This window comes from Numida meleagris, chromosome Z (genome assembly GCF_002078875.1).
Source record: "Numida meleagris isolate 19003 breed g44 Domestic line chromosome Z, NumMel1.0, whole genome shotgun sequence".
NCBI classification, from domain to species: Eukaryota; Metazoa; Chordata; class Aves; order Galliformes; family Numididae; genus Numida; species Numida meleagris.
In genome coordinates, this window is record NC_034438.1 from 26,066,887 (window position 1) to 26,211,065 (window position 144,179).

The 144,179-nt window shown below is 40.0% G+C and overlaps 4 protein-coding genes across 7 annotated transcripts in view; 2 read left to right on the forward strand and 2 right to left on the reverse strand.

Annotated features, from left to right (window-relative positions):
* Positions 12,789–14,310, forward strand: TMEM252 (transmembrane protein 252). Its single transcript, XM_021380162.1, has 2 exons — positions 12,789–13,066; positions 14,055–14,310. Exons 1-2 carry the CDS (start codon positions 12,789–12,791, stop codon positions 14,308–14,310), a joined length of 534 nt encoding a protein of 177 aa, XP_021235837.1.
* PGM5 (phosphoglucomutase 5) lies at positions 18,554–84,216 on the reverse strand. The gene is made up of 11 exons (XM_021381111.1): positions 83,815–84,216; positions 77,266–77,428; positions 74,752–74,898; positions 73,136–73,261; positions 71,135–71,325; positions 70,269–70,423; positions 43,324–43,439; positions 34,814–34,949; positions 33,320–33,503; positions 28,015–28,149; positions 18,554–20,115 (listed from the first exon to the last, which is right to left on the reverse strand). Exons 1-11 carry the CDS (start codon positions 84,073–84,075, stop codon positions 20,026–20,028), a joined length of 1,704 nt encoding a protein of 567 aa, XP_021236786.1. The 5' UTR covers positions 84,076–84,216; the 3' UTR covers positions 18,554–20,025.
* On the reverse strand, positions 96,604–116,704 carry LOC110389938 (COBW domain-containing protein 1-like). Of its 2 annotated transcripts, none has more exons than XR_002433468.1 (15): positions 116,509–116,704; positions 115,939–116,025; positions 115,062–115,158; positions 113,873–113,964; positions 111,669–111,728; positions 110,602–110,639; positions 108,904–108,950; positions 107,563–107,649; positions 106,476–106,520; positions 105,921–105,977; positions 102,656–102,707; positions 99,842–99,910; positions 99,673–99,738; positions 97,749–97,859; positions 96,604–97,140 (listed from the first exon to the last, which is right to left on the reverse strand). XR_002433468.1 is itself a non-coding variant. In XM_021381050.1 (15 exons), the coding sequence occupies exons 1-15, from the start codon at positions 116,681–116,683 to the stop codon at positions 97,067–97,069; spliced, it is 1,176 nt and encodes a 391-aa protein (XP_021236725.1). In that variant the 5' UTR covers positions 116,684–116,701; the 3' UTR covers positions 96,604–97,066. The 2 variants fall into 2 exon arrangements, 1 of the variants encoding a protein (XP_021236725.1); XM_021381050.1 differs by having other exon boundaries at positions 97,749–97,878; positions 116,509–116,701.
* DOCK8 (dedicator of cytokinesis 8) overlaps positions 125,150–144,179 on the forward strand; it is an 85,604-nt gene continuing 66,574 nt past the window's right edge. The window contains exon 1 of one of the 3 annotated variants that reach the window (XM_021380250.1): positions 125,150–125,298. Coding sequence is in view for 1 of the 3 variants with exons in the window: in XM_021380249.1 (XP_021235924.1) it covers positions 125,716–125,768 (53 nt within the window). In the remaining 2 variants the exon portion in view is untranslated. Of the gene's footprint in view, positions 125,326–125,587; positions 125,769–144,179 lie in introns of those variants that run through there. The other 2 variants (XM_021380251.1, XM_021380249.1) reach the window with 2 other exon arrangements.

The window sequence follows — 144,179 nt, forward strand, 5'->3', positions numbered from 1 at the left end:
GAAGATGGTAAAGAGCATTGGTCCCAGTACTGATCCCTGAGGGACACCACTTGTCACTGATCTCCATCCAGACATTGAGCCACTAACCACCACTCTCTGGGTGCAATCTTGCAACGACCTTGTCCATCAAACAATCCACACATCAAATCCATATCTTTCCAATTTGGAGAGAAGGATGTTATGGGAAACCATTTTAAAGGCCTTACTGAAGTCCAGATAGACGACATCAATGGCTCTTCCCTTGTCCGCTGATGTAGCTACGCCATCATAAAAAGTGACAAAGTTAATCAGGCAGGACCTGCCCTTGGTGAAGCCATGCTGGTTATCCCATATTGACGCCCTCTCTTGTTCCTTAGCATAGCTTCCAGGAGGACCTCCTCCGTGATCTTCCCCAGCACAGAGTGAGGCTGACAGGTCAGTAGTTCCCTGGGTCATCCTTTCTACACTTCTTAAAAGTGGATGCCTGTCTGATATCCCTCAAGAGAGTGAACTCCACTGTTGCATGGTCACTACAGCCCAGGCAATCTGCTCCTGATATCACCAATCAGTTCAGTCACATTGGTGAGTAACAGATCCTTGCATTGCAACCCCTGGTGGGGCTGTCTATTACCTGGCTCAGAAAGTTATCCTTGATACATTTCAGGAGACTCCTGGATTGCATACAGCTCACTGTGGTACTTTTCCAGCAGATGTCAGGGTGGTTAAAGTTCCCCAGCAGGACAAGGGCCTGCAATCACAATGCCTCCTGTAGCTGGAGGAAGAAGGCTTTATCAACAGTCTCTGCTTGATCTGGTGGCCTGTAGTAGACACAAACCACAAGGCTCCCATTGTGGCCTCAGTCTCTAACTTACCAATAAGCTTTCAACTCACTCACAACCATCTTCAGGGACAGCTCTTCACACTGTATTCCTTACTTGATGTAGAGGGCAATGCCTCCTCCCTTTCTTTCTTACCAGAAAGTGTGACAAAGAACAGTGGAAAAAAGGGAAGTGAGCAAGAATGAGAGGTATGAGGATAGGACTTCTGTCTGAGATATACAGTTTTTTTTTAAAAAAGTTTATCCAGAGTGTAAGTGTGCACAGTTTGTCCTATGGGTTTATAATCAACAAATACCCAAAAGTCAAAAGGTCAAGTTCAGCCCTATTTTCTGCCTCATCTGCCCATTTTTAGCTGGTCCTTCACCCAAGACCAGGAGCTGAGCAGTGGAAATGTAAACAAAATCAGGAGAAAAAAGAGAAAAAACAGTTTCCTTCACACTGAGGTCCTTTGAACATGAGTGCTGCATCAAATGGAAGGAAGAAGGAGCTGAGAAAGACTCAGGGCAGTGACTGCGATCTGGGAGTTATGGACATAATCCCTTCTGTAGCTGCTTTTGCTGACTGAAGAGCTACATGATTGTCCTGGAAGCTAAATTATTTCTGCACAATATTAAATAGGAACTAGTGAGTAAATGTGCTGGATTTCAACTCTGCTTCTCATTCAGTGTTGTACCACTGATGGCTGTGAAGGATACCCAACAGTCTAAAATCCAGGGTCTGAGTGACAGAATCACGCAGACTGGCTGAGGCTGGCAAGACCTTCTGTGTTCCTCTGGCCCAAGCCCTGCCCAAGCCGGAACACCCACAGCAGTGTGTGCAGGCCCATGTCCAGGTGGCTTCTGAAGATCTCCAAGGAGGAGATTCCACAGCCCCCCCGCAGCCTGTGCTGGGGTTCAATCAACCACACAGCATAGAAGTGCTGCCCAGTATTCTGAGGGAACTTTCTGTGTTCCAGATTGTGCCCATTGCCTCTTGTCCTGTCACTGGGTGCCAGTGAACAGAGCCCGGCTCTGTCCTCTTTGTACCTTCCCCTCAGATATTTATGGGTATTGATGAGGGCTCCCCTAGCCTCCTCTTCTGTAATCTAAATGGTCCCAGGTCTTTCAGCCTCTCCTCACAGAAGAGATGCTCCAGTCCCTTCCTCATCTTGGTGGACCTCCAGTGGACTCTCTCCTCTATGTCCAACTCTCTCTTGTACTGGGGAGCTCAGAACTGAACATGAGGTCTGACCCCACCAATGCTGAGCAGAGAGAAGAATCCTTATCCACTGAAGATATGTTGCTTAATGCAGCCAAGAATAGTGTTAGCATTCTTAACAGCAAGGGCACACTGCTGACTCTTTTCAACTTGCTGTCCACCAGCAGTCCTAGGTCCTTTTCTGCAGAGCAGCTTTCCAGCTGGGTAGCCCCCAGCATGTCCTCAGTGTTTGGTATGTGGTAGTATATGATACTAGAAGCAAGGAAATCCTATTTGCAAGACCTAGAACAGGTCAGATGGATAAAAACAGTGATGGAAATGGGTGCTAGGCTGGATTGTTATCAGGGAAGAGAGATCTGGGAAGAGAGCTCCTGAGTTAGCTGGGAAAATGAAGCATTAGCTGGGAAGCTCATGTGAGGAGTCCTGCAGGTGCGTGGATGTATTTTTCACAATACAAGTGTATGAAATTGCAGACACAATGAATTGAGATCAGGCTTATCTTAAACTTTCCAGATAAGAGTCCTCTGATAAAGCTTTTCATATCTTCCTGCTTTGGAGGCAACTTGCTGTGAAGGAAAGATGGACTTATTTCTCTGAAAGGCCACACTCTTGTTTTAGTTAGAGTGCATTAAATGAGTTTACAAGGGAGTAAACCAATGAGTGAACTTCATAATTCCTACAGGGTTTATATCTTCTTGCAATAGTCTGATTACCTGTATTGCCCTGGAAATACAGGTTGAGTTTCTTCTTGGCTATCTTGTACACTATTTTATTTTCTTGTGCAATCATCACTAAAACTTTATCCTTTCTGCCCAGTCCTGATGCTGAGCTGATGATGATTATTAGACAACAACAGTATTGCCTCTCAGCCTTCATTTTGCCAAGTCCAATGTGTCCAGCACTTTCATTCGCTTCCTGTAGAATGGGTTCCTGGCTCACCCATTTATTTAAAATGTGTCTGTGGATGTGCTCCAGGTTCAAAGGGCCCTTGACTGGAATGACCTAAGATACTCACAGTACTAGAGATGAGGCCATCATTGCCTTTGAGTATTGGTATTAATGCAGGAGAGGTATTTCTTGATGCCTCCTAGAGTCTTAATTGACTATATTGTGGCTGCACCACCCTGCCATCCATGACTGTCATCACCAGTATTCCTTTTCCCTTTTTTTCTCCCCTTTTTTTCATGCTTTCTGAAAACAACATAAAGCAAACTCTTGCTCTGACTTTCGATAGTATTTGTGTGACTAATTGCAAATGCCAGGACACAGTTTATCCACTGTGAATTATATGTGAGTTCATAGATTATCCTGCGTATTTTCCACTAACCTGACATTAGTCCTTCCTGACAACAACCAGAGGAGGCAGGTTTGCTTTCAGCTGCACCTCCTCCCCGTTGACTCAGATCTGCAAGCTGAGCTTTACCATGCTGACAGAGGAATGCATATTTTGCCTCAGCTAGCTTTGTATGTTTTGGTGTTTTCCAGTAGCTTACCCATAACCCAAGGATGGAGATAAAGAGCTGTTTGCCACAGTACTACTTCTTCTTTTGTACATGTCCCTTGTCTTTCTGTTATGGCTTATATTCTCCACAGCCTCTTCAGCTCATCAAGACTTCCTCATCTCCAAGTTTGGGATCTGTAATTATTTTGTATTTCCTTGTGATTTTTCATATCCCTCATTTCCTTTGGCAAGCAGGTGATGTTGTAAGTGCTGAAAATCTACTTCTTTGTAAACCTGATTGCATGAATGATAAACCTTTGGAGCTTCCTCAAATGCCTGTTTGATTCAACATTGAGATGGGTAAACCATTTCAAACAAATTACACATCAAAGCATGCATTGTAGTTACAGAAGCAAATGTAGGTATTTGTCATTTCTAGCACCTGATTCACTCTTGAAAATTAGTGGTAAAAAAAGAATTGAAGACTTTGTTACTCTGGAAAACTTGTTGTTTTTCTATAACTGTTGCAGAGTATTCCGTTTACCTTAAGCAGGAATTTTTCATCTTTCTCAAGGCAAATTTTGATCACTTAACATTCTGAAAAGTTGCAGCTATAGCAATTAAACTCTATATATCTATTATTATCTGACATTTGATTGTAGAGTTAGCCAATCTATTTGAATGACATCAAAAGAGAAGGGTTTCAAAGTTTCACACTGATCACAGTGTAATATTTAACCTTATCTGAAAGCAATTGGGAACTCTTGCTTTAATATTAAACCATCCAGCACAGCCAAACAGCTGGTTGTAATCTTTCTGTGCTTTGTTAGAACAAGAGCTGTCAGCTGTTTCTCTAAAGTTCACTTTTAATTTGCTTTTGATGAAACTGATGAAGCCTTACAGCCAAGTCTGAAGATCTGACTTTATTCCTGCTGCCAATGGCTAATAGGCTAATAACGTATACATCTTGCTTTACGTCCTTGCATAAAAACATATTTTACCCTTAAAGCTCAGTTTAAGAAGCAAGGAAGGTTAACCTTAGAATAACTGGCTTCTGTGTGAATGAAGTTCATAAGAGGCGAGAGAGAAAAAATGGAAAGATTTTTGAGAAGTTGGCCTGTAAACTTTGAAATGAAAAATAATGCTTGTACTTCTTCTCCATCAGCACATTTTCTCCTGAGATTTTTTACAGACAGTACTTTATCACTTGATAGTAGTGCATATGCTGCTCACGACTTTTACCAGGCTCTTAGGTGTCGTGTAATATGTGGTAGCTTTGAGTATGAGACAAATACAACATGCATGAATTTCCTCTGGTGGATCCTTCTTTTCTAATTAGCTCCTTATAGAAGAACATAACCTACATACTATCTTTATATCTGTATATCTATCTATATGTATGGTTTTCAACTGAAATAGCTGGAAAAGGAAAGAATAATATCTCCTGAGTAAACCCTTGTTTTGTTTTCCTTCCTTTTTTTTTTCCATAGCAGATTCTGGTAGATCTATTGACAGTCTTATAAGGCAGAGATAATTTTATATTACATAGGAAACTGTCCCATCTCATGTCTGATTTTTCTGACCAAGCAGTATGTAACATCACTCTAACCTATTAAATGTTATCACAGCTGCTATATTTCTTGATTTTTTTTACACCACATGAGAGTAGTGGTAAGCAGGTAAGCAGATAAGTAGGTAAGTAGGTGAGCAATCCCAACTTTCATTTGTTTAGTAAGCAAACAAAACACAGTTTCTAACTTTAAAATTCAGGAAGAATACCGGAAAATACACATGCATAAGTTACAAGAAACCAAAATGCAAATTAAATCATTTGCTAAAACTCAAGATTTTCTTAGTGATTTTAAAACTTTATGTCTAACTTCTCCTTATTGTAAGTATTAGTATTTATTGCTCATTTGTTCTGCCACATTCAGTTGTATACTATCCTTAACAGTTTGGTGAAAAAGGTCAAAATCCTACGACTTAGTATTCTCAATCAAATCATTTCACGCCCCCTTTGAGCATTTCTAGAATACATTAAACTCAATTGCCTTTATGCAGTTCAATCATGTGTTCATGATCACAGCTGGACCTCATAATGTCACAAGGTCTTCAAAGACAAAAGATAGTACTGATGGAGTTCACCCTCCTAGGTTTGCATTTCTCAAACTGGGAACTGGCCTCTGAAATACACTTTTAATTTTCATATTGCTTCTACTCTTATTGATTCTTAAACTCTCATAATCTCTCTAAACCATTGTAAATAATGCAGGTATGGTATGGAGAGAAGTCTACATCTGCAGAGGTTGAAATCATTTCCCATGCCCTGAAATGCAATTCTTTAATGAAAACTATAACTGCAAAAAGAGGTCCGCTGCTGTACTGAATTACTGATAATGTTGTGCAATATCCTTTAAGCTATTTCTTACCAATAAATCATGTCTGTCAAGGGTGACATAAGGGGACAGAACAGAAGAACAAACCTTGTTTGAATTCTGAGTTTTCACTTCATTAAAGGTAACACATTTCAAACTAGAACAAAACACATAGTCTTCAAATTTCTGGTAAAACTTCACTTCTTAGTAGCGCCGATACCTGTGACTTGCAAAGTGATAGTATCTTATATATCACCATGTGATATCCGACTGCTTCTGTTACATTCCATGTATTTCCATTAAAGTTTCCTTTTAATTCTTTTAATTTTAAAATTTTGCCTTTAAAAGATACTAACAGAGATTGAGTTTGTATGTCACACTACTTTCATTGACATGTGTATAATTTCACAGCTTTCCTTTTGAGTAGCATAATTCTAGAAACGAGTTTGTGTGAAAAGTGCATTACAGGTTTCAACAGGATACAGGGTGAGCAATGACCTTTTCAAGTGAAATGCTGATTGCAAAATAGTCACAGTGGTCAAATCGTACAGTGGAACATCCATTAAACTCATCTGCAGTCAGACTTCCTACGAACTGCTTTTTGTGCGTCTGGATGGCTACCTTTTGACCTTGGTCTTCAGCCAGTTCTGCTCCACAACCTTTACACTGTGGTAGCTACTCCCTTTTCCCACCTGACCCTCATTAGCAGCAAGTTTCTTCCTGTTTTGTAAGAGAAAAAGGAAATCTGCTCATCCAGTCTCATGCAGCCTGAGGTACTCATTGCCAATAAAACAGTCCAGCTGACGTGCAACAGGGGAGTTGAAAAAGGCCAGGAACAAACACTGAAGAAAATAAAGCAACAGAAAATAAGAAAAATAACAGAACTCTGAAAATTATATTAGGGGGATATTCCAGCCTCTCATCCTTCATCTTTACATGCTGACTCTACAAGATGCAATGATTCAAAATCAAGTGCTGTGTTCAAGCTCATGAAACCAACAGCTTGTGGATGTTGACTTAACCTTGCAGAAACCAGCAGACTCCTACAGTTTGCAAAAATGGAAAGATCCACAAACGCAGAACAACTGTCAGGCCTGCAGATTCCCCAGGCCAAGAGCTCCCTTCCTCCTTCCTCACTGCACCACAAAGGACAAACCCCATGTTCCCCACTCACTGCCTGGCCCACAGGTCCCACAAGGCAGAGCAGCTCTGGGTGCTGCCAGTGCTCGAAGCAGCAGGAAGCATTGTCCTGCCAGTCTGCTGCCTCCACAGCTTTTGCCGTGCTGCCAGTGGCAGGTTTCATGGCTTGTTCTGAGTCTTTCAGAGTTGCAAGTGGAGTGTGCTGACAGGAGAGAAAATTAATTTCTTTTTCCAAGGCTGAATTTTATCAAGCAAACCAGTTCTTCCCCCCTCTCCATGTGATGTGCACAGATTAGTCCCTGCCTTTTTTGTTCTTTTGGCAGTTACAGAGACTGGTTTAATCTTTGTAACGTATTCATTAGAGACTTTTCAGAATATCTCTTTCTAAGTTTCTAATAGAGAAAGGGAATGTATCTGAACTCTTCAGCATGTTTCATATGTAGACGAAGTATCACTTCCTGCCCAGTTTTTCCTAGAGCAATTTACTTAGCCTATGTCTGCACAGATACGAAGCTGTCATGTTCAAGATAAAAAGTTAAAACATGCAGATCAGTAACTACGAAACAGCAGGTAAGAGTTGTTTTCATCAGCATAGTTATTTCAGTGAGTGCTATGTGGAAGCTGAAGCTGAAGTATCAGAGAAGATATGAATTGCAGCAATGATGTGAGCTTCATTAGCAGTCCTGAATAGTTCAGTGTTTCCATTTGTATATTCTGAAGATCTGAAGTGCCAAAAGCCCACAGAAGTAAGGAGAATGATTTTGTAAAGTGCAAAATATACGGGGAAAATGCCATTGTAGTTGAGCTGGATCTGCTAGCTTACAGGGCAAAATGAATTGCAGGAAGAGCATTCCTGACTATATGGAACAAGGAGGCACAGAGCAGAGGGGCACTCAGAGACAGCCCCACACCAGCAGGATGCCAGACCACGATCTGCACACCTGGCAGGGATGATGTGAGCCCACCCATCCTCACATTCCCATGTGTGCCTGCAGCCCACTGCCAGTTCCCCTGCGCACCCTTAGCTCCTCTCACCCTCACAGACACAGTCAACTTTCAGCCACCACTTGCTGCTTCTTCCCCAAAGGCAGCAGATGCAGTTCCCCCTCTTCTTTACAGGAGAAAAACCACACACACAAAAAAAAAAAAAGAAATTCAGAGCAAAATCTGCTTGGAGTCTGATCTCCTTAAAATCTCCACAAAGGTTTAAATCTCCCTAAAGATAAGAAGTAGGCAGTGAGATGAAACCTCCCAAACTTCGTATGACAAGAGTGACGGTATACCAAAAGCTCTTGCTCCACCCTGTCTGCCTGTGCCCCTTCTCCCAGGGAAGACTGCAAACCCTTTTGGGCTAGCTCCTGATTTTTACCAAGTGACTCAGAGGTTGGCATCTGCCAGGGCAGGGATCTGCTGTCATACAGCATTCTCTGCAAGAAGAATACAAATGAAGAACTGCAGTAATGCTGAGCCCTATTTCTGTCTCCGTTAGGAAGAAGCATTACCTCAGTAGTTTCACCAGTGGAGCACAGCAAAGCACAATGACCCATAGGTCATTTTCAAAGTGTTCAATTGCCTGCCTAAGATGTTTAATTAATTAAATAGAAGTGTTTAATTAAACAATTAGACTGCTTAACTAGCCCTGCAATGACAAATAGCTTAGTATCATTTTTGTAGCTGATAGGTGCTGGGATCCTAAGGTCTAATGTCATTGTCAATCAGGCCCCGAAGAGAGAAAATAACTTCAGCAGAGACAGAAAATATATAACATTTTAACTGTTCACCCTTTCAGGCACCCTTTCAACATAATGGCCAGACTTCTAGAAATTGCCATGAGATAGTTTATTTCCTGGGTCAAATAATGACACTGATTGTAAGAGCAATAGCTTCTATTTAGTTGCTCAGTGTAAGGTTCTGCATCCCAAAGATGATGGAGTTTGGTGATGTTTCTGCCTTCCTGCATTGGGACCTTCTCGCCCGTCGCCCATCTGTGAAGCAAGTTGCACTGCTATAGGGGAGCTCCTGTGTGGTAACTGTGACTGTGCACCATCTCAGGCAGAGGCTCTGAGCTGCAGTGGAGATACGGAAAGTTTGGGCACTCTGTTGGCTTCTCCATTCCTGTGGGGTGTCAGGTCAACAAGCTGCAAGTCTGACACTGTTCAGCATGGCCCTATCTTGACAGGACTGAGGAAACAAGTTTGCTGACAGCCTCTCTCAGAGAGCAGCTCAGCACACAGTGCAGCAGGTGTTACTTCTGAAAGAACATTTCTGGTGGTTGGTGACCCTGCACACAGCAGGGGGGTTGAAAGTAGATGATCTTTGAGGTCCTTTTCAACCCAGTCCATTCTATGATTCTATGATTCCCGCTTGTATTGATGTCTGTGTAGATACAGCAAGTATGTGTATATCTAGGTATGGATTTACCATCCACAGTCCAAAGTGTGTTGATAGGACAAGGCAGAATGGTTTTAAAATAAAGAGGGAAAAATTAGGTTAGACGTTGGGGGAAATTTTTCACTGAGAGAGTGGTGAGGCACTGGTACAGGCTGCTCAGAGAAGCTGTGGATGCCTGAACCCTGGTGTCGTGGCTTTATGACTTTTGTTATTGGTATTCCACATCATAACATCATGTAGTACACTGAGAGTTAAAGAGTTAATGCTCAAGTTCCATGGATCATCAATAGAAGAGAAGAAGGACTACATCTTCCAGAGGACTTTGCATTGTTCTGTTTCCATTTTCCGTTCAGAGGGAAAGATAAAACCGTTGGCAGATCACAAGACATTCTCTCTTTTCCCTTTCTGCTCATCCCAGCCCTGTATCACTGTCAGCATTAGAGCAAGGCTTTCCATTTTTGGACACCTGATCTCTCATTTTATTTGATTTATTAGCTTCAATTCCAATTATATTGTATTACATTGTGTTATGTTATCTTGCATTTTGATATCTTTTTTAGTAAATTAGCTGTCCTCCTCAGATCGTTGCCGCTGTTTTGTTTTTAGGCCCAGCTCTCTATTCTTTCCCTTTTTCCCCTTCCCCCTTTCCTGGGGCATGGATCTGTGGGTCCCCCTGCCCCATTAGTCATGGAACCAGGCCGAACCAGCCCGTAAATCGTTGACACCTGGAGGTGTTCAAGGCCAGGTTGGATGGGACCCTGGGTAGCATGAGCTGGAGGGTGGCAGTCCTGCCCATGGCAGAGGATTGGAACTGGATGATCTTTGAGGTCTCTTCCAACCCAAGCCGTTCTATGATTCTGTGACTCTGTGATTCTATGACTCTATGTCCATTCTGTCTTTGGGACAGTTTTAGGATCAGGCTTGTGAGCTCATCCTCCAGGACTGCTGGAACATAGCTTCCAGATGCTGTGCAAGCTTACAGCACAGGAGCTGAGGGCTCATGGGCATCACCATGGATGTGCAGTCAAACTTGCAAGCGCTTGCAAAACAGACTTCAGAGAATCAGAGAATTGTAGTGTTTTAAGGGATCTCTGGAGACCATTGAATCTCAACTCCCTGCTAAAGCAGGTTCCCTACAGCAGGTTGCACAGGAAAGTGTCCACACAGGTCTTGAATACATCAAGAGAAGGAGACTCCACTGCCTCTCTGGGCAGCATGTTCCAGTGCTGCATCACTCTGATAAGTACTTCCTTGTGTTTGTGTGGAATTTCCCATGTTTCAATTTCTGACCATTGCCCCTTGTTCTATTGCTGCTAGCCACCAAAAACAATTATCTGCCTCCATCAACTTGATTCCCACACCTAGATATTTATAAACAGTTATGAGATCCCATCTCAGCCTTCTCCAAACTGAACAGTCCCAGGTCTCTCAGCCTTTTCTCCTACAGGAGATGTTCCAGGCCATTAATCATCTTTGTCTCCCTCCACTGGACTCTTTCTAGGAGATTCCTGTCTTTTTGATCTGGGGAGGACAGATCTGGACACAGATTATCCACATTCCAGATGTGGATTTATTGCACTTCCAGCCACCGTTTGTATCTGCTTACGTATCACCCAAAGCCGTGCCTCTACCATGTCTGACAGGAACACAATGCACCTGCCCCTTGTGGGAACTAAAACCCATTAAACTAGTTGTGAGATTGTACCCAGAGCGTGGTGCTCAGTGGCTCAACATCTGGATGGAGATCAGTGATGAGTGATGTCCGTCATGAGACAGTACTGGGATCAGTCCTGAAGACTGGATATAAGGGAGACATTTTTCACAAGGGTGGTGAAGCACTGGAACAGGTTGCCCAGAGAGGTGGTGGATGCCCTATCCCTGAAGGGATTCAAGGTCAAACTGGATGAGGCTCTGAGCACCCGATCCAGCTGTGGTGTCCCTGTTCACTGCAGGGGAGTTGGACTAGATGGCCTTTAAGTGTTCCTTCCAACTCAAATGATCCTATGATTCTATGATAAAAGCACGACACTCCTCTCAGTTGTCTAAGATGGAAACTGGGTACAGGAGAGCTTGCATTGAGCAAGCTTGATTGTAAGCTACAGTACCACAAAGACAAAATATTACTGCTCATTACAAAATATATGCAATTCAGAGGCACATGTGGAGGAGTTTTATTATGAGGACTGGAAAATCAACTTGACATTGGGTTAAGGTGCATTCTTAATTCTAATTTCAGGGTAAACTTTACTATTATTATTATTATTATTCCGTAGGAAATAGCTTAGTGACTAGCACACAGTGCTGAACCCCTTAGATAAACACATATGGGATGTGTCCATGTATCCACATGCACTGAAATGCTGCCCCAGTGCAATGAGCAGCCTGGATGTGAGTCGTGGACATCTGTCCTTCTGGTGTCCGGAAGCAAAAATGGTGGCAAGCCCAGGAACACTTTGAACCAAGCTACCTCCTGCCCAGGTTGAGTATGCTGAGGGTCTTTGCCCACACGGTGGTACAGACCAGACCCACCTGGTGGAGCACCATAGAGATAAGCAGGTAGTTAACACCTGCTTCCCCAGCTGCATCACGTAATAATATATGGACAGATATCAGTGGCTCAAGGCACCTCAGCAGAACGTGTATGACATCTGAGGCATTCTGGAGATTCAGTGTACTCAAGTACTTCTGTGAATTGCTGCTGTGCACAATGATACTGAGATATTAATCTGTGACGCCCTCATACCAGAGACTGACAAGAGGGCAATCAATCAGTGGGAAGGTTATTTCCTTGTCAGAATAACTGAACGGAGAACATACAGTAAGGGAAACCACATGTGAGCATGAGTTTCAGGAAGCTATGTGTGAACATGAGTTCTGAATACCCATATCAGAAAAAATAACTAGGTGACAGGAAATATGACCTGAAGGAATTTTGAGAAGGCGCTGAAGAGTGGGAAGCACTTGACTTACTTCACTTGGTTTATTCTACCAGCCACAGGGTAGCTGGCACTCCCTCTGCCCTTATCTGCATCTGAGCAGTGTTTTATGTTCCTTTTTTTTTTTTTTTTTTTTTTTTTTTTTTTTTTTTAGGACAGATAGATGCAGAAATCGTCATTCAAAAACTAGCAAAACGTGTAAGCTGCTGTTCATTGTGAAGAATGCAGCAGTTCAGTAAGAACTCCAGATGTGCAGGAAGTTTGTTTGCTTTCTGTCAGTAGGTTTCAGATTACAAATTAATCTCAAAGGAAATTATGAGCATCTTGCAGAGTTAATGAGTATCTTAAAATTGTCTGTTTCTCTTAATTGTCCAAAGGCCAGTCAATCCTGAACTGTATAAAATACTTCTGCACGAAGATGAGAAGCACAGCTGAGACAGACAGCAAACAAACAACGGACAGGAGCTTAGTGCTGTGTCTGCTGGGAAAAATGAAAAAAGTTGTTTTATCCCTCATTCGCCTTTCTGTGCTCTTACTCAGTTTCTCCATTATTTGTCTGGGAGTCCTTTGCATCTACACAGGTTCCCCTGCATGCAGATGTGGGAATAACAAGTTCGTTGCTTATTGCCTGTTAACTCTGGGGCTCCTGCTCCTTGTGGCCGGCATTTTCTGGAGCACAGTCCATGAAGCCATGAAATACGGGGGCCTCAGCACCATCTTCATGCGAAACCGCAGCCTCACGGAGCTCCGTGTCAGCACCATAGACAGGTACGTGCTACAGTATTGCTGCCAATGAATGAGGGGGAAAGAGGTGCTGGGTTTTGAACATACTGTGAGAATGAAAGTGCAATACAAGAGCCAAAAGCAATACAAAACAGGATGTATGGTAAGGCATATTCCTGAAAACATGGCAGGTTGCACAGAAAGCTCCAAATCCATTCATAGAGGGAGCAGGTACAGTGCACTGACAGCAATGGAGATCCTGTCAGAGCATCACTAGTTTCACTGCAATGGACCATGCAGGTTGTGCTGTGCAGGCTGTATTCCCATATCGCTATTCTAGCCACTCTGCTCAAGGAGGTATGCAATGAGCTTCAGCTTCCTATATGGCCCTAGCTAACACATTCTTGCATAATTTCCCCCACTATTTCAGAGCAAAGTCTGATGCTCTGAGAGACAGTTTCTTACAATGATTGGTGCTGGGCCTGACAATGTTTTTTACAGTGTCACTGGATACAGATTACTTTTCACAGACTGTTGTGGAAACCATGCCAGAAACACTGGAATGGGTACTCTGAAAACACTCTGCGTACAACATTCAGCAAATTTTGGTTAGATAAGCAGGAATACACAATGTGTAATTTAAAACAGAGGAAAATAATGATTATTGTAACTCTAAATAAATAGCCTAATTCAGGCAATGATCCCTCTCTTTTTCCAAATCGAATTTTTCTCATGCATTTGCTGAAATACACCCATGTGTGTCTGCATTCCATACACGGGAACTCTCCCATGTCTCTGAATTTCATGTTTTAATAAAAAAATTTTGTGGAGAAAGACATAGGTAATGACCCCAGCTATACCAGTTCTTTTTCACTTATGTGTTGGACGGCTCTAACCTTGCCTGGCTTTCCACGTACAGCTTAAGCCTCAACTGAACTTTGGAAACACAGCAGACAGCAGTTCACCAAGCTCTCAGAGACAATCTGCATTTCACCATGACACACTTCATTATGGTTTGCCGGTTTTCTTTCAGACCTGATTTCTACCCTCCATCCTATGAAGACAGCACAGACCCTGAGAAGCAGACCTTCCCACTACCTGTGACCTCTGCACCAGAAGAGGAAGAAGTCATCAACATTCCACCGCCGCTGTACAGTGAGAGTAGCACAGAGTCCGTCAGTGAGACTAATGAGCCAGAGCAGCCCCCACCGTATGAACTACCTGGACAGGTCTCAAGCCCAGTGGAGGAGTCAGATGCTTGTGCACCCACACAGGACAATGTTTGCTAATAGCAGACAGGCAGGCAAGGGACCTCAGACAGAGCATGACACAACCGGGCAGGGATGCATGCCAGTGCTGCCTGGTACTGCACCACCCAGGGCAGAGCCACCCAGGAAAAGCACTGTTTCCATGTTTGAGTGGAGCTGGAGGGGCTATGCAGAAAGGTGCTCAGCATTTCCAAGAAAGAGAAGGGTCTCTGGTCTGCAGGGTTTGCTCAAGGAGATGCCACCCAGTGTGATCACAGTGCTTATTCACATGGGAATAGTCATCTCTGCCAAGGCAATTACAAGAGAGCAAACAAGCTGTCCACTGTGTTCGGGAGACCCTGCTGTTACTGTGCAGCCTGCAGGAGGCACTTGGTGGAGGCTGGAGCTTACCCAACGTGTCAGAGATGAGCCCTAACCCTCCCACAAGGTGTAAGCATTGCTGCTTTGACAGCCTGTCCCTTACAATGTTGGGTGTAACTGCAGATCCTTCTGAAAGAAATGTAAGAGTAAATAGCTCTGAAGAAACAGAGATCAATGAGAAATCACCTGCTACCTTCATTACATCTACAGCTTTAAAACTTGGTGCTAAAGCAATTCTACACAAAATGCACCATACGTTTTGCTACTTAATCACTGTTGTCTGAGATTTTCAGTCAGGTAAGGAAATATGCATGCAAGAAACTTACCCTTTAAAATCAGATGTGTTGCTCCATTAAGATTCATACTAAATAGAAAAAAATTCCCACTGCTTAAGATTCTGTTTTTTGAAATGGCCATAAATGAAAAAACTAACTAGCTGTTTTCATTTTCATAAAAAGTACTACTTTTTTTTCTGCCTCCCATACCACAGAGATACTCTTGATATGCAAACAAACGTATCTTAGAAAAGTCGAAGTCACTGACAATGGGAGTCATTTCTTATGCTGCAAGAAGGATGCTAATGATGGGAGAAGAACTCCTTGACAGTAGCCCTGCTGAGAAGGACTTGGGGGTTCTGGTAGATGAAAATCTTAACATGAGCCAGCAGTGTGCTCTTGCAGCCTGGAAGGCCAATGGTGTCTTGGGCTGCATCAGAGAGCAGTGGCCAGCAGTGAGAGGGAGGTGATTGTCCCCTTCTGCTCTGCCCTTGTGAGACCCCATCTGGAGTACTGCATACAGGCCTGGGGCCCCCAGTATAGGAAAGATGTGGAGCTGTTGGAGCGTCCAGAGGGCCACAGCGATGACCAGAGGGCTGGAGCACCTCTCCCATAAAGATGGGCTGGGAGAACTGCACTTGTTCAGTCGGGAGAAAAGGAGGCCATGGGGACACCTTGTTATGGCCTTTCAATATATAAAGGGAGATCATAAACAGGAGGGAAATCCTGTTTATAATCCTGTTTAACGTTTTACAATGATAGGACAAGGGAGAATGACTTTAAACTAAAGGAAGGAAGATTTAGAATAGATGTTGGGGAAGTTTTTCATTGAGAGGGTGGTGAGGTGGTGGCACAGGTTGCCCAGAGAGGTTGTGGATGCCCCATCCCTGGAGGTGTTCAAGGCCAGGTTGGATGGGGCCCTGGGCAGCCTGAGCTGCTACTTGATCTAGCAACTAGCAACCCTGCGTGCAGCAGGAGGCTTGGAACTTGATGATCCGTTAGGTCTCTTACAACCCAAACCACTCTATGATTTTAAGGAGATTCATGCTGTTACCAGTCTTCAATGTCTCATGCCTCTCAAGTTTTGGCTGAAAGTCCTTATTTGTGATTTTATAACCATAGCTGACTTGGGAAACCTACTAATTCACCGGCTTTTGTCTGGAATTTGTAACATTTATAGTAAATGAGTATTTTTGTAGCATACATCATTGAAGCTACTTGTTTTATTTTGAAGTACTAGTACTTGGTAATTTACTACTGAATTTGTGAATAAATTTTGTATTTAAAACCAATGCCATGTATTTGCTTATATGATACAAGGTGCCTGTGGCTATAGGAAAGTACACAGTACAAAACCTTAGTAGTTACTACACTTCCTAACTGCTAAACAGACAACCCTGGTTAGGCACACAGCTCCTCAGAGGGAACTAGCAATGGAGGAAAAACCTGTTCAAACCCCTCTCCAAGCTCTCTAAAAGCAGTTGCTTTTAGAGTTGCTCTTATTCAAGAGCTGTGAGAAATAAAAATGGGACCCGTAGTTAAAGTATTGGAAAGAGGACAAGCTTGGACTCATCCTTCCTCTGTTACATGCTTCCTTCCTTCCTTCCACAAAATCACAGAAGACAATTTGCATCCTGGACACTGTAGTCAATAATTTCAGACAACAAGAAATACGTCACAGAATCACAGAATTGGAGGGGAAGGGATTGGACGGAATCTCTGGAGATCACCTAATCCAGCCCCTTGCTAAAGCAGGTTCCCTACAATAGGTTGGACAGCAAACCATTCAAGTGGGTTTTGAGTATCTCCAGACAAACTTCACACCCTCCCTGGGCAGCCTGCCCCAGGGCTCTGTCACTATCAAAGAAAATTTCTTGTTTGTCTTCAGATGGAACTTCCTGAGCTCCAGCTTGTGCCCATTGCCCCTTGTCCTGTCACTGGGCACTGCTCAGAAGAGCTTGGCCTCATCCACTGGACATCCACCCTCTAGATATTTGTAAGCATTGATAAGATCCCCTCTAAGTCTTCCCTTCCCCAGGCTGAGCACTCCAAGCTCTCTCAGCTCATAAGGGAGATTTTCCAGGTCCCTAATCATGTCTGTAGACCTCAACTGGACTCTCTCCAGTAGTTATCAATCTTTCTTGAACTAGGGAGCCGAGAACCACAGTCAGCAATGTGCTCTTGCAGCCCAGAAAGACAGGTGCATCCTAGGCTGCATCAAAGAAGCGTGGCCAGCAGGTCAAGGGAGGTGATCCTGCCCCTCTACTCTGTGCTGGTGAGGCCTCACCTGGAGCACTGCGTCCAGATGTGGAGTCCTCAGTGCAGGTAAGACATGGACCTGTTGGAGAGTGTCCAGAGGAGGGACACAAAAAATGATCCCAGGGATGGAACACCTCCCCTGCAAGAATAGGCTGAGAGAGCTGGGGCTGTTCAGCCTGCAGAAGAGAAGGCTCCAGGGAGACCTGAGAATGGCCTTTCAGTATCTAAAGGGGAGCTACGAGAAAGAAGGGGACAGACTCTTTAGAAGAATCTGTTGTGACAGGACAAGGGGAAATGGTTTCAAACTAAAACAAGGGAGATTTAGACTGGATATAAGGAAAAAAGTTTTTCCAGTAAAGATGATGAGGCACTGGAAGAGGTTGCCCAGAGAGATGGTGGGTGCCCTGTCCCTGGAGACATTCAAGGTCAGACTGGACAGGACTCTGAGCACCTGATCTAGCTGTGGAAATCCCTGTTCATCAGAGGGGAGTTGGAGTAGATAACTTTAAATGGTCCCTTCCAACTTTAACAATTCCATGATTTTATGATTCTTTGACTGTTGTCCTGATGGACTAGACCATCCCTTTCAGCCCTAATAATATGTGATCCTGTAATTCTTGGGAGTACTGCTGCCATCCAAGCTGTCTATGAACACAGTGAGCATCTCATGCTACCACTCTCTTTTAGAAGGACACTGCTCCTAAGGGAAAATGTAGTAACCATTTGGCTGGGCTAGGATGTAATTTCCTTGTATTTTATGATTTAGCTCAAACCACATGATGCTGGAGAGCAGATACTAGAAGTCTGTATAGGAAAAATCATGCTCCCTCCTTGAGACTACTCAAAACAATTTGCTGCTTCTAGTCACAAGGGCATTATGCTCGCCATTGTTTTCAATAATTCAGTCTCAACACTGTGCTTTTGTAAACTGCTTAAGTGAGTTCTGTCAGTCGCCATTTAATATTGCTCCAAATTGGGCCTTACTGCCCTTCGTACAGGGTATTATTTACCTCAGATCATGAGTGCAGCCAGTTCAATATATTGTCAATAAGCAGATGAGATTATAAACGGTTTTCTTTAATACTGCACATAACTTCATCATTCTTACACTATGCTCTCTTGTACCTTTATTTCCTTTATCTCTCTCTTTCCATTTCTCAAACTTGTTTGATCATTGATGGATGCAGAAAAATATCATGTTTTGGGAGAGAAAACTACTGTTCAAATAAATGCTAGCACAGTCACAGCTGAACAACACAGGAACCTTATGATTTCCAGACTTGATAAAACTGTGAATCCAACAACAGCAGCGGAGAGGTCTCATCTATGAGTGCATCATCTGTTTACAGTCAATCAAGTAGATAGTGTAACTGTATTAAAAGCAGTTTTATTAGGATGCTTGAAAGTGCAGTGTGTCTTGCCAACAAGACAGAAATATAGCATTTCTCTTTATTGTGTACTCAGTGTCATAGAAATTTTTTAACAGAAGTGCTTAAAGAAATCAAAACAATTTCTTTTGCTGCAATGTTATATAAATTGCGTTAGATTTGACAACCACAATGAAATGAAACACACTGCGAAGAGGCAGGTGGTGCAAAGACCCCTTCACAAATCAGACAAGTGACCACACTGTTCCCAAGGAAGCAAAGCTTTCAAACAAGTCACATGCATAAAGTCTTCAAGTTCTTATGCAGAGCACAGTACTGTAACTAGAACTGCAGTATCATTTCACAAGCAGAAAAACGCTGATGTCTATATCCCCAGACGTCCTTCTCAGATTTATACCAGGTCATCTCTTCTCTCTTGGCACTCCCTAACTTTTTATTTCATGATCCACTGTAAGAAAAGAACTAACAAAAGCTGAGTCCAGCTGCTGAATGATACAAGTTATTTCTATGTAATTCATTAGTGTTTGTTTACATTTCTTCTTCACTACACACTCCACTTGCCACTTTGGGGTAAGTGGAACATGACTATTGCAAAGACTTTTAAAACTTCCATCACAACTTCTTTATGTAAAATTGCTGAACTTGAAGTGATTACCTTTCAAACATAATAAGCACCAGTACCATCTTCTGGCATGAGGAATACTGTCAAAGACAGCCAAGATTCTATACCCAACACATTGCTGCAGGGACACAATCAGCTTCTATAGCACAACTGCCTCAAGAGAATCAAAAATCAGGAAAACGCAAAGGCACAGGTCGGACTGATATGCTTTAAAAGCAAGGGTAAAAAAAAACATGGGATGACACTTTCTATGGGAGCATGTGCAAGTGTGTATACAACACTGCTGCCAGTGTGTATCTGTGAGCAACGGGAGAGACCGGAGAGGAAAAGCGATGTTAGAAGAGAAAATGCACACTTTGCAAAGCTTAGCATACAGCCCTTAGGCCCCAGACATGCTTTGTATATGTCTTTGTAAACCAACAATAAGGAGACAAGGATCCCAAACATGTCTTTGCTTTGCAGCCCCTCGCCCTCTCTCCATAACTGAAATTTCCCCAACTGTTATCATAGTATTCAAAAATAAGCAGTTTGCCTTTTCTGTCACATTGCTGGCAACTTTTAGGAGTTAAGGCAAGGCCTTTTTCTGTGGTTATATTGTTATCTGAAATAAAGATATTGCAGGTAAAACAAATAAGTCAATACACTACTGTCTTTGGAGATCAATGTAACTGAATATGCTTGATATGATATTGAATTTTTCATTCCACCTCCCTCTATCCCCAAGAAAAGTTTTTAAACCATATAAGGCACAAACAGCTAACGTGTTTCAGCAAAGTCCTGTCTCTTCCTTGCTGTTCCTCTTTTGGCCCTGGTTTAACAATCCTCCACAGCTTCAGGTGATGACAGTGGGTCCCTTTCTCCCTGTCCTCTCATGGATCTGAGATATTTTCAGTGCGATCGCTATAAGAGGACTCAGCACAGCCTGAAGAGGAAGAAATGAAATTAATTACATACAGCAGAAATATCGAGACACATTATTTAAATTCCCCTTCTACCATAGTATTATTTAAATAATAGTAGTAAATTATTAAATAATCATTAAAAACTTGATGCATTTACGCCATGTTGTGCACTTGATAGGAGCGTTGTGCCAAGAACATTTTGTGAAGTGTCATTCTGATTATACCTAGGCTATGCCTAAAAGAGAAACCAGTAAATATAGCACAATAATAATGTCTCCGTGTAACAGGAATAGAGCAGCTCTTTTGAAACTTGCTGTACAAAACAATCTAGAAATCACCCAGGTAGAATTATTTCTATTCTGATGAGTGCTGTACTAAGTAGGATAAAAGCAAGAAAACCAGCAAGAACTTTCTACTGACTGTGCTAAGTGGCTCTACATATGAAACTGCTCAGATTGGTGAGTGCAGATAACAGTTAAGATAGCACCATAAGAAAACCAAATAAAAGATGATTTTTCCAGTATTAACTGAATCTTCTTCCAGTTAATTATATTATATGGAAAGATGAACTGACAGAAGATGAGTTTTGTGCAAAATCTTTATTTTCCGAAAATTATATATTTCACTGCCAAACTAATTATTTTAATTTTCTGACTCTCAAAAGTTATTCTTTTATCTCAAGCTGTGTTCTGTCTTTAAAAATGTTAAGTTTAAAAATCAAAGTGACTCTAAAGAGCTTAACTTTACAAAAGCTTAATATAACCAGCTCTTTAAATCCATTTGTTACAGCAGTTTCTGAGAGTATGTGGTGTTTGCTTTATCTATATAAATGGCCAGATTGTTTAAAAAAAAAGTGTGAGGAGACAAACCAACTTCGCAAGCAGAGTCATGAAACAACACCTTGCATGTCATTGGCAACAAATGGGTTGATGATCAAACTAAGTTATGTACAAGTGTAAGCGGTCTGATACATCATTGTTCAAGAAGCTCCACATTTGCGGATACCTATCAACTGAATAATGACTGAAACTGAATTAAGCCCACTGAAGTCAAATGTGCTTAGAGAAAATAAATATATGGAGTATGAATTCAGGTTGTGAGCACATCTTGCTGAAGTAAATAGTAAAATGTGCTGGTCTATAAGGACCATATCATTCCTTCCATCCCACAACATGGATTAAGAAGAACTGAAAGAAGAGCAAAACATCCAAACTTCCATTGTCACTCCCCTGAGAACACTCTGACCTATTTATTCTAAAAAGTACAGGAAAATTTAACAAAAAACCCTACTGATCTTTGCTTGACCCTCATTTCTTAAACAAATGTACTTTGAGGAAAAAAACATCAAAACAAACAAAGCACTACTCAGTGCTTTGAACAAAAAAACTAAATCAAATCATGTGACACCCATTTACAAAAATATTTTATCTGCTGTTCTTCAGACGAATGGTTCCAATTACCATTAAAATATTCTGCTTCTTACAATCATACTTGTCAACAGATAAAAGCTTATTTTAGTTCTGTCCTCTCATTTACTTCAATGACACTTCCTCCATCTTGCAGATGTTAAAAATGTGCGTTATCTTCAAAATGGTAAGAGCAGAACAGAACAGCAAAGAAGAAGAGTTGAATATGCCAAACCAAATATAGGTGAGTTTTACATAATTTGGGCACGCTCATTTTCCATAGGTGTAAAATTCACACTTATCAGTCCACTCTAAGTCTGAAAAACACGTTGCCCCATCAGTTTTATCAGTGGAAAGAAACTTATCCAGGAAAGATAAATCAGAAAAAGCTCAGAGAATGGTAGTAACGTCAACAGGACACAAAGCGCTTTAGTGAACACAAGTAACTACAATTCTCTTTCACAGTTCTCACATTTTTGCTCTGTCTTCTCTTAGCATATTGATCTGCATTTTGCACACAGCAACACGTTCACCAGCATAATTTTGGTCTCTCTCATCTTTAAATGTACCCAAGTGAATGAACAAGGTGTAACACTCAAAACAGAGGGTCAGTTATTTGTGTACATACCATTATTTTAAAATACTAAGCACTAACCCATTTGCTCCTTGTATTCAGGGACCACAGGAAGCGGCAACAGAAACCCATCTGAATTAATCATTAAAAGAATGTACTGCTGGGACAGTATCCATCAGCTAAGCCTTTGTGTGACTTACGGTATATGGGCACATAGGCACCTGAATTACTAATAACAAAAATCACCCTTTGGACAATAATTATTTCAGAATAAATATTCTGAAATTATAATGCTACAGATTTCTAAGCAGAGCTGACACAGTACGTATTTCAACACAATTCACTTTCCTTGACCAATTGTTCATGTCTTCAGATTAAAGAGAGGTAAACAACTCAGCACAGCATGAAGTTGTCAAAGAAGGACTACAGTTTAATGTTTGGAACTCTGCCATGACAGGAGATATGCCAAATGTTTTCCATCTTTGCATTTTCCCTTTCTTAAAAGCTGCAGTCAAATCCAAAATTCTACCTCTTCAGCTGCTGGTCCTTCATATTTAGTGTCATTTAAAGTAGTTTTCCAGTTCCTCAAGGTAGTTTTGAGAAAAACATGCTTGTAGATTGAACTCACCAAAAGCTATACTTGCTAGGTGGTAGTATTATTGTTTTATAAATTATGATAAGCCTTGAAGATTCAGGCATGACTTTGCCATAATTAACAAGCAGACAGCACCATCATAGATCTTCTGCAGGGCTGATATACCAAGGGCTAAACACACAGCTCAGCTCAGAGTGCCTGCCCAGTGGACACAACTGTCATGTCCTGCATTCCAAAAAAGCAGAAGTCTTTGGAAAAGTTTAAGCTACAGTCATCAGTCCTAGAAGATCTTAAGTCATGTGGATAACCTGGTTAATTGTGGAACAATCTGTCCGAGTCTGTAACATTTACAGCACTGGTGGTGTTGACTTCATTACAATGATGCAACACATTTGCTGAGGGGAAAAGGGAATTGATATCTCTACCACCTAACTATCTACTTCTTACTACTAACTACTGCTAGCAAACTCAAATAAAATGATAGTAAGAGTCAGGAGGCCAGCTGTTCTGCCCCAGGAGTGGAAGATGACCTGTACAAGGGGTGGAAAATACAACAGGAAAATGAAAACTGAGTGGTGTTAGGAAACATCTGTTTTCAAAAGATTAATTCTTTTCTAGTACATCAAATAGTCCAGACTGAAACTTTTGTTTAATTAACTCATTTTCTTGACTCATAAAATATTTCATAGTTACTGCCATGTGTTATATTTTTCCAACATAAAAACAAACTACTCCTTCTAGTTCCAACTGACTTGAAAGCTGTTCACAGTAAGCCTTTTGGCAGATCTGGAAGCCGAGTTATCTGAGTAGCATGCATATATTGTCTATATCATACTGCAATCAAATAGATACAAATCTCCTTTACCCACATCCCTTCAAAGAAAAACTTATGAATTAAAGCAGTAAAGGCAAGACTTAATATGAATTCTTCAAACCATACATTAATATCCAGCAAGAGCCATGTTAAAAGATCCAATGTTCAAAAAAATAACAGAGAAGCTGTAACTCTAATAAACTGCACTGGTGGTTAGAGGTTGTTAACAGTATTTTGACAGAATCATATAGAAACTTTTAATTTTATCACTATTAAATGATACTGGGGAAAAGGACTTAAGTGTCATTGATTCCAGTTCCCTACTCTTGCACAAAGCCACGCTTGTAAGAGAGAAACAATCCCTTCATACAAACATTACATATATATAATCATATATCATCTTAATCCTTTTACGTACATTCCAAGGTCCACCCAAAAAAAACTTTTTCTCTGCTAACCGACATTCAAAAGTTGTTTCAGAAATTCAGTTTTGGGTAATGAAGACACTTTTGATCCCAATTACATTTTTAAATTCATTTGCTTTTTTGGACAAAAGTACAATGAAACAGCTCTGGTGTAGTTGCTGCTACTATAGTGATTCTTTAGCTAACAAACACCTAACGCTCTTCGGCAAAAGCCATTGCTTCATTTGTGATTCACTGTATCATACAGATTGAAGGGCCTATGACAACACCTATTTACCTCTACTGCAATTCAGGTAATGAATAATAAAATACTGTAAACAGAGCTAACTAGTTCATACACAGAATAATCCAGATTATGCACTACACCACTCCCAGAGTATTTAGCCTGCAAAAGCAGTAAAACCATGTGGCTGAAGGGAACAGCGTTTTCATCAATGAAACAATTCAAAACAACTCTGCATAATGAATCATTTCATTTTTCGTCTTTGCATATGAATCTTCATGCTTGAATCTTATCCAAGTTCAATCATGTGTCCAGGTGGCTAGAGAAAGGACAAGCAGATAGCAACCATCTGTTGGGATCCATAAATAGGGAATAAGTTGACCTATAAAATGGAGCTATAAGAGAATTTAAAGGTAAAAAAAATCTTATTTTACTTCTTTGGGCCCATTCCACTAATCATCTCTAGATTTTCAAACTGTGTTTTGATTTAGCACAGCTATTAATTCTATTAGATTTACACAAAGATCTACTCCTAAGCAAAAAGGTCTAAGACTTTACATAGAAGTTTACTGCTTGTTATAAAGCAATAAACTTCCTGAAATTGCTCGTCAGATGCCTGCTTGAATGGCAAAAGCCAAATAAATCATTTTTTAAGAATGTCATCCAAGCTATCCAGAAAGCAACTTTCTCAGTAATACACAGTGATGAAATGCCTCACCAACAATAAGCAGCAGCAACAGTTTCCTACTCCTTTTTTTTTAGGAGGAACATTCCAGTTTTAGGGAAGAGCTGGACATTGTTTTAAATACTTTGTTTAAGCCTGCATAGAAGCAGATAGCATCACCACTATGGACTGTGATTTTAAAATGTTTACAGCAGTAACGTACCTGGCATAGGACATAACAGTCATTTATCATTAATCACTCCTGATTAGGAAGAACTGAACTAGTCATGGAAAAAGAGTAAATATCCTTATACTCCCAGGTTATCATGAAGCTGCTTCTGCCCATGTCTTTCAACTGATTATAGAGCAGTTCGTAGCCACTGTTATTCACATTTATCTGTGGCCTTGGACTTGCAGTTATTAGTACATTTTACTACTTTCCCTTGGATTTTAATGTCATTGACCAAGCAGTTGGCTATATATTATTTGTTCTAGGTGGAAAGTATTAACCAACTAATTATATGAAGATTCTACTAAAATAAGATAATAACTACAATTTGAGCAACCCTTCTGTTCATTAATAGCTGTTTGGCCCTCGTACAAACTGGTAGAAAAATTCCTTATGAGTCTTTCTTCTGTCTACTTATAAGACTACTTTTACAGAAAGTCTAAGGATGGAAAATAAACAATTACAGACCTGCAAATCAGCTTTTCCCCCAAGATCCATGCAGATATACATAGAACTCAAGTACAGAGAGGTATGAAGAGAGCCTCACTCGAGCAACACTCACTTCAGTGGCCCGTGGTGACAAACTTAAGGGTACAAGTTTGAGGAACCCCTGTGGTATAGAAGAGGCTTCTTTCTTTTGGGAAGTTTTCCCAAACTCCCAATATTTTATTTGCAAAGTTATAAAGAAAAACAAATTCAATCAGGATGGTGCAGCTCTACTGAACATAGATGATTTCATCCCTATTGAGAGAACAACATATGCTCCATATGGGAATGGTTTCAGCCACACTTTGTGGACAGCCACTTTGCATCTGAAGGGTATCTGTGAAGATCAATTTACAAAAACAACAAGAAGACTGTGCTTGAGCTTGACAGACTATTGACTGATCATAAGGTCAGAGAACCAAAACAAATTAAGGCTCAAACATCAGAATCCACTGAGGGCAAAACACAAAAAATTCGCAGAGGTTTCAGTTTGAAAAACCCCATAACTCCACCATCATCCAATCAATACAGCTGGTTCTAAATACAGCAACTGTGGGTGGAGCCCAGAACATTAACACAAACCTGAAAATGACTGATGGAACACAAAGCTTGATTCCTACCCCTGTTCTTTCATTTTAAGAATTTCTTCATTCCTTAATGGATTTTTGAAGATTTTGATTAATTTGAATGTTTGTTGAAGTAAAATGAAAACTGAAAAGTTATCCACAGAAGTAAAATGAAATGGTATTGTCATCAGGCAGAAATGGGGCAATGCAAAAGCATTAATCTCCCAAATGTCTATGTAAACAATCAAAAGAAGGTACTTATGAAGGTGGTTCAGTAAGCAGAAGGAACTAAGTGTTGAGCATCTGAGCATCAAATAATTTTCTTCTGTTTTATGATATACTTTGTATATCATAAATATAGGATATCCACCCTCAAGTGGATCCCATCTGGCCCCATGGTCTTGTGACAGTCCACATGGAGTAGTAGGTCTCTGTTTCCACCTGAATGCTGGTGAGGGGTCTGGAGCACAAGTCAAATGAGGAGCGGCTGAGGAAACTGGGATTGTTCAGTCTGGAGAAGAGGAGGCTCGGGGTAGGCCTTATTGCTCTCCACAGCTACCTGAAAAGAGGTTGTGGTGAGATGGGGGTTGGCCTCTTCTCTCACGTAACTAGTTAAAGGACTAGAAGGAATGGCCTCAAGTTGCACCAGGGGAGGTTCAGGTTGGATATTAGGAAAAATTTATTCTCTAAAAGAGTGGTTAGGCGCTGGATGTTATCTGGATGCTTAGATGTTGTACTGAGGGACATTGTTTATTGAGGAAGTACTGGTGATAGCTGGATGGTTGGACTAGATGATCTTAGAGGTCTTTCCAACCTTAGTGATTCTACGATACTTTAAGAAAGAGCAAAGAAAATGAATAGACCATATCTGCAGGAAACTAGTTTGCAAAATTTCTGGAAAAACTGAAGCACTTTTACATGTCTGATAGACAATTGTTTAGTAGCATAAAAAGAAACTCAGTAAATTTATGGTAGAAATCTAATTAAAAAAAACAATGCATGGTTCAAAAGGATTTCACAATTGGAGAAATTTGTACTTGCACTGCAGTCATAAATACATGAGACTTCAAAAATAGGGTTATAAATTATTGCAAGATAAATGCTTATCCATTCTTCCATGAAACATACTTAGTCCTCTCTTGTTTATTTCACAACATGACAGTGTTTCAGTGGAAATAATCTGAGAGGTCGAACTACAATTTTTATTATAAATTGTTTTAGGTGTCTACTGGATTTCACTGAAACTTGCTCTCAAACGTTTATCTTCCTAGGAATGAGTCTGGTTATGATGTGAGATAATTTTCAGATAGCTGCAAGTCTTTCCCTTACAAGGAATCCCTACGCTGTTTAGACTCAGGCATCTGTAACTCCTAACTGCGCTTGCACTGCAGGGCAACCCAGAGATGCCTTAACTAAATGATCCCCAGAAAATCTGCCTGAAAATGTATTACATTTTTAAATATTGTTCTATAAAAAAGACTGAGTGAAAAAGATGAGAAATAAATCTCTTGACAGACTAAAATTTTCCCAGCACTCAAGCATCTCAGGCCTTGACATTCCTGTTTTGTGACATATTACACAAATATGTACTAAAACTGCTAGTCCTACCTCAAAAAGTCGACAGTCCCACAAAAAAAAAACATCCACAGTAAACAGAGGTCAAAGTGTTGGGTGGAGGAAACCATAAAACTAACCTTCAGCTTCTGCTGCAAAAGAAATTCCCCTACTGTCCCAAGGGTCTGGGATTCACACAGCTGCAGCTAAGGCAGAACTGAGCATTACATTAGTTACCCACACAGCAGAGCTGAAAGAAGTCTATGGAAGAGCCTGGCTGGCAGAAAGGGGAGCAGAAGGAAAGCATCACAGAATAATCAGAGACTGTCACGTGGCAGCAAGGGCTGGCTGGCTCTTCTCTCAGTGCCAGGCTATTACATTACCTGTGGTTCCTTATTGTGTTGGCTAGGATCCTTCTCATAACTCTCTGCATAGATCCGGAGAGTAGCTCTCACATGGCTAGAAGCGCTCATTCTAAAGATGAGCCTGGAAGCATCTGAAAAAACAATCCGTAGCCCCTATGGGAGAAGAAGGAGCGTCACACGTTAAGGTGGCAATACCTCTTAAACATCACAGTTTTCACTGCTCTAAAATAAGAAAGGAAGAACCATAAGGTTGCAATTTAAATTTAACTTCAAACAACTCATTTATTACTTTTTTCCCTCTCAAGACCAGAAACAACCTGCACTTTCACTCCCACTTCTCTAACCAAGGGCTTTTTACTGCTGTTTTTAGTTTCTTTCGCTGATTTGTTCTTGTTCTGTGTGACAGAGCAAAAAATCACTGGTCTGTGAAATATTTATAAGATCAACAAAGCATGGGAAACAGCTACAGAAGCAAAAGACAGCTGTCAGTACTGAATACAAAAGTCAGCATCAGTTCCCTCACAGACCATGCATCAAGACTTGCTTACAAGGATTTCAACAACAGTCTGTAGTAAGTCTAGGAACACAACCTGCGTTGTTAATTTCAAGTATATCACTTAATGTGCACTAATTGTGTGAACATTAAAAAAGATTTACTATTAATAAAGAAGGAATTTATTTTAGCTCCCATCTCTTTTTATTTACCCTTCCTGCTTTCATACCGTACATATGAACACATTCTTCCACAGGCCATGTATCTGGATCCATAGTCAACAGTCTTTCTATACAGGGATGCCATAAGGTAAGCAAGAAGGTCAGACAAGTAAATTTGTTCCCACTAAAACAAAGGACTAAACTGAACAGTTAAATACTTGCAGTGTTCTAATTCTCTACCAGCTTTGCACTAACATACGTTCTTGCTCCCTTTCTGTAAACGGTACCCCTAAGCTAAATGCTACCTCTGTTCTACGAATGAACTTTATTTTCCATTTTAGTCCAGCTACTGGCAAATGCGTGCATAAACTGAGATCCTTGCTAATTTTGTTAAAGTTGCAGCAAACCATTTAAAAATGAGAGAATGAAAGAGAGAAGTATTTTATTCTTTCATCTTTATCAGCAGCCTGAGAAGACAGTGATATTAGGAACATGGTGCTCCCCCATTCTAAAATATCAGCACAAAAAACGTTTGTTTGCTAAAGTATATGTCAAACTATCTTCAACAGTGTCTGGATGATATTGTCCATTAACACTAAGAAATATTTAACAGGAAAATATAACATATAGGTAAAAGGCTGAGACAAATGACCTAAGAGATATTATCCATCTATTGCTTTGGTTGGACATTGAAGTGTGTGTGAAGCAAATGTGTCTCACCGAATTCCTCCATTAGGAAAGAATGGCATCTACTGACATCCATCAATGCTTTCTGAACTTTTATGGAGACCAAACAGTGGATGTGAGCATAGTGAGGCAGTGGGTGGTGCATTTCAGCAATCGTGACTGTGATGTGAAAGACAGGCCACGTTTCAGATAGCCATGCAGATAATTCTAGGTATAGTTGGTTTTGAATAGTTGTCAAACCTACGACCAGCAGCTCAAAATATGTAACATTCATGTCCAGCAGCTTGAAGTGGGAAGGAAGGAAGCCTAACATCTTTGCACAAAATGAAACCATGAATATAGAGAGCATGTGAATGTCTTCCTATCCAACGGCTGCTGTCCCCTTGTCACAGACACAGATAGATCTAGAGATAACTCCGTGACAAAGAGTGATGACAGATGATACTTGTCTATAAGACTAGGATTTCTGCCATACAGCTAAAGATATTTTGCAAAAGGGAATTATAGAGACACAGTGACTGTATTCTTTAAAAACAGTAACCTCTGAAGTGCCAGGGAGAAATTATGTGCTAGGGAAATAGCAGCCTTCAGAGCTGGACTGTCAGAGCCAAGTTTCATATCATCCTTGTACCTGGAGATACACTGTAAGTCATTTTTGACACAGAGCTCAACAGCAAAAATCTCTTTTGACTCTCCACTGAAAACAGTGATTTCAAAACTAGCAAAACTTTTCACAGTGAACTGTTTTGTGACAACTATTACATATTTACATTTCTTAACATTTTCTGAAACTTATACCACAAAGCTGTAGGTTACACTTGTTAAAAACAAAGGAAAAACAGCCAAAAACACTGTTAACAAATAACTATGAAGAAGCATTCCCTGTCCAACAACTTACAGGTCTGAACTTACTTATATAAAGACAGTCAAAGAGTTTATCCCTGCTCACAGTTACACAATACACAGTTTAACATATCAAATATTCCTTTTAGGCATTTTTTAGCTTTTGTGATCACCGCTGTCAAAGCAAGTTGGTGAATCTGAAAGCAGCCTACTTACTGTTTGACATGATGGCATTTTGTCATCTGACATACACGCTACGAATTTAAAGCCACAAACTTGCTATTTATTACATAGAAAATGTCAGCTCCATGAAAGTGCACAGAACAGAATTTTGTATGCAGGATTAATAAACTGATTTAAGAGAAAAAGAAAGAAGAATAACAAACTGAAAAATCCACAGTAACGAAGAAGCTCCAATTTTAATAAGATGGGGCACACAATTCGTAACAAACGTTCTCTTTTGGGAACTGGGAATTTTTTTTTTTTCCAAAAGGAAGCAAATGAAAACCTTCAGTACAGCTCCCACAATGGATATCTGCAGATATTTATGTTAGGCAAATTAGGCCTGCTAATGGTTATTAATTAGCTGTGTGGAAATTCTAAAACAAAATTACCTTGCCACTGGTTAACCCACTGGCTTTGAAGCCAATATGACAAAGACAGAGCTTCACAAGGATTTCTCTCCTTTTGCACCATAATCCAGTTAAACAGTTTACTGATGTACTAAGATCTCTGAAGTGTCCAGAAGACTAAACCTAATACATGTTTGTATTGTGTAATTTCACTTCCAGTGGTTTCACGTTTTTTTCAGTTAGCAATTTCACAAGTGAGAATAAACTTACACAGTAAGTTAGGATGAACAAGACTACGTAGCAAATTTAAAGAAAAATGGTTTAAGATTTTGAAAAGCATTATTAAATGGTAGAGTATAACACCAGCAGAAAATCTGTCTTAGTAGCAGTATATCAGACATACATAAATTAGGAGCATGTAGAATAGCTATATATTTCTTCAAAATACTGTATTATCAAAATTTTTATTTGCTCATCTGTGGACCCTTGAACATCAGCAGGGCATAGCAGGCCACACTGGCTATTCTGACAAGAAATATGTTATTGCTGACACAGGGCTGGAATATCATTCCGAACAGAGAAGAATTTTTCCCTTATCTCTGGAGGGTCATATGAAATCACTTTCTTCCAGCTTTTCCAGCACCCGTTTCCTCATTCTTTTTCAAAGTAAAAGAAAAGCCCCCCCAAAAAAACATGAGACTACATGTACAGCATTTTACACCTTAAGTCTAACAGAGGAGCAAGACAACATCAAGAAGCTTTAAATGACAAACGTCAGGAGTTTTATTCTGTAAATCTCAGAATATGACAAACCTTCATGAAAGAGTCCATCCTTTTAATTGGTACCTTGTACAATACTGTTATGCACTAATATTTGCGCAAAGGCCAGCACAATTTTCAGGAACAGCAGAATGTTTCATTTAACTTTATACCTTATTACTGAACTGTGATGATAAACAATATTCACGTGCTTGTTTCAGAATGAATTAGAGCGTATGGTCTGCTTGTATTGCTATATATCTATTTTGTTGCTGTTGTTTGTTTTCTGCAGTTTATTAACACTGATTTAGTCGTAGTTCAGAAGAAGTAGTTCAGTTGCACTGAGCAGAAATTTCTCTCCACTGAGGAATAAAACTTTGAATACGTTCCTGAAAACCTAGCTGGAAAATCTACATGAAACTCATGACAGTCACAGAGGCATCTGCATTTGCACAAAGAGCATGCCACATGAGGAAAATGGCAGCAGTGAACTGTTACTTCATTTCCATGGATTAATGTCATTTCTTATTTTATTATGCTTGGAGAATTCTACCAAGGCTGCAGACACACAGGGCCAGGAATGTAAGCTTGTCAAAAGACAAACAGATTGAATTGTACTCTCATCAAATGTGTGCTTTTGCCTATGGTAAAACATGCTCTCCATTTCAAAGTCCATTTAAAAACAGGGCAAGTCATGCTTCTCTATTACACAGGGACATGATTAGCAGTTATACTCCAATTTAGGAAACAGCTTTGGATGAAAAAAAAGGGAAAGTACACTAAAAATGTACAAACTTTTTTTTTTAAAGGACAAGAGCCACAAGCCTGCTGTGCCTGTAATTTTTCAGTGGACTCAGATATGACAATATCCTTGCACCCTGTTTCAGCAGCAATATGTATAAAGACAGTAGTTAAATTGTAGGTGGGCTGCTTATATCATCTGGATGCAGTGATGAATGGAAACTACAAAGACCCTGAGCAGAACAGAATGACAACAGTTTTAATGGCTCGTAATATCATTTGATAGAGTCTGATCAGGTCAAGTAATTTACAAACCACAGAAACTAGGACAATAAAAATAAGCAGCATAAAATCAGAATACATTTAAATATGAGTCATAGCTCATATTCAAGATGTTTTGATATACATTTACACCAGGCAAAAGTATGTGCCTGATTTTGTGCATGTCATGGAACATCAAAGGATCAGTTTGAGTTGCAGAACTCGATAGCTAAGGGATCTTAATATTGACATAGCCTACAGTCAGCCCCAAAGCAGACACAGAGCAGTTATTTTAGCTAGAGAAGTCAAACATGCCCACAAATGGAGCAATCTGCTTAAGTGTTCCGCATGCTATTGGCAACAAGGGAATAACGTGCCTTAATTAAGCAAATACTGTAGATCACCAACAGCAAGAAAATTTGACATTTTTTGTAATTTATAGCAATTGTAGATTTCAGATAGAAAATAGAGAAAGCACTAGAAACTGCCTTTCGACATGACACCTTCCATTATGCAGGAAAGGAGACCCTCTCTATATTTGCATTGCTGGAAGCAGGAACCCATCTCTGCCTACATTCTCCATGACACTACAGTCTCCATTTATGCAAGGCAAGTGCAAACTAAACCAGAGGTGGATTATCTTATCCAGTTCGAGCTAATCTTAAGTACGAAATGTGGTATCTATCAGAGCAAATAAATAAAACATCCTATAAATAAATGGTAAGGCTTTCAGCTGAATGTCAGAAACATTTAAAGAGACATATTGAAAGCTGCAAAACTTTGCCACTCCACCACCACAGCCATACCTGTCTTTTGGTCACAGTGCCATCCACAGGATCTATGTACTCAAAGCTGTCTGTTCTTTCCACGCTGTAGATACTGCTGCCCACAGCAAACTGCTGATGGCTGAATGACTTGTCAGTGATCAAAGCTTCCAGGTCTCTCATTATGAAATAAGCTGTTCTGGGTTCCAATGCTTCATAATCAAACCTTGCATGTATATAAAAAAGTAGAAGCAAAAAGTAAGTCCACCACAGCTTAGAAGACAATTCTTTTTTCACAGATCTCAATATACACACAATTAGCATTCATTGCTTACTTCAAAAATTGAGGGTAGACTATTGAAGAACTGATTGCAAATTAAACCAGTGCATGCATGCAGTCCTGTGCAATCTGCCCATTTTGTGTATGCACAACAGTTCTAATCTGGCCACCTAACTCTTGAGGCAACAGAAACCATTTGGAAAACACACTGTATCTTAAGTAGCATAGCAAACTTCATAAAATCATAGAATCATAGAATTACTAAGGTTGGAAAAGACCTCCAAGATCATCTAGTCCAACCATTCACATACCACCAGTATTTCCCCACTAAACCATATCCTTTAGTGCAACATCTAAACGTTTCTTGAACACCTCCAGGGATGGTGACTCCGCTATCTCCATCAGCAGCCCATTCCAGAGCCTGACCACTCTTCTGGAAAAGTTATTCCTAATATCCAACCTGAACCTCCCCTGTTGCAACTTGAGGCCATTACCTCTAGTCCTATCACATTACCCTGGGGAGAAGAGCCTGTCTCCCACCACGCCACAACCTCCTTTCAGGTAACTGCAGAGGGCAATAAGGTCCCCCCTGAGCCTCCTCTTCTGCAGACTGAACCCAGAACAGACAGCATTCTGAAATCAAGGACACAATCAGTGCAGTGCTCTGAAGAACTGAAATAGAAGAAACTTCGCTACAAGTTTTGAGGAACAGCGGTGTTCCTCCATGAATATACTCACTCATCTGAATTAAATCTATTCTGAAAGAAAAAGAGAGAGAGATAGAGGCTAAGGTAAGATCTGTGTTATGTAAATGCAATTCAGAATTCACCCTTTTGAGATATTAATAAAAAATGAGTAAATGTATTGATCTTTGGAGGAGTTCGCTTGTGTTCAAAGTAAGCATAAATTCAGTTTTCACAAAAGCATTTTCATAAAGAAGCACAGAGAAACAAATGTATGAGTAAACTTGCTGAGATTTTGACTTTTTTCAACACCATGTACTCAGCTACTCCCAAGAATTCCACATATAATATAGTGGAAGTGACATATATGCACAGCTCCTACAGTGAGTAAAGTCTGCTTACTCAACTGAAAAGAACTGCCCACAGAACAGTGGCAATCTGTAGCAGACTCATTATGTGGACATATCAAACGCACATCTAAATGCAGCTGAGCACAGCTAATCAAGCCTTGTTTGTAGCAGAATTGACACACTGACTGCGTAAGCTCCTGTGCCTTTTCCTCATTCTTCTCACCTGCAGTAGTAGTGTCGACCAAACTTTGCCCAGTGATCTCTGACAATTTCTTCTACGCTCTGCTTTCGAGCTGCTAGGATTGAGAGCCAAACTAGCACAGCCCATAGTCCGTCTTTCTCTCGAAGGTGATCAGACCCTAAAGAGAGATATGTAAAGCATATTATTTGATATTACTGCGTATAAGAAAACAAGCTAAGGAGGCTGGGCAAATGCCTCATATAACTTGTACATCACATAACAGTAACCAGTAAGGTACCAACTTCCATAACTATGGTAGCTCCCAGAGTGACAACCAGAATTAATTTTTACATATGACAAAGTCTACACTCCAAAAGTTAAATAAAAAAGATACATGAGCACTTGGATAGATAGAAGTTGTAGCAGTAGTAACACATTTTTAATCATTATTCTAGCTCACTGACATACGGGGTATTTTCACACTTCTGGTATGGTTTCCCAGAACTGGGCAAGATATGCAGACTCCCAGCCAAGAATGTTCTGTGTAATATGAGTCAAGTTCAAGAGCATCTCCGTATCTGCACAGATGAATATCTGTGAAGCCATGAAAAAGAGTTTTCCCATTCCATGAAAAATGTAGATTTCAAGAATACTTATAACATTCCATCAGGACAAATATATAGATATAGATATAGATATAGATAATAAAAAAACATGATAAAAGGCTTCTGGAGAAAAAAAGCAGAAAATAGAACCCTTTCCCTTTCTGCCATTGTCCTTACCTGTCAGAGATAAAAATGTTTGAGTGCTCTGACCTGAATTCATTCCTAGTTTCATATTTATGAAGACACAAATTGATACAAAGGAAACTGAGAGTAATTTTTCAGTATCCCACAGGATTTAGCACATATTCTGAGATTCTGGAGGCACAAATTCAAGTCTGCTATTTGAATTCAAATGAACATGGATTTGAATTTGCAGTTTCCATGTACAAAACCAAAAGGACAACTTGAAGTAATGAGCTGCTTTGCAACAGACACGTAACTTATCTTGACCAGAAACATTTCTATGAAGCCAAACTCTGTTAAAACAGTAATGTATCAAACAGCAAAAAGTTTCAATAAAATTATCATTTGGAACCAAAGAGTATTCCATTGGAAAGGTCTTGGTCAACTCAGCAAGCACCCTCTCCTTTTGGATAATTTAGGGGAAGTTTTTTGTGGCAATCTGTACCTAATCTAGGTGAACACGTCTGAAAATCAATAGAAAATAAGATCCAGGATGCTTGACACTTAGTAGACACTGGAAGATGACTAACTAATAGACTCAAGAAACTTGACATGTCAAATCTGTGGCCATTACTCTGGCACATCATTAACACCAGATTTGGTTGAAGTTTCTCAGTTGCACTTAGTTATCATTTTCTAGTCACACAATATAGAAACCCTGGGTACAAGGCAAATGCATTGTCACAAGTTTTTCTTTCTTCATGAATTACTGACCAATAGTTTGACTATCTGTGGCCCTTACCTAGCAAAAATCCTCCAGAGAGAAATCTGAAAGGCTTTCATTTCCAAATCTGTTTCATGATATAGTCCCCTTCACTAAATACAAAAATTCTGCTGCATCAAGTCTGCTTTGCAGTTCTGTAATTTTATATAATACCCTGCAAGTTCTGTACATGCATTTGTCAAAATGGCTGTGTTTTCCTACTGGCAAAGGATCTGGTTTTCGTTTATATAAACTGATGCACTGAAGCTGTTAATCCTGTGAAAAATTGGAAAAAGGAAAACAGTAAGATTTGCCTGGAGCAACTGTGACTTCTGGGGTTAACTCCTGACATCCACCTTCCAGTTACTGCAGCTGCCTTTGACTTTCAGTCCATCTTTTTGAGAGAGAGCAGCAAGTCAAGGTAGCAGCTGCTATTCGCACACATTTGCTAAGTGCCCATCGTCCTGATTTTGCCACAGCTCTGCCTGTAACTTAGGCTCCTTGGCTTTTATTCAGCCCTAGAGGTGTAGACCCCTGTCCCCTTGAATCTAACATTAAAAAAAAAGAATAAATGACTACAGAGTTAACTATGTGTAAATTACTATTTCAGTACAATATCAGAACTGCATAAAAATGATAACTAAAAAGTTGTGAAGAGGAAAAATGTTTCCAGAAAGCACAAGAAAAAGGACACATGAACATCATGCTTGTGTCTGTGAGTTGGGCCTGCAGAAAACTAGGACACTGAATAGCTCAAATGGATTTAAGAACTGAGACAGACAGCCATGTTCCTTCACATTTGCAAAGTAGCTGTCATGATACTGAAAATACTTTCTTTCTGCCACTTTTGATCTGCCTTGACCTGTAGCCTGTGAGCTGTTTGCAACCAGGAGAGTCTGCTAATACAATGCCTAGAGCTACAGGCTGGTCCCGTAGCAGCTGCTACAAAAAGAGCAAGAGCTTACTTTGTTCCCTGGTTCAGAGCCTCCGGGTGCTATCAAAGCATGGAGTGCTGCCGAATCAGAATAAAAAGGGCAGGGTTATTTAAGATCTCTTGGAGTCTTGCAAATAGCTTCAGATAAAAAAAGAAAACAAATGTCCCCAAACAGGAAGTCAGCCCTTAAGATAATCAGATCCTCACCTTTTCTACTCCCTCTTCATAATAACACTAGATCAGCTGAAGGATGTCTTCCACAGAAATACCAATAATCAGGTCTACAGATAATAAAATCAGCTTTGTTCATATGGTCCTAATTTTTATTTCAGACAAGAGTTTGATCCTAGATAATGCTGCCAGTGCAGCTTTCTGCCACTGCCTCTAAAAGGGAGACCCAGAAGAGAGCTGTCACCTCCCACCAGCACTTGTCATTCCTCTGGTAACAGCCAGAAAAGTTGTTAGGCAGCACAGGTGCTGGGGGTTTTCTGAGCGTCAGAAGCAGCTTGGCTACTGCCGGTGGCTGGGCGCGACAAAAGAGTGGGGAGCTGCAGCCCAGCCCTGCTGAGTCGTTTTGGGAGCAGGAGCTGGTGTGGGGTCCTGGGCAGGGTGCAGGAGCCCTAGGATGCTACGGATGGTCCTGCTGTGAACTTGCCCCACCACTGCTGTTCCTTTTTTCTTAACCTTCCTGGTTCTTCTTTAAGCCACTCATTGTTAGCATTGGAAAAGTTACTTCTGCCTAAAAGGGCATCTCTATTGATGATATTACCCACAACTTAAATTGCTTAATCTGCTCAACGGATACTAGCAACAACTGGAGATGTGGTAGAGCTAAACACACAAGTGATTTGTTTCAAAGTAAGTGATCATTTACTCTCCCATTGTGTAACACCCGGCAGACTGCAAGCCATCAAACCACGCAGTGAAAGTCACGCTATTCAGTCAGCAAAATGGTCAACACATCTTGACATCTGTGCAAAGGTCTAAACTTAGCACCAAAGAAAATATGCATTTTGGTTTAACAAACAGTTTGAGTATGTTTCCTTGAACCAAAATGGTCCAGTGAAACATGGACATAAGAATTTTTGGAAAGGTCTCTGAGCCTTGTTTTGACATGGCTTAAGCTTATAAATCTCTGTGAAGAGGGATGAGTGTACACATGTATCATTCTTCTGATCCATTTAGCAGCTTTGGCGTGTGTTGTGTCCTTGTGTGTCCCTCATGATGACATACAGATTGTTGTTGCTCTGGAAAGAAAAAGCATAGGAAGAAAGCAATCCAGAAGCAAAAGTCTGGATGGAAAAACCTGTGAACAATCCAACTGTTTCAGAATAAAAAATCAGTGATTAAAAACCCTAGCCTAACAGTAATTCTGTGCTCCCGAGAAATGTCTTGATTCATTACTCTTATCAGAAGGAAAATTGACAAATGGAATTTTTCAGAACTTGTTTATTCCACCTTTTATTTTAACAGCTGATCAATTAGTTGGGCTATTATTTGCGCATCTGTGCAAATTTATGGCCTTCCTTTCTTTTAGTAAATTAAAATCCACTGCTGCAACTCTGTTAGTCAACACTGGTTTTCACTTGTTTTATCTTTGTTTGTAGGTATCTTTGCTTTCTCTCTCTCTTACTCTTACTGTCCAGTTCACACGCTACAAACACAAGGGAGGAAGCTAGTTCTGCCACCTCTGTTCAGCTAACAGTATCTTCCTTCAGTTCATATACCCAATATCTGTCGTTGTGAATCTGCAGAGGCAGAGTCAGCTTGCGCAAAGTGATCAAACAAAAGGTGCCTCACAAGTATATATTCCTGAGATTCTAATACTACCCGTCATTTTGCCTGCTGAGGGCACTTGGCAATCTCATGATAACTCTCATTGATACTTTTGATTGAAAAATACCTAGCCTTAATGAATTCCAGCCTCTGTGTAAGGAGATGAAACAGAAAGAACACTGGAGTAAACAAACATTTTTCTAACTATGTCATTGTATTTAATTTGCCATTGGTAAGGAAAATTACAATAACAGCAAGTACTTTGACAGCTTATTTTTAAGTTAATTTGCCATGTATTTCTCAGTATAATAATAACAAAAGTTATTTCTTACTACTGCAACAGTTAATTGCTATGGGCAGACTCAGAGTAAACAATGTGGGAAAAACTGTCAGAGCACGTTCCCATTCAGAAAAAAGTACACAGCCTAGACAGGCTTAAACTGAAGTAGTCTTGGGAGTCAGTAGCCTGAGAAAAAAAGTAAAATATGAAAAAATGTTCACATGATGATTTTTTTCTGATGCTGTCAAGCTTTTCGGCATGCAGGCTTTCTTTAATATGTCTCATTTATCCTTTATCTGAGAAGAGTTCCAATTTTGATAGACAGTGAGCCTTGAGAATCATATGTAAGAAGAAAACGTAATTGCTTTTCCCTAAATTAGCCAATCCTGTCTAGCATATTGCATTCTGTAAATGCGATTTTAAAATAAATATGAGACTGAAGCATGTACATAGACTCCCAGTAGAACATTTTGTCTGCACGCAGTTCAAGCCTTACAAATTTATCCTCTAGTGATTTGAATCTTGGTGATACTTTAGGCAAATGGAGTCCTGTGTTACTGTAACAGATTAGACCATACATCTCTTTAAAGGCTTTTATTATTTTCAGCACCAGACCATCTTTATATTCTCCCCTAGTTCTTCTTCCACATAATCTTGCAAGAGAAAACAGTTGGTGTTAATGGCACCTGGAAATTTGGAGATGGAGCATGCAAGTTTATGAAAGCTGCATCAATTACTGAAGTGACTTAAACTGCAGAAAGATAAATCAACCACACAGTTCTCTGAATCCTGATTAATACTTTGCTGATGAAATTTAGAAACTAATTGCTGCTGCAGATGCCCTTCTCTGAACTGTGTCCTGAGCATTAGTCATAGAATCAGAAAGCTACTAACCTCATTTGACAAGCTCCCCACACGTCTACAAAAATGGAAGAAGATTTTAAAGCACTGGTTGAGCTCCAAGATCAGCTGCCAGAAAACAAGTCTGGGAAACGCAGCACTAGGGATATTTTCAAAATCTTTTGTCCTTTTATAGCAGAAAATTTGCTTTTATTTATTTGCCAGTGCAAAATCCCTTATATTATAAAACTAAGGCTCTGTACTGTTTGGAAATTCCAGCTTGGCTGGATTACCTGGGTATACAACCAATCAGTCTCCAGTGCATGGTTAGTTTGACAGTAGAATGTGGATAACTAAATCTCTGTTTTCTTGCACAGAACAATAATTTTCCCACTCTGATCTGCTATATGGTATATTTCTTGAAAAATTCCACACTGAAAACTAGAATGTGTCACATTTCAGTTCCCTAAAAAGCTGTGAAGGAGAGGAAAGCTGTAAAATTTACCCATATGTCCAATACCGGCAGAAACTTTTGAAGGTCATGCAGCTCTTAGGACATTACCAAAAGGTTCACAATAAGGTAAATATTTATTGCTAAAAACAGCTCACATTGCTAAAGTATTGGTCATGTACAGACCAGCCTGTGTTTTACTAATAAACCTCCTGGCATATGCGGTTTTTCCAGGCAGCTGCACTGAACTGAAGGATGATAAGAAAATTGAGGCAAAGTGAAAAACAAACTTCAGATATCACTTTAATTGCCCTGTAGGCACTGCCACAATTAATTTACACAGAAACTAGCTATACACTGGCCCAATGCCCCAAGTTGTCTGTATGCCAATAGGCTTGAATCTCAGTAGTTTATACTACTGTTTAGACAGCACTGTCAAAAATGGGACTCCAGGAGGCTACCTGAACTGCCAATAAAGTTATCTAGGAAGCTGATCAGAGAGGACCAAGATGCACAGATCTAGTGTTCCTGTAGAACAGCTCTCCATATTGACCACCAATATGTTGTTCAAACACCATTACAACTCACAAGAGACAGAATTTATTAGAAATACAAAGAATTAATGATGGGATAGGAGAATCAGATTAAAGCAGGAATACAGAGAGTGCTTGGAATGCAGAGATGGCTGTGAGATCAGGAGATGGCAGCTGCAAAATCGAAATACAGTCTACAATAAAAAATACTATTGCTTTAGCACTTTACAGAAAGATGCAAGTAAAGGGAAAAAGTCAAGGGCAGGGAGAGAGAGGAATTACATTTACCTACTTTTAAGAACAGGTAAACTCCATAGGCCCTTTCTTTATCTCTCATAGACACCTGTCCCACTTTCCCCACTCCAACAAGCATCTGCTACTCTGGCTAATAAAGAAATAAGGTCAACACAAATCATAATGTCCTCAGTGTTTCAGCAGATCAAGCTCTGAAATCATTTCTCTTGATCTCTATATGGATGATCTGCAGGAAGATCAGTATAACTGATACTTAGGAAGACCTGCGCATGCTCATGGATACAGGTCGTGTCTTGTCAAGGTGCCAGGGAAATTTGATATTTGGTCTTTTTCATGCAGTAGGACATGCTTCCTACAGCAAGACAGTAAAAGCAGGGCTGTTCAATTTTCAAACAATTTGTGTGTAATGACGTCCTGTTGATGTCTCAAGAGCCACCTAACTTTTACGGAAATAACTATCCTCGGATATATATGCAAGAGGAACTTTAATATCCAGAGAGGAGTGAGGAACTGACCTGGTGAAAAAGCATCGAAAAACCAGCTGTCTGGTCCAGACCTCTCAAAGGTAAACAGTGATGCAGTCTAACAGCATATAACAGCAAATGACCGTATGTTCTGAAAGGTACAAGATCTTCTGAAATGCTCCCCTTCCCAAGCTAAAACTGTCATTCAATGACCTTGCAGAAAACCCTTGGAAAAAACCTATCTGATGCAGTACCAAACTGTGCCAGACACAGCAGTCAAGCCAAGGCAACCAGGGTGCTAGTAATGGGACTGTGGTTCATAATCAGAACAGAAAGCAAAACACACATTATTTATTCATTCTTACAGAGATCCAAAGAAACTAATGCATTCTTGGGTTTTCCATCACAGTCCAGATACTTAGAAGAAAGTTAATAAGAGGCTATTGCATAAAGTAGCATGTGTATGGCTTAAAGATATCCTCATTTTTAAACAAGTAACATTCTGGTCTCATTGTCCTCATCTGATAGTAACTTAGTTCCAGAGCTAACTAAATCAAAGCAACATGAAATTTCCAACCAAATTTCACTGCATGATAAATAATTTTCTATAAGAAACTATAGTCAAGGAATTACACGCACACACAAAAAAATCAAACTTCATAGAATTTGCATCAAAATATACAATATATTATTAGCCAGAAAATATGTTAAGTTATTATGATATGCAGTTATTCAAAAATACTCGTATTACAACCCCAGTAATAAAAAATATAAAGAATAAATAAGTTATATGTCAGAATCCAGTAAAGAAAAAAAAGAAACACTGTAAAATGTGTTCAGTTTTTCTCATACTACAAACCATGTTTGTTCAGTTTTGCAGAGTATAAACTACTGGTTTGCTCTGAATGAGGGCTGCTTAGATTTGTCTTTCTGCATTCTGTTGTTTGACTGGTTCTTGGGACAGATAAGGGAGAAACAGGGAGAACAGGTGCTGATATGCAGTTGAATTTATTCTAGAGATGACTTTATCACTATCTGGCTTTCCACTATTTGTAATGTTCTAAAAAAGGGATGTGTGTAACTGGTTTCATTAGATGTAATAATCCTCACTTTGTACACTGATTCATGTTAGGAAAAAGCAAAAACAGAAGTCTGCAAGAACCATGCAAATACAGGCAAAATCCCTCAAAATGCTGTTGCAGTCCAGGAAAAATAGTGGAACTAGTGAGATCCTTCCACATAACACTCAAGTCAGAATACAGTGACAGATGCCTCTGAAGGTTGTCAGAGCAGCAATGAGATTGCCTCTGGCCTTGCAATATCCATCTTTCACATTTTTCATACTTCAAGGTATATGGACATCAGTGACTACTAGACACCCCAAATATGAAAAACTGGCAATCCTTTGTTCAAGCACAATATAATTCGCTGTTTTTTTTTTGTTTTTTTTTTTGGCTTTGACTTGATGTCCCCAGGAAAACTACTGTCATTAGAAGTCTCTGGAAATGTCTGATTGCGTACTACTTACCAGTGCCAAAGCTTTCCTCCCCACAGAGCGAGCAACGTCCAGAATCCATGAGATTGGAAAAGTATCTCCATCCTGTTGGTGTTTCATACACAGGAACCTTCATTACTTTTGCCACTCTGCAGAAGACACAATAAAACACCACACATTTAAGACAGCGCTTTTTTTTTTTTAAACACACAGGTTGAAGTCAGTCAAGGAATATTCTAGGTTTTGCTATATCTCCTAACAGCTGGGCTATAAAGTAGAATAAAACAAAACGGATCAACAGCACCATTCAAAACTGACCCTTCTCTCAGAAGAAGAACCTAGATAAGTTTATACACTGTAATATTTTGGAAAAGATAGGAACCTCAGCTAACTAGGCTTTACCAGTATATTTCTCTTGTTACTGAGCCAGACTGAGTTATACGTAGATTTTTGTTATATTAAGGTTTTCTTTAAAGTTTGATCGCTATGCTGAAGTACTTTCCCTTACAAAACACAGTGGCCAGCAACTGTATGCTTCTGTTCATGTGTTCAAAGTCACACCAGTACAGGAGAGTTTCCATAGCACAACATCTACTCTAAAAAATCTTTCTTGGTTTCAGATGGATTCTGAATTTACGTTCTCTATCACCTATGGCATATCCACACAAAATACTCCCATGGACTAGCTGGTTGCTTTGCCATTATTTTCAAGAATCAAAATAAACTACCATTTAAGCTGGATATGCAATCCCCTTTAAGGAACCCTCTACAAAGCTAAAGATTTATGCAGACTGAGTTCCATTCTTCTTGATTCTTGTTTTCATTGCATTTTCAGTCAGCTATCAAACAGTCAAACAATCTGACTGACAAGGACCTTACTATAACCCTAGGATTGCTGCAATCGTCACACCTAACAAATGTTTCTTCAATTACACTTTCACGGAGGAATAATGAAGATGATTTATATAGGTTGATCCAAAAGTAATGCCTCCTATTTATTCTCATGGAAACTACAACAGATACAAAGAGCAGAATAACACTGTTTGATAAAGTGAATTTCCAGCCACAAAACACTGTTTTTCAACACAGTCACCACCATTAGCTATGCATTTTCACCAGTGATGAACAACAGCCTGCATGGCAAACTTGTAAAAATCTGCCCCACTTGTCACTGTCACCTCTGCTGAAACACACCACCCACCACCTCGCTGTGCTCACATCCAATGCCTGATCTCCAGAAATATTCAGCAAGCGTTGATGAGTATCAGCGGGTGCAATTTTCTTCTGCATGGAGGAATTCAGTTCCACACCTTTGCTTCATATGCACTTCCACATCAGACACCATTTTGTCAGGCTGGTCCTCTGCTGCTGTCTGTCACATGACATATATATAACGGAATACTGATGGGAAGGTTCAGCCTCCACTGTCATACTACCAATATCTGCCTCTGACATAATGGGCCAACATAATGATACCGGAGACATTACTTTCAGAGCAGCCCTCATACTTAGTTTTAACTACAGTCAAGCCCAGACAAAGCAGATCAGGTGGGATTCAATCTGCTCAACACAATCCACCTAGAACATATGAGTCAAGGCTAAAGCAGTCACCTCTATGATCAACACAGAGAGACCTGTTTTCAGACAGACTGCTGCTCTTTCTTAAAGCAGATGTATATTGAGGTAGACAGGATGACCCTTCCAAATGTGCAAACACTGACCTTTTTGAAACCTGAATGACAGTTCAGCCTTTCAGAATTTGTTAATCAGTGCTGTCTCCAGAGCCACATTTTTTTCCATGTAATAAAGATCCATTGCTATCTAAGTCTCCTATTCAACCTAGGCGTTCATTTTTGTATTATGTGTTATATCTAAAAAGGGTATTTTATAAATGAAATCAAATAAGAATTGCTGATACTTATTTGAAAAGAGTTAGAAAGAAGTACATAGAGTAAAAAGATATTATCAACATGTTTAATCTTAAATTTGTGTTTCATGTCTCTAGTGTGAGGTAGAGGCAAGTGTATACCTTTGTGTGTTCATACAGCACTAGCTGCATTTTTGGGCCTTAGGTATACCACTGCATAACTGATGTCATACAAGGCAGAGCTCAACAGGTTTATAGTTGGCTCTGCAAAAAATCAAAAACATAAAAGGATTTAATTTCTATTTGGAAGTAACTGTAGGCTGGGAATGGGACCATACTGCCAAAAAATAGGAAACAGTGCAAAAGAAAACAATGGTTAACATGCTGGAAGAGCAAACCCAATTCTCTTGAGGTAGCCTAACAATACACCATGAATATCTCTGTTTGCAGAAATGTTCCAGTATCCTGGTGCTGTTTTTGGAGAAGGAAATCCCTTCCCTTTCACTTTTCTGAATTTCTCTAGTTTGGGAGCAAATGAACTCAGGTGGACCTGTTTTGACCAGCACAAAAGATTTCCAGGATCTGTTAAGCTTGTTCAAAATTTTCTGCCTATTAGGCTAGCTCTCAAAATACACATGATGATCCTGTTGGTACTGGGTTTATTTTAGACTAAGCTTTTCCAGCAAACTAACATAATATACATATAAACACATAATGTTTATAGTGAAATACAAGATGATTTCTTGCAATATTTTTTTTGTTTTTGTTCTTGATTCTTAAGACTTTAACTGATTAAATGAGTAGAAGCAGCAAATTCAGGTCAACTTTAGCAACTACTTATCAGCAGTGCTGCAGAAAAGACAGTTACATTATGTTATGCAAGAAGGCACAATTTCAAGTTAATAAGGGACTTGACAGTACACCATATTCTAAGCCAAAACAGTTTCTGCTTTGAGTTGTGCCCAGAGAAGATTCACTTTCTTCTCTGTGCCTGTTTTCCCCCTTCAGACTGTCACTTCTTTGAGCAAGGAGTAGTTCTGTTTTCAAGGCTCTGAAAAACAGAAGGGTTCTATAACAGCTGAGTAGTGCGTGTCACTGTAACCTTCACATCAATTATGCTTCACCACAAAGCTACAGAAAGGCAATAAACTGTCTGTCTGAACTGACATTCAAATATTATCATATCTCACAGGGCTGGCTTATCACCTCATCCAAGTAGCATTCTAACTGGAGAATATACAGCTCCTCCCCCTCCCCCTTTGCCAACAGGTTTATCCCTGTCCTGTCCATATCTGTGCCTACAGTTTCAGTAATCTGAGGAGAATGTTCACTTTAAATATGACAGCTTTAAAGAAACACTATCTGCTAGTAACAATTACTGGCAGCAGAGAATAAATTTCAGTAAAGAAAGGCATAGTCTCAATGCATGGGATCAATTCAGTAAAGTCTTAAGCATTTACCTGTATCTCAGAAACACACAAACCCATCCTAGCAACCAACACATACTTTTAGAGACACTGTACTGGCTTCTTATCTGCACATCTGCATATTGTATAATTCTTCAATTTCCTATATTAAATGTGTGACATCACTAGACACTGAAGATGAAAGCTATTTTCCTCTAGTACACTGAAAAATGAGCATCCTCTTTCTAATTGTCATTTTGCTGAAAGTAAGAATCACCATCAGAAGTCCCAGTAAATACAACATGTACCTTTATGCAACCTATAGACCATTAAGGGAAATGACATGCTGGAGGTTCCTAAAATTTTCAAAGCTGCAGACTAAGAGCAAAAAATGTGCTGCATCAGATCAAACAAATAACAATCCAAGCTACAGGAAAACACTCTGAGAGGAAGGAACTGGGAAATTACTACATCTTAAAAGCCATGGATGGAAGGCACAAATTAAAGGTGGGGGAACAAGAGGGAGAGTGAATTTCATATTCTACTAGCCAAATAAAAGCTTACAATGAGGACTTCTGGAATATTTCATTCTGCAAGAAGAATTGCTGACAAGTCAGGGCAAATGTTTTTGTTATGGATCACAGATCCATAAATTAGAATCAGTGCTGTTTTTAGCAATGCAGCTTCACAGGATAGTTCAAACAAGCCTGCATATACACAGTTCTCTAATTTTCTCTTTAATTTCTCCATGTTAAAAGTGGGAGAGTGAGTTCTGTGATCCCTAAATGTTGAGGACTCAGAAATGGAAAGTCAAGTGGTTACCATAAAGTTTTTCTTGCCTATATGAGATATCTTGGCCAGGCAGGATATTATTTCTCTTAGAAAGCAAATTTTGGAACTGGTGCTGCAAAGAGATTATAACTTGAAGAGGTCATGGACACACTGGCTGCCTCAGCTGGGGGAATTTTTTATGTCCTTATATGTACAATGTCTCATCACCAAGATACTTGTCAAGATACTGATGCAGCAGTCCTCCTTTAGGGACAATACCTAAGCCTCTGAGTTCTCTGGGTGTAGATGTCAGCTGTCAAACAGCCTGGTCAGAATGTATTTCCAGAGCAACTCAAGAAGACAGGAAGAAAATATTATGTATGAGTAGATTCATTTTCCTGGTCTGTTTGAGCAGAGGCATTCTATTTATGTCTAACCACACAGTCGATATACCTGTGTTTATATGTTCTGTGAGTATGAACTATGCAGAAGGAATACAGCAATCCACGGGCATTCTGGTTCTTATCACCTCAGACATTAAATGATTAAATGGGACTAACTTCAAACAGTATTCCTTCTTGCATTATCTCAGTGTAAGTGCTCACTACATCAATGAGAATACATGGTAAAGTTTCCCGTGCCTTGTGCAGCACTGCATAACTCTCGCTAGGGAGGACACAGGATATTTACACTTGGACCTAAACTGCAGGGCATTCTTTTCAGTTATTCTGTCCACAGCACAGAGCTAGGGGCATCATGTTCCCAGTATGTAGAAAAAAGCTTCAAAGAATAGCAGACTGTGCTTTTTACAGTTACACATTATTTAAAACTATATTTTGTGAATTAAAAAAAAAGGCAGCAGCAGCTGCTCTTACGCTGGGAGATAACTGAGTTAAGATAACTGTATGGTTATATAGTCACACTTACCCTTCTACACTCATTTTTATTTTGAAGAGTTAGTTGCACTCTACTGATACTTGTCGTCCACTTTTTATTAAACCATTAGAACGCACACAATGCGACTATAAAAAGCAGCTTGAGCTGTTTCAACACCAGAAAATAGCATTATTAACTAGAATTGTTAAGTCAGTTCTCAGGCTCTGCAGTACGGCCCACCAAAGCATGAGCTGGCCAGCTCATAATGAAGTTAAAAATGAAAATAATAACAAAATTCATAATGAAGATCAGGACTTCGGAAAATTTCCTGTCAGAAAAAAAAAGAACTAACAGTTAATTCTGAAACTGTTTCTGAAAGCCTTATGAGACTGATGTGGAAAAAAAAACCCGTTCTGAACCAGACAACAGCACAACTTATCTTACATCTGCACAGCTGACAGCCGTACGCAGATCACCTAATTAGGAAAATTAGGAAAATCAATTCTGTTTCATCAAGGAAAACATTATCCTGCTTAAACTGTGTAAAAAAGTAATTTCCCACTGAAAAAATATATATGTTTAAAAGGGTTACAGGAATATTCTTGTGAAACTGTTCTTTCAGTTTTCCATCCACAGTAGACAACAGATTATTTTTCACAAATGGACTAATAAAGTGGTCCTCAATGGTATCTATCAGTCTCTGTACATCTGAAAGTCACTGTAGTTTTGTAATAACAAGAGACCACTGATTGCAGTGGAATAATCGTTACGTTCACAAAAGTCAGAGGAGGGTTTGCTCCAATCTGTTAACTACAATGCCACAAAAAGACGTGATGAATACCTCTCATTCAGATACGACAAATGGCAAGCTGACTTTCTCGTGCTCAGTGAAACTTTTATAACTTCTGAGAATAGATCAGTCAATCAAACAAAATTATCCTGCCAGAGTCATGACGCCCATTCACTGGAAAGATAAAGGTCACAACAATGAGGTGAAGGGCTTTCTTTCTCAGGTGTCATGAACAGTAAATGACTGGCTAGAGTTTTGTATTGTAGTTGAAATGCTGTCTAGGGTAGACTGCAGTATTACACTCATTCTGGAGTCTTAGCAAGAAGTGGCTATTGCACGTCTTCCTCTCGTCTTCCACCACCAGCAGGCATCATCTACATATATGAAACATGCTCACAGACACTTGAGTGAGCAGACCTCAAAATGAGGACTAGTACTTCATGGACACATTTTTTTCAACCCTACTCTTCTCTGCATAGCTGCTGCTGAGGTAGACAAGGTGCTTAATCTTAGGCAACAAAGAGTCAAATTCTGCAGGAGGAAAAGCACTCTAAGCACTAAGCCAACAGAAATCAAAGGAATCTGAGAGACAGAAATATGGGTCATAGAAGGAAAGTATGTGGTAATGCAGTTCCTCAGAAGGTCACTGTAACTGCTTCTTTCAGAGGAACTGGCTATTAAAGAAATAGGTTTCACACCAGGTCTTCTAAATCTAACCTTTAGCCACGGAAGTAAACTGTGTTAGGTAATCTCCAGCTAATTAAAAACCTCATCTAATTTAAGGCCCAAGATATATTTTATTTTAAAGTCTGTGGTTTAGCTGAAACTAAGAAAACAAATCTTTCATCCAACTTCTGTAGTCTTTCTTCGCAAAAAGAATGAAATTATTTGAAGTAAGGATCTGCACCCAATTTATCAATAAATTAATTTCTCTAGCTGAAAATAACAGTCTTCTCGGTATAGTCTAGCCTTGGCAGAAAAATGCAGTGTTTATTTGATACTTTATGAAATGAAATGATTCAAAATGTCTGTAACACTTCACAATTCTGAGATCAAAATAACTGGCTGTCATGGTTTTATGACACTGGCTTATGCTTTCCTACATCAGTTTTTCTTTCCTTCATTTAGAGATTCTGCTTCTTCTGTTCTCTAACAGTATTGTACTGCCTTTGTCTTAACAAACTTACTTAAGTGTACTTGCAGTCAGACCCAAAATTTGATTTTTTTGGAGTACTGAGATGACATACAGGACTGAATGCCTATCACATTGTCACACTTCCTCTTCCATCCAATATTTGCATTAATTACTTCATTCTCTCTTCAACATTCATAACTCCTTTGTTCAGGACTTTTTTTTAATCTTCCTTGAAAATACAGATAAAATATTCATTGCTTTATCAGCCACAAAGTCCCTGTTCCATTCTTGTTGCATTATGTTTCCACTTATTCTGTGTTCTCAACTCAACAATGTTGAAAATCTCCTTGCTACTTCATTTCTCATCTCTAGAAGCTTACTAATTGCTCACCTTTGGTGACTTCTCTCCTATTATGATTTCTCAAGGTGCAGAAGCTATGAACTAAACAGTTTTAACTTTCTTCACTCTGATCAGAAAGTCACCCATTTTTCTTTTTAACGGTGAAACTCCTAGCAGCCTGTGAGAAATTCACAGCAGTAGCAACGACAGCACAAGCACTGGCACCAGCTATAATGTGAAATAGATGTTCTGCTTCTGGATGTTTTCATCCTGTCTGCACCACCTTCCCATAAAAGGCTTCAACTGCATATTGTGCAAAGAGGAGAACTAAAACAACAGTCATCCCCCTTTTATGGTCAAGTATTAACAGTGTTACTCTCTCACAGTCTTTAATTTATTAAGCAAAAAGCAGAGGAATGCTAAGTGCTCGCACGTAACACAGATAACCAGGACATCTCACTAAGATATGGCTTAATCCACTATCGTTGGCAGAGGGGCTATCAGGAGAACAAGACAGAAAAAAAGAAAGATACTAAGAAGAGAACAAGTTGATTTTCTTTCTTGCAGAGAATTACAATAACAGAAAATGACAAATAAAAACCATGTGGAGACACCTTAGCTACAAAGGGCCTCCCCACCCCTGCAAAGTTTTTTCTGTAAGATGCTTCTGCAGGTGGACTGAAAGTACACTGAATAAAGGTCTGGTTCTGGAATAGCTTCTGTCTTGAAAACTGGCAATTTCATGTGGATTTTCTTGCCTGAAAAGAGTTCTGAGGATGGTTATAGATTGCTAATTAGTGCAGAAATCATATCCTTATTAAATTTAATTTAGGAAAATTTTAATTCCCTTTCTATCAATGGAGCCTCGTGGAACTCATTCAACATTAAGTGTAGTGCCAGCTCACTGTTCCAATATTCTTTCCTTAGACTCACATTGGCCTTTCCCTGTTTAAATGCTTTCAACAGCACAAACTAAAAATTACCCCAGCAGAAAGACAAACTCACATAAACACTACCTACCTATCTCATGCCTTGTAACACAGCAACCACACACACCAGAAACTTATTTGAGCTACATGGAACACATTCACTTTCAGCACAAACACCACTATACTCCATAGACATGATCTACTGCACGGAAAGTTAGCCCCTTGGCTTTAAATTCCTAAAAACCAACCAAATTAAAAATGTAATATCGCCCTTTGGGTCATTCAAGTTCACTGGTTTTTACTGACTCCTGTATAAGCAGACTTGAGAAGGCTTGTAAAATCTAAACAAGAGTTAAGAAACATTCATCAGGGAACTCAAGACTTCGAAATGCACAGTGGGACCCTGAAGTTATTTACATTCCTTGTTGCCACCTATAGGCCACGGTATGAACTCACAGTTTAATGTTTCCAGTGACAATACAATCTTCTTGAGCAGAGATTTTTTAACTTCAGACAAATATTACAAGACCCTAGTGCAATCAAACAAAACGAAGACAAAAATACAGCACTTTTCAAAGCATGAAACACTTTACAAAACAATGGTAAACTAATTTATGTCCCGAAACCAACAGACAATTTTGTAATTCAGTCACAGGTGGTAAAAGTTCACTCTTGTTTAACTATGCGCTGCTGAATTGAAATACATTTTCACACAGGCCAGCAGATGCAGTACAGCTCTGCTTCAAAATTCTGCGAAAGCACTGCAGAAAGCCTCTGCCCCTTCCCTGCTATTTGGGGAGCAAAAGGTCAAAGCAAACAGCCAGCACAGCTCATTGCTTTACCTTCAGAACTAATTTGATAATGCTGTCCGCTCTCAGCAGTACGTATAAGGACACTGTACTTCAGTCCTAATTTACTCTGGAGTGAAATACAGCTGATGCAGAATTAACTGATGACAAGGCACAGTAAGTGCACCTTCAATGTATAAAATAAGCAGAAGGAATGCAAAGCTCAATCTTTTCACCTCTCATTCACAAGTGCTGCAAGCAGGTTATTGTAGCAACGAAGACAAGAAATTATGGCCAATGTTAAAACTACCAATAGTGCCAGATTACATACATGTTGTCACAATTAGATTGTTGTCACTTCCAGTTTGTGGTTCAGGGGACTATGAGGAATTGAAATATCTTTTTCTGAGAAGTTAAATCAACATTAAGAAGTTGCACTGAAGGAGGCCTGATCAGCTTCGGTTTTAAAGTCCTTAGTTTAGCTTTGGTTCTAGTTTCCCTTGCAAAGTGTGGATGACAGCAAAGAGTCCTAATAATGAGATTCCAAAGGAGACAAAAGCTCTCTGAATAGCTATGTGCTTAATTCAATTTAATTGAAGTTTGTACATACACAAACTGCCTAAGTCTCCTTCTTTTCAAGGACATACAACATTAAAGAAATACTACCAAGAAACACTGTACTTTATCAGAAATCCCTCCTTCAGACAGGAAACTGGCCAATGAACCTATAACATCTGCTCCTGCTCAGCCCAGCTATCAAGGTACGGACAGTGCTTTCGACAGAAAATCACTGTAGTTCAGAGTACAAAAAACCAACACTCTCTGCAGGCTCCAGACACCCTCCAAAAATCCCCTCTGTCAGCTTCTAAAAAAAATCTCAGCCCCTGACAGATTTTAGTACAGAGCAAATGTTCAGAGCAGAATCAGAAATGGATAAAATTGCTTGATGCCAGACTTTCGTATGATCAGAGTAAAATGAGAAACAAATACTGACTTGGTGGTGCTTGCTATGAGCACAGTCACTTGAAATCACTTTCAAATGTAGAATCCTACAGTAATAAATGCAGGTCAAGAGAAAAAAAATCATGCCTGCCTTTTTCAAAAGAAAATTTAATCATAGCGAGAAACATTTCACTATAAAATAAGTATTGGTGCTGTTACTACAGGCCTTGGAATCAGGCCAAATGTGAATTCATATCTAACTGCTAGAAGCAATCCTCAGTTGCTCTTTAGTAAGAATTACTAAACTGAAAAAATCTGTTTTCAAGCTATTCATAATTTCACCTATTTTGAACTCCTTGCATCCCTTCTCCCCTACTGAATGTTAAAAGCCAGAATGAATGCACCGTGTTTAAAATTAAATCCAGAGTACCAGTCTGAATGTCTATATCTGGACTGAGTTTGCTAATAGCAAGATTTTATTCTTAGAATTTATACTAGTGTCCTTTTCAGTTATGTATGAGGGAAAACAGTCCTGACAGGACAAGAAACAAGAAAGAAGACCAGAGACAAGTCTGCAGTATTTCCCAGGTACAGCTCCACAAAATTTATAGTCCATGTTTCACTGGGTGGAGAGAACTAAAGTGATTTAAGTCCTGCTGGACCCCCACCAACCATAGGCAGTACTGAAGGCTCAAGTGATAGTAAAGCATACTGAGCACACAGCACTGTTCAGGGATCTCTAGCCTCACAGTGAAGAAGCTTATCTGTTATCCATTCTGCAGAAAGCAGCCTGGTCCCACCAGTGCTGCACTGCTTTCCTGTTCCTTGGTCTCCTTCACAGCAAAGGTTTGGTGCTTTGCTAGTACAAACACACATGGACCCTGACTCCAGATATAATACACAGCAGTGCAGATATTCTACGACGTAGGCATATTGGCTTACTCAAGCTTCCACAGAAAATGATGTGTGAAGTCTGCATGGTACAGGCTTTTCTGAATCTTCTCTGAGATGGAGCACTGTCCAGAAACTAAACAGGCCTGCCATGATTTCAAACTACAGTACTGTCTGTGGAAAAACAACCCAGTTTTCTGAGTTGTGTTTATCCTCCTCCTTCCAATTCCACATCTTCTCAGCCCTGCTCCAGCACACCACCCATGCTGAGATTTATGAAGAGAAGAAACCTGGGAGGCCTGTGCCAAGAGAATGCTGACCCGGTCACACTACAACTTAGTTTTCCTTTGCAGGACAACAAGTGTTTTATACAAAGGCTCAGAGCCAAAAAGTAATGAGGACAGCACATAATAAAATGGAGGAAAAGACAAAACACTGAAGTAATGGAAAAACTAGTACTTTCTGTGAAAGTTTTCTTTCTTCTACATTATGTATTATTTTAATATATATACTTTAATAGGCTTTCATGTTTCCATTTAAATCTCTGGGGTTTCATGCAAACCTGAAAGTTAAATGTGTACTCAAGTATTCTATTGAACTGATGCCAAAAGGCAAAGGTCAGCTATTTTCCTTTACTGAGTTTTGTGCACCCTTTTAAAAGCAAAACTAGTTACTTGTTCTGTAAGACCTGTTTCCAAATTTGCTAACAAATCCAGCACCTTGCAGACAGAAATACTGCTCCTTGCGAAGAGAAAAAAAAACTGATGCCAAGGTGGATAGGTCTGTGTAAATAAAGATAAGTTTAAAAGTTTATTATTTTAAGTACTTCCAATGCACAAAAATGGCTGTGTTCATCCTCTTGCTCCTCACTTCTCCTCATTGTGTACACTTGTAGAGAAAAACAGGATGCTGTGAACACACCCTATAAGGAACCCCAACAATTCTTTGGTTTAACTAAAAAATTGAGATATTTGTCTGCGCTGAAAGTAGATAATGCGTGTGTTCCTCCAACCTAGAGTCTGCAGGCCCTTCCATCTTCTTTAACCAGAAGTGCCAATTAGATGTGACCTTATTTAATCCTGTACTCAAGGTCCATCAGCTAGAATAGCTTCACCAGGTATCAGTAATCACTAACAAAAGAATCAGAGCTGAGACAGATTCCAAAGCTTGAGGAACGGCAGCTTTTCAGGTCCACATGGTGAAAGAAAACCTTTCAGAATGAACACTTAATGAATGTTAAGAGGTTATATTTGTCCTCTCAGTCTCTATCTGCACAAATTTGTCTCACTTATTGCAAAATGCCAGCAGTCTCCCAAGTCAAAGGGTGATGTTTAAAAGATCCTAAAGATAATCTTCAACCAAGTTCATTTCCTATCTGGAGAAACTTGTTATATGTATTTTATGGTTACTCTCCAGATTCTGCAGGCCACTCAAACCACCTGTACATTAAGCAAGGAAGTGATTGCACATGCTACAGGAGACACATAGCATGCTGTGAGTCTACCCACCTGAGAAACAAGATGAGTTACTGGAAAAAAAAACAATATGGAGTCATATCTTTAGCATGCCACCTTGCACCATGGAGTATATCCACAGTGTTCTGTCAGTTTCAGGGCGGAGTCAACAGGCAAGTTTTTCTAGCTACAGTCACAATGTTTGTAGTGGTGTTGATGGCAGAAAATAGCCAAAGCATGGGGTTGCCCTCTCGCTCTTCCCAGATGGAAAGTACACCGTAAAAATAGAAAGAAAATATGAAAAACTTGAAGAAAATGTAAACAAGGAGCAAACAATAATCCCTGAAAATCCCCTAAAGAATGTGAATTACAGTGGTTATGGATGTCCTTTAACCCATATAAGCTATGATGATTAGTAATGTTTAAGACATTTCAGTTAAAGGACATACTGGAGTAGAAGGAAGATAATGATGAGCTTTGTTAGTTGGAGATGGAAATAAATGCCAATTTGCAACAGATGCCTTCAAGAGCATAGACAGATCAGCAGGATCCCATAGTGCTGAAGTCCTACATCTTTGAGACCCACAATACCAAGGAAAAGAAACAGAACGGAGCAATCCTTAAAGGAAAGGTACAGGTTGTGACTTAGTTCACAGTGTAACATTTTGGCAACCTCGTGACATTGTTTTAGCAGTAATAAACACTGTTTGGATGCCAAAACCCTAATAAAAACACTTATGCTAGTGAAGGTTCAACAACAAAGTCCATACTTCTCAGAAACACAAATGAGTTATATTAATTGATGTAGTGATTAAAACATGAAAACACTTACTTGTCTCACTGGCAAATAGGGTAAAAATTGTTTATGTATTACAGCAGTAAGCTATATATATGGGAAAATAACTTTTCTATTTATATACACATATATGTGTATTACGTGCAAGTACATGAAAACGTCAAGACCCTCCCTTTGAAGTGTGCATTATTTCCAGGAATCCAAATTTCTGAATTTGAGAACTTCTGACAAAAAGTATCACAGTACCTAATGTTGCCTTTTTCTGTTTCTCTTGGTTACAAATGTATTGGAAAGCTCTGCACTCCATGCAATCCGCGCAACACTTTCTTAGTAAGGGTTTGTTTTCCTCAGTGTGTGGGATGCTAACAGGTGTATTCATCATAATGTTCCGTACCAAATGCTATTCTCATGTTGCTTCAGTCATCTGTTTGAGATTCAAATCCAAAACTTGTAACTTCACATCCTCTTTCATAAATGTTTTAAGAGTCGACTCTCAAAGAAAGTATGATCTTCAGGACAGAGAGCCTGTAACTCCTTGCTGTGTGAAAACTTCATTTTCTCCTTCATTCCAGATCTAACAGAATCACTAAAAACAGCTGTTGATATGTACAGTAGTAAATGTAGTACTACTGTACTTAGTACCATATCTAAATACAGCTGTGCTAAAAGTGAGGATAAAGCAAGAGGTAAAAGTTGCTTTGGTAAAGTCAACTAGCAAATGCAAGTACTGATATGAGTATACAACAAGAGATGTACTTTGGCAGCAGCATAAACTAACAGAATTATGTCTTTCACATAATAAAGCCAGTTGGCACAGTGCTCAGAGTCTCTGTGAGGTGAAATTGCTCACACATGTACTGCAGATCCACACAGAATCTGAGGTTTGGTTGCAGATAGTACAGAACACTGATAAAGAAAAGTCTAACCATCTGCTATGCATGCAGCCAGGGTTTCCAGATGCACCATAGTAATCCTTAAGGCTAATCATGCCCCTCCCAGCTGAGACACAAAAAAATATTTTCATTACTATTTCAGCACTCATAGGCAAATACATAGCTAACTCCTCCTTGTCAGCAAAGGAGGAAGGGAATAGATGGCAATCGGGAACAATGACTCCTAGCATTTTCAGTGAACCTATATATAACAAATATAAATCCTTTAAAGGTTACAAGCTTATTTTAGACTTCAAATTTTGTCATGGCTTAGGAAGAGAAAGACCATGCCTTGTTCTAGGACAGATACTGTCTCCGTGTTTATTTATTTGTTTGATTTTAATACCACAGCTGAGTATATGAGACTGAGTCTGTCCCATTCCCAGTAGCACGGCCTGTCCACCAGTAAAGACAGTGATTTTGCTGCAGATCCATAGGGATGGCTGTTACTGTTACACTGTAGTAGAGTGTAATAAGAGCCTGCTGTGTTACTGAATTCCTCAATAAGGGAGGTCAGAGGAGTCTTCTCAGTACATGAACAGAACCAAATTAAATAAAAAGACTTGGGTTTTATAAAGCAAGCTTTTCCCTGGATAAAAAGATTCACCTTTGAATATAAGACACAATAGAGCACAAAACAACACAAATGAATTTTAGTAGTAGACAATGTCCCATTAAGGATTTGGCAAGAATTTCCTATCAAGTGCAATGAAGAAACATCAGAAGGAGCCATAGGGCATGCATGCTGTGGGGAAACAAAACAAAGCTTGAATAAGGAACAAAGAGCGCTCAGAACTTCCACCCTCCCACCTTCAAAAAGGGATATTTCCTGTTCTAGCCTGGAGCCCCACATGGGCACTGCAACACAGAAAACCTGAGTTTCCAGCAATAGAAGTGATCTATGATGTCACAGAGCGAAGTAGAAAATAAACAGGAAAAAATAGAAGGAAATAAGTTCTCTTGCTCACCAGAAACGGTCAGGGAGATTTTATTTTAAATGAAAAGAGATGTAATAAACGAAGAAAAGATAGAGGTGATCTGGTGTTTGCCTCACATGCCTCCTTTTTACTGAAGGAAGTCTCAGTAAGGTGATCACTAACTAGGGGCAAGACCTGCGGCTTTTTACAAAAAATTCAAAAATCTTATGAACCAACCACAGTGAAAAGACTCTCCACTAATTCAGATTACACATGTGGCCAATTGTCATTAGCCTGTTTTTTAGCTCTTTTACAGTGAGGTCAGCTCATTCAAAAGGCACTGAGTGCCTGTGTTCATCAATAAAAAGTACAACACAGATGTGAATATAGCCACAACATCTGACACCAAACTCCGTTATGACAGCAATTCATACTGGAGTTTCTGTATTCTGGTTTGTCCAAATAATAAAGAAAACAATGGCATTAGGTACTTATCAGATGTTACTGGCTGGTTCCACAGTCTCTTCTTCACCTCATTAGTGCTGCAATACCGCACCCATCCTCTCACCTAGCATCGTCAGCAGGATAGCTCAGAAAACGATCAGGAAAAAAAAATAGTGTAGTTTCTCTAGATGGAAAATCTCTTGGATTTATAAGTGAAAGAAAAAAATGAAAGAATCAAAACTAATACCAAAGTTTTCTACACATCACTTTTTTGTTAATCACACTAACTACAGGACTGCAATAATACTGGCACGCTCTTGCAGTACTACGACAAGTCCTGGAAGACTAGGACTTTCCAGCAGTAGTCTCTTCATAGGGGTATAGCAGCACTACAAAAAAAAAAAAAATCAGATTGGAAGGCATCATGGAAGATCTCTAAACCAAACTCGTGACCAAAGCAAGGTCAGCCATGAGAAAAGACCACGTTGCTCATGGCACTTTCCAGATGAGTATTCTAAAATTCTCTTGTTCCAAACAATGTGCAGTCTCTTGCCCTCTCACCATACATATCTGCGAAGTGCCTGGTTCCATCTTCTCGACAACCTCTGTGGAGGTATAGGTGGCTTATATTAGGTCCTGACAAAAACATCCCTTCTCCATGCTAAACAAATCCAGTGCTCCCATCACTCCTCTTGGGGCTTGGGTTAAAACAATATTGAAAACATGGTGTTGAAAATCTTCTTAAAATGGAAGTAAATGGCATCTGAAGCCGTACTCTTATCAACAGATTTAATCATTTTATCACCTAGACAAGCAGGTTGGTTAGACTAGATTTATTTTACTTGTTTCCTAATCATGCCATCAGAATTTGGACTTTCTTACACTATCACTGCTTTTTCTCTTATGCAAACTGTTCTGTGTATTTTGGAGACTGAGAATTACTAATTGTTCTATGTGGTTTTCACAAAGAAGAAAGCAGTTTCACAGCTTCAAGACAGTGTTTATAGCTACTGAGTAAAAGAAAAATTAAAAGAAGAAGAAACTACAATATGCGATAGAAACAGACCTACCACAGCATGGCTAAGGTTGGCAGGGGCCACAGAATCCCAAGCAGGGACACACAAAGTAGGGTGCCCAGGACCACGTTCATGTGGCTTCTGAAGGTCTCCAAGGAGGATACTCCACAGCTTCTGTTGTGCCAGTCCGTGCCAGTGCTCTCTCAGCCACACAGAAAATAAATGGTTCTTGATGTTTGGATGGAACCTTCTGTGTTTCAGTCTGTGCCCGCTGTCCTGTCACTGGCATCTCTGGAAACAACCCAGTTCTGTCTTCTTTTAACCCAGAATACTAGATTTTGGATATTCTTTACAACTGGAATACTCTTATACTGGAAATTACCAGAACATTAAATACATATTTCAGTACTTTTCATATATTCTAGCTGTATAAATAATTTAAATAATTTAAATTGAAATTAAATAAATTTAATAATTTTTGAATTAAATAATTCAAATAGTGTACTATTTGAAAAGCAAAAGCAATTTCTCAGACTCACAGTAAACACAGAGCTTCAATGGTAAATTACAAGACTATTAATATTAAGAAAGGAAAACTCCATTCTCCTTTAATACTAGGTTCTCCTAAGAGCATTCTCTCTCTCTCACACACACACACATTCATAACACTTTTCAGAACTCTATTCTGATTTTGGAAATATCTCAGTCATCTTTCATTTCTGCACAGAAGAAAACAGAAGACGCTGTTTCTGCTCCTGCATAATTAAACTGACAATTCAGGTGACTTAAGTTCTGTTCTAACAAGATTCCCAAATTTCTTTAAAGCATGTTAAGTACCCTGGCTCAGTCACGGTCCTACAGAGACCTTGTTCAAAACCCCCAAAAGTAAAGAATAATTTCCTGTCTTCTTATTTCTAAACAGTCTAAGTAACTTAGCAGAAGAACACACTTTAAGAAACATACATAAGAAGTAGAATTTTAAACACAGCTTTAAAATTCTGATCCAGAAAGGTTTTCTTTGACATCAGCAGGAAATTTTCTCCATGAAGGTCACCCATTTACAGAAATCCTTTGATGGGAGAGGTCAGTTTTGGGCTGATACCAGCTGTGCCGTCTGGCACAGACGAAACATGTTCAGACACGCTAATCCATGTGGGAGCCTTTGGAGGCTGCAGCCCAAAATAAGCCCATGAAAAAAAAAAGGGGCATTTATTTTAAACACTCCTTTAGTAGTCACAGAGTCTTCCTCAGCTGACGTGCTGAAAAATTCCTCCAAATGTTTAAATTAAAATGCTTTTGACCTTTTTTTTTTTTTCTAATTCAGGATACTTGTAGAATTTCCTATTGCTTATTTATATTTGTATACATTTTGAGATATAAGACAGATGCAGCACTAAGAGAGCTATGGATCTTCCGTTACCCAACATCTGTCTATGGCACAGTGCAAGACCTACTCAGAAAGACTGGCAAAAAGTTTATTTTTCTTAGGTGGTTTTCACATGCTGCACATTAAGCCCAGACATAAGTTTGTTTGTTAAGACTGCAAATAAACTTACTTCTTAGTAAGTCAATGATGTCTGTAGTATATGTTTACACCATGCCAAACACAGAATCTTGTTCTAACTTTGGCAGACAAACTGTATAAGTAAAACTCACAGTCAAGCTGGAAACAAAGCACTGTACACCTTTCAACTCATCTTTTAATTTTAAAGGATGAGAGCTTTCAGTACAATGTTCTGCAATCAGTCCTGAAAACTGCTCACTGCACAACCAGTGAACCTGCTCACTCCAGGCTAGAGCATCTATACCTGCCTATCTTATGCACTGGCTGGAATGCAACAACTGCAAATGAGAGTAAGGCTGCACTGCAGCCTGTCTTTTTTAGTAGGCATCAGTTGCCCTCAGGATCACAACTGACCAGTGAATCCCTTTCAGGCCTAAAAACTAAGCTGCGTGCCAAGTAAAGATGTAAGCTACAGGACCATCCAGCCATAGAGGACAACACAGTTTCCTACTGATATTTCATAGTACATGGACACACCTTCTGTCCTTTTCTTCCCAAGGAATGAAACACAACCACTGAAAAATACAAGGACAAAATTCATTCTTACAGAAAGTTCAGAAAAACACAATACATTGAGGTTAACAGCAAGATTACAAGCACACTGTAGAAATGAAACTAAGGTACAGCTAATGAAAGGATGCCAATGGCCTGTAATGATATTTTTTTCCTCCACAAAGCTTTTGAAACATATAAGTATACACATGTTACATATGCGAGTACATACATTACATATATGAGTAAATAAAGCATCTATCTTTTAACATTTATTAATATTGCAATGCCATTTTAAAAGTTACCCTTCCAGAACAAATTTGCCATCACACAGCGCTAAACAACTTTGTATTACACTTCATGTAAATTCATGTTACACAAACATGTTAAATTACATTCATGAAAGTTTAATGCAGTTGTCTTCTACAGTGTTCTAGAACAGACCTTCCACTCGTTCTGTTTCATCTAATTTAAAAATGGCTTGTACTTGACATGGAGTTGGTTTGACAGAGGTGTCTTAAAAATCCACAACAAGCCTCTTACAGATAAGAGCAAGTGAGACTGACTTATCTGAGTAAGGAAGATAACGAGCAATGTCAGAACTGGCAGAGCTTGAACAAATCACAGCCACAGCAGTGAATGCTTTTACTTGGTAGTAAGCTGTATTTATAAATCAGAGAAGTCTTTATCTTGGAATATCCCTTGCAACAATAAAGGGCATCCATGTCAAGAAAGGAATGCACTGTGCATATTCAGCTTCTTGCATGAACTTTGTCATTAAAACAGGCGATTAAGAATACCGAAGAAAGTTGCAAGCCACTGAGTTACAAGAAGGACAATGAAATCCATACTGTATTTGTAAATGAAGAATTCAAGGAAATAATCACAAAGACACAAGCAGAATGTGATATGCTGTTCTCCACGGCAATTCGGAATTGAATGTTTCTTAATTGCTACTGTTTGTTAAGCAGCAATAAAAGGTTCCATTCATTAATTCATCCAAAAAAACTTTTTTTTCTTGGCAGTGTTTACAGTTGAAAGACTAAGCTTTAAGCTTTACCTTTGAAACCTTATGTTTCTGCTTCACTGTAGATTTCTGTCACTTTACATCCATCACTTAGACTTCATTTTCTAATACAGTGTAAAATTAACAAAGACTAACTGTCAATGATCATGGTAAAACTTTTCATAGGTGCACAGATTTCCACTGATGCAAAGGATGCCAAAAAGCAACTACAATTAATTTCCTGATCTACAAATATCTTACTCAGAACTAACTCTTTGGGAGCCATACTTCCTGCTTACATAAGTTGATGCAATTCCTATACTTGCTTTATTCCAAGACAGTATTTGTACCTATATTATTATTCAAGAAGTGCTGAATATGTCCAATGCCTTCGTGTACTCAAGATAGCACACAGAAGATGTGAATTGTAATATCAGACCTGACTGAGTTAAACCTAGCTGGTTATCAACAGAAAGATTTCACAATAACTCTTCGAAAAACAAACATACTGGAATAGATTCTCTACATTAGGTATTGCAGAAAATTTTCAATTAGAAAATAAAAGCTTGAAGTTAAACTTCATATTGTAAGAACATTGTAACAGAGTCAAGAAAATATGCTGTAATCATGTTTCATGAGTAGTTGTAATAACACAATTTGAGCCTTTCTAAGTTTGATTGACTGTAGACATAGAATGGAATGGAATAGAATCATAGAATCATTCATAATCACGAATTGAGTTAGATTCAGGACAAGCTACAGCACTTAAGACATTCCTCACCTCAGCCTAGTTAAGGCTTGTGCACTATGCATAAGTTGAAGGCCTAGGCTCCTTACACCTTCAAAATAATTCTTACCAAATACAATATTTTCATCTGTTCAGTCCATGATGTCTCAAGCGATTGTGCTCCATACATAAATTCATGTAACCACATTTACACTGTTCTATGAAGACACATATTTAATGAGTGTGCCTCTAGGTATTGTCCAGTTATGGAAAATCCTGAAATTACCTTTCCTGCTGTATTTAAATTACATTTAAGTATGTAAACAATACATATGCAGCATAGATTTCCAGGGAAGACAGTATTTAAAATTTTGTCTTATTTGCTACCCTCACTGTCTCCTGCTGTGCCAGGGGACTGGGTTATGGGAAGCAGATGACAGGAAGCAGCAGCAGAAGCACTTATTCAGGACAATACATTCTCCAATAAAAATCATACACAGAGAGTCCAGTGTTTCATGGGGGAAGCAGGTCTACTTGGGGCTGTATCCTTCAGCTGAGACTTGGGTTTAGAGCATTAACTCACAGCAGCTCTATCCTTGCTGGTAACGGGCTTTGCGACTGCTTTCAGTGGAACATTCAGACTTTCTTTCTTTGCCTCCCTATCAATCTGTAACAATTTTTGAGCATAGTTTGACTTCGACATAACACAGTAAGCACTAACTCATCATCAAAGCTCCATTACATCCTTGCGGTTTCTCCCTGTTACGACTGTGTTTTAAATGCCTAAGAGACATGCTCATTATTTGTTTGTGGAAGTAATGTTTGCTTCCCTGGTGTTTCCAGGTAGAAGTCAGAGACAAAAGCAAACCAAATTAAGCCAAGAATGGTGAGGTTCTCTTCCTGGGCAATTTCTACAAGTCAGTGCTTTCTTTGTTTAATAATTCTCATTTGTAGTGAGTAGTGTTGCTCCTCTCTGAGGGGTAATCAAGAGGAACTCAGCTGGTAACAATGATTAAGCAAAAATATAGCCTTTGCCATGCAACTGGCCAGAACAATCTTCAGAACTTCACTGAATTATTATCTTTCATCCTCACTGTGCCACTCATTGCTGCTTATAATATTTGGGGCTTCTGTCCTACAGGAATAGGCGGAGCCATTTAAGCAAAGCTTCCTAATGTGCTTCATAAAAAAACAACCCTACTCCCAATTTTCATCCTGTGAATTTACATTTCTTGCTAACTGAAGAGATAACATTCTTTATGCCTCAACACAGCGTATTCAAAGCCATCGCACCTCTTCCTTTCACTCTATGAAGATACTTTGTTAAGCAAGTCAGAACAGACACCATCACGGCAGGCCCTCTCAAAACCTGACTCTAGCCAGCCAGACAGTAAATGGATAGGCAGCAGACACTGATGTGTGAAAGCTGAATTAAAAGATGGGCTACCATGTGAGAAGTCACAGGGTGATAAGTAGTGAGGTGACCAGCTTTGCTCAGAGTAAGTCTAGTTGGAGCATACAAACGCTGTTGTAATGACCTGGCTGCAGAAACAAGGTATTAGATAATGCTAGCCATACGAGAATTCTCCAAACAACCCTCTTTTCCTGTACCATATTGACCACTATTTCCCACACCCACTCAACTTCATAACCCCTACCGAAACAACTTTTGTTCACCCTTCTGATTCTCATTTTGTAGACCACTAGCTAACAACTCAGTATTCCATTTCCTTTTCTGTTAGCAGAAATCAGATAAACTAGAATACAAGGATATGAGAAAGAATAGTTTGTTGAACAGTGTACACAGCTACGCATTCCCCACAAGAAAAAGAACACCAATCTAAAGTTATATATTGCCAGAGAATTGAAGTCTGGAGACTTACCACCACAATCCTGTTGATGTTGGAGCAAATTGAAGCAGATGTTTCCTGTCAAATGTTATACCCTGCCTACAGTGCACACAAGTGTACTCCAGCAGTCGCTTCAAGCAAACATATGTAAATGTTGAGCATCTTAAGTGAATTCTCTTGTAAACCATTGCTCCATTAGTGTGTTCCTAATCAATATTTAAGTCCTTTAGATTATTGCTTCCTGCCATTTAACGATGCACACTGAAAAACTATTAAACTTATCATCCTGCACACAAATGAACAAAGCACTAGACTTTCTAAATCTTTTCCTTCAAGTATTATGCATGTGTTTTTTTTATTAACTGAAGGAAAAGCTTTAATAGAATGATTTAGGCTAAACTGTGGCCACACAATATGGATGTATCATAGGAAGAGGTGGATTTTCTTTGTTTTCCAGATAAGAAAGGTCCCCTGACCTCAGAAGACAGTAGTTCCACAGAGCCAATTCTCTCCCATGAAATCTGCTTTTATTACTGAGGTCCAGAACTGGGTCATTTCTTAACTTTGGTAATCTCAACTAGGAAAACACGTATTTTAGTGTTTTACGAGTAGTGACAGTTTTTAAACCCCAGCTGGACATGCTTAAAGTTAGCATTTCCTCACCTCTTCTGGAAGACAGAGACCTAACAAGTAGAAACAAGTTTTGTTTCTAATCTAGGTACAATTTCTTCTAACCTACTGCACAAATGTTATATATATTAACGTTTTATTACAAATGTTGCTATTTCCTTTTCAGTCATCTTTATTTTAATATAGTTTCTCATTTTCCACTGTTAGAATATCAAAGCACTAAAAATAAGGAATACCCACATACATCAGTGCAGTAGAAATTATTTTTAATCAATACATATAAGCCTTAACCGTCAGACATTTCACCCACCTTAACAATTCATGCTTTCTACTGTAGCTCGCATAATGTAACACAAGAGCCTTTTCCTAAGCAAAAGAGTGAGATGAAGGATGAGTCAAAAATTCTCTAGCAAGGAAAACTTCCATAGAGGAGGAACGGAACAGGGAGCATTTATACAAACAAGACATACATAAGTCCGTAAGACCTCAGGTCCTAAAGGAGTTGGCCAAAGTCATTGCCAGGCTACTGTGTTATATTCAAAAGGCAAACTGGAAGAACCTTCTGAAGACATGTACTGCCTTCAAGAGTGGCAAGACCTAGAGGACTACAGACCCGTCAGCCTCACCTTATTCCCTAAGGTGAGGTGGTGGAGTGACTAACCTGGAAATCAGTTCCAAACCTATGAAGGACAAGAAGACAACTGCAAGTAATGAACATGGATTTATGACGAGGAAATCCTGCCCAACCAACATGGTAGCTTTCTACAATGAGGTGACTAACTAGGTGGATGAGGAGAGAGAAGTAGATATTGTCTGTATTGACTTTAGCAAGGCTTTCGACTCTCTCCCATAATAATCTCATTGACATAACGATGAAATACACAGTAGATAACGTTACACTTAAGAGGACTGAAAACTAGCTGAAATTCAAAGCTCAAGTTGTTGCCATCAGCAGCACAAATTCCTGATGGAAGATAGTCTACTATGAGTGTCCCACAAAGGTGTATACCACAGCCAACACTGCTGAATGTTATTATTAATGACCTGGAGGACTGAATAGAGCATATTCTCAGCATGTTTGTAGGTAATATGAGAAGGAGTAACTGATACACTAGGTAGTTTTGCAGCCACTCAGAGACCTTAACAGACTGGAGAAACTGGCCAACAGGAACCTCATCAAAGTCAACAAAGAGCAATGCCAAACCCTGCATATGGCAAGAATAATTCCAGCCACCCCACTATACACAGTGGAGTCAAAAAGCTGGAAAGTAACTCCACAGAAAAGTACCCGGAGTCCTGGTAGACAATGACTTGACCATAAACCAGCAATAAGCTTTGAGGCAAAGAAGACCAACAACATCCTGATCAGCATTAGGAAAAGCACTGCCAGCAGGTCAAGGGAGGTGAGCATTCCTCACTGTGCAGTACTGGTGAGGTGGGATCTGGAATCTTATGTCCAGAGCTGGGCTCTCTGGGATAAGATAGACATGGACTTACTGGAGCAGATCTAGTAAAGGGCCACTAAAATTACTAAGAGATTGGAGCCTATGTCCTACTGGGAGAGGATGAGAGAGAAGGGGTTGCTAAACCTCAAGGAAAGAAGGTTGAGGAGAGAATATTAGCAGTCCACATAAAAACCTGATAGAGAGGAAGAATAAAAATGGAGCCAGACTCTGTTAGTGGTGCCTAGTGACAGAAGAAGAACCAATGGGCACAAACTGAAAAATAGAAAATTCTGCTTCAGGATAATTACAAAAAAATAAAAAAACGTTGTTTAATGTGAGAGTGGCCAAACAGTGGAACAGGTTTAATCAAAATGTCTGTGGAGTCTCCGTTCTTGAGGATACTCCAAGCTCAAGTGGACGTGGCCCTTAGCAGCGTTCTGTGGCTGATCCTCTTTTGAACAGTCATTAAACTAAATGATGCCCAGACATCCTTTCCATTTTCAGCTACTACATGATTACTTCCTTCTTTTATGTCAGTTATTATTCACAGTACTCTTTTTAATTTAATATTTATTTCCAGTGTATGAGCTTGAAGAATGGGCTTTATGGGTAGAGATACAATGGACTTCTCTGACAGCTATCTCTAGAGTACAGAAGACAGTCCATCAGAAATGAAAAAAGGGGATCAAGAAGCAAAAAAGACTATAGATTAAAAGCATACACTAGTAGTAAGTAGTAACGTGAAACCTATTGCAGAATTTCATCAAGTCGCATTATCTTTTCCCTTCTGAATGTTCTAGTCAGAACAGAAAATATTTTCCTCACTGACTTAATTAGATTGGAGGTGAGATATGGAAGCATGAATGCTTTAAGCATATTCTTTTATACCCACTGTCCCACAGTAATATTTCACTGACACTAGGACACAGTCCCTTACATATATAGACATGAGAAATCAGAATCTAGTTCAACATGAAATTCCTTCAGGCAATATACTAGATTTCAGACAACAATATTCTATAATTTTTTTTTTTAAATACCTCTTACACACAACCATCTTTCCTGGAAGTTAATCATTTCCATAAGGTGGGCTTTATTGGTAATCCTGGAAGACACGATGGCCCAATAATTCCTCCCGTCAACCTTTGAGGAAGGTGTTTATGATATTGTTTACTGTGTGCCAAGACATATACCCAGTCCATATTTAGAAATGCAACTTCCTTAAAATGAACTACCATGTGTGACTTCAAGTCTAAGTTGGGCTCTTCAAGGACTGAGTTCAGCACTGGCACATGTAAGTGAAGCAAGTCAGAGAATTTTGGACACCAAAGCATTGGAACATCTGGACATCATTACTGCATTATTACAAAAACTATAGAATTCAGGTATTTTGAATTGCCATGAGTCTAAATAAGAGTCCCTACAGAAAAACAATCATCTTTGAAAAGATGTAACTTTTAAATATTCAGGAAAACAATTACAATCTTGAAACAAAGGAAAAAAAATATGAGGTGTCCTGGAGCAAAGCAGCAAACTTCATAACAACAAATATTTGACAGATGGCAAAGAAAATATTTATGATCTTCCATCATTATCAATTACTCAGTTTCATTTAATAACCAGACAGCTCCACAGAACTGAGTAAGGCAGTCATCACCATGAGACAACCTGTGCTCCAGAAGGTCAAATAAACATTGCCAAGAACATCTGTCAAGGAGTCACTGCTTCATAGAAGGGGATTTCAATACATTCAGACTTTCTGACATATTTACGCAGCTTTAAGAAAAACAGAAAAACAAACATATTTAAATGCCACTGTGTTTTCGAGTCTTAAAGGAATGCATATATCCCAGGTTGTATTTCCAAAATGAACTGCTATTTATTTTAAGTAGTATCTCAATGTAACAGTAGTTTTCATTTCAACAGTGAGATACTCAGATCACTAAACAACTGGGTAAAATACAGAAAACTGCAATTGAACAGTATTTTCTTAAAACAGACCATCCGCCTACAAGTAAGCAATATTTTCCTGAAGATTCTGTCAATCATCAAATGAAACTGCTAGCTTAGTAAATTACTTAGTAAACTCTGAAACCTCCCTAATAGGGACGGACCCTGCTATTCTTGCTTCTCAAAGAGTGTAATCAACATTTTCATGAAATCTACATTTCATTCTAAAATTAATGCTTATGTTTCTTGATTAGACACATTTAGCAGGCACAGCTAATCATTCTTACACTGGTGAAGCTATGCAGCCACATTAACACTGAGACACAATTATCTCTGTGATCACTCTTTCCACACATAGAATCTAACACAACAACATTTAGCTTAATTCTCTTACGAGGAAGGAGATTTACAGAAAATTTAGGCTTGGATGAGACTTCTTCAAAATCCAGCTGCTAACATAGGATGTACTTTCAGTAAATTTATTAGGAACAAACTGGCCTTGTCAGATAGCTGAAGTATACTTTCAACCTGTCTTGGAACTGGAAATGGATTTCATGGCTACTTAATATCCCTTCCAGGACATTTTGTATCATAATAAAACATACATTTAACCTGATGAAAACAACCAGTTTTGTGGGGTTTTTTTCTTAAATGATTGCTTAGTACAAAACTTGCATTATATGTGTTCTAAAATTCCATGATTTGCAGAAGGAAGGCTGCCAGATTAGGCCATTATTTACTCAGGAAAGGGGTGAAATTATTTGGAAAAAGAATTACACTTCAGTTTTCATAATATCAGGAAAATTTGACCTATTTATTTCCTTTTCAGTTTGAATTAAACTATTTTAATCCAAGTAAAGGTTAGTAATACTTATCTGGCTAAGATCAAAGCATTCTTTAAACACATTAAAACAATGAAGCACATAATCAAAAGACTTAACTATTTTGCAATTGCTTTATAATACAAAACAAGGAGATAACTAACGTAATGACCAAGGTGATAAAGATGTTTCATCTTACTTGTCCAGGGCTGTACTGGTGGGCATGCTCCTACCAAATCCTCGGACACCCATCTGACAGAAGTATGGAATGCAAGACAGATTGGCAGCAATAATCGCCAACGAATCAGACGCGTTAACAAAGAAACCATTTTGGCCAAGGATCATATAGCGGTCCTGCAAAAGACAAGAAATACAAAAAAGTATCCCTTGCTTCAGCCTCCTACATGATACTTCAGCAGGTCTGCTCCTGCCAGGGAATGCTTGTGTAGGAGAATCTTTCTGCCAATGACACGCACTGTGTAGTGAGTAGGAAGGTATTTTGTGTTTAGAGAACACAGAAAATAGCTTCTGTTGTTCAGAATCTTTTCATCATTCTCAAATCCAGTCAGGACAGAAATTTGTTTTTGTAATACTTTACTGATATGTTGATTACATGTCATAAAAGCTAAAACAAGCAGAGATGATAATTCAGTGCTTTATTTAGCTAAAAATCTCTCAATTTAAGATGATGTTAACCAAAACTGACTTTCCTTAGTTACTACTTATTGTGACAAGTCAACACTATCTGTATATGCTGTCCTTTCCCACCCAGAGAAGTGTTACACCAGAACAAAACAGAAACTGACAAAAAAGGAGAAGAAAGAAAAAAAAAAAAGAACTCTCATTCTGGATGCAAATCCTGCTCAACTTGCAAACATTTCTAGGGACAAATTATACCACGTGTCTGATTTACAGGTACAAATGCTATCATCTGTGCTTGAAAGTAACATCATTGATCTTCAAGGACTTACTGAAAAGCAAATAAATTATACTCACACGTCCCACACCTGACAGCAGACAAAATAATAACTAAGGTGAAACTTCCACACAGATCAGAATACCTACTCCATCAGCATCAAAAGCAGCTCCAAACCCATATTCTCCACCTCTCATAGCCTCCAGCAAGGCAGTTGCGTATGTTAAATTGGGATCAGGACGCTGTCCACCGAAGTCCTCCAGAGGAATACAGTTTATAGCAGAATTTGCAGGAGCTCCTAATTCATCACAGAGGATTCTTCTCACATAAGGTCCCATAACTGCAAAAAACAGAAATCTGCCATGCAATCACAAAAACATATGCTTGACATTCACATTTTTCACAGTACTGTGGAGACTTGATACAAAACATACTTTTAGCAATTCTACAAATCTGTCCTATTTACAAAAAACAAATCATAATTTCTCAGAATATGATCACCCCACACAGATCAATTGCCAAGTCAGCATTAAAAACGTGCTTTTTCACTAGAAGAAGTGAGAAAGTAACTACCGAATATTGAAAGATAAAAGCTTCATTTAGCCACTATCAGGGGAAAGTAATCAATGTACAAGCATAGGAGTATTCCTTACTAGAATAAAAATAAGGTGCTATTTTGTATGTCCTGGACCGCAAGTAACAGTTCAGCAAGCACAGTAGCAAAGAAAGTCAACGGTAATAGAACGCAAATAGGGAATACGCTTCTTTCAAATTTCTCATTCATACTGAAATTACAACAAGTTTTCCTTCTGAAAATTTTGCCACATTTTTCCTATTGTCAGGTAGAAAACAAGTAAAAACTTTCCTACAGAAAAGTAATTAAGTTATTTTATAATTAGGTAATTATATGGCCAAATAAGACACTGGTTCATGCTACCATATCATAATTAGTATATGCAGCATTGTAGGATATCCAAAAGTATCACACAGGTTCATTTTGGAGAAGCTTTTTATTTCACCTACAACCCAGATTACCATACCAGGCCTTCTATTAATTCCCTAGTAAGACTTACCCATCCTAACCTTAACTGCTGAACAAATGCATATACATTTCCATTCTTTAACCAATTAATCTACATTTTTAATAACTGTAAGAATTATTTTCTAACCTCTAATAGCAAATTTCTATCACTTCAGAAATAAAAGGATCCTAAACACTCATGCATCTGGAAATGCAGTCATTATCAATCTGTACTAAAGATTTTTCGATTTCACAATTAAATCTGCAGATCAGATCAGGCTGCCAGGGGCACATCCAACCTGGCCTTGAACACCTCCAGGAACAGGGCATCCACAGCTTCTCTGGGCAACCTGCTCCAGTGCCTCACCACTCTCTGCGTAAAGCACGTCTTCCTAATATCTAACCTAAATCTCTCCTCCTTTCCCTTTAAAACCATTCCCCCTTGACTCACTACTATCAGCCTGCATAAAAAGACAGTCCCCCTCCTGCATGTAAGTTCCCTTTAAGTATTAGAAGGCTGCAATAAGCTCTCCCTGGAGCCTTTTCTTCTCCAGGCCAAATAAGCTGAGCTCCCTCAGCCTTTCTCCATGAGGGAGGTGCTCCAGACCTCTGAGTATCTTTGTGGCCCACCTCCAGACCTGCTCCAAAAGCTCTACGTCTTTCTTGTACTGTGGGCCCCTGGACTGGAAGCCACACTCCAGGTGGGGCCTCACAAGGACAGAGTAGAGGGGTACAATCACTCTGCTGCTCTGCTGGCCATCCCTCTTTTGACGCAGCCCAGGATACAAGTGAAAACCATTTTTCCTTAGTAGAAGCTATCCTGTAAATTCCTTGGTTACGATATAATGCAACATACTTCATCATCCACTCACTGCAAGATTAGCTCTTCCTGCTTGCTTCCAAATGCAGAAAGAAAACTTTTATTGCATACATATGTCTTCAATTCCTTATCAAGAAAGGACTAACAGTGGGTCCATTACTATGACTGCCTTTGTTAAAAGCCTAATGTGCAAACCCTATTTTATTACCTTCAGCATTTCTAAAAAGCCTGACATTTATACACTACCTTTATTGTAAAACTATTGCAGTGAACTCCTATTTTAGTCCTGAGAGTATCTTAAGTTCATACCTCCGTTCATGGCATCAATCCTTATTTTTATCTGGTTGGGTCCAGTCAGCAAATTTCTGATCGCATTGAAGTCAAAGATATTTCGAAGAAGACTGAGGTAGATATCCACAGAATCAACAATTTCCACTACAAAAAAAAAAAAAGTAAAAAACAATCAACAACAAAACAAAATAGAAATACAGCTTGCATTTGGGAACATATGTCTCCCAGCATACTTTCACAACCCATGTGCCTGAATCAAAATAAGAGCATGCAACCTCTGTGTAACACAGATTGTCACTGATGCCAAAGTGACAAAGTAAAAGACTCTTCAATCACGCTTAAGCCTCGCATGGATCATCAACTTTGCCTGCTATAACACTGCAGAGAATGGATGATGTCCATGTTGATAAAAACTCAAATTTTTTATTATCTGAAAGCAGTATCTATTTGCATCACTTCATCAGGAGAGACACACAACCCATCCTTCCAACCTTGGGCACTTAGAAAATCTGCCTCCAGTTAACTGTCATTCTACCACCATAGTTTCACATTTTATACATTACTGACTTCAGAAAGTTTGGCTCAAATACAAGGTCTGGTTTCTTTGCTACAGTCTTGCTAATCTGAATTGCCATACCACAAAGGCAGAGAGCTACAGCTTCTCTATTTCTGTCAGATATTAAACAGATCAAACTAAAATTAATTACTGAAAGTAAGTCTCTTGGAATCAAGGCAGCTACCATGGAAAAGCCACGCTTTTAAGTAATATTGGAACAAGTTATTTTTCTCATTAAATTTAACAGCATGTTATACAAATGCCTTTTTATCTGGTGTAAACAAAAATAGTTCCCATGGCTGAAAAGTAATCTGTAAAACCTATTGGAAAGTGAGTCAATTATCTGGCACATGGTAGAATTCTCAAAAATTCACTAAAATGGTATTTCAGCATACCTTGTCAGCCCTGCTCGTAACAAAGTTTAGGTAGGCTTTAATTTTTACACATATGAACAAATGTCCATGGAACTGCTCATACATGTTACAATAAAGTGCATGCAAGATTAAAGTCTAAAAATTATTTTAGCTCTTGCCAACTCCAAGTAACTTATTTTCAGTTGCTTTAACACCTCCATAGCCTCGACTTGCGGGATTTAGTTCATACAGATGATTAAGTTTTAAATATATCACACAGTATCTTTAAAAACTTCAAAATTATTTTCATTCGTTCTACAATTTGATTCTGCATTCAGACCTGTGTACATTATCTATACTCATGCACCCGCAGACCAATTGCAATGCTTCCCTAGAGTCCCCTGGAAGCTCTACTGTCCCAGAACAATGCATCTTTCCAGAGATGACGGGGAAATAACTTTTCCTCAGATTAAAAAAAAAAAAAAATTGCAATTATTTTAAATCCATTTTTATGGTACCTGGTGAGGTTTTTTTTTTTTGTTTTCCTGTGTGCAAAACAAATACAACACTTACCTGTACCAACTACTATTTCAAGATCTAGTAGCAGTAAGGAATTCTGAAGAAATAATGTTCTGTTCAAATAATTACCATTTATCATTCTGTAGAAATTCTACTACCTAGAATCAACACATGTACGTAGCATGTGTAAAAGCCTTCATTTATACCTCGGAAAGGTTTGAATTTGTTCTCCAGATCAAACTCTTGTCTTCCTAAGCGAGATAAATCAACTCTGAGATCAGGACAAATGGCATATTCCTCCAAGGTTTTGCTGATTTGATAAATTTTATCTGAAACTGCATCTGGAGCAGGTCCTGTAAGAGAAGAGAACTTGCTGGGACATTTTTTTAAATGAAAGTTCCAAACAAAAAAAAAAGTTTGCTGGTTTAAAAAAAAACTAAGAATTTTCAGCTCTATTGAAGAATAAGCCCCAAAAAAGAGCACTGTTGTAAAGTATTTTTTACATTGCAACACATTTTTTGGAAAAAAAAAAAAAAAAAACATGGGAATACAGTGCATTCTCATACCATTTTGTTTCATAGAGAGTATTTAAGCCAATCACTATCCTGGAGAAAAAAATACAATCATCTTTCTTTGTGTTTATGACAGAAAAATGTTGCCATTTTTACTTCCACAGCATACCTGAACATATGTATTAATGGAAAAACTGCCTTTCAGAGGCACCTTCTGGTGTGTCATGGGTCCTTCTGCAAATACACAACTGTGAAGCTGAGATTGTTTGGAGTCTCACATAATTTCCTTGGGCACAGATTATCAATAAAAGCTCCTTAACAGTTGACAGTCATTAAGCCTCCAATGCCTTAATGACATATTCATAAGAATCAAACTAATTTAATCGCTTCACAAGCAGTTGTGACCTGCAACAGCTTAAGTCATTGTGAAAGAGAAATCACATCTTAAATGTGTATTATTATTAGCAAATCCTGAAGATTGGCTATATTTTTAAAAATTGACTGTCATTCTAATAAGATTTGCAGGCTTGATACAAAATTACTGGATGAGCTAAGTCATATGTTATGCAAGTGTTCAATCAAAGCTACAACAGAAGACCATTCTGTCTCATCTAATTCTTCTTTGCTTATACTATAGCCACAATTCCAACTTGGAAAAATGACATCCTATATTCTTTTAATTTTCAGTCTCGCCTAATAGAATGCCTCCTTCTTTCCACCACTAGATGCTTACCTCCTGCAGCAATGCTGCTGTATTCAGTGCAGCCTTGCCACACGAATCACTGTCTAACACCTCAGACACGGGCCATCAGATGGTCCATGGTAATACAGCACATAATAGTCACTCAATTTTATTTGGCTTAGCAAATGACTTCTTACTGTTCTATTCCAAACCCACTCACAGGGTAAGGACAAGTTTCATTCGCTCTAGATCAGCCTTGGTAGGATGATTTTAAAGGCACTTTGAGGTTTTCAAAGGGAAAGCATCTTACATTTGCGATGTGTACAAGGTTTCAGCATTTGTAAAACTCAATGGGTTTGCACAGATCAGTAACATGAAATATAAAGTGTTACATAACTACATGTGTCAACTTAAAAATTTCAGAAAATGAGACATCAGCTGCACATACATATTGCATTATCCAAGAGCAGAACTGAGGCAGATAAAGTAGTACAATTCTCCTTGGATAAATGCAGTTTTTTTCCTAGGTCAACATGGAGAATGCTTTCTTCCATAAATGAAGCATGAGTTATACAGCTTACAGCACTTCTGAAATCACATGCTTTAAACTAAATGCCAAGACAAGCAACAGAGAAACATGAGAGAAAGAGAAGTCCCTCACAGGCAACTTTATAGAAGGATGAAAACTGTTACAATAATCTGTCAGACTAAAGTAAAATGAAGTAAAAATGGGACAGTAAACCTCACAGAAATCTTACTGACATCATAAGGACTTCAATGAATGTTTAACACATATTGAACATTGTCACGGTATTGTCCAAGGGTCTGCGTCCGTGACAAGGGGGGACAGGCCCAAAAGAAAAAAAACGAGAAAAGAGGAAGGAAAGAAAAAAAAAAATCGCCGGCGATAAGAGCCAGCCCCCGGGCGGTCCGGCGGCTAAAGCGGCAGAGAAGCCGCAGAGCCGCAACCTGGGAAGAGGGGGACCCGTAGACGGATCTAACACAAAAAACAGCGGCACCGATCTGAGGAGGAACAACTAATTTTACTAAATATATCAAAATGAGGCTAGTAGAATTATGATAGAGGGTTTACAGGCTGAAAATCTTACACAGTAAAATGCAGGAGGACCACGTGCTTTCTCCGCCAGGCTGGGAAGAACAGACCCTGCGTCTCCCACGTGGCTTCACCACCCCCTCTCCCGCAAAGACCCCTGGGGAGTGCACCTCCTCCCCTCCCCCTCAGAGGGCCACACCAAAAAAGGCAGTTTACAGTAACCGGGGAATTAACTCTTTAACTGCCCGTACCTTACATGATGTAATGATGTGGAATACCGACAACAAACATATGCGTGTAACCAAAGACACTCCTACCCTTAAGAAAAATAAAGAACAAGCATGCTTATTTTCTTCAAAGTTGTTAAAGAATAACCAAAACCACTCACAGTTAATGTCAGTTGGCTATCCCTGAATTTCAATCGTATTGAGATGCAATGCTGTAAATGTGTTAATAAAAAGAGAAGACCTACCTCCATTTGCAACCTCAAACTTGACTCCGAACTCTCCTCCAGGTCCCCCAGGACTGTGGCTGGCTGTTAGAATAATCCCACCAGCTGCTTTTATCTTTCGAATAATACATGAAACAGCAGGTGTGGATAAGATACCATTCTGCCCAATAACCAATCTGCCGATCTACGTGAAAAAAGATTTTTTTTAATGTTAATAAACAAACATACACAACAATATATGTGTGTACAGTGCTTAACAGAAATTTTAAGCTCCTACCATGGAACCTGTTTACTGCAGAGAAACACAAACATCATGCTACACTGGAGTGCCAATAACAAATGCTGTATCCAGTAACCCCAGGGCAGCAAGAAAGAATGCAGAAACAACAGCAAATTGCAAAGCTCCCATCACATACTGGGGCATGATCCTGCTATCAAACCTTCCAAGGTATCCCCATCAATCACTAAAGCCCCTCTAATAACAATATGGTTTAGGGATGACTGAGTGGAAATAAGCAAGGCTGGAGCTTCCATCAGCATAAAAGAGAACAGCAAGCAACTTGCCTTTCATGGAGGAACTTTTCAGTGCAATTGCCAATATAACAACAATAGATTCCTAAAACCTGTAATCTCCGAGTCACATCTTTGTAACACAGATAGCCTTGGATGTCCTGCCTTGCAGAAAATACCACTCCTCCTTCAGTCATCATTTACTCTTCGGCTATTTCAGATGAACAAGGAGTGTTTCCCAGGACTCAGCTGAGCAAGGGAAGTTCCCACCATTCTTAAAGTAAAAAAAGCTTTCAGGTGGTGTTATAAAACACTGACTCAATGTGTTTGGTATTATGCATGGTTCCAATTTCAAAACCTCGCCTTCATTACCTACAGAGATACTACAGTTTCAGTTCAACACAAATAACCTAGACGCCAACCAGACATAATAATTTTGATGCCTAAGGATCTTTCTGATGGAAAACAGCAAAAGCTACCTAAATCATAAGTAAAGTTCATCGAAGACATTAAAGGTTCATTTGATTTGCTCATGGTAACTAATGCGAACATGTTTTGTTGCACTGTCTTTTTCTGCCGGGTATGGAAAATTCTGAAGGAAATGGTATGATAAAAAACCTAAGAAACTCCAAATCATAGTTTCTCATTTTTCTGCCGTAATTACAATACTTTCCAGGAAAAACAAGTATTCAGGGCGATGGGGATATGCAAATGAGCAGAATCCATTTTTTTAAGTTGTTGTTCCACTGACATGGTCAATTGGAGAGGGTGGAGCGTACATCTGGTTACCTTCTGTACCACGCAGCTGAACCTCGTTTCTGCTCTGTTCAGAGGTATTGAGCATTTTTATTTACTTTTCAAGTCTAATAATACAGACTCATTAACTTGAGACTGAATGATTAGAACACTATCTTTCTTACTGAAGAACCTTGATTATTTGTGGAACAAACCAAGCTAGCGAATACAGATTTCCCTGAATAACCGATTAAACGTTATTCAAGTACACTATGACAGATTTGCTCCTGTCAGACTCTGCATTGCTTTCTGGCTCTTTCTCTCACTTGTCTTCCCACTCTTGATTCTCCCTGAAGGTAAAACTAGGCAGTAATTTACAGTACAAGTATTTGTAAATCTCTCAATTTATCATAATTTACAGATCTCAGGAGCAACAACAAAGATACGTTTCTTCCACTCTGTCTCCAAATCTTAGTGAAGTGGCTGATATTTCAGTGATTACAGAACCAAACTGGTATTTCTTGCTGATTAGAGCACTTTGCATTTATGTAATGTTTTTAGCATCTTTTAAAACTCTCCAAATGGAGATCTAAAAATCTCCAAAATTTGCATTTTTATTACTCAACTGTTTTGAATAGAAACTACTTCAAAAACACTTATATATAACCTTCTTGTGACTGCAGAAACACAATTCCTATGTCATGGAACAAGAAAGACTTTTTTCTTAATGTAAAGCAAAAGTGTTTCCAGTTGCTGTGGGCTGTATTTCCACAGACACTCCTTTGCCTCAGAAAACACCCAGGACAGAACTCCATCCATACTCCTCGAGGAGAGGCAATGATATTGCTAGCAGTTCAAGCATATGCCTTAAGGCACTTTCAGAACCAAGTTCAAGAAGAAAGGATTTCCATTAGCCACATTACTCATTGTTTTGTTTATACCAGTGCCATAAAAGTAGTAATTTGAAATAGAAATATTATCGTTTTCAAATTGTTTTGAATTTGAGTGTCTCCTTTTATGGCTTCTTTTCAGCTTATAAGGAGCTTTTGGACAACATGAGATTTCTTCCAAGACTGCGGTAGGAGTGCCATCATTTAATTATCATTGCTTGTAGTACCAAAGCATTAGAAGAAACACAGAACACTGGGAAACAGGCTTTAGCAAGCTTTCCTCCAGCCTATACTATGTACCCTTATTATGGGAAATAAAATAAAAATAAATAACGAAAACATTTGTTTTGAACATTTTCTCTCCTTTTTTTATGCATGTGGAACACTTAGGCAAGTGAAGACTCAGTTTTCCAAATACAGCTGTCGGAAAAGGGTGGTGGCTTTTAAAATACTACTGTAGATGGGTAAGCAAAAGGAAGATGACAGAAATTATGTTTTGCTCAATGTACTACGAGGTATTAAAGTATAAGTACGTTTATATTTGCATGCAGGGTATATAATGAATTCTTCCATACTTCTACGTGAGGTTTAGATTTTTTGCCTTTAAGCGCACAGAAATCATTGTTCTGAAGCAAGCAAAACACGTAGACTATTTAGAAAGCACAAATTATATGCCACTGTTTCTTCACTGCTTCTTCCCTTTTCTCCTGCTCAACACAAAGCAGTTCTCCCTTTTTTCTGGATGCTCAGCATTAATATGAATAGGACTATTTTGCTTTGCTTTCGGTATTTGTCACAGGTTATTTGTTCAGTTGATTAATTCTACACTAATTAGAATCTGTGCAGAAATAGTATAGGCATTGTTTAAACTAATTCCTATACTGCAAAAATACCGTAATATTTAGTTTTCTAAATTAAGTAAGAAAATGAAATTACGTCTTACGATACCCTATTTTGTTTGCAGTGACTACTGCAAAGAGCTTTACTCCACCTGAAGGTCTTCAGTGCTTTTATGAAACTCAGAATTCAGACACTCCTTAGAAATGTAAACATCTTCCTCTCTTCATTTTGATGGCAGCAATGCAATCTCATCCACTCTCAGCCCAGTTGCTGTTCATTATGTTTTTGAATCAAGTATTAAACTGATATCTACTTAATTTTAAGAAATGAACTCAGATTTACAGACTTCTCTGGGCTAACCCAGCAACTGAGTAGTGTCCACGTACTCACCCATGATTAAAGTTCCAGTAATATCCTTCCAAAAATCTTGGACAGTTTCATAGCATGGAAAGACTATCTTTGGAATTCAAAAACTTGCATGGCTACGAGATCACAGGCTTGTAATGTCACTTCTAATACTGTGTCCCTCGCCACGTCCTATTTTGTCACTCACGCCACATCCTATTTTGTTGCTCTGCTTTTAGTAGCAACAGCAGCAACAGAGACCATGATCCTCAGCAAACTCCTAGGGCTGAGAGTATAGTCGCCCTAACAAGTATTTTACGATAACATTTTTATGCAACATTACCACATGCAGCTGCGTATTTTCAGACAATTCAGTAGATCAAAATTGAATCACTTATTTTTAATTGATTTTACCAGTAATTTTTATCTCACATGCCTCAGTCAATCGAACTTGAAGTAATACAAAGCAAGTGGATTATACCCCGAACAGCATGGGGATATGTCTTCTTTCACTGTAGTACCCTAATGATGACTTATTGTCACACTTAACATAAAAACAAATAAGTCAGACATACAGGTACAAGAAGGAAAGACAAGATTCTCATGGAAACAAAAAGCAATGTGGCACTGCAAAACAACTGGAAATTTCTTTGCCATCTCAAACTTTTACAGCATTCTTAGCAATATTTCATGACCTCTATAATGTTGCTATGACTTTCCATAGGCCAAGTACAGTCAATTCATCCGTTTCTGATCAGATCCAGACATCAGAGTTTCTAATTTAATCTTATTCTAAACTTTGCATCAAAAATAAAGCACCACACCCAGCTGATGGCTCTAATGGAATACTTGCATTTAATTTGTAGTGAGCCCGTGTTACACGTGATGGAGTCTTTTACCTCGGTTCTTTCAGACATTAAGAAACATAAACTACTGACAGGCGGCAGGTGAAAAGGGAGATGCAGCCTCAGATATTCTCCTAGCATCTAACTTCCCAGAAATGCCTGTTGCAAGCTGGAATAGGATGGGACCTCACACTCCCACAACATGCAGCCTCTTACCAAAATGTGTTTGCTGCAGTCCCATCCATGCGCTCAGTCAAAGGATGACCACTAGTTAGCTGCTTCCAGCTAACCTATACCATCTCTCCAAACAGAAAGACATGATGAATCATGTGCTGATGGCCACTGCATAGCATGCACCACCCTGTAGCCACTGCCAGCAGTGGAAGCCCAGAAGCTGTGGCTGTGGTGTACCTGCAGCCCCAGCTCGCAGGGTGAGTGGAGGGCTCAGTGATGACAGGAAGGCAGGGCAAGTAGTGGCAGCTGATTGGGCAGGGGGCCTCGGCTCATTCCTTGTCCTGGGGCCAGTGCCAACTGTGCTAGGCTGCTAAGGCAGGGAGAATGCAGGGTGAGTCACCAAATTAGAACAAGGGGAACCTAGTGACTCTAAAGGGCAATACATTTACAGTTGATAATAGAAAATCCCCTTTATTTTTATACTCAGCAGGCATAATTAACCAAAGAACTCAGTCTGTGTCTTCCTGGAAGGAGACTCTGGCTCAGTTTGTCAGCACTACTTGGCCATCGCTCTCCTGGAACTCCACTGAGGTTAAAGGTTCTCAGGGCAGCTTCAAGCTTCCACATGTTTCATCTCACCCTGCCTATGCCAGCTTGCTTTTTTTTCCTTATGATGCTGGCCAGGCTTCTTGTATGACATTCACCTTGGCCAAAGGGAGAGGTATTTGACCTCAGCAGAATTCATGTTCTCCACCCAAACCATACAGCACAGCACTAAACAATGCCTATGAGGAGGCTCAGATAATTCCTCAGCTGTCATATATCAAAAAATCAAAGAATAAAGCATGTAATGAGTATTCACTGGAGGAAAAAAAAAGGAGGCTTATGCACCTACAGTGTGCTGCAGAAAAACAGAGAAGCAGTAGGCAGGGTAGAGGGGCATGGAGCAGTAGCACCTCGGAGCAGGATCGATGTCACCCCCAACCACCACCCTCCTGAATTTGTCAGGACTGTGTCCCCAGCCAGAGTATGGTGCTTGAACTCAGGAATCTGTGGGAACTGCCAGCAGACACTCTTGTTTCTTGGCTTCAGAAAACAGTAAGGAGAAACTCTGCTTCCAAGAAAGCTGCAATAACTTAAGGAAGGGGAAGCCCTGTTAGAGCAAAGCGCCAGAAATCTGCCAAACTGGAAAACTCCTGAAGTCAAAAAGACCTAATCTGCAGGGGGAGCAGAACAAAATGGGAAATGTGACATGAGAAGGTGGAAGGAGGCAAGCCAACAGCAACATTAGCCAGGAGGGAGTCCTGAGTGCAGCTCAACCTGGCTGAGAAGCCCCTGGCCTTTTAAGCCCTACATTTCTGGTCTCCTCCAGATCGCAGTCCTTGTGGTCACCTTGTAGCTGCAGCTCGCTCTGTGCATACAGAGCAGTGGGCGACCGCAGGCTTGGCAGAGCAGCCCTTGCTGCTCTTTCTCCTGCCCACCCTACAGATGATCCTGGCGACAGCACTTCTCTCTCAGAGCCAGCGGTGAGAGGAGCTGAGGCAAAGCGCTCCTCTGGGCCTTGCAGCTCCCAGCTGTGAGCGGTGGCCTCCCACTGCTCCCAACTGCCTGTGCTCGCTGGAGGGTCAAGTGAGACATTAGGAGTGACAGCAGATTCAATTCTGCTTTGGAGAGGAGACTTCCAGCCCGTGCTGGCTAGTACTTCCAGCTTTATGTATGTACAAGCCAACACAGGGGTGTGCACACGACTATCAGAAAACATCAATTCCCCTCTTGAGTTTTTTCATATTTTCAAATTTGAGCAAAATACAATGTAACCCATCGGATTGGATGGGGTGTCACTACTGTCTTCACTATCACCTCATTCGTTAAGTGAATAGAGAAGAACAACTGCTTTCTTAAGATGCAGCCAAAATGCTGAATTCCTCTTCCTTTAATAATACCGTTTTCCTTGAGTATCCTTAAGAGACCATGAGCACCAAGCACACATCTGATACCCTCGCTTCCCATGCACTTATTTTTGATTCTGCTAAACTTTCTCCGCAGTCAGGTGTGTTTTTCAGCTTCCACTTCTTACAAAACAGGTGTGCAGCACTGCGGTCGCCCCGCAGTACCCGCGGGTGCCAGGAGCACCTGGGTTACACACGGGTATCACCAGCCTCTCCCAAACCTAGCGGAGCAGCCTGAAGGATGCGCACGGAGCCTTGGCAGAGCTGGGAGGCACCGCTTACCCCGTTGGCCGCGGCCATCTGGACGACGATCTCGATGGCCGTCTTGCTGAAGTAGCGGCCGTCGCTGCCCACCACCATGGTGCAGCCCTGGCGGTCGCGGAGGTCGACGGAGGAGAGCAGGCTCTGCACGAAGTTCGGCAGGTAATTGCGCTGGCTCTCGAAGAGCCCCGTGGGCCGCCGCAGCCCCCCGCCGCCCGTCGGCCGCTGATCCTCGTAGGGCGTCGTCTGCACCGTCAGCACCGGAATGGGGTTCCTCTCCATGGCGATGGCCGGTGCCGCCCGCCCGGCCGCGGCTCCGCTGCGGAGCGGCAGCCTCACACAGGCTCCTGGCCGGCGGCGGGGCGAAGAGAGGCGGTTCCGTCCGCCCCAGCTGCGCGGGGTCGGGCTCCCTCACGGCCGGCCCCCGCGGGACGGAGGCGGGCCGGCTCGCCCCTCGGCGGCCCCGGGGGCGGTGGGAGCCCGGCGCTGCGGGGGAGCCAGGGAGGGCGGGAGGTCGCGCCGCCCCTTCCCCGCCCGGCGGAGCCCCGCCGGCGCCGCGCTGCGCGCAGGGACGCGCGGGACTTGCCAGAGGCGTGCCGTCAGCGTGCGGCGGCCGCGGCCAAAAATAACCCTGGAAAGCAACGCCGAGAATCGCGGTCTCCTGCCAGAGATGTAACCGGAGGCTGGGGGAGAGGGAGAGCCAGCGCCGCACACTTGCTCGGGGGCATCACGCTCTGTCAGCGCTGGCCCCGGCCGCCCCCTCCGGCTGCGGGAGGCGCGCGGCCGCTCCCCGGGCAGCAGCTCCCCGCGGGCGGTGCGAGAGGCGCTGCGCGGAGCGTTGCGTTCCCACGCCGCAGGAAGAGGACGGGGTGGTACCGTCCCGGGTCGCGGGCAAAAGAGACGCGGAGTTAACGAATGAGAAAGTTGTTTCGCTACAAACACTGAAGGGAGGGAGAATTTTTTTTTTTCCCGTTATTGCTTACTAAGCAAGTTTCTTGTATAGTAAACAAGCTTAGGAAGGGCTTGAGATTTTTTTTTTTCTGATTTCACATCACAAGCTGGGAACCATAGCAAAGAGCTGGCCTGTTAACCAAAGATGTGATGTGCCATGCAGGGCTCCTCCCTGTGTGTCCAAGAAACGCTGAACCTGTGCTTCCATGTGAAAAAACTGTCAGGTGCTGTGCATTCAGAATGGATGTGGCAAGAGCTCATTGATGCTTGTGTTCATTTTACTTAAAGTAAATACAGGGGTGGTAGCACTGCTGCAGCGATGCCTGACATTTCCCAGTACAAAGGCTGTGTTCACAGATCCTTATGGCTGTCTAAACATCAGCTGAAATTTTCCATCCAAATGCGTGCTTCACGCTGGGTCCACGCACCAGTTGTGGTTTTGTTTTGTTTTGTTTTGCCAGGACAGCTCTGTTGGCTGGAGAACTGGAAAAAAAAAATAGTAATGTAACCTAAATGTCATTCTTGAAGTTATGAAATCTCTAGTGCAGAAGTGCACCTGAGTCGACAAAAACAACTGCATAGCTCTCATAGTTCACTTTCGTGGAAATGTTCTCGATGTCTCTGCTAAAGAGTCTGCTTTTAAACTGCTCAGAGACTCAGTTGAGTGTCCTGGCTCAAAAACAGTTGTTAGCTGGATGACCAGAGGTGAGCAGACAAGTGCTTTTGTATGTTTATAGTTTATGTGTTCATGAGGGGACACTCATGAGACAGAGACCCTCAGTGAAACTCCGCTGATGAGGGGCAACCAGCGTAACTCAGCCATGCTATTGGGCCTCTACAGGCTTTTAGTGTCAGAGCAGATAGCATATGACAATTTATGACTGCCTTGTACTCATGATGGTCTGCTGTTCATCCACCCCTTTGCCAGCAACCAGTGCCCTCACAACAGAACACCATCCATGTGCAAGGCCAAGCAGTTTAAATAAACTTACCCACTAAAGCAGGCAGGAGTTTCATGGCTCTGTTGGAGGGACTTGCATGCTGGGGAAAGCCAGAACAACAGAACAGCTACAAAGAAGCAGTGATCTCTTTATTCTCTTCTGTTAAACCTTCTAGAGTGTGGCATACCTTGGCCTACAGCTGAGCTATATGAGTAGAGCTGTTTTTGCAGCAGTCCCTCCTTGTAGATGGGCCCTCATGCTGATCTTTTGTGACTGTGGATGATTTAACAGAAATAATTTATTTCTGAAAAGGAAGAGGGATAGAAAACATGTTTTGTTTTGTTTTCTTTTCTTCAGAAAAGTCCTTAAATTACCAGTGTTTGAGAAATCTAGTACACCCATGCTTTGGGACAGATGTTGAAGGCGAGTAGTAATATGCCTATAATGTTTCCAAAGGGTGATCTACCTGTTTAAGCCTGTGAAATGGGTTTGTTTTGGTTGTTCTTTGGTTGTTTTGGTTGTTCTTTTAAAACAACAAAAACAGTATTTCTTAGAAATATTGGTTCTACAGAAAGTAGTCATGTTTCTGACTGTCTATCCTGATTCAGAATGCATGTTAGACGGCAAAAGAAAAAAAAATCTGTAATATAAGTGCCAGTTCTTTCATCCCTAGCATAAAAAGGGACAGTTATAGATGATTTAAAATTATTTGGGGCCTGAACATTCTAATACAAAACTTGAATAAAACAAACCATTTTTCTTTATTTGTTTTGTACGTGCTTCAGTTTTTAAGTATCTCGATTAGCTTTATGTTGGTGTATTTATACCTGGAGAAGCTCTTCAGATTCTTTATAGCAATACAAGTCCCACAGGCGGCTCTGCTCTCAGCAAATTTCATTGTAAATTCAAGGTCTCTATAAATGGCCAATACTGCAGTACATTAAGTGCTTACTGCTATGTATCACATAACAAAGGAATAATTATCAGTATGGGATGATATTAAGAACTCAGAATGCTTTTCTGGAAAACAACAGCTAAATATATTCTTAGTATTACCAGAGTGTGTAGTGAGTTAGTGTTTAAATGGTGGTTAAAATAAAAAGCACTGTAATGGAGTGTCAGAATACAAGAATGGAGTGACAGAATACAAGCTAAATTTGTTTCATTTGCAAGTAAAACAATTAGCTTTCTGACTGCCAATTCAATTTGCAAGTTCGATTTGCAAGCTTGATTTGACATGTTTTTACAGCTCAAGATCATTTTCAACCTTTACCTTGCCTCTTAAAGCTTGTTAGTTTCTGACCCTTAAAATGTTTATGGTAACTCGTTTGTGTTCTGTGATTGAATGAATCAATGTTACTTACTTTAAGAGGTGTAATTTTTGCATTTCCTTGACTTTTTCTTTTCCCAGCATTGTAGTGGTGCAATTTCTTGTCCACTTAGATCCTTTTTCTTTTCATCCACTGATCTGGACCCTGGGTTCTTGTCTCGGTTGCCTCATAGGAAAGAAATCATTCCTCTGTAGCCTCACAATTACTTCCGCTTCAGTGGACCAGGTAAGTGTCCCTTCTGCAAGATGAAAGAAAATAATAAGGGATCTAGTTAAAGGTAGATTACAGAAGCCCAACCAAGCTGTGATTTGATGTTAATATACAAGACACTGCTAGGGTCCTGGAGCCTTTTTTCCCTGTTAAAGAAAAATATTCTTTGGTATTGCCTTGCAGCAGAAGTGTACCAGCATACCAGCAGCAAGTTCTGCTTCTTCAGTGGTGTTATTAATTATAATTCAGTGCTAGTATAATACCTGAGTTTTAGATAGAAATGTATTTTAGAACAGTTCCATGCGGTATATGTTTGTGATAGAAATGGAGAAACTCAAAATTAATTAAGGTCTTCATCACAGTGCCACCTATAACAGCGAAAATTCTCATCCTGACACTCAGCTGGATGGACTTTCCAATTGCTTTTAAAGTACACTTCCCATTTGAAGAGCAGTATGCAGTTGCCTCATTAGATAAGTTTTTTTGTCTGAACTGTTAGAAAAAAAGCATCTTGCAGAAAATTCACCATGAAAAGTTGGGCTATCAAAATCAAAACACTGAAAGAAAACAGCTAATTTCAATTTATAGATTCCTTTGTAAATAAAAGCAAAAAAAAATTTTAAACACAGTGCTTCCAGCTGAGGCATTTTCTACCTGTGAGTACTTTGTTTTCTTTGGCTTGCAATGACTTTGTTTCAAAATGTAATTCGTGTAGAAGTTGAAAAAAAAATTAAAAGATAAAATAAAAATGAAAGAATTTTTAATAGTTTGACTGACTTGAGCTGTCTCACAGTTCACTCTCACTCTTCACAATGAAAGATAAAAATGAGTTCCCAAATAAAAGATTTTATTTAGAAAAGGCAGAAAATGTGTATTTTTATACGTGTATAGGAAAATGAGTTCCCCTGTAGCAGAACTTTATTGAAAAACAGTCACCTATTATGCACTCCTTGTATGTTTAAAAGAAATATTTTAAGCTGTTAAAGCCTTAGTCTGTATGCTAGAGCAAAAAGGGCAGTGCTGTGCAACGGCTGCTGCTGGATATCTGAAATTCAGTCGATCTAGTGGATGCATGTCTTCCCATACTACAGCTTCTCATTTCATAGCCTGTCTGAATTCACATGTCCAAAAAAAAAAAAAAAAAAAAAAAAAGTGGAATAAATGCTGTGGTGGTAAGATCATTAAGCAGTGTACAATTCAGGTTTTTCCAATGTTGTTCAGTAACCCATTTGACCAATCAGATGGGCTGTAAAATTTGTACAACCCTTCGTCACTTGCTAGCCGCTGACATTAGGAGTCCAGAGAACGTCTTCTGGGAAAATATTCAGTATTTTTAAGTTGAATTCATGTTGGGGCTTATAGGTAGATGTGAGATTATTCTTTTCAGAGTGGGAATTAGAAATACCAAAAATTCATCATGGTATGATGAACCATCAACACATACATTGTTTGCTGCTGTCCATTAATGAAGTACAGACTGGGAAGTCCCTTGATTCAAAGATTGGCAGAGCTGTGATGGGGATGGGGAAAGGAAAGTCTAGCAGCAAAAAGATTTGTGCAGTGCAGCGGTCTTCTTACTGGAGAGAGAACATACCTGGAGAGGACACTGCGGTATGAGTCTCTCCTGCTATCCTATAAATACGGTTCAATGAATTGAATGCCCAGGATGAACAAAGCACATATTTAATCAAATTTAAAGGGACAAAAAAGTCCAACCTGGATGCCCTGCAAGTTATTCACAAAATCTGGCAATATATTTAAACCTTCTCAAATACTAACATTTTCATATATTAACATTTTGTAATTAACTAATTTAACTTATTAAATTCTTTGGGAAGTAACAGATACTGTGAGTCCAACAGAAACTCCTCCTGTATTTGCTTCTGTATGAATTTGTCTTTTCCCTCTGGAAGTGCTTCATATGGAGAGATGCCTCCTACCCTTAGTTTTGCCCACTGTTGAGAAATTCACACTCTCTCTAACACAAACAAGTTAGTTAGTTAATCCTTCTGCGCATAAAATACATGTGCAGTTGTCATCGCAATCACCACAGTCGTGTTAGCCTATGTGATGATGATCAGTAAATTCTGCTTAAGAAGTTGTTTGTGCTGCCAAGAAAGCTACATGCTGTCAAGTCCTAATTTAGCAAGAGCTTACTCCCTTTGACTGTGGAGTATTCCACTTCCTTTTATGGCTATTTACAATTTATGTCATGAGAGTGAAAACTTTATGCATATGATTGGCATTCTGGCACACAATACGCAAAGAATGAAGTACAAAGTACACACTGCTCCAACTGCAAAATACCTGCACATTTCAGGTCTGATTTTCAGAGGTACAGTCAGTGAGAATGATGCAGAAGTAGGCCCTCTGGGCTGTTATGCTCAGATAAAAGTTTAAAAATGCAGAGCAGGAAGCAGTTTCCCCAACTCATTCTGTAAAGAAAGACATCTGAGTGACTGTGTGGTTCATGGGTTCTAGTCTTGTACATACTGGCTTCTACAGCAATATATCAAGGTAGGAAAAGCAAACATCTGTCACCCTTACCCTGAGTCACAGTCTCTCTGACAAAGACTCAAGACTTAAACTATTTGGAAATGCAACAAAATATAGGAAGAACAGAACATGGAAAAACAGCTCTTTGTAATGTTGGGGGGAAGGGGAGGGGGAACAGATTTAAATTCCAATTTACTTTCTAACTTTTTGGTGAAGTTACATGTATTTAAGTCCCCCAGTTCATGTGTTAGAAAGCTCTTTAAAACCTGAGGCTTAAAAAAACACCCTAGGAACATTTTCAGGAAGGCTCCTAGCAGAATTCCAGCAATTCCTTAATCAGTATTGATACCATGGTTTTATTCACTTGCATAGCTGCTTAAAGGTGTTCGTTGTTCCCTTTTGCACCTTGTGAAAAAGATACTGTTAATTTCACTGTTCACAGTCCACTGTCTGTGTCTGCCCTTTCAGGGAATGCTATTGGTTAAAGCGCTTGGGATTTTTCTCTCTGGTTCCCTATCTTTTTTTTGCAAAGGTCAGCTATGTTTTCAGCAGACATACTCTAAATTCTAGCTGACAAATGGATTTGAAGATCAGTTTCTTGCAGTAATGTAGTGTTTCTGATAAACTCTCCATATTCCTGTAGCTCTCATTGTTTCTTGGGCTATTAATGAGGTTAGATGGAAGCAGTATTTTGGATGGATTAAAATAATCCAGGAATATTAACTCTGAGTTCCGATTTGACTTCACGCTGCAGAAGAATCAGACAAAATGAGTCAAAGGCAAAGTTTCAAGGCGCTGCAGGGCACCCCACTCGCGCCCCGGGGACATCACCCCTCCACTGCTCGGAGCAGGAACGCCAAAGTGATGGCGCAGCGCCGCCGCCTGCAGGATGCCCGCTGACCCCGCGTCTGTTCCCCGGAAGCCTGCCCTCAGGAAAAGAGTGGTGCTTCCCTTAGCCCTTACTCTCCCTCCTACGGCCCGCTGCTCAACTCCGAGCAGCAGTCTCTCCGTTCTCACCACCTCCAGGCCCGCAGGGTGCTGTGCTAGAAACACAGAATCATCGAATCGTAGAATCATAGAATAGTTTGGGTCGGAAGGGACCTTTAAGATCATCTAGTTCCAACCACCCTGCTATAGGCAGGGACACCTCCCACTAGACCAGGTTGCTCAAAGCCTGGTCACATTTCTCTTGATGCAACCCAGGATACAGTTGGCCTTCTGGGCTGCAAGCACGCATTGCCGGCTCATGTTGAATCTTTCATCAACCAACACCCTACAAATCCTTCTCCTCAGGGCTGCTCCCAAGCCATTCTCCGCCCAACCTGTATCTGTGCCTGGGATTGCCCCGTCCCAGGTGCAGGACCTTGCACTTGGCCTTGTTGATCTTCATGAGGTTGGCATGGGCCCATCTCACAAGCCTGTCCAGGTCCCTCTGGATGGCATCCCTTCCCTCTAGTGTGTCAGCTGCACCATTCAGCTTGGTGTCATTTGCAAACTTGCTGAGGGTGCATTGTTTAGATGCGCATCTCAGGCACTCATGTCAGACAAACTAGCCTTTCCTTTCTGTGCACCCTCCGACCCTGTCCTTCCTAACCTTTCATTTGGTCTCATATGAATCCAATTTAAATTCATATTTTCTTATTTTGATGCTTTGCAAGCAAAAGTGGAACTAAAATGTGATGCATCCTGGAAAACGAGTGTAGCTGTGCTTGGCAATTGCAATATGAAGTAAAATAATACAAATAAAGGATTATCTGCAGGTGTTAAAAAGGGCTTATTGCTTCAGATTTTCAGACCACCGAGTTAATCTATCTACTATTTCTATATTTGTAAAGGCACACAGAGAATATAATAAGAAGTATTTATGTTTTCGTAGAACTGCAGGGTCAAATTGCTGTTTTTATTGGGCTATGGACTATTCAGAGAGTTCTGTTTCTTGTTGGAGGATCTCTAAACACTTAAAAGTACGGAAATTAACTTGTTACTACATAATAAAGCAATGGACAATAAATTACTGGGTCAAATCACAAGCAGGATGATAAAGGTGACCTTTGTGATAACGGGGGGGAGGGGGGGGAGGGGAAGGTGTTTAATTCCTTTAATTCCTGCTATATATAAACCAATTTATTATATACCAGCACTTCAGGTTTGTATTGAGGCCTTCAGAGCCTACTGCTTCAGAAGTGAACCTAGCATGGAACTGGCTTGAGCACATTTGTCTTATTTTGACCACAACGCTTTTTAGATAACTAAGATGCCGCTTAATTTCTTCACACTGGAGTTACAAACTCTTGGGAGGCTCATCCTGCGCAGAAGTCAAGGTCTGTATGTGCATGCTAAGCTGCTCTGACTTGCTCGCATCAGGCTTCTCTTTGAATCACATTGTCTCTTATGCCGTTTCCTTTCCAGCCTCTGCAGAGGCAGACAATTAACCAGCAAATGCCCTGCCAGCATGGTGGTTTTCTGGAACTTCTGGACTCTGCATTTTCCCCTTTTTCTTCTGTCAGCTTTGTTCTATACAATAATATTTCTTGAGAGGTGATCTTCATCCAAAGTTCTCAAGCATTTATCTTTCAGCATTAGTCCTGCAGTAACGACTTTTATTCATAAAATCACATTCAAGTGGAAAGGGCTAGAAGCATGCTTGAAAACATGTCAAATTATCCCTCTCCTTGATAATAAGCACTGGTATAATACAGATGTTTATAAGGAGCTTCAGACAAGGTTAAGAGTGGTGACTTTATGGCTACAACATCTGTTTTTCCCAGTGGTTCCTCTTAATAAGGGTATATTATGACACAGTGTAGTAGTTCTCCTCTTCTGAGAACCAGGTACCCGGAACTATCCACCATCCAATTGGAGCATTAATTCTTTAACTCCCAGTACACTACATGATGCTATGATGTGGGATACTGATAACCAAAAGTCATAAAACCATGACACACAGCCTTCTTCATCTTCCATCTACTCTTCCCCAGCAGTGCTGCAGGCAGCATTTCCTGCACACTGGTAACTTGAGCACAACGCAGCCTCCCACATTTAACGTTCCCGGTTTTCCTTTTTTTCTGCTGCCTTATTGTACTTTCTCATCCAGAGCTTGTGTACTCCAACAGCCATCAGCGTAACTATCTTTTAACATTGCAAAGAAAAGGTGTCTGGTTGGACAGTCCTTCAAAGAGCATAAATTGCTTCTGATACCTACAGGGCCAAACAGAGGAGCAGCACAGCATGCATGGTCTGTAACAGAAGTGAGTGGTTCCTCAGGATTTCATACACCAGCATCGACCTGCAGCATCCCTAGGAAACATATTTTTGAATAGTTTTATTTTTGTCATAGTATAATATAAGCACAACCCATACAATTTCTTGGATTTAGATGGGATTTTTTTGGGTTGAATCTCTCTCTCTTTTTTTTTCCTATTATTTTCTTGTTTTGGAAATATGTCCAGCTGTACTGAGAAAATACTGCTTTTGCATTCCATACAATATTGAAGTGTTCTTCTCACTTAGCTGATTAAAGTTAACCCTCCTTCACTGATGGTGGTGACAGAAAGCTAAAGTTTAGCTTCTCAGGCACCTTTGATCTCATCATTTTGTGTTGCAGTGATGTCAGTAAAGTCCTTCAAGAAAAAGCTGAAGACAGAATTCTCATGGTTTTACAAGACAAAAGAAAGTATTTGGAAAGGAAAAGAAAAATCTCACCATGAATGTAAACAGAACTATCACTAAAAGGATGCAGGCTTTTCTTTTCTCCTCTTTACTATCTGCAAAGGAGCATAAAGCCAAGATCAGCTTTAGAATTTCCGAGGAGAAAAGAGCTAAGCTCACAGAGGCGATAAAATAAATGCTACCAGTAGGTGGTAGCAAATACTAATTTATTGTATTTCGGGCAACAGAATCCTTGAACATTTAAAAAAAAAAAAAGAAAGAAAGAAAAAGAAAAAAAAGCAGTGAAATCCTGTGTGAAGGGAACAGATGGCATAAATGCTCGACTGGAAACAAACTCGGTTCTCTTTGGAGACAACAACAGAATTCCTCACTGAGTCTTTGCCAAGCCATGCTGGTTTCCTGCTTTCCCTGCCTGCTTCCTTTTCTGAGGGATGGAGAGCTCCTGCACTCTCAGAAAGGCATCCTTAAGGAGTAGCCAGCTTTGTTTCACTCCTTCATCTCTCCCGCAACTTCTTCCCAAGAGATCTCATCCAACAGTTCCTAAACCTCAAGTTCACTCTCTTCAAGTTCAGTCTCCTGACTCCACTCTTTGCCAGGCCCATGTTCCTCATAGAATCACAGAATTGCTCAGGTTGGAAAAGACCTTCAAGATCATCAAGTCCAACAGCACCCTAACTGTAGTACCCCAACTCTGACCACCCACCATTAAATCATGTCCCTGAGCACCACATCCAAACGGATTTTAAACACATTCAGGGATGGTAACTCAACCACCTCCCTGGGGAGCCTGTTGCAGTGCTTAACAACCCTTTCTGTAAAGAAGCGTTTCCTGATATCCAACCTAGACCTCCCCTGGCGCAACTTGAGGCCATTTCCCCTTGTCCTGTCATCTGTCACCACTGAGAAGAGACCAGCCCCGCTCTCACTGCAATCACCTTTCAGGTACTTGAAGAGAGCAATGAGGTCTCCCCTCAGTCTCCTCTTCCCCAGACTAAACAGCCCCAGTTCCTTTAGTCTCTCCTCGTAGGGGATATTCTCCAAGCTCTTCACCAGTCTTGTTGCCCTTCTTTGGAGCTGCTCCAGCACCTCCATGTCCTTTCTGTACTGAGGCACCCAAAACTGAGCACAGTACTCAAGGTGCGCCCTCACCAATGCAGAGCACAGGGGCAGGATTACTTCCCTAGTCCTGCTCACCACACCATTCCTGATCCAAGCCAGGATGCCATTGGCCTTCTTGGCCACCTGGGCACACTGCTGGCTCATATTCAGCTGACTGTCCATCAGCACACCAAGGTCCCTTTTTGTCAGGCAGCTTTCCAGCCACTCCTCCCCAAGCCTGTCAGGTTGCCTGGGGTTGTTGTGACCAAAGTGCAGGACCCGACACTTGGCCCAATAGAAACTCATACAGTTTGCCTCAGCCAATCGATCCAGACTACCCAGGTCCCTCTGTAAAGCCTTTCTACCCTCTGGCAGATCAACACTCCCTCCCAACTTGGTGTCACCTGCAAACTTACTGAGGGTGCACTCATATTTACAACAAATAAGCCCTTCTCCCATTCAGAATAACTTCACAAACTCAACCAGGGCATGGTCACTGAAGCCCAAGCTGCCTAGTATCTCCTCCTCATTGGTGAGCACCAGATCCAGCACACCTCTGGTCGGTGTGTCCAGTACTTGAACCAGAAAGTTATTGCCAACGGACTCCAGGAGTCTCCTGGATTGCTTGCAGCTCGCCGTGTTGCCTCACCAGCACGTATCTGAGTGGTTGAAATTCCCCACTGGGACAAGAGCCTGTGAGCAGGAAACTTCTTGCAGCTGAAGCAGGAACGCCTTGTCAGCAGGCTCCTCTTGGTAAGGTGGCCTGTAGTAGACCCCAAACAACAGCTGTCCTTTCTTGGTCCCATCTCTAATTTTAACCCACAGGCTCGCAACTTGTCCCTGTTTCTCAGAAAGAGCTCCTCGCAACCTATCCATTCCTTAACATAGAGGACAACTTCCCCACCTTGCCTATCCCTCTAAAAAGCTGATAGCCCTCAATGATGGTGTTCCAGTTAGGTGAATCATCCCACCATGTTTCATGATGGCAATAAGATCAAAGTTTTCCGAGTGCTCTGTGGTTTCCAACTCCCGTTGCTTATTTCTCATGCCACATGCATTGGTATAGAGGCACTTCAGCTGGGCTTTCGGACACACTGCCTTCCATGAGGAGCACTCCCACAAATCTCTGGGACTTCCACACAGGAAAAATTGTCATTTACACAGTCTAAAATGTGCAGAGTTGTGACCATACATGCTAGCTTTCAAAATGAAGGGATGTGACTGCTAAGAGAAACTGACACAATTTCCCTCTGCAGTACACCCATCTAACTCAAATGCCACCAGAGCTAAAGGACCCAAGGGAACAGCGTGGAGCTGTGTTAGGGGAGGGTCAGGTTGAGTGTCAGGAAAAAGGTTCTTCAGCAGAGGGTGCTTGGGCCCTGGAACAGGCACCTCAGGGCAGTGGTCACCACCCCAAGCTGCTGAAGTTCAAAGAGCATCTGGACAATGCTCTCAGACACAGGGTGTGAATTTTGGGTAGTCCTGTGTGGAGCCAGGTGTTGGACCTGATGATCCTTGTGTGTCCCTTCCAACTCAGGATATTCTGTGGTTCTGACTCTAAACAGCAACATTATCAGGAAGTTTTTCTTGTTACCTTGGTTTCTGGGTTATGGAAACTTCTTCAAGCTACCTAATACCTACAACATGATGAATCAATTCATGTCTGCTAGTGTCCTGGTTTCAGCTGGACAGTTGATTTTCTTCCTAGTGTCTGCTATGATGCTGCTTTGGCTTTAGGAGAAAAAGAATGCTGGTAACACACCACAATTTCAGCTGTTGCTGAGCAGTGCTGCACAGAGCCAAGGATGTTTTACAGTGCCTCGTGCTGTCCTGCCAGCAAGGGGCTGTGGGTTTGAGGGGGACACAAAGAGCTGGGAGGGGACACAACCAGGACAGTTGACCTAAAATGGCCAAAAGGACATTCCATAACATATGACATCATGTGAAAAAACAGCAGAACCGAGGGGAGAGGTCTGGAGGGACAGCTGCCGTGTGGGGACTGACTGGTTGTTAGCTGGCAAAAGGCTGCATGATACTGCACATTTTGCTTTCATTTATGCAACAGATTTGTTACCTGGTATTGATGGATGCATTTAAAAATCAAAGAACAAGTGGAAAGCTATGCAAGAAAGTTTAATAGTAAATACTAAATACTTTTTACTGTGATTACATGTCTGGCAAAAATCAATACTAATTTATTATTAAGAGAGCATTAAGACAAAAAAGCACTAGTCTTTCAACATCTTTACCACACAGACCTACTGTAATTGATGGCCTCTTTTCACATACAGCAGAAACAAGTCTTTTGCCTATCGGTATTTCTGCAAAGCTAAACACACTAACATAACTTAAGCCTAATTCAAAATGCTCAGGTTTTTTTTGTGTTTGATTCTAGACCTTAAGAGCTAATCTTTTAGCAGTAGGTGAGCTGGGATTCTTAGCAGGTCTTGGGTGTTTAACTGTTCAGTAGATTGGAAGGGGAAAAAGGAACTACTACAGTGTGTCATTCAGTCTTTCTTATAATAAAAAGCTTGCAGAGTTAAGCACAGGACTTTTCATCTTGTTTATAGTCCAGTGTCAACTGTTTTCATGCTTCTCTGTCACAGTTTCTATGAAAACTTCTTTGATGATCTCCTTATTCAAGTTCCTACCTGCAAAGAGAAAAAAGATTAGCTAATTGTATTTTAGAGTGTGTTATAAAAATCCATTTCTGCAAGCAGAAACCTGTAAGACTTCTCACCAGAGAAAATACTTATTCTATCAGTGAGTGAAAATAGTACTTCATCAAAACTAAGCTGCAGGTAACAATATTAATTGTACATTCTACACACAAAAACATTTCAAGAAATGTGCAACCTCAGCGTTATAAGATTTTCAGAAACAAACGTGACTTTGTACACTTTAATGACTTCATATTCTTGACCGTTATTGATTACGTGATCAAATACTCAAAACATTCCCACGAACATATTTATAATTATTTATTTTTAAAATAATCCTCAGTGTGCTTACATGGATTCTGAATACCTGGTATTTTATTTTGTTTAACTACAAGGGACAGCACAGCTGCTCTCAGCTGCTATAAGAAGCACGGGGGTTTTCATGGATAGAGTTTGGACTGAAGGTGACATGGAACATCATCACTGCCATTACTCTGGCTAATTTAGACTGGCTGCTTTTCACTGGACAGGTAACTGGCCTGCTGCTGAAAGAAAAAGCTCCTTAAAGTTACACAAAAAGATACATAAGTTACTCATACCAATTAAAACAAGTCGATTTGTTCTCTTTTCATCTTCCTTCCATGCTACTGCAGTCTCTTCCAGATCATAGAGCTCATGGACACCTTGGACTATCACTTGATGAGATTTGCCTTGAATAGATACGAGTCCCTTATCAGAAAAATAACTGTTAGAGTATATAAGCAAACCTTTAAAAATGAAATACTTAAGGGGAAAAAAAACAACTTTAGAAGTGGACAAAACAGGGAAAAACCTCTGACAACTATGCAGCAGCTAATCAAATTAACAATGCAATAGAATCATCTCTTATCCTTTCTCACATACAATAATTATACTTTGCCATGCTCTGCCTTCAGTTTCTCATTGGGACAGTTACCTAGCATGTTCGTGTACATTAAAATGTCATCTCCTACCATGCCACTTTAATTATCGGTATGATGTATGTTTCTATGAAAGACTTATCACCTATCAAAGATGATGCAAAATGAGCAAAAATGTTGAGATTATTCCCATTGAGTTCTCATGCTTAACATTTATGGCATTCTGAAACACAATCTCTGAATGCTAGAGAAAGAACAAATACTTGCGAGGTGAAATGACCAGCAATGGAATTACAATGGAATACTTTCAGAACTAAGCCCATTAACTCACATTCCAAAAGTTGCATTAAAAGAGTTTTCATCACTTGAAAACTTTCTAAAATATTCTAGTCGCACACATTCTGTCAAACACCTCTTATACTTCCTTAAAGAAATAAAAAAAAAAAACAGTTAAAAGTATTTCATGACAAAATGTCTGTATTTGACATAGTAGTAGGAATTCTGCAGCCACTGCCAAAAAATACTGTAGTTGCAGGTAAAATATGCATATAAAAGCAACAAACTTTGGAATCTACTCAATAATTACCTGGGATTAATTTGCTTTGGTTTATTTGTCTGCAACTGATGCTCAACACACACTGTATTATTTGTCTCAGAAATTCCAAATAGGTACTTTGATTCCAAAGCTCAGTAAAACAAAAGCATACTTCTAATTAGCAGTACAGCTAATTAGTACAGCAGACAGCTTAAAGTGCATTAGCATTGGTTTTTGTTGTTGTTGTTCTACTTGTTAAGAGGGGGAAGACAAGAACCTTCGTTTTTTGCTGCTGAAAGATCAAGAAATACAACCTCTCTTCCAGTGAAGTAAAAATAATTATGTTGCTACCTATGACACATAATTGTTCTCAAGAAACAAACCAAAGCACATTTTATTGTATTTCTGAGACCTTATCAAACTGTAGAGTTGACTTTTTTTTTTATCATTTACTTAGCTTTTTGGTTTAAGGAAAATGAAAATACATCCTAAAGTATCACCTACATTCACCTCAAAACCATGCAATGAATCGTACATGGAGATGAATATATTTGTGTGTGAGTCATATCTTTAAAATTGCAGTCTGATGTACTAAAAAGGTTTTAAGTAGAGCGTAACTATCATTGTGCTGCTTTGTTACCCTGAATTAAACTTCTGTTTATTATGCCAATAACTGTAATTACGGACAGAAATCTGTAAGTACATCCCTCAATAAGGAGACATCTATGTGAAACGGATGGGACCTTTCAGAGCAAAGGAGGTGAAAAATGAAAGGAGGTGATTTTATTATGTCCTGATCATTAATCCTGTCCCGCTCATGTTTGGGACTGCAAGCCTCCCCCTTTACTACACAGCAAGTAGTGTCACTGTTTGCTTCTTTGTCAGCTGCCTCCTTTTGAGTTGTCTCACTGGTCAGCAGACATTTAAGTGTCTCTACACAGACCAATGATAAACTGATGTTCTCTCTTTTGTCTGCTCTGTTCCAGTAGTAATGTCTTTGACGTGTATGTAACTGACAATACACAGCAGTTTCTTTCGGTTTAAAAGAGGGAAAGCACAAAACAAAGAAGCTAGTAATTTCAGGCAAACCTTCAGTCTTATGACATCCATGGTACGTCCAGTCTTATCTTTCACATTCTTCTCCCACAGAAGATTCTAGGAAGAGGAAAAACATTATCACAAACAGAATAGCATGGGATGATTTTCTGCATAAAAGGAATAATGGTTTTGCAGTTGACTATGATGTATTAGTATTTACCTGTATAAACAGATTTAGGTTTTCTTCTTTAATATTTCCTGGGACTTCAAATGTTACTGTCATTATACCCTGTAAATGGAAAGATACATTTATAATTACTGAATTGAATAAATATTTCCATTTACTAATTTCAAAACATGCTCTTTACAGCTTGGCCTTATGGAAAAAAAGTTATCTATTACTCCACAAGCAAGAACAAAAAAGTATCTCCGTTTCTGTTCTGTTCATTTTATTACGCCTTTTGTTTGGTTCTGTTTTGGGAAGGGCATAACCAACACCTTGAATATTGCCACCCGCTTCTAAAGCAAAACTCTTTGCTGAAGGTGATGTTTGTTCTCAAAGCCTAACAATTTTATTTTTTATAGGCTAATAAGCTTAATCTTTAAAAAAAAAAAGTTATTTTCTTATCTACTGGTCTTTGTCATCATTTCTGCTCTTCATCACAATTTTATCAGACAAAAAATAATCAATACACTTTTAACCTTTCTTTTTATGAAAAGCTTTTTACAAATAGGCTATTTAAGAATAGATTTCAGAATTAAAGATATATCAGGTTTTACTCCAAAAAACCACCAGCAACTGCTCAGAATGAACAATTCTCAAAACAGAAGGTGACAATAAATGTGTAGTTTGAAATCTACAGTTTCTTCAAAAATAAAGGAAATCATCCATCTGAACTTTTTTTGTCAATACAGCCTCTCAATGGCACAAAAGTACACACAGAACTACCTTTTCTAGAGCCTAAAAATCTTTAAGAGTACTGCTTCCAGGAGATTGCTAGTCTAACTAAAAACAAAACAAAAGCAAAAAGCAGCAAATCTAAAGGTTTGTCCAACACTCAAGAACACTCACCGAAACAACCAAGCACTAACATCTTAAGCAGCTTCAAAACAAGATAGATATGTTTCATGCATAATGCAGTATTGCTTCTGTTGACCTTCCATATGTGGTCAATAAACATACTTTATCATCCAACCAGGACTTGCAGCCTACTGTGACAGAAGTGTTCTGCTCTTCTTTATGCCTCATCTGACTCACCAACTGTCTTAAAACTGTGGTTGTTGAACTGAACAGGGCTAGTAACAATGAATTCTGCTTCTTGCTGGTTGACTGCTCTACAGAAACAACAAGAATTTCCTTAATAACAGAAGCATAACATAAGCCTCGTAACATACAGGAAAGCTTCTACTTTACTGCAGACTTATACTGCTAGAACTGAACACTGGTAAGATGAACATAAATTTTAATTAAACAAAAAAATCAATTTAAGATTCTGATAATAATTGTAGCTAAGTAATAAATTGTTTTTATATTTAACATTTAGTTTGTTGTTTTCAAGACTATTGACTTCACAGTCAACCTTTGCAGTTCAAAAGAAAAAATACAGATTTTATATTCATTGTATATTAACTTGAAAATTAAATTGAATCACAGCAACTTTCTGTAGAGAAAGCACATTTTTCTAAACTCTGATCCTGGAGTGACTTATGGCATCATACTAGGGCAAGTATGTTGGAAGCAGGTGTGAGATCAGTCTTGTGGCAAAGCATGACAAAACTGCAGCAGTGAAAGAGACAGGAGGGGATGAAATATATCTCTGTTCCCACCCTACAAACTGAGACTTAAGAGATGGACAAAGTCCTTCAAAGATCTATACCTACAAGTTAGGGAACTAAAAGTTCAGGAGAAAGATTTCAGCTCAGTAAATTGTCACAAGATATGGAGCAAGCTCTGGAAAGTCTAAATGATCTGATACATCATTTTACTCCTCAAGCAGGGAAAGGCCCATGCTACTTCAAATGAACTCTGCTCACCACGTATTTGAGTGTTGGACATCACTACTATAGCTGTTGGACTCAGATAAACTGGATATCAAATAGAGGGATTATTATTTGCTTGTATTGTTTCTTTAAAAAAAAAAGGGGGGAGCCTTACAAGTAAAACCTATGCATCACAGACAAGACAGATGCTTAAAAGCAGCATTTAGCACAGATTTATACTCTGTAGGAGTGACAGATCAGACCCTTTTCCCTTAAATCTGTATTAAAAATTAGAAAGGCAAGACAGACAAAATACTTTATTTGCTCTCTATATAAAACAAAACCACAAAGGCAAAAATGCATTTTACAGTTTCAACATGCAAGGACTGTTCCACTGCACAGAGAGAGAGAAGATTCTACCCTGACATAAATACACAACGGGTTACATATCTGGAAAAACAAACCATTTTAGAGTTTGACATACTAATAACAGTATCAACAGAACTGTTCCCAACTTTTTAGCACATATGTGCTTGTAGGATTGATACCAAGTTTAGAGAAAAATCTAATTCACTATTACAAGTTGATCTGTTGATTTTCTGTGTAAAAATGATGGGAAGCTCTCACAGAATGAGAATCTGTGCCTGCCTAATGTCTGAGTTAATGCAACGTCATGAACAACTCCTCCCTGATATTTACAAACATTGGCACCATTTGGACCTACAGCTGTAAGTATAGGACTCAATTCTGCAAATACTGGAAAGAATAATACTATTTGCCTGTTCTAGTAACATTCTCCAAGTACATGAACAATGTAACTGCTTCCAACAGTAGAACTCTTAAGCTATATTTGAAAGTAAAACTTAATATATACATTTAGAATCTATCTACATCAAAGTACATGGCTATGGGCATTCAGTGTAATATTCCAGAGATCTTAAACATATTATTCCCTAACTGAAACCTTCTGAAGAAGTAAGATGCCATGCCATGGTTGCAATTATCCTGATCTATCTTCTTACAAAGAGACTGAAGTAGTGTTTTTCGTAATTACCTCATCTAAATGTGCATGTGTTGTCTTCACATTCTCAAGCTTTTTCTGCAAACTGAAAATAAGTAAGATTAAATGTTGCATTTGCTTTGGATGGATGTAGCGTCATTATTTCAAACAAGATTTGCACAGACTCTTTAGTACTGCAGAGCAAAACTAAAGTATCATTATCAAAATAAGCTTCAACTGTTAATTCAGTTTTCATCTCAGAATAGTTTTATTTCAGTATATTTGTTTGATCTTTCAGATGATCTGTGTTAGAAAGGTTGCCACAGCTTAGCCGCTGGAATTCCACTACAAATGTCACTGCCAATCATCTAATCTGACTTCTATAATGTACAAAACAATTACAGATTTCCTTTCTAGATTAGAAAAAAATTGTAACTTACGCGTGCAATAGAGCAAGGAGTGAGCTATCAGATCATAATTTCTGGTAGGATTAAAGCACTGTCATAGAATCATAGAATGGCCTGGGTTGAAAAGGACCTCAAAGATCATTGAGTCTCAACCCCCCTGCCAAGTGCAGGGTCGCCAACCACTAGACCAGGCTGCCCAGAGCCACATCCAGTCTGGCCTTGAATGCCTCCAGGGACGGGGCATCCACAACCTCCTTGGGTAACCTGTTCCAGTGTGTCACCACCCTCTGAGTGAAAAACTTCCTCCTAATATCTAACCTAAATCTCCCCTGTCTCAGCTTAAAACCATTCCCCCTTGTCCTATCGCTATCCACACTCACAAACAATCAATCCCCCTCCTGTTTATATGCTCCCTTCAAGTATTGGAAGGCCACAATGAGGTCTCCCCGGAGCCTTCTCTTCTCCAAACTAAACAAGCCCAGTTCCCTCAACCTTTCCTCATAGGAGAGGTGCTCCAGCCCTCTGAGCATCTTGGACACCCTCCTCTGAACTCGTTCCAAGAGCTTCACGTCCTTCTTGTGCTGGGGGCTCCAGGCCTTGACACAGTACTCCAGATGGGGCCTCACAAGAGCTGAGTAGAGGGGGACCACCACCTCCCTCTCCCTGCTGACCACTCCTCTTTTAATGCAGCCCAGAACATAGTTGGCCCTCTGGGCTGCCAGCGCACACTGCTGGCTCATGTCCAGCTTCTCGTCCACCAGGACCTCCAAGTCCCTCTCCGCAGGGCTGCTTTCAAGTACTTCTTCCCCCAGGCTGTATAGATACCTGGGATTGCCCTGGCCCAAGTGCAGCACCCTGCACTTGGCCTTGTTGAACCTCATTAGGTTCTTGTGGGCCCACTTGTCCAGCCTGTCCAGGTCCCTCTGGATGGCTTCCCTTCCTTCCAATGTATCGACTCCACCGCTCAGCTTGGTGTCATCTGCAAACTTGCTGAGGGTACACTCGATTCCATCGTCTATGTCATTGATAAAAACATTGAAAAGCATCGGTCCCAGGACTGAGCTTTGGGGGACACCACTCATGACCGGCCTCCACCCTGACACAGAACCATTTATCACAACCTTTTGGCTGCTGTCCATGGGCTAATGAGACAACAAAGTGTCTCTAATCATGGCAGACTAACTCAGGTGTCAGACTGACTTAAAAAAAAAGACTTAGAGATCCATTTTCAAAAAGAGACTAATAGTATGACCCTCCAGTAAACTTTTAGCAATGATAAAGTAAGTCACCACGTGATTTTCATAGAGAGGATAATGAAGTAGGTAATAGTTTGAACTAAAAATGCTATTGTGAAACAAAATTATATTAAACCCTTATTAAATGTGTAAACACTTTCTGATCAGAGTACTTGGAACACTAGACAGTATTCACTTACAGAAATACACTCAGTCTAATTTTCAAATTGACTCATACCTATAGATTTAATATTATGAAGCCAGCATGAAATGCACTGTACAGGTGCGCTGAGGTCCAAACGGAAGAAAACCTCAGAAAGTCAAAATCTATTTTACATGAAGAAAGAACTACAGTATTGGAAATGGACTTCAGCCACAGCAAGAGGACAACGATTTTGGAAATATGGAAGCAGAAACAGGAAACACATGAAATTTTAACTGGTAAGAGGGATTTTAAAAAGGGTCAAGAAGTTCACGTGCAAACACGCTGTTTGGCTGAGTTAAGAAGTCCTGAAAATGACAGTACTGAATTTAATGCTTTGCTCCTTGTTCATTTCTGTTTTCGTCCTTTAGAAAATAAAGCTCCTAACAAAATTATCAAAAAAACAATTTAGATTGTGCTCTCTAATACACCAGCACACATTTTATACTTTTACATTTTTATAAAATGAAAAAAATAACTTCTGGTATCTGTGGGATTTTTATTACTGCCAGTAATACAGAATCAACTCTAAAAATAAACTGAAGTGTTAAATTGTTACTCAAGCTATGCACTAATCTGAAATGCACATGACTACTCCTTGGTTGTTTTTGCTGTTCTTAACTACAGTTGGATTATTGTAATGATTAGCAATATCTTTGGTATTTAAAATATTTATACTGCAAGTATTACAACACTGATACTCCTCTGAAGGAACAAAAAGTAAACAGCAACATTGCTGCAAGCAGGAAAAAATAAGTAACTATAGTCTGTCCATTTACTGGACATCATTTTTTGAAATTACATTAGGAAGAAGAAAAGTACAAAGCCACTGCTTGTGAGAGTGAAATCTGCAATGTAACATTAAGTGAAATACTATATGCCGCTTTCAACTTAACTCATTCCCAAAGCTAATTCCCACTGCACACTGTGTCTGCTAATTTAAAGCTGGGCCTCCTAGTCATAAAAGAACCTGGGGACTTGATGGGTCCAGGAACATGCTGAACAACATTTGCAGTGGCTTAGGTTGCTGTGGAATCTCAGTCCTTCAGAGTTTTCAGTGAAAACTAAGGTCTCCAATTCATCATGATGTAAAGTGAGAAAAAAAACTAAATCCTGTAAGTTTTAAGAGAACCAGAAAAAAAAGTCAATTCTTATTTATTAGTAGTAGCACTAAAGAACAACTTAAAGCCTCAACAAGGGAAATGAGGGGAAAATGCCAGGCAATCATGGGCACTTTGGCTCTGATTTCATTTTACAAACCCTAAAATCTTTTGCTGCGTGTATCTCAAGTAGAAAAACATTCTTTTCTGATTAATTCTTACTCTTAGGAAGTGAGAATTTTAAAAAAGCATCTGAACTAGAATTTGTATCAGAAACTCAGATATAGACTCTGCCTGCATGTAAGTGTACCTACTTCACGCACGTATTTATACAATGAACATTATTTTTTTATACAAATGAAATTATTGCCATACCTTATTCCAGATAGACTGTCAAATGCATGCAGGTCCAGCACATTGGAAAGATCAACTCTGCACAGGTAGGAGGGGAAAGAAAGCTTCATATTTTTACTGCATGTAAAGATTTTGCATGCTGAAGCTTCAATTACTCATTTATATATAAATCAATAATTTTTTTTGTTTGTTTTCTAGCCTCTTATTCTAATGCCATCAAGCACCAGCAGCTAGCCCTATTTTTGGATGTTGGCAGTCAGTGTTATCTACTATGGAGGAAAGCAGCTTTCAGCTGCACAGTAATACGGAAGCATAAAAAGAGGATTTTAGAGAATATAGCTTAAAAAAAAATCAAGAATCTATTTCCAGAAAGATAAAATTCTTTGTATGGGATACCTGAATAGTATCTAATTCTCTGACGGGACTGATTATTCTGCACCTCTTTCAACACACGCACACACTAAAACCCAATACACGTAGCATGTGCATGGCCAGCAGAGACCATAATGTAGGCTTTGTAAAAATTATGTCTACGGGACAGGATTTAGTACCTAATAATGCTGGCCAATCTAATACCTTGATCTTTGTGTCTCCAGAATTTTGACGAGTCCATTTATTGATCTAAAACAAAATAGAAAAAAAGCAAAAGTGAGGTGCAAATGCAACCATAATATATTTATTAAACAATTTAACTATGTAAAGCAACAGAATAATCAGCACAACAGCTGTCACACTGTTGTTAAATGTTGAACAGTCCAAGAGGCATTCAGAAAGAGTTTGTTTTTGTGACTTTTTATATCTGAACCAAGGTCAAAATTCACAACTTCTGACAACAAAATACTACTAGTGAATATAGCATTTTCCTTCCCAAGAATCCTCCTGATACAAACCACTAGGATTCTTAGAGTTTGAACCGCTAATAAAGTTGCGAAGTGTTTCTCAATATTTCATTTTGTCTGTCAGGGTACTGAGAACAAAGGACATGCCTTTGATATCTGATTTGGTTCAGAGCATTGGTTCTTTTACATCCAAGACAATTATTGAGAATATCTTCCATACTCCTTTATATTTACTAATAAACATGTATGTACTAGCAGACTTTTCCCCCTGTGGTTATTTCAGAAAAATGGCAACAGCTGCCCAACGGCATAAGAATGTGCACTATCATAAGGCCTTCTTTAGGCCTCATTTAGCCAAGGGAATGGCGCGGAGCTACATCAGAAGGGGCCCAGGTTGGGTGTTAGGAAAAGGTTCTTCACCAGAGGGTGGTGGACATGGAACAGACTGCCCAGGGCAGTGGTCACAGCTCCAAGCTGCCAGAGTTCAAGTATCTTTTGGATAACACTCTCAGACAGAGTTATAATTTTGGGTGGTCCTGAGTAGAGGCAGGGGTTGGACTCAGTGGTCCTTGTGGGTTCCTTCCAACCTAGAATATTCTATGACTCTATTCTATAATTCTATGCTTCTTAGCAGGTAACATCAAATCTTAATTTAGGCAAGCTGTAAAGACTGTGGAAGCACATAAATGCACTGGAAATGTCTTCAGAAACGGGCAGATTCTTTTTCACTGCTGACTAAATGATGTGTTGGAGTCATCATGAGATCTGATTTCTAATAACATTTGAGCCAGTACAAAGTTACAGTTATACCAAAAGTTTCATACCTCACAGATGTTCTGACTTTATTCAATTCTTCCCCTGAAACCAAATCCGTTTTATTGATGATTATAAGATCAGCTAATGCAACTTGCCTATACATTTGGAAGAAGAAAAAAAGACAACTTGAACAAATAATTTTTTGTGGAAACAGTATGCCTCCCATAGCACTGTAAAATTACTATATTGTTAGAACAGAAAGGCAAACATTAACCAAAGCATTAACCAAACTAAAACATCACGGAATCACTACAATATTATTAGCTTATTGAAGTTACTCCTTGCTGCTTGTTTTGGTTGCTTGCTTGCTTCTCCTTCTCCATTCCCTCCCACTCCACTTTAAAAAAAAAAAAAAAAAAAGGTCATCTACTCCAAATTCCTTCATGATTTATTAACTACAGAAACCCCAAATTCTCCTGCATGCATTCTTCACAAGGACTTCTATCACTACAATTATCTTTGATCATTGTGACTCCACATTAAAAATAAATATATTTCTATATCTCCAGTACGACTTAGATTATCTGACAGAGCCTAGCTCGTAAACATTTATTGCCCCCACCAGGTGGTTTCCCCTCCCAATATTTACTTTAATGTAAAATCCCATTTATCTTGAAATATGTATGAGGGATCCTCTGAAAGTAATGCTTCCAATTTCATTATGCTGGCCCACGACATCAGAGATGGATGCTGGTGGTATGACCGTAGAGGTTGAACCTTCCCACCAACATACCATTGAATTTTGTTGCTGTGCAACAGATGGCAGCAGAGTGGCAGTCTGACAAAATGACGTTTGACATGCAAGTGCATATGAAACAAAGGTATGGAACTGAATTCCCCCTTGAGGGAAAAATGGCACCCACTGATATTCACTGATGCTTGGACATTTATGGAGACCAAACAGTGGATGTGAGCACTATGAGGCAGTGGGTTGTGTGTTTCAGTAGACAACAATGGCAACAGCCACTGACACGAAAGATAAGCCATATCCCAGATGGCCATGCAAATGTTTACAAGTGCAGCGTGAAGGGTCTTTTTCATTGCTAGCAAACATGCATAAGTAATGGTGGCGTCTATGCCGAAAATTGAGTTTTGTAGCTGAGAATTTGCTCTATTTGTTGTAGCTCCCATGGAAATAAAGAGAAGGCATTATTTTCAGAGCAACCTACATATTAGAAATGTCAAATCTTAGAAGAAAGATCAAATGGAGTACAGAGTAATTTTTGTTTTCTATCTTTGTTTAAAAGTAAAGGAGTGAAAAACTTAATAAAATAATCAATTTTTAATGATCTTCCACACTGTGCAGTCACTGACTACGATATAAAATAATGCGGTTTCTATATCCATACCGTGATGCTTCATTGGCAAGGCCTTCAGGCTTCTCCTCTGTCAAGTGCTAGACAATAATTAAAACAGCTGGATTAAGCATGTTTAAATAACGTTCAAATTAATTTGCAGTTAAAGTATGACAAAATCATTTTACACAAGGTATGATTTTCAAGTATTAAAGGAAGATTGTGTCTTATGTTTTTTTTTCCATTAGGGTGAAAAAAATTATACATCCACCATTACAGAAGCTTAACATTTCTTAAACGGAAACTATTTTCTTTTAGTAAATTATTTGCATTGAATGCCAAAGAGTTGAAAAACTGTATTATAATATTTAAATTAACTTCACCATGAATCTCAAAACTGAAGTCACCACAATATACAGTAACCATGGAAAAATGCATTTGAATAAAAATGTATTTTTTTCTAATGACTGTTATGTCAATTGTTACAGATGCATTAGGCTTGCAGTACAAGATTTTGTAATTATAAAAGTTTCTTTTCTCTTTAAGATTTAAAAACTATATACCTACAGTAAAAATTCATGACCTTGTTCTGAATTTCTAAGAATAAACTGCTACTCACTGGTAAGTCCATCTATCCTCAGTGCTTGCTGTTTATTCAAGCAGAAACTGGGCAAAAGAGACAGCACTGACGAAAAAGCAGCACATCATTATGCTGCAGGAGTTCAGTATCTCACCACCTGCAGCCTTGTCCTTCATTTGTGTATCCATGCTAATGTCGCCCACAGAATTAGTGAAAGAGAAAAAAACACCCACTTCTCAGACAGCAGTGCTAATCATAGCAAGTTAAAGCTCTGCTCTATCAGGAATTTAGATACCGTTCAATACTAGAACAGTAGAGGCACTGCTACAGGGCATTTTCTGCTCAATCCTGACACTGAGGCAGAAGCATCACAGAGATCTGGTAACTGTAAAACTTTAAATTGCAGTCATAATATTAGGAGTGCACCTTGTACGGGAAGATCTCATAGCCCCGTGCATTCCTTCATCAGCTCTAAATGTATGAGGAGTATTATTTTAAAATTAGTTTTATTAAGACACAGGAATACCAAATGAAAGTAGAGTTAATTTTCATGGGAAATGCATCCATTAAATAAAAGTAAAAACCTATTGTTTAAGTGGAACTGTCAGAACTGCAAAACAAACACTATATTGTGTACCATCAATGTTGCCTTTTTCAAAAGAAGTATTAAAAAACAAATCAAGACTGTTCTTACTCCTCCTGCTGCTAGTAATACAGACCAATGACAGTCTCTAAGACAAACTTCTCCCACTGTTCTTATAATAATGCAAAACTCTATTTGGAATACAACCAAGATTCTTGAGTGAAATGTTAGAACCTAGAAGCAACCTATTGTAGGGAACCTGCTGTAGTAGGAGGGTTGGACTTGATGATCCCCAGCCATCCTTTCCAATCCCTACAATTCTGCAATTCCATGAATCAAATATCTAGCAACCTCACAGCTCTTTGCAGACATGCTGCTGCACTGGTAAGAACATGAAAACTGCTTGTGTATCAGTTCTTCTTTGTTCCCATTCAAAACACAGCACTGATGAGCCACAGGAACTGAAATACATCTTTCTTCATTGTAAGAATTAAAGCAATTGTAAAAAAATTAACCAAAATGAACATCATTGCAATAGCTGTTCTGTGTAGCAGTTCTTCTAAAACATGTAAGGAATCCAGTACCATACCTGCAATCCATGCTTTGCATCAACAACAGATACAATGCCTAAAGGAGAACATTAAAACGGAGTAAAACTGTTAGCTGCTTTAAGCACACTTCAACAACTTCTTAGCTTCCCATATGACCAGTAAAATGGCAATGTCATCACATTTGTAATTGTTCATAATACTTTCAAAATTTCCAGTGTATCTCAACATTAGGCTTGTCACCTGACTGGTTTGCTTTATTAACTCACACCGTAGTTTATAAACAGTGCCCCAAACCAGGCTAGAGAAATTCTTACCACACAGATGACTCTCTGCCTCCTTCCAAGCAAAAGTAAAATGACAGAGATACATTTCTACAGGTAATCAAAGCAAAACTAAGGGGACTGACTGAGGTATATAGTCATTCTGATTTTAAGTGACCAGGATTCTGCAACTGCCCAGCAGAAACTGACGAAGCTGTTTGTGATATAACTGAATGCTTCCCTGGATAGAAGGGAAATTCACAGCCTAACCAAATACATAGTAGGGTATTTTAAGCTAAAAAAAAATATGATTTTTCTACACTGGAAAAAAAAAATCAACATTCAACATGCTCTTTAATGAAAATTACAGTAGAAGTGCAATTTTAATGGTACAGAGCAAGTGCTAGAAGAAATGAGCAGAAAAGACAAAGAAGAAAACAGAAGGCAGGGGAGTCTGAATACTGATAAGTTAAGAGTTCAGAAAAAAATAAAAATGATCAATGAGATAGTGAATAAAAATAACAGAACCTAAATAACATTTGATAATTTCCAACTAATGAGAACTAATGAGGTTTTTTCTCCTTATTCCACAGTCAAGATATCTCCTTAACTAATCTGTCAGCAAAACATACACAATTTTTGCTGGTTTTAGTGAACTGAAGAAGTTCTCCCACTACAGAAGCATCAGAACAAGCAACTGGATCCCTGTCACGAAATTTGAAGATATGAAAATCAAGATTATGCCTTTCAAACAATTTCTGAAAGCTTGCAATAAACTGTAATACATTACACTACACACAGGTATGCAGTATCAACATATTGCAAAACAAGCTTGCACTGCTTACCATCAAGATAGATGTCGCTTCCCAGCTCAGAATCAACCCAGAACATGGAGGCCACAGCTCCTAGAAAGTGCAATAAATTCAGCTGCAAAACTGATATTAGTAATTCTGTATTTAAAACTCCTCTCTTCCAAATTCATAGAGCATCATCAATGTCAAGTACCTGACCACGCATTTTATCTAACAGCTGCCAAAGCATTACACTTAAGTAATATGTAAGATGAGACTAAGAAAAGCTTTAAAGATCTCACAATTCCAGATGCATATAAGTCTTCTGAATTAACTTTATTCAGTAGTATCTACAGAGTGTCATTTCTGTACTAATTGCAGGACTCCTTCATACAAAACATTTAAAGAAAAATGGGACTGAGAACAGGAGCATGGCTGAGGGAGGCTCTTCTCCTCTACTCAGCACTTTTCAGATTACACGTGGACAGTACTTCCAACAGAAGGATAGCCAATGCAAGAAAGATGTAACTAAACTGATGCAAATTCAGCACGCAATCACCACGATGATAGGGATCACACACCCTGCAAGAGGTAGACAAGAGAGGTTCCTCTGCCTAGGTAGAAGAGCTTCCATGGGAGCTAACAGCAGCCTCCTTGATTATCAAAGATAAGTCACTTAGGAGACTAAGCCAAGCTTTTCGGTGTTACATGGCAGAAAGATTAGAGACAGCAGCATTAAAATGCAATGAGGGGTTCCGATCACACATATGACAAAAATGCTTTTTCAGCATGAAAGGACAGGCACACAACAAGCTGACTAGAAATGCAGAGTTTTCCCCATTCTCAGAGGATGGGGATACCTGACTGAATATCCTGAGAAACCTGGTCTTATCACTTAGCTTATCTGCTTTGAGAAGTTGGACTAGACCTCCCAACATCCTTCGTAAACTGAATATATGATTTATATATTTCTTCAGAATGTAAAATGGAACACACTAAACCGAAAAAGAATTCAAAAGTATTTCAACATCTGAGGCTAAATTCTGCCGAGGACTCAAAAATCTGTAACCTGGTACCCATGTAATATACATGACTTAGGAGCCTACTACTCCGTTTTCTGCTAAAAAGACCTTGTGAATGTTACAAAGCAACTGTTGGGTGTGCTGCATGCTTATTAAAAAAAATCGTAAGTTGTTAGGAAACAAACCAATTTAGCATGAATCAGCATCACAGTATGATGGACAGGAGGAACTGACAGACAGTACTTGGATCTGACAATTAACAGACTCTTTATGACTGACAGGCTGCCTGAAGGAATCAAGGACACAGAATAAAAAAAAAAAAAAGAAAAAACAGTAACTGAGATCATTCTAATGCCTAAGAATGTCCACCTGAACCGACAAGATTCAGTCCTTCAAACATCAGTCAGAATCAACACCCAATATCTGTCAGTCAGTTATACGGCTGTCTTCTGGAAGGTACAGCAAAGGACACAATGCCAGTTTTTTTGGCTATCCATTTTTCTCCCAAAAAGCTTAATAGTTCCCCAATTTCACTCAAAGAGGATTTGTATGTAACAGAGGCCACATCAATGTCCTTTCTTTTAAATAAAATTACTGAGCCAACTATTTAGGTTTCAGTTGGAAAGTGTCAGTCTGCTAAATGTGAAACAAACGTCAATAAGAATTTCCATCACTCTCAAACAATAACACATTTTTAATTGATCTGGTTCAGAGAAAACTGTTCAGGTTGATATTACTTTTTTATAACAAAAATCATTGAACAGCACAGAAGGAATTATTGTTGTGTACCTTCCAAAACAATGCATTAGTCTGCTCAGCAGCACGTTTTTAGACTTCACAAAATACAAGGCTATGACAAACAACATTACACTACAACAGACATTACTCATCTACACTTTGGAAAGAGCAATGCGGAACAGAGACAGAACTTACTGAAAGCTGCTCATTTTAGAATGCTCTTCTCCAAAACTTATCAGATACTTTTTTGACATAGATGTATTTTAACTGGATTTCTGCTAAGCTTTAGAGTCAATCTAAAAGCTAAAAGTTTAACAACCCTGCCTGTGCACCCATCCCCTTGACCAGTTTTACTCTATACAACAACCCATGCACGTGGTTGACAATTTACCACTTTATAATATATTCTGAATAGTGAACTGACTGCTGAGAAAATAAACACATCATAAAAACAGGTGAATTACAATGGTTATGAAGAACATACGCAATATGAACTACCTGGATCTGCCAAACCAGTTGTTTCTAACAATATATAGTCAAATTTTCCTCTCTTTTTCATGAGGTTCTCAATAGCCTTCACACCACTGTCCCTGTAAAAAGAAACAATTAAAGCTGAGAATAGAGAAAACAAGTAACACGTTTATACATGCTTTATATAAACAAATTTATTCATCTTCTGACGCAGAACCCAGTTGACGGTATCATCAAAGCAGAAGGTCTGAGTCAGGACCTACACACTCTACACTTAATACTCAAGCCATCAAGCTGCTGTTCTAGTATTAGGCAAACAGCAATCTTCACTTTTATTTTGGTCTGAAAGTTATCTGTGCAATCCCCAAGGATATAACAATGGCAATTTAAGTAAATATGAATTTTCAAACACTGAAATTACTGTAAAGCAGGGTTGTGCTAATACATAACTTTTTGGTTTGGAAACTGAGATTTAAAAAAGGAAAGGAGGGATGGGGACTGAACAATGTTCTCTTGTGTATCACATCAAGATATGCTATTCACTTAAATCTCAGCTGCTCAAGTAAAAATGTATTTTACATATGAAACCTATGTATATAAAAAAAAAAAGCGGTAACGGCTGCATTCTTTATATACCAGTATACAACACAGTGCGATAAGAACTTCTGTTTTCCCCTTATTATCCCATTTGTAAGATATAACTAGCTCTTTCAAATTTTCAGGGCTAACCAATCATCACCTTTGTTACAAATTTAACACAAATAATCCCACATTCAAATAAACAACAACAAAAAAAAAACAACAAACATGAATACAATGCTATGTTTTAACATAACCGCCTGTTTAACAAATATTAACCAAGAGAGAAAGAAATGCAGCCTAAGTATTTCACTTGAGTCCTAGTTGCAGCCTTCCTGAATATTTAGCACTCTGTATAAAAGCATGTAATAGTAAGAGAAGGCAGAGCTCCTTACCCTACAACACCCAACTAGAGTATGCAGCAGCATTTTTCTGAAAGATGCTAAGTCCAAATCCAGTAAGGCATCAAAAGAAAATAAATTTCTATCTAGTAAATGCCAATTCTTGTTTCATCTAAAAAAAATACATCACAATCAAAACTGCCATCAGCTTTACAGATCTGTCCTTTATCTTCTCTCCTTTCCTCAACTCCCCCATAAAACCATCATTAAGAATTTGCATAGTAATCCTTCCTTACTTTACTGAACAGCACAAACAGCCATTTCTTAGCTCCAGCCATTCTTCATAGAGTTCTCCTCCCTGACTGATTGCCAGGGATTTCTCCAGTGCACTTCCTGGAAAAAGAACACATAATTTTAAGCTACGAACTTGTGAAAGAATGCCTGCAAAGGAGACATGAAAGATCCATGTTGGCACATGTCTTATTCTGGGATTATATCCTGGTTCTACAAAGACGAAAACCCAACAGACAAACAGGATGGAACAACTTTGTTAGAAGAAAGAAGGCAGCTTCTATCCCTGTACCACATATAGGCCCTGCTTCTGTATTTTATTTAAGGCTCCATGACCAGAAGTGACATGCATATGAAAAAAAAAACCATAAACAAACAAAAAACAACACACGTCATCATCACAGTGCAAACTGTAAGCAACACTGACATGGTGCAGATAGGAAATTATAGCCCTGGCAGCTAACAGTCCTGCAAGCAAGGAAGCAAAAAGGTCGAAAGATCACAGAGACCATGCACACATCTCTTCATTCTCTTGATCTAAGATCATTTGTGATCTTTAATTGGCTGGTAGAATGCAGAGAAAACGTTATCCACCGAGATTTCATTTTAATTCTCATCTGCTTCAGAATGAGTAGGCCAAGCAGATGTACAGTACTTCCAACAATGTAATATACTCATTTGCTTGACTTGAATTCGCACAGAACTGTGTAACACATAACAGTACAAAGTTCAGGCAAAGGACTTTCTGCCTTTCTCAAGATGGAGGCACGACACTAGTTTCAGCAGTGAGTTTAAAACTTCAACGTTCCTGATTTCCAGAAGCTTTACGTACTTCTTACACCTCAAAATAAATGACCAAAATGTTCCTACAGGCTTACATACCTTCTCCAAATTCATTCAGTATCACCGCAATTTTTTTACTATGTTGTTCAGTCAGTATGTAATTTAGGAGCGTTGTTTTCCCGGCACCTAAAATACAGACAGTACTGCCATTAAACTGTTAAAAAATGGTTTGAATTTTCAGATTAAAAGTAAATACTGTTGTGGACACACATACTTCAGAGGAATCTGACAGAATACAACAGAATGAAAGCTATTACTACAAAAAAACCTAATTTGCACATACATTTGAAGGAAAGTTCATAGAACTACTGGCACATTAAATCTCAGCTTAGAAAACAAAAATAAAACGCAGACAAAAAAAAAAACGCACTCACAATAATAAGTCCTACTCACTACCTGCAAATGCTCAGCTAACTTAAAATCCCTCACTGGGCCGTCTTTTCCAGAAAATTCGCCTTTATTAACAGAACGAGCACGGATTCTCCGTCCACTGCTTTTGCGGAGGAGCTCTTTTGCCATCAGTACTCACAATAAAGTAACTGCCATTAGAGATGGCATCATTAAGCAAACCGAGCAAACCCCCCGCGCCGGAGACCGCCCGCTCCTCACCTAGATAGCCCGTGATGATCGTCACGGGGATCTTCCTGCCGGGGCCGGGCTCGCTGTCCTGCACAACGCCGGCGTCTATCGGCACCAGGTCGGGGCAGTCTTCATCCTCCATACGGGACCGGGAAGCGACGGCGGACAGGCGGCGCGTCACGCGCCTGCGTCCCGATGCGATCATGCGCCGCAGCACGGGTCTGCACCCTCTGCCCGCCTCCGCGCATGCGCGTTATCCTCAGGTCGGCTGCGTCTGTGCTGAGCACCTGGCTCGGAGCTGGCGGGAGGTCTGGCCTGCCTGCGTGACAGCGCGCCCTGCTGGCGGGGGCAGGGGCCCGGAGAGCTGCCTCGGGAGGCGAGAGGCAGAGGGGAACGTTGCAGAGCTTTTGTGATGGGTTTTATTTCATGTCTGACTTTTCCATGGAAAATCTTATGCAGGGTGGCTGTGTGTCGTCATCAAATAAAATTAAGCTAAAATCTGAGTGTAAGCTTCTTCTGTCTTCCATTAGGTATTCTGAGGCTGTGTACATGTACGTGACATTTATGGGTCTTTTAACTATTGGAAACCCGTAGCTTTTTGTGGACCATAGGCTTAGTAAATAAATAAAATAACCTTTTCCATCATTTAATGTGAAAAAAATTTAAATACAGTCATGCTGGGGGAAGGTGAGGCACAAAGGTGATTTGCCTGATGTATGCCTACAATATTAAATACCCAGGTGTGGTGCTCCACTCCGTATGTAAAGTAACACAGGTCTGAGCACAGACTAAAAAAGTATGTTTCTCCTAACTTCATCTGTGTCTTTGTCTGTTTGTACAAAAGTAAATGCACTTAGCATTTACGCTTGAATCCTCTTACATTTGTATAGATTAAAACACTTGTCAGGATGATGTTTTTAATAAAGAAGCATAAGCTTCCTTATTAGTTATTTTTAGTATATTATATTAGTTATTATTAACCAACAGGAATCAGTTGCAGAGTTTCTGTTGTCTTACCTGTAGAAGGCAGTAAATCCTGTACCTTCATTATAGGGCGTAAGTATGCAGTTTGTAGAGTTTGAGACCAATACATGGTGTGATGCATCTTTCTGCATTTCAGTCTTGCATGACATACTCTGTTTTAAAGGAAAAGCTTGATCTGTTTTTCAAAACTGTAGTCGGAACTCTGAAGTAAATTCCAGTGTATGCTTCTTCTCTCCTGAATTTGCGCTGTTTCTCAGTTCTGTTACTAAGGGAGTGATTAAGAAAAATCTGAAAGATCTTCACTCAGAGAAAGCTGTGCATGAAAGGAAGAATAGTCAGAGAGGTTGGGAACTGGCATGGTAGCATGACAGATCATATAAAAGGCTATAAATTGCCTTCCAAAAATCAGGCTAGTTGCAATACTGACATTTCATTTACATGTCGGTGAGACATCTGGTTCTGGGGGGAAAAAAAGGTGATGAGACATGTGTCCTGGTTCTTCAGGCTGTTCTGCTTTTCATTAGTCCACATGACACAGCTCATTATGTTTCTTTTGAACAAAATTGCACAAATAATGTGGATTTAGAGTTTCCTTTTGGTTTATTCAAAGTTTATATTAAAATGCTAGAATTTTGCTGTACTAGCTGTCCTTGAATTTCTGATGAACTCTGCAATAAAGCCTACTTTATGAAGCTAATTGCAAAACCTTCATATTGTGTTGTGGTGGCAGCTAAAATGTATGTAGTAAACCTAAAACTGAGTGGGACAGTTGGAGTGTTTTATTCTAAGACATTTGTAGACCAAATAAATACTATCAGAAAGCGGTAAAATGTTGATAGATTCCAGGAAGTCATATTTAACTCCAAGTTTAAGTGGTTTTGGCAGCAACTGAAAGAAGGTAGTGCCTTCCCGAGTACTGAAGATCTCACCAAAAACAGAGCAGTTTGTTTCAGAGTGGTTTAGGCAATGGTAAAAAAAAAGTGTTTGTTCTCTGGGGAGAATTAGGAAATACGACTGTAAGAGCCATGAGAGTAAGGAAGAGTACGCACTGAGGAGTGTTGTGAAAGATTAAAAGTTATTGATACATGATACAATAGCAATGGGAGCGGGGTGTGATTGAAACAACAGGGAAAGAAGATAATTGGCATTTCAGTATTGCACAGAATGTAACAGTTTCTGGAGAAGGAGGGTTTGTTAAGGTATTAATAGTCTATATAGTACACTGTAGTTCAGCGTTCCAGAGAAGTGAGTCCCAGATGAAATCTGATGCCAGACTTTTGGATGGACACTAATCTGCAAAACCATGAAGAAATAGAAATTAAAATCAATTTTGTGATCAGTTCAGTAGCCGCTGAAGAGTCCCCTGCATATCTCAAAATATAAACTGGTAAGCAAGGGCATAACTTCATGTGTGATTTGCATACTACCCTGGGTACACCCACTTATTTCTTATTTGTGTTTAAGTATTTCTGTTAAACTATCACTATTTTCCTATCTGTATTTAGATTGACATCTTCTCATGACCACTGGTATGTATGTCCTGCTGGATGTTTCTGTCATATCCAGTGTGGACACACAGAAAATAAACAGATAAATAGGATTTGAAAGTCTTGTGGGAAAACATTTACGCTTGAGCAACCTTTTGAGAAATTAAGTCCAATAATAACCAGTAAAAAAACTACAGCAAGTAAAAGATAGAAAACTGGCTCAGATCTTGCAAATACTGTGATAGATTTCTGCCATAAAACATGTGGCTAGTCAGTGTCATCTGCACAGGCTTGCCAAAGCCTGACCTGACCCAGGCGAGCAATTCTGATGCTGTCAGACCTCTATCTCCTGCTTTTCAGTGAGGTCCTGTACTGAGGTACAGTTCTGCCCACATGAAGCTGCAAAGAGGGCTTTGATTTTGGAATATAAACTGCCTTAAAAAATGAAATTGTTGGATTTTATTGGTGTGTGTGAAGAACCTATCACTCACATACTGTGTATGAAAACAACAGTTTTAAAGACACCAGCGTTCCTTTAGTCAGTACATCTACTTTTTAACATTCCTGTTTTTTCATGACTTGCACACAATCTCCTGTTAGGTTTTAATGTGTTTTAATGAAACTGAGAACATTCGAATAAAAGTATAGATTATAGCCCAAATTTAAACATACACAACCTAGCAAGTTGCCTAATTTTATGTAAGTGGATCATGGTAAAAAAAAAGGAAAATTTTGCCTATCCATTGCTTCCATTTAAGTTCTGCTCCCTATGAACATGAGCAAAGAAAAATTTCTCTTCTGAGAAACTTTGTGTTAAGAGTCTGGTCAGTAATATTTTTATTTCTCCAGAATATTTACACAGATGAATGGAAAAAGAAGGCATATTTTTGCATAGCCTTTTGCTTTCTTTCTAGAATCATCTGTTTTATGAAAAAACAGATGGCTGCAGAGTGGTCTAAGTTCCCTTTCTCCTGTTTTACCAACACAGAAATGAAACTTCAATTAAGCTTCTTTTTTTAAAACAAAGCAAAAAAAAGAATGGTTCAGAACTTCTTTGCCAATCTATTTCAGATGTCAGTAGGATTAGAAGAAAAGTTCATATATTTTCTGTATTTTATCCTGCTGAATTTCATATAACATTTATGTTTTATTTAAACTTGAACAAATCAGTTTGACATTATTGGATGCAGTTGAGCTTTATGTCATTGTGAGCAGTGCACACGACCACATTGCAACTTCCCTTAGCAGGAAAGCATCTAGTTGTGCTGGCTTCATTAGCCAGCAGAGTTGTATGAGGTGTCCTATTAAACAAACATTATCAGGCATTGTGTGCTGCTGGCACATACTGAGATAATAACAGTTTTCCTGTTGGTGCAAAATTCCAAATACCCATAAGCTAATCAGGTAACGGTTGCTCATTACTGACGTATACTGCCAGTGTATTTTGTTGAGGATGCAGACTTATAAAGAATACTGAGAAAGTAGGGCATCAAAGATACATCCTCTTCAACAGCAGGGGATGCTTAGAGATTCAGCAGGGCTTCACCGTTCCTGACTATCCTGGGCCACAAAGTTGTGTTTAATGGTAAGCATGGCACTGTAATACTTTGTCATGCATTAGCATGTTTTGCAGGGATATGACTGCCAATAAAGTGACAGCTAATTCACTTTTTTAAGAAAAAAAAAGATGTTTAGAAATGCGTGCAATTACAGAAAAAAAGCCCCCAGAAGACGGTATATAGACACGTTGATTGTTGTCTCTTCTAGCATTTCTCAAACCCCAGTTTGCAAACTCTCAAAATAATACACAGCAGTAGCAGTCCTGCCTGGCAGCACGTACTCAAGTCACCCTTCTGCTCCATGAAGCTGAGCCTGCAGCTCCTCACCCTGCCCAGCCACACCAACCAACCAGCAGCACTGCCCCACCACCTTCAGGCTGCAGCACTAAAAAGAAGGCACAGAGAGAACATTTGAAAATGCAGTGGGATTGGAGGGATGAATGCCTTTACGTCTTTTTGGAGGGCTGAAACGAGCACATGGGAGAGAGTGATCATTAGGATCACAGTTTGGGATGCATGTGGAAGGTGGGGAGGAGGAAATAGGCAATGAGACCATGCTTTCTACTGTATTGTATGCAAGACCCCCCACAACTGCTACCATCCAAGCAAGCCAGGTCTGGGAAATCATGATGTGTTCCAAGCTGCATTCTTTTCTTTGCTTTATTTCGACTTTTTTGTGCTTTCACTGGCACTTGATTACCCTTTTTTTTCATCTCTTGATTGGAGAGACTTGAAGATTCCTATTTCTTGTTCTACAGGTGTGATTATATATAATAAGTTTGTAAGTTCATAGAATCATGGAATGGCTTGGGTTGGAAGGGACCTCAAAGATCATCTAGTTACAATCACCAGCCTTGGGCAGGGTTGCCAACCTCCAGATGAGGCTGCCCAGGGGCCCATCCAACCTGGCCCTGACCACAGCTTCTCTGGGCAATCTGTTCCAGTGACTCATCACTCTCTGACTCTCCTAATAACTAACCTAAATTTCCCCTCTAAGTTTAAAACCGTTTCTCCTTGTCCAGTTATTATCTGCCTGTATAAGAAGTTGGTCTACCTCTTGTTTATAATCTCCCTTCTAAGTACCGGAAGGCTGCAATGAGGTCTCCCTGCCACCTTCTTTCCTCCAGACTGAACAAGCCCAGCTCCCTCAGCCTGTCTTCATAGGAGAGTTGCTCTAGCCCTCTGATCATCTTCATGGGCCTCCTCTGGACACATTTGAAAAGTACCACATTCTTCCTGTGCTGGGGACCCCCGGTAAGGATGCAGTACTCCAGATGGGGCCTCATGAGGGCAGAGCATAGGCAAACTACCACCTACCTGTCTCTGCTGGCAACCTCTCTTCTGATGGAACCCAGGATACTGTTGGCCTTCTGGGCTGCAGGTGCACACTGCTTGCTCATACTCAGCTTTTCATTCCACCAGAACCCCCAGGTTCTTCTCTGCAGGGCTGCTCTCAATGAGTTCTTCTTCTAGTCTGTATATGTACCTGAGATTGTCCCATATGTTCTTAGCCTTGTTGAATCTTAATTTAGTACATGTGAGCCCACTTCTCAAGCTTGACCAGGTCTCTCTGGATGGCATCTCTTTCTCCTGTTGTATCAACTGCACCACTCAGCCCAAATCCTTTCTAAAGATGTTGAGGAGCACTGGTCCCATTATGGACCACTGGAGGACCCCTTAGTTGCAGGAACTCAAATAACAGTACTGCTTAATAAGCTGAAGCAGTAGTATTGACAAAATTGGATCTGATGGTTTAAAAAAAAAACAGTCTAAGTCTATCTCATATGATAGTAACCCAATGAGTTAAAAACATCTAAACTTTCCTGATGGAGTTTCTTTCTTTTTTTTTTTCTCCAAAAACTGCAATAGAGTGTTGAAATAATAGATGAAAAAGAATACTTGATGACTTTTGCTGCTCATATGATGAAATAGGCTGCTGGTAATTCAGTTTATCAGAAAATACAAAAACTTCTGATGATCTAAGTGTTTGGTCTACAGCTACTGATAGCAGTCTTGGAAACCCCAGTTTTATATATCTCCTCAGGTGTTCTTTTTTTCTGCACAAGACAAAACATTTTTGAATTATCTTTTTGTCTTTCTCTATCAAAAATGTGGGAAACTGTAAAATAAATACTTGTATTATTCATAAATAGGTGTATTTGTGAGATTGATATGTTTATTGAGACTACCTCAATTTGTGTTGCCAAATTTAGCAGGTAAGACAAGGCATGAAAACTGAGGTAGTGATTTCTTCCTGAGTAGTTAGCAGTTCTGGAGACACAGCTAGAAATAGAAACATCTTCCCATTCTCAAACAAAGAAACCCAACACCCCAGACACAATTAACCACAGGCCTCAGTAAAGAAAGAACAGGAAAGTCCAATCCCTTCCATTTTGGCCTACAATGAACAGAAAGATAGATGTGAAACATATCTATCTAATGCCCAAACTGTTGTCTTGCTGTCTCTACAGCCAGACAAGGCATGGAATGGTTAAGGGAGCTTCCTGCTTATTTTTCATCACTTTTCTCCTCCCTCACTTGTAAGCTGCTAGAAATAAAGGCATAGTTAGGAAATGTGTAGCTTCATGGAAGCTTTTGAAATTAAACAGTTATAAAGATGATCGTGTTTTTCAGAAGCAGTATTTTGAGACATAGGAGACTTGGCTTATGTGGAGAAATCGCTCTTCTAACAGCAGGTTACCTATAACGCAGGATTAAGCTACCAGAAAGCAACTGCATATGACAGAAATGACCTTATACTAGTGAAAAACTACACAGTGAAGTTTTTCTTCCACTGCTCCTTCTTTTACACAGGAGATAGAATGAAGCTGACCTGAGAAAGACTATCTCAACCTGTGTGAAGAGTAGATATGAAACGACTCTTTCCCATCCTGTGGTGGGTCTGGACAGCAAAGAAAGTGCACAAACTGGTGTTTATTTCCTATCTTCTTAAGGAGAGAGTGGTTTATATTAGTCTCTAAGCTAAAATTCTGAAAAGCAAACAGGAGACAAGAAGGTTGGTCTTCTGTACACCAATTTCAAGTAGTATAAAAGAGAGAAAGTGTTCTGGAGAGGCCATGGTGCTGAATTAAGTATTTCAGTTAATTTCAGATGTGTAGCTTTCAACAGTGCTGAGGCCCTTGACTCCAGCTACCGTAGGTAGAAATGCATACCAAGTGCTCCAGGAAACATCAAACATTGTGTGTTTTGTGTCAATTGTGTGTGCCAAATTAGGCTCTCAGAAATGAGTGCATGCATTAAAATGGCAAGGGTCTATTAAAAAATGTTTCATTGTTCTTGTTTTTCCACAACCAGATTGCCCTGGCCTGTCTGAGAGGAGGCCACACATTTGGATGTTCCTTGTGTGTCAGTAATACATCCATTAAAGCTGCAGCTGGGTTGTGCACTGGGAAGAGTTCTAAGGCAATGATCAAGTTCCAACAGACACATGGGAGTGCACAGAAGTAAGGCAGTACCAAGCACTACCTTGACACGACCAGTATCTCCGGCACCCAAGTTTTCTTGAAACCAACACATACACCAGATCATAGCTATGAGTGATTTGTAGCCAAGTGATAACTAAGTTCAAATTAACAGTAAGTAAATGGTGTTAGCTTTATCTTGGTGACGTAAATAAAAGAAGGGTGTGGTGGGTAAATTCTGTCCAAAAAGGTTTCTAATTTATTCTTCCCACAGCAATTGTTTTCCAGTTAGTACCAGTCTAGTAATAGTAGGTTTTAATATTTTCTTTCTCAGTTTTCAGACTTGTCTTTGAGATCTCATTCTTCTGTAGATCCTTCTGTTTTTTCTTACAAATATAACTATGTATTTGTTTCCATTCTCAATTTTTAACATTTACTTCTGTTACATCTTTCATCTCTTCTGCATTTCTGCACTTCTACAAGGGCATGTAGCCAGTGCTCTTTGAAGGCCATGTGGGTTAACATTCATATTTACGCACACCCATACTAACAGTGCTCTAAGAGTTGGGGAATCCTGAAGAGTAAAAGGTAATTGTCGATGATACAATTTCAGACCTTCACTGTATGATAATCTACTATTCCTTGCCTTAGATGACCTGTTCTTCTCTAGATAACCCCCTCAGCACACTGGGAATGGACAGGCAAACTGCATCTGCCTTCCAAAAGGTGGCTGTACCACGGCAGGGATTTCATGAAAACAGGACAGCCTAAAACTGAACTGCCTCTGCTACCTCAGAATCCACCTGCAGGGACTTTATCTGGCTTCTGTTTTCCCTTTTAATCAATCCTGAGTTCTGCTTATTTTGCAAAAGCAGCAAAGGCTTTTTTGCACAAAGTCTGAGAGGAACACGCCAGTGAGGAAATACCACTTTGCAACACAACCACAAGATAGTTACTAAAAATGATCCTTTAAAAGCTGACCTGCAAGTGAAGGTGAAACGTGCAGTAGCACGGCCTGCTTAGTGCCAAACTTGACTGGTATCTGGTGTTGGTATGTGTGGGTTTTCCTTATGCAATCAATTACTTTAATGTAAGAGGAAGTCATATCCACAGTGCACAAATGTATTGGCAGAACACCATCCCAGATAAAGAACTGGCATCTATTTACATCATAAATCTTGGCTTCGCGGGCTGTAGGTGAGGCAGTCCCTCCCTGCGGAAGGGGCTACACCTGCTGCTGGCAGCACGCATGTGCTCACTAACCAGGTACCGACTCTAACGCACTCCTAACGTACCTCGCTATGTCTGCCTGCCCAGTCCTTACACCCATGTGCCAGGTGATGGAGAAACGACCTCGGCTACTCCCACGTACGTGAAGGGCGGATGAGCGTGGGGGTGCGTGACACCAACACCGCGGTACCCAGACGGAAGGGGCCGGGGGCGGCCTGGGGATGCGGGTCGGGGTCTGCACCCGCCTTCCTCCGCAGGTGCCTTCCCTCCTTGGCGCGCTCGCTTAGATTTGCGCTTTCCCTCGGAATCCTCCAAAAGGTTCAGGATCCGGCTGGGGGTGCCGGGCGCGGAGCGGGGCGCGGCGGGGCCGCAGCCGGCGGCGCGGGCGGCTGAGCCCTCCCACCTCGCTCGATTTCGGCGAGGAAGGTGAAACACGGAAGTTGCCAGCCGAAGCTGTCAGACGGCCGCCGGCTTTCCAGCCCGCAGCATGCGGCGCGAGTAAAAGCACCGAGCCAGGCGCCCGCCGTCCGCGCAGCCGGCTCCTGCGCCCTCCGCATGGCGACGTTACCCGCCGCTGATCGGAGGGCGTTCGCCCTGAAAATCAACAGGTGAGAGGCGTCCGCCGTGCCTCGGGGGCTGCGCGGGGCAGCTGCTCGGTGGGGCGGGCGGCACGGCGTAGCGGGGCGCGGCTGCTCCCCGGAGATAGGCCGGCGTGGAGCGGTGCCCCGCCGGCCGCGTCTGTGTCCGTGGAGGGCTGCGCGCGTAGCGGCACAAGGGTCCGAGGGCGGGATTGCCGCGCCTGGGAAAGAGGGGCTTACGTGGGGCATCCGCACGGCAGAGGCATCCCTCGCCGTGCTTTTTTTCACTTTTACCTTTCCATCCACGGAAAGAAAAAAAATAATCCCTCTGATGTGAAAGAAGTTTGTTTCATTGTGAAATGAGCGTTCAGCGGTCGGACGCCGCAGTGTCACTCCTGGTCGCGCCGCCGTCCGGGAGCTCGGGTGTCCTGTCCCAGGGAAGTGCTGACGCTCAGCTGCTCCCTGCTCTGCGGTGGCCGCAAGAAAGCAAGGCAGTTATTTCCACACCGGTGTGCCGAAGGGAAACGCGAGGCTGCTTTTCCAGAGTCTCGTCATCGGAGTCTAAAAGCATGTTTCCAGGGGGTTGGTGTAAGTGCGAGGTGGCTGAGTTTGCTGATGCGTAAGAAGGCAAATAGCGTAAAGGTAACACGAACTGAGGAAAAGGCTGACCTCGGAGAGAAGAGTCTGCACAGAAACCCCACCACCCTGGCAGTTTGTTGGAAGACATGGGGTTTTCAGCTGCAGAGGATAAAATTAGCTCTGCTGCCATACGCCTTTCCCATGGCAGGGCCCACATCAGCGTACCTTTCCATATCCCCCGAGGATTCATTTTTAATTCATGGTGAATGTACACAAGGGTGAGATATCATACTGAGAGGCCGTGAGACGAGCGGATTGCTGCAGGATCCCCCGTGATTCCTCGTAAATTGAGGCCTTGCTTGAATAAAGTGCGTAACTGCCTGATATTCACAGGGTTTGGGTTATTTTTTATCTTCCTATTTTTAGGGTCAGCTTTCTGGCAGCTTCTCCCATCCATGGTGATGGTTGCTGTTCATCTGTACAACTGAAGCCTTACAAACTAGTGCACCAGTGCCAGTTAGTCTGGCTCACAAAGATTTACTATTAAGAACTGTTCTGAAATTAGACCATCACAATATTATTTTTATTTCCTCTGATTGGATAGTGGAGCACTTGGTATATTTTGTAGTAAACCAAATGTTCAGGTATTATATTCTTCATGTTCTGGATGCGATTCTGGCTTAACAACCTGCATATTTATTTTGCGAGTAAGAATATTCTCTTTTACACTTTGGTAGGGATTATATGTTTGCTAGCAGAGCATCATTTCCATTTCTTCAGAAGGACCATGTTGTTTTTGCACAACCCATGCACAGTTTGTTCCAGTACTGTACTGTTACCAGTACAGTAATATGTTTTGATAAGAGGCATTTTTAATCTTCTTTTTAATAATAAAAAAAGGGAATATTAGGTCAGTGTCTTAATCTACTTTCCTGTACACAAAAGGCCGCTGTGCAGCTAGAAATTTTTCTTCCTCTTTCTTCAGTTCCTGAACTTACTTCTTCAAAACAGAGCCCTTAATGAAAGTCATTACTGACAAGGCATCATTTACAGGAGTTATTACATTATCTGTATAATTACTCTGCATTATACTCTCCACTGTAAACACACATTCAAGCTCTATTCTTTCTCACTCATTTCTCTTGCTGGTGAACTGACTACATGCTGCTTTTAATGAGGACCAGTAGAGTTTTAGGCTCTCTACTGGTTCTTCACTGCTTCTGTGCTCCTCACATAAGGTGAGCACGGCATGTTCATTAAAAGCATGACAGGTATCCAAACAGCTTACAAACTGTGCTAACCGCTGTTCTGTAAAAAATTAACAATGGCATAATCTGGAATGTTGTGTTAGAGCTCAGGCATCATGATTTAAAGTTAGTGTGTGTTCTTGATCGTGTGCATTGGGGCTGCAAATGCTTCAGGAAGGAGCTATTACATGGCAACTGTTGTATTTGTTTAAAGCAAGGACAAACTTTAAAATCAGGTCTTAAAATATGATCAGATTTGTGAGCTGCATATGCAATCTGCCCACATAACTATGTCTATCACTTTATTTGCCCTTCCACCCATGCTTGCTGCCCCAACCTGTTGCTTCCTGCCTTTTTTTAATCCTGCTAAGACTTGCACATATGTTCTTAATGCATGTATGTGTGAGTAGTTCCTTCTGTTTTAATGGGATAACTTTCACATATAATGATGTTCATCTTTTATGCAGAAATTAAGGAGCAAGCACTTAAATTAGTATCCCTGATTCTAGGCAGCATTCTTACAATTTACCTGTGTATTACCTGGAGCTAAGCGGCCAAAACTGAGCAGAACTTCAGAAAGCATCTGGTGCATGTAACGTTTATTTCTATTACATGAGAACATTAATTCCTGTACAACTTTACACTTTATTTCAAATCAAGCCTAGGGCATCACTAAGCCATACTGTCTTTCCACAGGGATTCCTGCACAGGACAAAGGAAGGGGAAGAAAGCTCTCCCTAGTGTGCAGTGTTAGGAGACCTTTATGGTGCTCTCAGAATGCTATTGGCATCCATTGTGTTCAGGAACCATTAGGGGGCATGGAAAAGTTCATCCATGTTGCATCAAGTCACTCCTAGACAGTAACTAGAAGACGTACATTGCACGTCTTAAATGTGTCTACTTTTCAATCACTATTTTCTACCCAGAAACCAAGAAAGTTAAAAAATAATTTTATTGAATGCTGGAGGAAACAACTTATCCTTGGTGGAAAAGTGGGCTCTGACATGTAGCCATTGAGTAGTGTATGTCTGAGCGATGATAGAAGCTGAATTTTAAGCAGCTTGCTCCACCCGTGGGCTAGGATACATACAGCATTCACTGAAGGGATTTCTGTTTTTATGACTTCTATTTAGCTAATGTGGTTATTTTATCTTCCACTTAGATTTTGCAACAACAGTAAATTGTTTTGACTTCAAGTGAAGAAAATTATGTTTTAGGCACCTACCTGTACATTCAAAACATTTCAAGAGATAAATTACAAAACAGAAAACTACCATGAGCATCAGTGTGGCTCCCTGTCTCTTCACTTCCAGACAGGTGACCCAGTAAAAGCCCTCCCAGCAGATGTGCTCCTTCACTGTCTCTGCAGACCACCAATCTTTGTATTTACCAGTGTTATAAAAATGATTTTTTTGCACTGAGCTCAATCTTTTAATTTCTTAGTTCCTGAAGCTGTCAAATTTTTCCTGAAATTTCTTTTCATGTTCTAGTTTTAAGAAGTATACTTAAGGATGAGTTCAGAGTCATAGGTTTGTATTATATATATATACCTCTCCAGGCAAACCTTTGGCTAAAGATAACTTACTTTTAAAAAGGTTGCACTAACAGACAAAACCCTATCTAATTCTCAAATGGTACTGTGAATTCTACTTTACGCTAATGATGATAACGCATTAAGGTTATTCCTACCTAAAATAATGAAGTTAGCTTAACTCTTGAGTTGTACAAAGTCTTCTGTCTGAAGGTTCACCAGAAAATACCATGAATGACAAAGACCCCTTGAACCTGTGGAGGGATCAGGTGTGGAGCAGACTGGTTTCTGTGGCAGAGGAGGCAATTTCCAGCCTCCTCTGATAGCAGATTTATTTTCAGTGCAACATCTTTATGGGGATGAGGCATATATTGCTTGATTGAATTTAGATAAAACTGCTACTAAATAGATATAATGAAATGCTGATTACTTGGAGCAGTTTTCCAAACTTCATTACATAGGCCAAGATACTTCTTGTTTGTTTAAATATATTCAGTAAGCTGCAGGGAGAATCTCAGTCATTTTCTATTTTGCATCTACAACAAACTCGTGGGAAGTATAAAGACGTACTTTTTAGAAGATGTGGTAAATTCTCCATGTCAGTTCTTTGCATAAAGAAAGTCATGATAGAAATCTTAATAAAAATAACTGTCTGTTAAGGTGTTTGCTGTGTCTTTGCTGTGTAACTACTGTCAGCTTTTAAATGCTGTTTGATATATCCTATCAAATGTGACCACTGAGACACCATCTAAGCATATGTACTGTCAGGACAGTGATAGTATTAAAAATCCTGTGCTCATTTTTGCTGAGCCAACCTAATTCAGGAAGGAAGGTCACTAGGGAAGACACTCTTGATGAAAGGGTTGAATCCTGTTTTAGTCAAATGAGTTGCACCCTGGGAATCTGAGTAGGGATAACTCAAGTTAATAGGACTTTTCAACCTTATGTGCAAAACAGTATGTTCAAACAATCAAATAGTAGACTGTCTGGATTATCCTAGATCCATACCATAGATATGCAGTGCAGTATAGCTTTTAAGAGAGGCTAGAAAATTCTGATTTGTAATTGGTGTGGCAACAAGTGGCTTTTTATATACTGCATGTGTGAAATAGTTGTGTTTTTGTGTTTTGAATAGAGAACATTAACTACTAATAGGAAATTAAAGGTAAAAATGAGATGTATAAAAGTACCGTGATATGCATATATCAGCCTGTTAGTTTAAATTAAATGGCCAGTTTTCTTAGACTTCTGTAAATGGGAAGCCGATTTTTTTATATCCTTCAGAAAAAAATACTGTGACTTGCATGTGCAGGGAACATAAAGAACAGGTTAGCATCTTATTCCTGCATGCAGTTTCATGTAAGAGCCTTTTAATTTGGCTGTTGAAAATATTTGGACAGTTGTCTTTCAGAGATATAATTACATCTTTCATTAGGTACTATATCCAGTTTTTCAGCTGAATTCAACCTATATATTTTTTTTCCCAATTGCCAGAGCAGGTCTTTCCTATTTCCAGTTTACAGGGATAGCGTATGAGCTGGTCAAAGTATCTTCTCAATTCTTTCTCAGAGCCACAGAGTGGCTGAGGTTGCCAGAGACCTCTGGGTCCGTCTGGCCCAACCCCCACCTCAGGGACACCCGGAGCAGGGTGCCCAGAGCCATGTACAGAACAATGAATATTTCCAAGGAGAGAGACTGTATGACCTCTCTGGGAAACCTGTGCCAGTGCTCAGTCACCTTTTAAAGTAAAAAACTTTTCTGATGTTCATATGGAAAATCCTGTGTTCCAGTGTGTGCCCATTGCCTGTTATCCTGGCACTGGCACCATTGAACAGAACCTGGCTCCGACCTCTCATGGACATTGATTAGATCCCCTGGAGCCTCCTCTTCTGTAAGCTGAACAGTAACAGCTCTCTCAGCCTCTCCTCACAGAAGAGATGCTCCAGTCCTTTCCTCATCTTGGTGGCCCTTTGTTGAATGCTCTCCAGAATGTCCACATATCCCTTGCACTGGGGAGCACAGCACCTGACGCAGTGAGAAGAGAAGGAGCACTTCTCCTGGCCCGATGGAGATACTTCATCTAATGCAGCCCATCATACCACTAGCTTTCTTTCGTGCAAGGGCATAGTGCTAACTCATGTTCAGTTTGTTTTCCTCCAGGACCCTCAGGCCCTGTTCCTCAGAGCTTTCCAGCTGGGTGTCCACAGCCTGTCCTAGTGCCTGGGGCTGATCCTCCCCACTTACAGGACTCTGCACTTCTCCTTGTTGAACTTTGGGAGTTTCCTGTTAGCCCGCTTCTGCCACCCATCCTGCAAGACACAGAGTCTACAGTATGCCAGAGCAAGCCACTCCTCCCAGTTTTGTGTCTTCTGCAAACTTGTTGAGAGTACGTTCTGCCCGTTGCATAGATCATTAATGAGGACATTAAACAGCACTGGATCCAGCACCAGCCCTTGGGGTACACTGCTGTTGATTAGCCTCCAGCTAGCCTGCACGCCACTGAACATTCTCTGGGTCTGGCTGTCTGGCTAGTTTTTGATCCAGCTCCCTATCTGCTTATCCAACCCATACTTCATTAGCATTAGACTTAACAGACATTTGAAAACCCTGATTCTTATGTGTTACGTTATTCCAAGAAACGTTACCCTTCTCTTCCTGACTTACTGCAAGCTGGTTTGTCCTGGTTCTTTTTATGGCATCATTGTATTGGTGTCACCTGGATTTGTATTTATCACACGGAATAGACTGTACGTGCTTCTGAAGCAGATGCGAAGGAGAGAAAGATGACAGGGAGCTTTGCTCCTTTATGCTACTTACAAAGGTCAGTTCCTGCTACAGTATCTGCATTTGGGCATTTTACTTTCTATCCCACTACTGTTTGAGTTCAAGACAGTGTGAGTGAGCAGAAAAATTGTGAAGGAATTGAGCTGAGGCGATGGTTTCATCCCTGTTGTGTCAGCCATGACTACTCACTGCATGTGGAACACCGAACAACTTCTATTAGAGGTCTCAGACAGTTATTTCTATAGGTATAATAACCTCTCTCTCTTCTTTGAAACATTTTTATGGTACTTCTCCACCCCAAGGGAGGGACATAACCTGCAGGAAAGTAACATAAATCTACCTCAAGGTCAAGAATATTGAAGCAGGCTAGGGAGAGTTCCTGTCTATTGTAAGTAGCCCTGCAGTTAACGGAGGGAACTTCTTAATGCCTGTGAAATTATCTTTTTATCAGCCCTAAAGATAATTCATTTGCCTTTGCTAGGGTGTTTCCTGTGAGGAGTTAAACCAGACTGTCTGTGCTAGTGCAGTTTACAACCACACTTGAGCGAATGGCAGATGTGGGTGATGCCCAGTTTGGCTGGTCACTATGTATAATATAAACCAGCATCAGCTGATTTGCATTTCACATTCTCGCATTGATAGCTGTTGCATTTAAGTACAGCTGTATCAAAACCTTCTGTATCCACATGGACCATCGCACTACACCTGGGAGTAAGCTGTGCCACAAGAGAGAGCATGGAAAGAGGAACATTGCTATAGTGTTTTTTCTCAAATTCCTATAACCTTGTCATAGACCAGACTTAGATTGCATGCTGTCGTATTTTGTACAAGCATGGAGTTAATGAAAAGCAAACTGTGGAAAACTCTGCGTGTCCATGCAAAACTGTGTGAATCCTCAAGATGAACGTTCACCTTGTGAACATTCATTCCTCCTCTACAAGAGGTGGATTGTAAATCACTTGGAGGAGCAAGTTTAGGAAGAAAGCAACATTATACACCAAGGTTATGCCATAGGATATTCATTCATAGTGTTGAGCTGATCTCTGTAAGCATCTGTTCATATTTCAAAGGTAAGATTATTCAGGACTCTCTTACTAGATGTGACATCCTATCGCCCATCACAAAAACTAAATGCACAGACTTTTCTTATGGTAAACTTTGCAAAATACTGCTATATTCTTTTTGCCTAAAATTAACTTTTAGGAAGTAGAAAAGAAAGAATAGTAAAATAATCTCTTACTTCTTTTTGAAGATGCTGATGTCTTTGGCTATTTGTAGTGATTTACTTTTGGTTTGTATTGCTTACCCTACATTTTATGATTGCTGTTTTTGGGCTGTCCCACCTGTTTTATAACCAAGGTGACAGAAGCCACTTAATTAAGGGGCTGATGCGAAATACAGGCCCATCCAGTCAAATGTTTAGAGTACAGGTGTGGGAAAGGTAAGCTCTGTAATATAAATGTGCTCTTTATTAGCGAACAGCCTCTGTAGAAACAAGCAGAATAGTGTTGTAACCATTGAGACAGATGTTACACACAGCTGTTGTTGGCAGGAAGCTAATCTTTTCATTTGACTGGGTACTCAGATTGTGTTTAAAATATAGCCATCTATTTTCTGTAATAGTTGTTGAAGACTGTTAGTATACTGTGCTTAGATCTGTGCAGTCACCAGAGCCAGACGTGATAATCCCTGCTGCATGAGTAGAATACTCTGGGTTTTGGTTTGTCTCTGGAAGATGACAGGTGAGCAGGAAATAGACTTAGGCTGCATTTTAAAATTCACTTTTAAAATCATATGTCCCTCTCAGGCTTCAAATATCTCCGTGCATTGGGAGCCCTAAGCTGCAATGATGAGATTCTGTTTTTATAACATAGGAAATGATACGTTTACACAAGAAAAATGAAGTTGGGTCCACCAGGTCCCACATGCACATTCCTTGTTTTATCCTTCCAGATATTTTTCGTTTTCAGACATGAGGTGAAAACCAGCAAGGAAGAAATATTTAATGTTGTATATTATACTCTGCTGCCTTTACTCTTTATGGTCATTAAAAATCACTCTTTGTGAGCATAGATCAACAAAGTTGTCTATTCTAACTTAATTTTTTAAGAAAATTTGAAAAACACACACCATGCTGTTTGAAAACACGCTGTACTGTTGTTTGTAGCAGTAGCAAAAGTCTAGACTGTGAAAAGTGCTTACCTGATAGCATACCTGTCCTAACTGCTTGAATGCAGTTACAGCAGAACAGGTCCAGGCCTCAGCCAGCTGTTGGACCAAATTAAAAATGTCCAAATAATTTTTCCTTTTGACCTTTGTAAAGTAATACTTGCATGTGATGAGTCACACAGTTTCCTAACTCCAGTAATAATGACCTGGAGACTTTTTATAGAACAGTTATTACTACCAACTACAGGTGTACTACTTCTTCCCTGAAGTCAAACAGACTGGATTAGGTAAGGTAATTTATTTCAGTTGTCACAAGTCAAACTTTACAATCATTACAGTAACAGAACCTCATGTCCTGAACACTGTTAGAGTGAATTATAATCTTTTTCCAAGCTTGCAATTTTATAGATGAATCAAGAAGTGAAATGCAGTTATAATTTGTCATAGCAAATAGCCTGCATCATCCTAATGTGAGTGTGTGAAGGTGTATAGTCTAATTTCTGTCGAATTTGTACCTCTAGTAATAGCCAGCAAAGACAAAAAAATACATTCTTTTTAACAACTTTGTTAAGTGCAACATTTTTTGGACTTTTTCATTTATATGAGCATGAGTGGAAGATCCACTTTTTGTGTCTATCTTAGTAATTGCTCTGGCTCCCTTTGAAGTTAAAGTCCCAATTCTCTGTTCTGAAAATGACAGTACCTCTTCATGTTCTTGAAATTGTGCCAGTATTTTTCAGGTACACTGTCCTAATAGGAGATCCATTTTTTTACTATAAATTTAAAGCTGTGAAGAAAAAATAATACTCTGAGAAATAACCAGGAAAAAACAAACACTCGTGTCTTTTCTTTTTGTGATTGATCTGGTGTGCTAGCTTGGTGGGGCAAGATTTGTAGGTTAACATGTGTTTTCCCAACAGCCAGCTCCTATATCAGTCACTGTTGTTTAGCCATAATTGTGAGGCAGGAATTAGATAACCTTCAGCATTGTGGGCAACCCATCCGCAGTAGGTCATAGAAAGCTTACAACTACTGAAAAACCTAGCACCATCTTCCAAGCTTCTGGTCACAGGGACAGAAGTTGAAAATGCCGGTCTACCCATATCAGCTTAAGTCCTGCTCTGTGCCATCAGTAGCATCACAGCAGGGCTTTACTGTTTCCACTGTGAAACAAATTAACGGTCACCCACAGAAATATCACACAGAAACTGTACAAGTCTGTGTGCTTAGGAAGTGGGGAGGCAAAATATTAACTCAAATGCATTTTTTTTCCAGTTCTGTGTCATTTAATTTTTTTTTCCTCCTCTGGCTTTTGAAATATTCACATTATTACAGTGCTGAACACCCACCTGTGAATATATTATAGATTTATTTGGAGTTCGTCATGAAACATGCAAAATACACATTTTCTTCTTCTTGCTAAAAATAAAAACCTTTACCTTGGTTAAAAAAACTTGTTAAAACAATCAACCCTGTCATACCAAAAAGAAAATTCCCCACGAATAACACTTACTTACTCCTTTTTATTATTCTTAATGTCTGACCTTCTTTCACTTAATAATTGTTGACGAGGAAGAAAACAGAAACAAAGAATGTTAACTGTTAAATTTGATACGAGTTTTACAAATGATCAGCATTATAGTAGTATTTTTGTAATGAAGCCCTTGTGAAGCTCAGGTGAAAAGTGTGAGCTGAAAGATAAATCCTTGCATTTGTGCCATATTTGTCTTGGTTTGATGTGGTAGCACAGTGCAAAGCAAAAAAAAAAAAAAAAAAAAAACCACAAGACACACTGAAGCTGTTCTATGACATTTCAGTCACAATGTAAAAGCAAGTGTGTATGATCGCTAATGGTATGGAATGTGCCCTTGCTGTGGTAGATGATCCAAGATTTTGGAAGCTGTTTAAACAGTTTAGCAAACAATGAAAAAATTAACAAGGAGTTAAGCCCTAGCTGCCAAGTATAGAATCTTCTGCAGAGTTCAGGGCACATTTTTGAGAAGGTTTTTCTTCAGCCATCTCAGTTGAAATGAACGCTTAAAGAGGACTCAGTGTGAGTGCACAGCAAGTACTCTGAGCCAACCACATAACATCATCCTTAGATAAACTGAGGTTAATCAGTATGAAAGATTTGTATATACAATGTTGAATGCTGTTTGATTTTAACTTAATGGGCAGAACAATTTAAAAAATACATTGTTGGCACAAATTTATCTTCTGTTAGCATCTGAAATATTCATTAGAAACTTTGTATTAATGTATAAACTCCAATGATCAATTTAAGACTATAGGAGTATGACAGATAAGATTAATGTATATATGTTTCTTTGCTATAAGTACCAATATACAAGAATCATTATGCCTACAAACACTTCTGTTATGAGAACCAACAAGCAGGCAATGCATACTCTCCTCAAATGCATGTTATTTGCAGAGAACAGTGACAAAAGCAGATTAAAACAGGGTTCATGGGGACAAAATCCTAAATCTTCTGTTTCTTTACATGGCTGGAAAGTATGGTTGTCCTTTTCTTCCACTGCTAGGATTAGAATTTTTTTTTTTTTTTTTGGTATGCTTATGTTTCTTCCTCAGTCAGAAGCAGCAAAACAGCTGCAGTGAAAAATCTTCACTGAGAGAATGACACACATGACCTGGGACAAAAATAAAAATTGACCTCTTGCCTGTTTTTATATGTAGCAAGCTGCCAGAACAACAAAATCAATTATTTCCTCTCCTAAGCTTCACTCCTGCACCATCGCCTGTAAGACTGTGGTTACATTTCGGCTGTCTTGAATAGGATCTTTACTGCCTCAGCTGATACAGACTCTTAATGTGGTAGACCCCCTAAGCAGATGTGTGCCAGAGGATATACAGGGAGCTGCCTCTGAGCTGCCAGGGAATTAGCTGCTAGTTCCCATCAGCCACTGCAGTGAGCAGTAACAACACTGAGCTCTGCTGCCTTGAGGACTAATTAGAAGCTTAGAAGAAAAACAGGCAGTTCCAGTGATGGCAAGAGAAGAACTTCTAAGCAACGTTCCCATACTTGCTAAGTATCTGGACTGTTGCCCAAAGCTGTGTGTTTGTATGTGGGAGTGGAGGATGAGGGTAAGTAGTTCATAGCTTTTTCTCTTCCAGAATTTTTGGTTGCTTGTATTTTAGTAGTAATTAGAGAAGTCACATGAAAGGCAAGTCCTGCTTGACCAACCTGATCTCCTTCTATGATTGAGTGATCTGCCTGGTTGATGAGGGAAGGGCTGTTGATGTGGTCTACCTGGACTTCACCAAAGCCTTTGACGCTGTCTCCCACAGTATTCTCCTGGAGAAGCTGGCAGCCTGTGGCTTGGACAGATACACTCTTTGCTGGGTAAGGAACTGGCTGGATGGCCAGGCCCAGAGAGTGGTGGTGAATGGAGTTAAATCCAGCTGGCAATTGCTCACCAGTGGTGTTCCGCAGGGGTTGGTATTGGGTCCTGTCCTCTTCAGTATCTTTATTGATGACCTGGATGAGAGCATTGAGTGCACCCTCAGTAAGTTTTCGAATGACACCAAGTTGGCAGGAAGTGTTAATCTGCCTGAAGGTAGGAAGGCCCTACAGAGCGGTCTGGACAGGCTGAACCACTGGGCTGAGGCCAATGGGATGAAGTTCAACAAGACCAAGTGCCATTTCCTGCACTTTGGCCACAACAACCCCAGACAGTGCTATAGGCTTAGGGCAGAGCAGCTGGAAGACAGTGTAGAGGAGACGAATCTAGGGGTATTGGTTGATGCTTGGCTGAACATGAGCCAGCAGTGTGCCCAGGTGGAATCCTGGCTAGTATCAGGAATAGTGTTGCCAGCAGGAGCAGAGAAGTGATCATCCTTCTGTATTCAGCACCAGTAAGGCCACACCTTGAGTACAGTGTTCAGTTTCAGGCCCCTCCCTACACGAAAGACATCAAGGCCCTGCAGCATGTCCAGAGAAGGGCAGCTAAGTTGGTGAGGGAACTAGACCACAAGTCTGATGAGGAGCGACTGAGGGAACTGGGATTGCTCAGTCTGGAGAAGTGGAGGCTCAGTGGTGATGTTATTGCTCTCTACAACTACCTGAAAAGAGATTGTGGTGAGGTGGGAGTCAGCCTCTTCTCCCACGTAACTAGCAATAGGACTAGAGGGAAGGGCCTCAAGTTGCACCAGGGGAGATTAAGGTTGGACCTTAGGAAATACTTATTCTCCAAGAGAGTGGTCAAGTGCTAGAATGGGCTGCCCAGGGAGGTGGTGGGGTCACCATCCCTGGAGGTGTTCAAGAAACATTTAGATGTTGTACTGAGGAACATGGTATAGTGGGAAATATTGGTGATTGATGGATGGTTGGACTGGATGATCTCAGAGGTCTTTTCTAACCTTGGTGGTTCTATGGCTCTATGATTAAAGGCTCAGAAAAAAACCAGCAGCTACTGGAGAGTGTTCTGCATCAGTGTGACTTGGAAGGGATTATTCCTCAGGGTAGCCAAGGCTGAATATTTTACCTGTCAAGCCAAAGTTTTCACTATTTTACTCTTAAGATTTTCTCACCTGCATACATTTAAATCTAAGTGTTTCGCCATCCTTGGAGATGGTTCTTATAATCTCTTTTTACCTCATTTTCATCTTTCCTTGCTGTCATATTATGTAGCTATCTCCTGCAGAAGACAACTCAGTGTTCCACAGAGTCCGCTGGAAGAGATTGTCTAGGTGTTAAAATTTAGTCCTGATACCACCATCTACTGCATAACTTTTAATTTCATTTGGATAACTGGATCAGTAGATGTGTGAAACATACCTTTAAGATCTTTTTTTCTTCTTATGAACCTTCTGATTTTCAGTTAATGATCTTCAAAGCTATTCTCTTTCTGTTTTCTCTATAAATCTCTAGTTGTGTTTAAGTTTTCATGATACCCATACTACTGAAATTCCCATTGTCCTTGCTTTTAAACAGATTTCAAAGAACTATACTGTTGAGCAGAATTTGAGGTGAAACTACAGAACTATGCACTATATGGGCACATTGTGCAAATTCACACCATGTTAATTCTCGAACCTAGTGGTGTTCAACCATGGATATAACATACATCAGAGAGACAGAATAGATCACTGTTTTATCTTCCTTCCCCTATACCTTGTCTAGACCAAACTGTAATCCAGGTTGTTGTCTCCAAACCTGCAATGAGCTCTGCCTTGCAATGCATCTCAGAATTTGACCTACAAATTAAATTAAGTTTTTAAAACCTACAGATGTGGTTTGTTACTTCAGTTGCAATATTGATCTAATATGTTATGCAAATTGTATACTTGCATTAGAGAGTATTTGTGAAATCCAGGCTATGTCTCAACTTTCTGTCAGCAGTTGGAGAGAACTGCTGGAGGACTGTTAACTGCTGGTGGGACAGACACTGACAAGGTTCTAATTAAGCAGAATAGCACTGATGTTGGTTTTTTTTTTGGCTACCCTGCAGTCCCTTTTGGGTGGGTCAGGAACTCTGGTGAGGTCCAGCTTCTTCAAGATTTCCACCAAGGGTGTTCTACATCATTGTTCAGGCTGGCCACATCAATACATACGGAAGCAATGAGATCAATTGATGTTATTTTGCTATGGAGCAACCAATGATGTAACAAATCTGGGAGAGCCTTAGGCTACAGTCTTCTTTCTTTCCTGGATTTACACTATCTTGCAACACACCATAGCAATACTGACCAACTGTGAATTCAGCAGTGACTTCAGAGGGAAAAAACTCCCCAAAATCTACACATTTCACTTTTCAGCTGATGTTTCCTTTTTGTCCCTAAAAAAAGGGGGGCAGGTACCAAAATGAGCTCTCTGTAGAGATGTTACCACTGCTGGATCCCACCTCTGATCTGTGAGGGACAACAGTTGCCCAGCTGCTGCTCTCCTGGTTGTTCAGGGTTGTAGACTGCAGTGTCACCTGATGGCTGCCTCCAGTGTCCCACTGCCTTTTAAGTGGGAACATTTTTCCCAATTGCTTGTTAAATATTTTTTTTTACTTTAAGAAGATTGCTTCTTCCCTTTATGGACATGAATTGCTCACTCTTTTCTTTATGGATTGCCACCTTTTACATAGTTGAGGACATCTGCTGTCTCATCCCAAAGTCAACTCTTTTGTAAACTGAACACATCCACTTCTTTCAATCTCTCCTCATCGTCCTTCACAAAAAATTTTAACATTCTCACTGTTTTCTATGGGAGTTTTTTCTGTGTAATTGCTTCCTCTGTGGCATTCTTATAGTGTACATCAGCTTTAGCGCTGTCATGGGCTTAAATAAATAGAAATAACTTTCCTTTTTCTGCAGTTAGGGTATTCTGTTAGTAAGTGTCTCAGTCTTTTTCTCAGAGTGTCTTCTGCAGTGGGGTTATTTATTTATACAGCTCCTTTCCCTTTTTGCATTTCTGTGTTTTATGCTTTTTATTCCTAAGAGTTTTGCATTTCTTTTTATTGAGTGTAATTGTGCTCATTTCAGACTGTTTATGAGATCATTTTAAGTGCTACTCTTGTTTTTCACAATTTATTCCAGTCTGATGTGACCCACAGATTTAATCATTATATTCGTTATTACCATCATCAGTGCTGTAAAATAAGATAGTAGACTGGAACTAGAATGAAAACAAAATACTTTGCTCACTTACAGCAGTACATTGTTTGAAATCTCTTCACAATCTTCTTCTAAACTGTGAATGACCACACCTTGAATGAGTGGGTTTTTTTAAGGAGGCAAGGAGCCAGCTGTGATGACTCCATCAAGACGTTATCTTTTTTAACCTGAAATTCAGTTTGGACATTAGGAAATGCTGCTTCTCTGAGAGAGTGATCAGGCGCTGGAATGGGCTGCCCAGGGAGGTGGTGGAGTCACCGACCCTGGAGGTGTTCAAGGAACGTTTAGACATTGTGTTGAGGGACATGGTCTAGTGGGAACTGTTGGTGACAGGCGGGCGGTTGGATTGGATGATCTTGAAGGTCATTTCCAATCTTGGTGATTCTGTGATTCCATGAATCCACACTGGCTGCTCTTCATTATCTAAATTTTCCAGTAACTGCCAAACTTTCGAACTATGGCTTACTATAGTCCATAACTTCTACTTACTCACCATGCTTATCATCAGACTACTAATAAACAGGCATTATTTAGGTGGTTAATGATTAGTTTTAAGAATGATTTCATGGTCCATATTTCAACTGGACACCATAGTTTGGGACCTGGACCAGTTCCAGCTGCTTACCAATGGATTGGCCCATGATTTGCACTGCTGTCTTTTTGAGTGTTAGAGACCAGCTGACTCGTCCATGATTATCTGAGTCCTTTCTGGAGATACACTTTCCATTTTTCCTCAGATTATTCAGTGGCTGCTTAACTGACAGAGCTCTGGGATGAATTTCATCGGAATTCAGCTACAATTTCTCCAGATATTCTTTGCCCTCAGTCATCCTGAGACATCTTAGTTTCTCTCCATCTTCTGCAACAATAGAACTGTTTTCTGTGGGCCTCTAGATAAAGCTCTTTGATTTTATTATTGTTTTTTTCTTCCTTCTTTGTAATTATTTGTGTGTTAGTCTTCCTGATTTCACCTTTGCATGCTTCTGTCTTTTCATTCAAACTTGAACACTTGTCTCCTTTCTCTGTTCTTAGGTGCAGAGCTGGACCTGCCTTTGCTAAAGGGGGTGACCATAAAGCTCTCCCAGGAAGCAGGCAGGGCTGCTCTGCAGCCAGGGAAGGTCAAGGTATGGCCATGGCATGGTTGGGCAGCAGCTTCCATAAGCGCTGGACCCTGGATGTGCTAGGTTACCATGGACTGCCCTTTCCTTCAGGTGTTCAGGCAGTCTGTTGAAGCTGTTTGGTCAGAGAACAAGCATCTTGCAGGTGCCACTCTGACACCATCAGAGAGCCATCCAGAAGGGCCTGTTTCCACCTTCATTTTCAGGTCTCTAAAGCTCTCTGTGCTAGTCTCTGTCTTAAGCATGCTCCTGTTGTCCATGTTGGGCAGCTGACCTGTGCTTTGGGTTTAGTGGCACTTGTCAGTTCTGTCTTTCCTCTACTTATTATATCATGCAAACCATTTCTGAGCAAGCTCAAACCAGCTTGCTATCTTCTGTTTCTCTTATCTCTTTCTTCCCTCTTTCTTCCTTCACTGATAAGAAAAAATGAAATCAATCAACAGAACTATCCTTAAACCTTTTGAAATTCACCTTTATAGATTATGGGTTTATTAGAATCATAGAATCCTTAGAGTTGGAAGGGACCTTTAAAGGTTATCTAGTCCAACTCTCATGCAATGAACAGGGACATCCACAGCTAGATATGTTGCCCAGGGTCTATTCCAGCCTCGCCCTAAAAGTCTCCAGGGACGGGACATCCACCACCGCAATGGGCAGCCCGTGCTAGTGCCTCACCACCCTCACTGAAAAAGACATTTTCCTTATAACTAACCTAAATCTCCCCTCTTTAAGCTTGAAACCATTTCCCCTTGTTCTATCACAACAGACTCTGCTAAAGAGTCTGAGCCTTTCTTTACTGTAGCTCCCCTTTAGATACTGGCAGGCTGCTCTGAGGTCACCTCGCAGCCTTCCACGCTCCATGCTGAACAGCCCTCCATGCTGAACAGCCCAGCTCTCTCAGCCTGTCCTTGCAGGAAAGGTGTTCCATCCCTTGAGTCATTTTTGTGGCCCTCCTCTCGATGCATTCCAACAGGTCCATGTCTCTCCTGTACTGATGACATCTGGATGCAGTACTCCAGCTGAGTATTCTTTGACTGGAGTGATTTATTTTGCAAATTCTTACTTCTGAGTATTGTGGAGCCTCTGGAACTAATCTTGAGAAACTTCTTTCTTCTCAGTTGGTTTGACTTGCACAGGTTTTTACCACACAGCAAGTTTGGCCCCTTGTCCATATGCATGCTTCCTCTTTTGTAAATAAACATTCATACAATTTCCTGTTCAAAGATGACCCCGTATGTGGTGTAACTTATATCTTTTCTTTTTTTGGCAGTAACTTCTGCAATACACTGTAACACAGGTTTTTGAACACGTCTGCTGCTAGATCTTTTACTTACATCAGCAGCATGTATTTCTGCACAGGGTAGAAAATGACTTGCTATATTCAAAAGAAAATCATAATTTTGAATAATCTGACCTTTATGTTCTACCTTGTTACACATATTCATTATTAGAGATTGTCTGTAGTGGGAAGATGAGAAAAACTGTGATATACAAGCAGTTTCCCGTTTCAAAATAGGGCAAAAATAATGAGGAAATCCACAGGTTTCTTCACACACCCTGATTGGCTTCTTATATAATTACTGAATCACCTTTAAAAAAATTCCAGTCTTATCCTGCCTGGTATTTGGAATGCCAGTGTTGACTGTTGACTGGATCCTTTTTCTTTCTCTGTAACTGTGGCTTTGCTCTGTCTGCAGTTACTGCTGCCTCTGGAGTGGAACCACGTCCCTCTCACAACTGGTGCAACCTTCAAGCAGCTGCCCTTATTTATGCATCTTTCATTTTAGGAATCAGACCTAATATCTTTAGTTCCTTCTATGAGATGCCCATCTCTTAACAGGAGGAGAAATGCATTCAGCACATTCTGGGTTTTGTCATGCCTGCGAAGAACAGCAGTAACCAGCAGTTACGTATCACTGAACAGATCGAGTAGTCACAGAAATCAAGTGGCTGCAGGGGAGAGAAGGTGCAGAACAAACATGCAAACTGCCATGCAGCACCTGGTAGTTCTAAGACACCCAGTAATTCCTGCTGGGGTTGGAAGATATTCTCATGCAGAACAGAAAGTCTTCTTTCCTCTCCCTTTTCCTCTGTCTGTGTTGGCTGCCCTGGTAGTTTGGCTGCCAGAAGGCTTTTCTTTTCACTTAAATCTGCTTAATTGCCTCGTATTCTTTGAAAATATTGTCCTGAATATTCATGGTGAAATGTATTGTACATATTTTGGTATTATTTCAGGGCTGATTGTTCTTAAATCATACTAAGTATTTATTGATTTATTTCCTTGAAGAATGAGCAAGCTGCTCTGATTACTGGTTTTGCACACTAAGTACATACAACTGTACTGTCACGCTGTGATACCTGAAGAACTCAGTACCAGCCTCTTTTTGCC

Coding starts and splice junctions, on each gene's coding strand:
- TMEM252 (XM_021380162.1), top strand. CDS start 12,789: ATGAAAAAAGTTGTTTTATCCCTCATTCGCCTTTCTGTGCTCTTACTC. Junction 13,067..14,054: donor CGTGTCAGCACCATAGACAG/GTACGTGCTACA, acceptor GTTTTCTTTCAG/ACCTGATTTCTACCCTCCAT.
- PGM5 (XM_021381111.1), bottom strand. CDS start 84,075: ATGGAGAGGAACCCCATTCCGGTGCTGACGGTGCAGACGACGCCCTAC. Junction 43,440..70,268: donor ACCAGTACAGCCCTGGACAA/GTAAGATGAAAC, acceptor TGTCTTCTGCAG/AGTGGCAAAAGTAATGAAGG. Junction 33,504..34,813: donor GGTCGACACTACTACTGCAG/GTGAGAAGAATG, acceptor TATACATGCAAG/GTTTGATTATGAAGCATTGG.
- LOC110389938 (XM_021381050.1), bottom strand. CDS start 116,683: ATGATCGCATCGGGACGCAGGCGCGTGACGCGCCGCCTGTCCGCCGTC. Junction 107,650..108,903: donor CTTGCCAATGAAGCATCACG/GTATGGATATAG, acceptor CCAAATGTATAG/GCAAGTTGCATTAGCTGATC. Junction 97,141..97,748: donor AAATCGACTTGTTTTAATTG/GTATGAGTAACT, acceptor TTCTCTTTGCAG/GTAGGAACTTGAATAAGGAG.